General features: G+C 48.1%; 2 protein-coding genes and 2 pseudogenes across 8 annotated transcripts; 1 reads left to right on the top strand and 3 right to left on the bottom strand.

The window, feature by feature from the left end:
* Positions 1-1,051: 1,051 nt before the first annotated feature.
* On the bottom strand, positions 1,052-6,291 carry LOC134564982 (protein Wnt-11b-2-like; annotated as a pseudogene).
* Positions 6,292-21,056: 14,765 nt separating this feature from the next.
* LOC134564981 (transforming growth factor beta activator LRRC32-like) lies at positions 21,057-23,626 on the bottom strand (annotated as a pseudogene).
* Positions 23,627-27,308: 3,682 nt separating this feature from the next.
* Positions 27,309-141,250, bottom strand: LOC134565009 (ectodysplasin-A-like). Of its 7 annotated transcripts, none has more exons than XM_063424359.1 (8): positions 140,874-141,248; positions 75,811-75,916; positions 44,975-45,004; positions 41,039-41,218; positions 32,448-32,482; positions 32,295-32,346; positions 29,925-30,055; positions 27,309-28,540 (listed from the first exon to the last, which is right to left on the bottom strand). In XM_063424359.1, the coding sequence occupies exons 1-8, from the start codon at positions 141,138-141,140 to the stop codon at positions 28,289-28,291; spliced, it is 1,053 nt and encodes a 350-aa protein (XP_063280429.1). In that variant the 5' UTR covers positions 141,141-141,248; the 3' UTR covers positions 27,309-28,288. The 7 variants fall into 7 exon arrangements, with proteins under 7 accessions (XP_063280429.1, XP_063280431.1, XP_063280432.1 ...); XM_063424361.1 differs by having other exon boundaries at positions 29,931-30,055; XM_063424362.1 differs by having other exon boundaries at positions 29,925-30,046.
* On the top strand, positions 97,258-106,342 carry LOC134565017 (uncharacterized). The gene is made up of 2 exons (XM_063424373.1): positions 97,258-97,786; positions 103,766-106,342. Exon 2 carries the CDS (start codon positions 104,691-104,693, stop codon positions 105,834-105,836), a length of 1,146 nt encoding a protein of 381 aa, XP_063280443.1. The 5' UTR covers positions 97,258-97,786; positions 103,766-104,690; the 3' UTR covers positions 105,837-106,342.
* Positions 141,251-143,737: the final 2,487 nt, after the last annotated feature.

Below are 143,737 nucleotides of genomic sequence, written 5' to 3'. Positions count from 1 at the left end.
TATTTGCAGAACTAACAGTCAGTGTGCATGTTGGTGGAGCACAGACTCCCCACGCACCCAGCTCTGCTTGCTCACTTTCTGCCGAAGGTAATTTAATAAATAACTAAATTTTTGATTAGAGATTGGAGTACGGATTTTCATTTTTAACAAAAGGAAAACTCAAGATAGCTTTTGGCCTTGGGTAGCTGCGGTTTTCCAGATGCTCTCAGAAGGGAGATGGCAGCAGGCAGAGCCAGTCAATGGCACATTAACAACTGATAACCAGGGTTAACTCACTCCTGGCACTTCCCGAGCTTGGGTTCACCTTCCAGTCCCTGCATCCTCTCGAGCCACCTCTGATTCCTTCCCTGCTCACACAGAAACCTGGAGCACATTAAGGGAAGAGAATGTTTTACAAGAAAAGCTCATAAATTTATTCCATGACCCAGAAGAGACCATTAAAAATGATGGAATGGATATGGAAATGAGTAATCATCCAGCTGGGCTTGGGCTGAGTGCAGCCAACTCCAGTCAATGGGAACCAAAAATAAAGCAGAGCTGCTGCAGCCTCCAGGAAATGCTGAGAGCTGCAAAAATCCACCAGAGGATTCCCACCCCATTTACCTGTCACCCTGGTGCTCTGGAGTCTCTCCAGCACCTGTTTGGACTCATCCTTTCTCTCTAAAGGCTGTACCAGCAGGAATCTCTTCCTATCCAAGCACTTGGCCAGATTCCATGCTAAGGGAAATGTGGGAGACCCCATCCCTGGTCCCAACCCCTTGTTCACACACACCCTTGGCTCATCCAGCCCTCATTCCCAAGGATCAGAAAATAACCCTGGACTGCACAGTTTCCAGCACCCACCCTGAATCCCAGGCAGCCAATTCCCAAGCAGCCAGAGACCTGAGGAAGCAGGGGATAAAACAGGAGCAGAGGAAGGCAGGGATCTGTAATTAAAGGCAAATCTGGGTCAGTGAGAAGCAGAAAGAGTTGAAAGTGAGCTGGTCCTCAGATGTGTGAAAGGAAAAGTAAGGGCATGGGGCTTTATGGACACAAAGCTCTTCTTACAGCCTCATTCTCCAGGACCAGCTCGGAAGGACATGGAGGAAAGATTGTCCTAGAAAACAAGGCACAGAGAGTTATAACGTTTATTTAAAAGCACACATCAGAATCCTACTTACAGGAAGTACAGAAACTAAAGGTTATTTCTTGCTTCCCTAAGGCCCTGGAGTTGTGTCCCCTCTCCAGGCCAGAATTCCAACACACCTGGTCCCAAAAGGAGGAAGGAGTGGGCTGAAGAACTCTGTGGGCCAGAAGGAGGGGCAGGAAGGACAAGCCATGAGAATTTCATGTACTGAGTGGGCTCCCACCTCCGACATGGGGGCAGAAGCTACAGTGATGCTGTGGCTGGGTTGTTAACACACAGTCAGGGGTGGGTTTGCCAGGCTGCCTAGTTTTGGCAGCCCCCAGGACCTCTCATGTCCCTGGTATCTCTGCCATCTCCATGCAAATGGTCTCCACTGGGATGCTGCAAAGGGCTCTGGAGCAGTGTTTTCCCCTGAGGAGGAGCATCCTGGATGAGCCCACAGCAGAATCCTCTTCCCAAAGGAGCTGCCCATGACCCCCTCACCCGAAGCAGCAGCCTTCCATCCCTGCATCCTTCTCCCAGTGGATAACTTTTCCCTTTTCCATCTATCACTCCTGGCTTTCAGGCTGCTGTCAGAATCCTCCTGCAAAGGGACAATGGCAGCCCAGGGTCCCTGTTCCCCCCAGAGAAAGGAGCTTGTGGAATGATCAATGGCTTTTCCCAGCTGGAGAGAAAGGGCTGGCTACTGACCAGATGCAGGAGGGCAGCTTTTGTCCTGCCCTGAGCTCTGGGTTGGAAGGGACTGAAGGCTTCCCAAAATCTCTCAGTCTGAGGCTTTCCATGAGAAACCAAGTTTCCTGCACAGCCTCCTCCTTGCTGAGGGCATCCCTTGGGATGGGCTCCTGGTGTCCAGCCATGCCTGGTGGGTGCCAACGTGGGTTCTCCTCCCTATTTGCAGACGTCTCTCCAGGCTGCACCGGCATACCACGAAGCAGCACCAGCGGTACCGGCAGTGGCAGCACTCCTGCACTACCTCCGTGTAGGCGTTGTAGTCACTGCCACAGCACAACAGGTCACAGCTGTCACTGCCCACCGAGCTCCTGTTGCATGGCCTGCAGAGAGATGTGGGATCTGGGGACCTGCCTTGCCAGGCCCTGGCCTCTCCCAGAGTTGGTGTGCTCAGAGCAGGAAGCAGCAGGATCATGGAATCATGGAACAGTTGGCTTGGGTTGGAGGGGACCTTAAAGATCATCCTGTGCCACCCCCTGCCATGGGCAGGGACACCATCTGCTATCCCAGGTTGCTCCAAGCCCCATCCAACCTGGCCTTGGACACTTCCAGGGATCCAGGGGCAGTCACAGCTTCTCTGGGCACCCTGTGCCAGGGCCTCCCCACCCTCACAGGGAAGAATTCCTTCCCAATATCCCATCTAACCCTAGCAGTGGGAAGCCATTTCCTCTTGTCCTGTCCCTCCATCCCTTGTCCCCAGTCCCTCTCCAGCTCTCCTCGAGCCCCTTTAGGCACTGGAAGGGGCTCTGAGATCTCCCTGGAGCCTTCTCTTCTTCAGGTGAGCATCCCCAGTTCTCCCAGCCTGGCTCCAGAACAGAGAGGCTCCAGCCCTCAGACCATCTCCATGGCCAGACATGGACTTGTGGAACAAGCCCATGCCTGCCTTGTGTTGGAGGCCCCAGACCTGGATGCAGCAGTGCAGGTGGGGTCTCACAAGATGGGGATTCAGGGATCTGCTGCAAGCTCATTCCAGCCCATCCACATCAGCTTCCCCGGACACTCAATTCCAACAGTACATACACTCCTGGAATCAGAGGCTGAGTTCTTCCTACCTGTCCTGTGTCCCCAGAGAACCCAGCTGGGAGTTTGGGGTGCAGTAGTCAGGAGAGTTGATGAGATAAACCAAATACATCTCTGTCACTAGCCTGGCATCCCCTTCCTTGGGGATCAGCTGCTTCTTGGGCCCCATGAGCCAGTGGGTCACCTTGAGGGCTGCCAGGTACCTGGAATTAAGGTCAGAGGCAATTTCACCCAAGTCTGGCAGCCCTTTCCAGCAGGTCTTCACTGAGCAGGAGCCTGAAACCCTGTGGCATTTACACCTGGTATCTAGGGAGTCACTGAGCACTTGCAGAGCACAGGGAAACAGGTGTTTGCTCTCTACTGGTACCACCCCAGGGACTGACTCCCAAGGGCACCCATGGGAAGTTTCAAGGGATGAAAGAGCTCAGAGCTGAATATAATGGTGCAACTGGGGGCTCAGCCCTGCTTCAGTCCCTTCTGATAAGAACCTGATCCTAGGGGAACTTCCCAGGGGAGCTGGCAGTGGGGCTGGAGGCTTCCCAAGCCTCACCTGGGGAACAGGAGTAGATGGAAGCACAAAGACCGGATGGGCTGGGGAGCTGTCACCATCCGATTAACGGTTGTGATGGTTCGTTTTGATTTCAAAGTGCAAAAAGAGGCAAAGCGAACCCAGTTTAATGAAAATCAATGTATCTTTTATTGATACCCACAATGTGCAATAGAGGAAAAAGGAAAGAAAGAAAGAGAGAGAAGAGGAAAAAAAGAGGGGGTTTATAGCTACCAACGGGAGATGCAAGTCCTCGTGGTTGCTGCCAATAGACCACCTTTGAAGTCCTTGTGGCATGTGCCAATAGGTCCATCTTGTCTGTTGGGGAGATCTCAGAGGTGGTAAAGTTGTGGGGACTTATAGTCCATTTCGAGGTAAAAGGCAGCAAGCCAGGAGGGGTGGTAGATCTAGTGAGCAATGCTGTCTTCTCGCACAAAGAGGGAACAGGGCAGGCTGGGCTTTGCAGTAGGTACAGCACAGTTAGTTCAGAGCAAACACAGCCCAGGGGCCCATGATGGGTCTATTGTTCTTCCCATGGACCAGTGGGCACACCTGAAGGGCTCTGTGCTCTCAGCCCCCTTTCTCCCCCTGTCCTTCTGCGGTGATCAGGAGGCAAATGAAGGGTCTTCGGACCAACTCTCACAGGAGCCCAGCTGGAGTGGGGCAGGACTAGCTCTGTTTCCAGTGAGAAGGGTGGAAAGAAGCACTAGGAGTACTGGTGTGAAATATCAGATAACTTGGAATACTGGTGTGAAGCGTCAGATGTGCTGGTTGTGGAAAGGGATGTCTAGGGGTGGGCAGCAGAGTATGTGAGGAGGTGTCTGCTAACACACTTTTAAACCATTTTGTTGTCTCCTGATGTTCAGAACATCCCAAAAACCTGGCTAGCGTCTGCTGCCTTAAATTAGGGACCTCTGCCCCTGCTGCGAGGGGTGCGAGGTTCCATCTATCCCAGGGGGCTTGGACCCACTGTGTCACCCCTGGGCAGTCCGGGGGGGGCTCAACCCCACTGTGTGACCCATTACAGAGTCCCAGGAGGCTCACGCACCCCATCCCAGACTGCAGCAGCCCTGGTGGGCTCCGTATCCCCCATCTCAACCTGCAGAGCCCAGGGGTCCCCTATTGGTGATTGATGAGAGACAGGAAGACTGATTCAGTGATCAGAATTTGATTTTACTCAGGTTTCCCAAAAGCTTATATACTATTTCAGGCAGGTTAATAATTTCTACTACAATAATCAGGTTAAAAATCACACAGAAAACTCATGCATTTTACAACAATTCTTTGCTTGCAGAAGTTGATTGAATCTTCTCTCTTCCTGTAAGCAGGTGTAATCCCATCTCCTGTAATCTTCAAAGTTCTGTTTGTTCCTGCCATGGCATCTTGGTTATCAAACTAGCTATGCTAATCAAGTCTGTTTGACTCTCTGTCTTGTGTATTCCCATGGTCCCCCACCCACCTCTGGTCTCACAGCTCTGTTGTGCCGGTTCACGGCCCTGAGCCTGAATGTGTCCCCAGTGCTGGTTCTGGTGGAGTCATCGGTGAAGGCAGCTCCGAACTGGAGGCCGTGGCTCAGGTGGTCCCTCTAGCCGCCCCAGCGGGAGCCGGGCGCAGGGGGCTCAGAGGGGCCAGGGCTACAGGAGCACAGCGGGAGCTCTCTGGAGGCACAGGAGCGGGTGATGCCCTGGACTGCGGGCAATGCCCTGAGCCACAGCCACCACTGCTAGGGCATGCACAAAGGCGGCTTCCCGGGTTCCTGTGGAAAAAAAAAAAAAGGGATATTTCTGTTGCCATGAGTTTTCCCCGGTTTTGCTGAGTGTTCATATTAAAGAAGTTTGTACCTTCTCACGCTCTTTTAATGTAAACATCAGCTATGTTCTATAAACATAGCCATTGTTTTTACATTCTCTGCTGGGACAAACAAGACTGTGTGACAGTCCCCTTCCCCAATGTGATGTGGAGGTGGGAATTCCTTCCTCCAATCCACAGGCCTCATAGTAAAAGTATAAAAGTAGGTTTTTGTAAATAAACTGGGTCTTCTGCCCTGCTGCTGTTGTTGCACCCAGATCTGTGTCTCCAGCCTGTTTTTCTGGTTAGGCCTCCACGGTGATAATTTCCTTCCTCCCTGCCCAGCCAGACTCTCCTCTCACACATCTCACAGTGCAAGGAGTTTCTGTATTTCGTCTTGCAGGAGGATAAACTCGAGGCGTCTCAATTTTTGTGTTTTAACCTGTGGCCCCTGTAGTACACTGCCCGTATCCAGCCTGTATCCCCACCTCTTTTTTGAGGCTCTGGCAGCTGTTTTAAATGGAAGTTACTGTCTGTCACCTCCCTCAGATGGAACTTGCACAGGATGAACACTATGTAAAGGAAGGATATTTACTCCAAAACAGAAATCCAAGGCAGAAGCGACCCTAGAATGCGCTGCCAGCCTGGGATGTTCCTGGGGCAAAGCCGGAGCAGCGCCTCAGCTGGAGGAGCATCCCTTACCTGTCAGCAGGTCGGGGCAGAAGCTGGGGGCATGCTGGATGGAGGATCAGTTCCACCTCATGTCTGCAAAGCTCTGCTGGCACAGCGCCTGCATCCGGTGGGCAGCACGGACAATGTTGGGCATCACCTCCAGGTGCTGGCAGCACAGCTGCAGCTGCTCCGGCACCAGCAGCAGGCAGTGCTGGCTCTTGTTCCAGGCCACCCCGCTTCCTGCCCACCCACTGTGGGGAGAAGTGGGGGTCACTGGGGGGCCACAGCACAGCGAGGGACTGCCAAGAGGGGCTCCGGAAGGAGAGATTCCTACTCACAGCCACTGGATGGCTGCAGAGAGGCCCAGCTGGCATCGCAGCACAATGGCAGCAGCAGGGCGGCAGCCCATGGCCGGGAATTGAGGCTGGGATAGGAGCTGGGATGGGGCTGGGGCCGCTCGGCCCCACCACCCCTTTTATAGCAGCGGTGGTGGCCCGTCGTGCCCCCCAGGGAGGGGAACAAAAGGGGTTTTGCTGCCATTCACAGGGTTAGGGACAAGGAGGGGCTGGAGGGAGGTCCAGCTGTCATTAGCAGTGGCCATCCCCAAAAAGCACCTGGGAGGGAATTGAGGGATGAGCCGCTGCAGCATGTTCCCCCCAGCACTTCCAAGGCCACTACTGACCATGTCCCCAAAGTGCCACATTCACATGGATTTTAAATCACTTCAGGGGTGTGACTCCACCACTGCCCTGGGCAGCCCTTTCCATGAGAAATTTTCCCTACTATCCAACTAAAACCTCCCCTTGCACAGCTGGAGGCCTTGTCCTGTCCTGTCCCTTGTCCCCTGGAAACAGAGCCTGCACCTCCCGCCCCCCCGGCTGCACTCTCCTTTGAGGTCAGCACAGGTTCATAATTTCTATTTTTTTTTTTTCTTTACAGAAAGCTTGAAAAAGCACATTTTCTTTGTCCCAAAGGAGTGCACATCCCTGAGCTGGCACAGGCACCAGCCCTGAAGTGTCAGCAGGGGCTGCCCATGGTGCCATGGCAGGGCACCAGGGCTGGCACGTGCCTGTCACAAGGTGCATTTCTTGGGATCTCTCCCTCCTACAAGTACAAAACCAGAAGTGCTGCTTGGACCCCGTGAGGAACCAGGTAGGCTGGGATTTTCCCACAGTGGGAGGTGACGCTTGACATAAGCCCAGCTGAACACAGGTTTTGGAAAGGGTCACAGGTTGAAACCCACTTTTTAGGCTTTCACTTTCTCCCTGGCTGTGCTACTTCCCCTCTTTCTGGAAGGTGCTGTTATAAATGAGTAGCCAATTAAATTAATAAAGAATTTTATTAATAATTTACAATATAGAATTTCGAAAAAGCCACAAGCAAAAATCAGTGTCTAGCCCGGGATCGGCACTGGGTGAACTTTAGCTTCGGCCTCTATCACACTGGAGCTCCCCTGTTCACGAATTCAGTCTCTGCGGAGCCAGTTTATACACAGTTTTTCGGCTGGACAGGGTATTGCCTCATATTTCTTTTGTCCCTTCAGTTTCTTTTTCATATTCATGTAGTCTTTTTCCTCGTTGCTGTCGGTTGAATAGGTTTCCGAGGAGAGATGAATACATGATTTGATTTCTGCGAACCATGTATTGGGATGCACACTCCGGATGATGGAGGCTGGATCCATATCGAGTGTTAATCGCTGGGCTGGGTTGTTGTCAGATCTATCTCCAGAGAGGGCCCATCTCTTCTCGGAGCCACCCTTCTTTCTATTGTAAATTTTAGCCCTTGCCTGAGTTCCTGGCAAGGGCATTTACAATTCCTGGACACTTTTTTATTTCCAAGCCTGAGTGACTTTTACCATACATGTTATAAAATGCAAATTGTTTTATACCACAGATTACAAATATGAATTATTTCACATCATATATCACAGTGCTTTTCCTTGACAGAACCAAACTGGGGGTTGGTTTTCATCCCCCTGTGACCTCTCACCTTACAGGACATGCCTGGATGGTTGATCATTTTCCCCTCATGACCTTCCTTTGACTTGGGATCACATACACTAAAACCAGGACACATGGCTTGAGTCATTGTCCTTCCCAAACTATTCCCTTGGGATGCAAAGGCCACGGCTCATTGAGCTGGAGCAGTGGCCCCTGAGGAAGGGTCCCAGGCTACTGGCAAATGATAGAGAGACAGGAAGACTGATTCGGTGATCAGAATTTGATTTTACTCAGGTTTCCCAAAAGCTTATATACTATTTCAGGCAGGTTAATAATTTCTACTACAATAATCAGGTTAAAAATCACACAGACAGCTCATGCATTTTACAACAACTCTTTGCTTGCAGAAGCTGATTGAATCTTCTCTCTTCCCGTAAGTAGATTTAATCCCATCTTCTGTAATCTTCAAAGTTCTGTTTGTTCCTGCCATAGACTCTTGGTTATCAAACCAGCTATGCTAATCAAGTCTGACTCTCTGTCTTGTGTATTCCCACACCAGGCCACTCTTGAATCCCAAGCAGTTACAAGGGGATTGATTAAAAGGCAGAGAGAAAAGGAGGAACACAGGGATAACCCAAGTCTATATTCCCTCAAGACCAAACCTGGTGTTTTGGATTCTGTCCCTTGTGGCTTCTAGCTAAACTCCTCCTCAGGGTGTGGATGGTGTTTTGTTTTGGGACCTGGAGGATCTCCAGAAGGTTGCCTGGACAACACTGGGGTTGGATGACAGCTGGGAAGGCACCTGAGTTCCCAGAGGCTTCTGAAGCTGTGAGAATGGTTGGGAGAAGCTGCTGGGGAGCAGGAATGCAGAGAGGAACCACTCCAGGATGGGCTGGCAGGAGGGAATTCCCTTCACAGGTGATGAGAGCTGTGATCAGCACCAGAACAGTGGGGCTTCGTCCCACCCCATCCCTTCCTTTGGGATGGGAGTTCACCCTGGGAACTGGGCAAGGGAAGCAGGGCCAGCACAGGGAACTGTGCACCGATGTCACAGCCTGCCACCTACCACCACTTTCACAGGAAAGTTTTGCAAAGACTGAGTAGTAGGATGTGGTAGTTTGTCATTGGGGAAGTGATTTTTTTTCAGGAAGTTATAGTTAAACTGATTAGAGACTGGCTTTGAAGTGGACAGCCTAATTAGCCAATAGAGGAACTATACATCTCTGTGAACACACAGTGTTAAATATCAGAGGATCCCGGGAAACTGTCCTTTTTCCTTCCTGCCTTGGAACAGGTAACAGGGCTGGCCCCACTCCGCTGTGTGGCCCCCCCTGGGCCTGGCAGCCCAGCCAGGCCTGCCGCTCCTCCCTGTGGGGGGGAGGCCGGCCCTGGCCTGGCCGTGCAGACAGGCCCCCTCAACTGCAAGTAGGAAGGAAGGGGAGGCTACAGCTTAAAATCCAGCTAACTTTAAAGCCTACCCCCCTCCTCCCCTCCCAGGCTGAGAGAGATGTCCTCTGGGCCCCAGAGAGCAGCTCTGAGCTGGGCCCACCCCATGAGACTGAGGGGTGGAAGGGGAGGGAGAGAGCATCCACCAGCCTGGCTACTGAGATCTTGGCCACAGTTCCTGAGCCTCTCCCATCAGCATGGCTTTGAGCTTCCACAGCCATGCAGCCAGAGTGGCCACTCAGCAGAGATCATGTGACCACTGCAGGCCCTGGGCAAGATTTAATTCTTTCCTGGCACAGATGAAACTTCCAAAGCCTTAACCCTTCCTCTGAGAGAGAGAGAGAGGAAAGGGACAGAGTGAACATAGAGAAGACACGGCATGAGATGGAGTCAGTGAAGAGAGAGTTAAGTCCTAAGTGGGACAAAGGAGTGAGGACTTGCCTCGTTTGGCTGGACTTCTCTTGTTAAACCATGGAGAATGGACTAACTTTCCATGTAACATATGAATGCTGTTTAGGGGGATGCAGAGATCTAGTTATAGTTGTGGACTGATGTAACTGAGATTTAATGGAGAACTTTGAATGGAGAAAGACAGAGAGAAAGTGATGTGAAGCCCTTTGCTCCCAGGGAAAAGGGAGACCTCTGTTCCTGGAGATGGAGATGATTTTTGGAAATAGAAGAGAACCTTTGTTTTATACTAGAAGAGGCATCCTTAAACGGTACCCTAAATAAGCAGACATGACCCATATGCAGTGTTGGGAAAGCTGCTAATGGGAGGGACTTCACAAAGGCAGGTTCCCGGGAAGCTGTCTTTGTGAGAGTTGAGACCCACAAGAGAACTGTTCTATGTTGTCAGCGGGGAAATTCCATGGAAGTTCTAAGAGAGACTCCTCTCCCAAAGAACTGATGAAAGATTATTTTTAAATGGTGAAACTGAAAATCACAGGTTTTGTCTCTTTATGTTGTTTGTGGGAAAGTGAACACTTGTGGGGGGAGGAGGAGAGTTTTGAAAGTTTCATTTTGATTCTCATTTTTTCCTTTTAGTGTATGTTAATAAATCTATCTTGGTACCCTTTAAGATTAGAGCCTGCTTTTGTTCCTCTCCTGATCTTATCTCACAGCAGAGTTCTGGTAGACACTCAAACCACTGCACTAAATTTGGCAAACAGAATTTAGCCAACGTGAAACCACTACATAGGAAAACCACAAATCCTTCCTTTTAAAGCAAAGTTAGCCCTTCTTTGAACATCAATTCCTCTTTTTAGCTCAATCCTTGGAACAACCAAGGAGGGTTAGTGCTTAAAATACCCCTTACTTCCCCTTCCAAGCAGGGCTGACTCTGTGGGAAGGAGGGAGGCAGAAAGGTAATCCTAGCCCAGGAGAGGCTTCCCTTCCCCAGCTGGGGCTTCACTGGCATGGGGGAGACCAAAGGAGCCAGAAGAACATTGGGAAAGGTCCCCTCCCCACCTGGTGTTGGCCACCCTGAGTACACAGGGAGGGGACAGCTCCAGGAGGGGCTAAAGGGGCAGAGCTGGTGCTGGGTCAGAGCTTCTGGGATGAGGCTTTAGTGGAGGAACAGCAAAGAGTTGTCCTGGAGGGCCAAAGGTTGGTGTTCCTTGCTCCTGGGACTTGTACAGGGGCCAAAGCAAACACCTGTGAGTGGTTTGTGACCCGTGTGAGCACACAGGGTCCCCATGCACCGTCCCAGCTCCCAATGGCCTGTGACTCCCAGGCTCAGGAGGTACAGATCCAGGGACCTTCCAGGGGTTCCCCTGCCACCAAAGTGTCCCCTCAGGCCCCGGTGACCTCAGTTCCCCACCCCACCCTCACCTACCAACTGACCCTGTGAGGAGCCACATCCCTTTGCATGGAGGCTGTGCCAGTGCAGTGACAGTGACACGGGGTGGTGGCACATGGTCATGTGGCACTGACGTTCCAGCTCCTGCCACAGACAAGGGGCTGGGGATGAGATTCCTGCTGCTGGACACTGGGAGCATCCCGTACCCTCTAGAGGCTGGGGACAGTGGGACGGTCACCCTGGGTGGCAGGAGCCCTTCCTGCCATGGAGCTCAGCTTTCCTTCAGGGAAACCATCCCTTTCCTCTTTCCAGAGATAACGGGACAAGTACCGAGAACAGGCTAGGAGTGGCAGGGACCTGATCCTGCAGAGCCACCTCCCAGTGTCAGCTGTCCCCACAGCATCCCAAATCTGGGAGCAGGGACGGTGGATCTGCATCTGCTGTGAGGACACAACACAAGGTGACACTTCCCTGTGACAGAGCTGCCTGTGCCTAAAGGCGGAGCCCTGGTAGATCGGGGGCTAGAATAACGTGCGTCCACACCAATATGGTTCTAAGCACGCAATCCCCTTTATTCTGTGAGATGGCGGGTTAAATACAGACAGAATAGTTTACAAGAACAGGTGCATTCTGATAGGCAGTGAGAATATAGAAGTATGTAAGCTATTGCAGTTTAAGGTAGCCACTGTGTCTTCCCAGTAACTGTTCTATGCTAGTAACACTACTACCTTAACGCATTCGTAGTAGCAGATAAGTTTATCTGCTACTACGTATGCTGAACGTACTGAGGCCTGTTAGACCAGGCCTGAGGCCTGGTTTGAGGCCCAGTTTTGCGGATAGCTCTACCTTATGGTATAAGCTATCCTCCTACACATCCCCCCTTTTTTTTTCTTTAGAGCTATCCAAACTGGGTCTGTGACACGATTGGCTGCTTCTACATATACTGTTATAAGCAAAGCACTACTTGAGTTACCCAAGAAAAACCCAAAGATCTTAGCTGCTAAAAGCAAAAAGATGAGAGCACACTATATTCAGTCCTTGCTCTTCATTCATACGCAGGTTCTAGATTAAAGTTTCAAATCATCTGCTGTCTCTTCTTCTTCTGCGCTGCCTGATGATGTATCACAGCTGAAGACTTCTCTGTTGTCACTGGGCAGCCAGGGTTACTTCCATCAACGCAGCTGCAATGCTGCATCTCTGTTGCTGTCTTCTTATCTGGTTCAGCTTTCGTTAGTATCTCATTGAGTCTACAGCTTGCAGAAAAGAAACTAAAACAGACCTGGTATGCGAATTAGCATTCTCAGAGACAAGGGAATAGAATAGGAATTTTGCTTACTAATGAAAGTGATAAGCGATTATCAAACTATTTCTGCTATCACCCCAGAGACTGCACACTGCTGAAACGCTTTTCTTTAGTGAACCTTGACATCTTTCCCCGGGTAAAGATGACAATCTTCACTCCAAGCTGATTCAGCTGTCATTCTGATCGAATCAAATTGTCAAGTTAAGATAACTTGCATATTATTTTTTGGAGCAGAAACCTCTGGGCTTCGTTAACAAACACTATCCGTCCAAGTTAGAGTTAGAGTTTGGCCAGAACTCAAACCTTAAATTGGAGTGATGTTTTTAGCATATCTTTTAAAGACAATCTCTAACAACAATAAACATAAAATGCCTAAAATACAACCGTCATAATATCTTTGCACAAAAAGACATTTAAAAGTTAAGATAAAAAATTGTTCCGATCACTCGGGAACTCGTCTTTTCTGGAACTCTTCTTGAAGACAGTTGAGTACCAATTGGAGCAATCACAGGATCAACACCTGATGGAAAAATTATCAATGCTGCTTCAGGTATCTCTCTCCAAGACCACCTGAAAAACACTTAAAGATTTAACAAACTGAAATGCAATGTCTCGACTCACACAAGAGGTACCAAAACAAGCCCAAAATCTCATTTCAAGCGAAATGCGTAACAGTTAAAAGAATCAAATGAAGCTTCAAAAGGACATGCTAAAACATTGCATAAAACATACAAGATTGATTACAAAATAGACATACTATATACTTAACATGACACTTAAGAAAAAATTCTGACTTGCACTTAACAATACAACCATATCTGTTAACAACATTTATGAAATACTTAAATGGCTAAAAAGATAAATAGAATCATTTAAAATGACAAATACTTGTTAGAAAACCCTATAGACAAATAACACAACATAAAAACTTGAACATCAACTTACAAATGCTACTAATTTATATACTTAACATGTCATTGAATTATATTTTAAAACTCTTATCTTTTAAAACTCTCATACACTAGGACAACTCACAACTAACAATACAATCAAGGATCTAACAATTTGCATCGTTTTAAATCTTCTTTATCAATGTTCTGTTATTATCATTTCAGTTAAAACTGTTTCCTTCTTTTCCCTCTCTCTTTTTTTTTTTTTTTTTTTTTTTTTTTTTTTTTTTTTTTTTTCCAAGCACAGTTATAATGTCAAACTTGTTTTCACTGGGCAAAACTGTTTATTTACTCATTGCCCTAAGACCTTTCTCAAAAATTTCTTGACTCCACTGCTACTGCTGGCAGGATTATCAGTGAATTTCTGCTGCCCTGGCATCCCCCTGCCCAGGAAGTTTGCCGGCTCTGCTAACTGCCTCTTGAATGTCAGGTAGTTCATAATGCTGTGAATCATGTTTCCAAAAGCTCTTATGTGGCTGACAAATGACAAACATGGACTTTACAAGTACAATTTCAGCCTGTAGATTACTTAGCTGTTTCAGGAAACATTATTCTCAACTCACTGGCTGTGGTCGAAGCTGGGAAGATTTGCTATTTGGAGAACCTGGGAGAAGGTCACTCAGCTTGAGAGAACTTGGCGCACATGACTTTGCTCAGCAGAAGGCTGGGCCGTCATGGCTCTGAATTCAAATTACCTCTATTATAACTTATCTTGATCCTCTCAAAATTCACACTGACTGAAAAGTCTCACTGGCTAAAGTCCCTTACCCTTGTCCCATTCTGTCAGGCATGGGGACATCACAGCTCTCAACTCTCTCCCTAGTGCCATCACTGAACAAACATACCACCACAGTCCTCAGGCTCTGAAACTCATCCCCTGAGGCACACTACTGTGCGTCGCCGTAGCTGCAGCACACGACATGCTCTCCTGGGACTAAGCCAGCACAAACTCCCCGAAAAATGACCCAGTGGTCACCGCCCCAACCCGCCAAGGAGGGGTCATACAAACAGATTCTCTCAGGCCATTCACTCCCCAACCTCAGGAGTGACAAAACAGTAAAAGCTAATGTGCAAGACAGCCTTCCCTCATCTCTCTCCCCCAGCACAGAAGACCAAACCCAAGAGCAGTAGCAAAGCCTCTCTGCACAAACAAATGTGCCAGGGGCTGGCTTCAGCCAGCTGCACCCACCTCTCTAGGCAGGACAACAATGCTGAGAGTTCTGAGATGAGGCTTTGTTCAGCTCTGAGCCATTCTCAAAAACAACTACTGGAAGACCTAGTAGTAAAGCAAGGGACCACTCCAGCTGGAGATGTCAGCTAGAGCCCTCTCAGCACCACTTACTCAAATGTAGCTAGCAGGGCACTAATGACTATTTTCCATGTAATTTTAAATCTAGTTTCCTTTTTCTCTCTCTTTTTCCTCTTTTTTTTTCTTTTTTCTTTTTTTTTCTTTTCTTTTTCTTTCTTTTTTTTTCTTTTTTCTTTTTTTTTTCTTTTTTTTTCTTTTTTTTTCTTAACTAAACTTTACAAGTTAAACAACTATACCTTTTACAAATTATAAAGCACTCTTTAAATCAACTAACTCTTAAATCTAACATAAGTAAGTCTTAACAGAAATCTACAACTCTCATTAACCTTATAAACTCTATATGTGTGGTAACTCACTAAAAATTCATTACTAATTAAACTCCTTAACATTTAAATATAGACTTAAACTTAACTTAAACTTATCAGGGCCCAAATCCTAAAAACAAGCTTTAAAACTATATGTTTAACCATAATTACCTTAAACTCAAATTAAATCACACATAAATCAATTTTAACAACATCAAAATGTAGAAACAACTCATCCTTACACAGAGTTAATAACTCTAGCTAAGAACTCATTTCTATTCCATTTTTTGCTTTATCTTTTTCATGATAGGGTGTATCTTTTTCACATTGTATTTCTCACACAGTGATGGATTCTTTCACAATAGAGGGACAGATGACTATTTTCCCTTCTTTTTCTGGTGTTTTCTTGCAATGTCTACTTGTTGCATGTTTTCACTGTGTCTGTTTAACAATCCTGAAAGCTTCCTGGGTAACAGCACGACATAGGGTCGAGTTACGATGCTTGCTTATCTTCAAAGACGATACTGACAGCCTCTGCACTCAGCGAAGGGGGGAGCTGTAAGGGCTTGTGTCAGCTCCTTTTCCTGTTAGGAGGAATCTAACACCGCTTCCAGCACCGCCCTGAGATCCGCCTCCTTGCTGCATCACTTGTGCCTTCTTTGTTCTGCCTTCGGCCCCACCTGCCTTCTCATCTTTCGCACCGCCTCCCGGGTCTGGCAGCTGAGCCACTTCCTGGTTGTTTTCATTCAGCCCGAGAGTTCCAAGGAGAACTTTCTGCCCTCTCCCTGCACAGCCGGCCAGAGACGAACAAAGGGAGGGGCAAAGCGGAGCTGCATTCTCACTTTCGGAATGCGTGGAATGCATGGAATCTCCACTGAAGCGTCTGGCTACCTTAGATTTTTCCTGTTGTTCCTTTATCTTGGGGAGGGAAACAGAGGGACAGGGAATCTGATTTTCTCCGGCTAAAATTACGGTTTTGCTCTTTACTGCGAATGTTTGCAAGGCATTTATTGCTTTTTCCCAAATTATGCTTAACTCTGAACGTATCTTTGCTCTTTTTCCCGGTAAAACTACAACGTCCCATAGCAATCTGCCTTTCTCTTTCCGTCCTGCTTCTCTGCAAAGAAATGATGGCCGCTTTCGCTTTCGTTCTTCCCGAACCCATAGGGTTACCCGATTTATATCAGTCTTTGATATTTTCGCCTCTTTTCGAGACAATGGACGCTAAAAGCTGCATGGCAGCCAAAAGGTACCGGTCCATAATTGAATCCCTCCGCATCTGCCGCTCTTACCTTCTCTCTGCTGACAGTAGGTGGCACTGTCGCCTTTCTGATCAATCCAATCGACAGATGCCCCCCGATCTGCCCCGAGTATCCAGGGCTGTGGCCCGCAAGCGACACACACACGTCCTAAATCAAGCGAGGTCTTCAACATTTAAGTCTTGCTTACAGCATCTAAGCTCAGCGACGGCTAATATGTCTCACTTACAGCATTGAAGCCCGGTGGACGGTAAATAAGTTCTGCTTACAGCATCTAAGCCCGGCGGACAATATCTGAGGCTTGAACAGACAGCGTCTAAGCTGTATTGACCAGGCTCCGTCCCTGTTCGGGCGCCAGATAAAGGCGGAGCCCTGGTAGATCAGGGGCTAGAATAACGTGCGTCCACACCAATATGGTTCTAAGCACGCAATCCCCTTTATTCTGTGAGATGGCGGGTTAAATACAGACAGAATAGTTTACAAGAACAGGTGCATTCTGATAGGCAGTGAGAATATAGAAGTATGTAAGCTATTGCAGTTTAAGGTAGCCACTGTGTCTTCCCAGTAACTGTTCTATGCTAGTAACACTACTACCTTAACACATTCGTAGTAGCAGATAAGTTTATCTGCTACTACGTATGCTGAACGTACTGAGGCCTGTTAGACCAGGCCTGAGGCCTGGTCTGAGGCCTGGTTTGAGGCCCAGTTTTGCGGATAGCTCTACCTTATGATATAAGCTATCCTCCTACATGTGCCCACGGCAGTGTCCCCATGCAGGCAGCCCAGGCATAGCTGGGAGGGAGGGAGGATCACGCTGCAGAACATGTGGCAGCGTCTGTCCCCCACAGCTGAGGGAGGTGATGCTGCAGAAGCAGCATAAGGCTCTGCAAGGCAGGGGGGACCCGAGGCACTTGGGGATGGAGGTTCCAGCCTGGCCAGAGCCCCTGGAGAGGAGGAAAAGTGGCATGAGCAACACGCCTGGCCTCCCCCTCCCCCCCCCCCCCCCCGGGCTGGGAAGAGCTGCCAGGGGAACTGTGCCAGTCAGGGAGTCGCTGTCGCAGGGAAGGATAATGGGAAGCAGCCCTAAGGATGGGAGGGACACAGGGCAGTGTCCTGGAGGTGCCACCTGGGTGAAAGGACTTATTATCTTCCTTATGTTATCAGGATTTGGGAGATTTAGGTTAATTTAAGCTCTGTCTGAACACAGAGGAGGAGAAACACTCTCCTCTCCTTGCCTCGCTCTGCCCAGCTGGGGTGGCCTGAGGAGAGAGATCTGCCAGGCACTTCCCAGGATATCCTTCATCTCCTGCAGTAGATGAAGCTCTGTATTGAAGGCTGGGATCAGATAAGATCGGGGACTAGAGAAACGAGGGTCCAAACCAATATGGTTATATCACAGGTTCTCCTACTTTATTCCGCGAGATGTCGGGTTTTATACAGACAGAATAGTTTACACGAACAGGTGCATTCTGATAGGCAGTGAACATACAGAAGTATGTAAGCTATTGCAGTTTAAGGTAGCCACCGTGTCTTTCCAGTAACTATTCCATGCTAGCAGCACCACTACCTTAACACATTTCCAGTAACAGATAAGGTTATTTGTGCTGCGTATGTGGAACGTACTGAGGCCTGCTAGACCAGGCCTGAGGCCTGGTCTGAGGCCTGGTTTGAGGCCCAGTTTTGCGGATAGCTCTACCTTATGATATAAGCTATCCTCCTACACATCCCCCCTTTTTTTTTCTTTAGAGCTATCCAAACTGGGTCTGTGACACGATTGGCTGCTTCTACATACACTATTATAAGCAAAGCACTACTTGAGTTACCCGAGAAAAAACCCTAAGATCTTACCTGCTAAAAGCAAAAGATGAAAGCACATTATATTCAGTCCTTGCTCTTCATTCATGCACAGGTTCTAAATTAAAGTCTCAAATCATCTGCTGTCTCTTCTTCTTCTGCGCTGCCTGATGATGTATCACAGCTGAAGACTTCTCTGTTGTCACTGGGCAGCCAGGGTTACTTCCATCAACGCAGCTGCAATGCTGCATCTCTGTTGCTGTCTTCTTATCTGGTTCAGCTTTTGTTAGTATCTCATTGAGTCTACAGCTTGCAGAAAAGAAACTAAAACAGACCTGGTATGCGAATTAGCATTCTCAGAGACAAGGGAATAGAATAGGAATTTTGCTTACTAATGAAAGTGATAAGCGATTATCAAACTATTTCTGCTATCACCCCAGAGACTGCACACTGCTGAAACGCTTTTCTTTAGTGAACCTTGACATCTTTCCCCGGGTAAAGATGACAATCTTCACTCCAAGCTGATTCAGCTGTCATTCTGATCGGATCAAATTGTCAAGTTAAGATAGCTTGCATATTGTTTTTGGAGCAGAAACCTCTGGGCTTCGTTAACAAACACTATCCGTCCAAGTTAGAGTTAGAGTTTGGCCAGAACTCAAACCTTAAATTGGAGTGATGTTTTTAGCATATCTTTTAAAGACAATCTCTAACAACAATAAACATAAAATGCCTAAAATACAACCAACTGTCATAATATCTTTGCACAAAAAGACATTTAAAAGTTAAGATAAAAAATTGTTCCGATCACTCGGGAACTCGTCTTTTCTGGAACTCTTCTTGAAGACAGTTGAGTACCAATTGGAGCAATCACAGGATCAGCAGCCGCTGTCCCTAAGTGCCACTGCCCTGAAGGGGTCAACCCCTCTGCCAGCTGCTGCTCCGCAGGGACACGACACTGGATAAACACAGCTAGGGACACTCGGGATGCCTGAGGCAGTGCCTGGCACTGAGTGCCGGCAGCACATGGTGTCCCTGAGCATACGGTGGTATGTGGTGTCCCCACCCATCCTCAGCTCCGAGCTTAACATGAGGAAAATGCTGGTGGAAGCGGCAGCATGAAGCCAGGACATCTCCTGGTGACACGAGTGGGAAACACAGCCTAGGAAGGGGTTAAACGAGGAGCAGAGGCCACAAAAATGCACCAGAAACACCCAGTGAAGGCACTTAGGGCCCTGAAGTGTCCTTGCACTGTCACCGAGCGCTTGGTCAGGAGGCTGGCATGGCACTGGGGATGTGCTGAGCTCACCCACCTGCTGTCCCAGCACTTGGTGGGCACTGGAAAAGCAAATCCCTGCCCCAGGGACAGTCTGAACTCACCTGTGGACATTGGGAAGGCAGGTCCCTGCCCCAGGAAGCTCAGGTGTCACCGAAGGACAGGGGACAGTGCTGGGGAGAAGCCCCAGGTGGTCACAGCAGCTCCTGGGACACTCCATGCCCAGAGCCCAGCTGGCCATGGCCCCCCAGGGACATCAACTGGGGACAGCACTGGGGATGGATCTGGGAAGCACCAGGATGGGAGAGGACATGGGTAGTGGTGGCTGTGGCATGGGGACTTTTGGGACCCGAGAGAGACATGGGAACAGGAGCTCCAAGGGGAGGGGGATGTGTGGGAGCAGGAGATCCAGCAAACAGCAGCCCTGGAGCTGGGGGCTGGGTTTCCTCCTGTCCCCAAGGTCCTGCAGGATGGTGACACACAGTGACAGGCTCCCTTGCCATAGCCACTCGCTGTGACAGGGCACAGAGCTCTGCATCAGAGGGAAACTGAGGCAGGGGTGGAAACGTGGGGGCCACCAAAGTCACCAGGGGTCCTGGAGCTGTATGCCCAGCAAAGGAGAGGAAGCTGAAGCCCTGACATATTTTACTCCAAAAATGCCCTTTTTGCTTCCCAGTAAAACCATGATAAGCTTGAAAGGGAAGAAAATAAAGCATTTGGGATTTTAAGTAACTTCCAAGCCCTTTTGTTCCCACAGCTCCAAACCACCAGGTGAGTGGAGATGACTGGGCCCAGCTGGGGGCTTCCAAGGTGGAACTAAATGGATGTGAAATATTAAAGGTTTCACTGCAGCCTCGGTTTTATACTTACTGGAGCTGGCCCAGCCCTTCAGGTGTTCCCACTGTGCCCTGGAAAGCTGGACAGGTCACTCAAGGGAGAGATGGACACCACCACACAGTGACAATCCCACTCAACATCTCCTCCTGCTGCCTTCCTGAGCTGGGGTCTGAGCCCCTGGACCATCCCTGGCTTTAGGGGGTGCTCAGAGGGTGCCAAATCCATCCAGGACCATGACTTGGGCAGCACTTACCTCGTGCTGGGACCAGCTGTCTCTGCCACTGTCACCTCGGGGGTCCTGGCACTGAGTGTAGGACATCTTGTGCCAGCCAGGGACAGCACAGATCCCCACTTCTCCCATTCCCACTATCCCAGTGGGTAAGGACAGGGCGGAATTCCTCGCAGCATCCGCAGCAAGGAAAGGCAGCGGAGAGGTGGTCAGGGTTCCACAGAAACCCCCTCCCCATCCCGGCACTGCAAGCCACCACCAAGAACCACTCCCTCCTGCTTCTTCCTAGATTAGGGAACACTTCAGGAGCAACAGCAGGGCATTAGCAGAGCTATTAAACCTTCTTAAAGGGGCTGCTGGGCAAGCTGGGAAAAACCCAGGTGGCCCCAGTGGAGACAATTCCTATCCAGCTGAGTGTGATGTGGAGCAGGGGGGTGCTCAATGCAGCCAGCCCAGGGCTTGGTTTCCTGTGCTGAGTGATGGGAATGTGTGATGGCACCCCAAATTCCATGTTTAATTTCTGGCAGGGATCAGAGAGGATAGGGGAATGTCCCTTCTGGAGAACAGGAGGTGGCTCAGAGCCCAGCACCCACCACACTCCTGTCACTGGGTTCACAAATCACGCAGGCACCAGTGAGACCAAAACCACAATAATATTATTAATATTAATATTATTAATATTAATATTATTAATAATAATTAGAGTTCTGACCGATGGCTGCAGGTCTGGGCTACACTTTGGTGATGCTGTCAGGCAGCCTCTACTCAGCTGGACCCTCTCCTTTGGGATGGGACTGAGAGACTCCCACCCTGTTGCTCCTGAGTCCTGCACATCCCGGAGCCTTCCACCCTTTCCTCAAGAGGCAGAAAGCCCAGGCACAGAGGAGGGAAAGGCCCATCAGGGCCACGAGCAGAGCCAGGGAGGCAGTGCCCTCAGGCTTGGGGCAGATCAACTAGGGAGTGCTGGTGATCCTGGCTGAGATATTCCAGCCATGCTCCTGGAAGACACAGTGAGTTTGGTGCAGGTCCAGCACAGCCACTCTGGCCACACACAGCGTGTCCAGCCAGCCCAGCGAGCAGCAGCTCCATGGGTTCCCAGCCATGGACACGGCCCTCAGGCTGTGGGACCAGCTCCCGACTGTTCCCAAGGTCTGCAGGTTATTCCGAATATCCAGGCTCTGCACTGGGGAACAAGAAAGTCCTGTGGGCAGCAGGCTCAGGTGGTTGCCCGACACGTCCAGCACTTGAAGTGTGCTCAGGCAGGGCAGCGCTGCCTGGCCCTCATCTATCTGGTTGTCCCTCAGAGACAGCTCCTGCAGGGACAGCTCCAACCCTCCCAGTGCTCCTGTGGGCATGGACAAGTCCTTGTTTCCCGACAGGTCCAGGGAGAGCAGTGAGGTCTGAATGAAAGCGTGGGGCTGCAGCCTTGCGATGTTCTTGGACAGGCTCAGGTGCTTCAAGCGAGGCACATTGTACAAGGGGGTGCAGGTGTCTCTGGGGGCTGATGTGTGAGAATCCCCTCCCAAATTCCTTCCCTGGTCACTCCCCTGGCTCTCACAAGGCTGGAGGCTGTTAGAGCCCAGATCCATGGATTCCAGGTGAGGCAGGGAATCAAAGAACCAGCGTGGCAGCACACGGAGGGTGTAGGAATACACAAGACAGAGAGTCAAACAGACTTGATTAGTATAGCTGGTTTGATAACTAAGATGCCATGGCAGGAACAAACAGAACTGTGAAAATTACAGGAGATGGGATTACACCTGCTTACGGGAAGAGAGAAGATTCAACCAACTTCTGCAAGCAAAGAGTTGTAAAATGCATGAGCTGTCTGTGTGATTTTTAACCTGATTATTGTAGTAGAAATTATTAACCTGTCTGAAATAGTATATAAGCTTTTGGGAAACCTGAGTAAAATCAAATTCTGATCACCGAATCAGTCCTTCCATCTCTCAATCAATCGCCAGTAGGAGGGCGTTGCTGTGGAGGTCCAGCAAGCACATGGACAGCTCCGTGCCATTGGAGACAGACTCCCTGGCCATGTCCTAGAGACAGTTCCTAGCCAGGCTGAGGCTGTGCAAGGAGCCCAGGCTGCGGAAGAAGGATAATGGGAACAGTTCCAGGTGGTTGTTGCTGAGATCCATGTCAGCCACGTGTGTCAGAGCAGCCACGGGATGCACAGTCCTGTTGAACCTCTGCATCTCCTTGTAGAGCTGGCCAAACTCCCTGGGATGAGATGAGCCTGGGATCAGGGAAGCAATGAGGTTGTTGGAGAGGTTTAAGTGTGTGAGATCATGGGCTCTGGGGAGCTTGGGAAGAGAGGAGTCTGTTATGGCTCGAGTGCTCGGAGCAGGTAGAGCTCTGCTCCCTCCTCCTTGGAGAACAGCTCCAGGGCATTGTGGCTGAGGTTTAAAATTTGCAGCTGCATGAGGCTGAAGCCAGAGATACAGTGGAGGGAATTCAAAGCCAAGTTCAGCACCTCCAGCTCTTCCAGAGGCTCAAAAGCTCCCTCCTGGATCTCCATGATGTAGTTGTTACTGAGGTCGAGCTGGCTCAGCCGCAGCAAGTTCTGGAAGGTCCCTGCCAGCAGCTTGGTCATCGTGTTCCTGGAGAGATCCAGCACCCTCAGGCTGGTGAGGTTGCTGATGTACCAGCTGGCCATGTGGCTCTCCAGGTTATTCACAGATAGGTCCAGGACCTCTGCATTCCTGAGCAAATGGAAAGTTTCCCCATTAGCTGAGTAATTCCGGTCTAAGGGGCTCGATCCCAGGAGGAGCGAGCACAGCCGAGGCAGCTGAGCCAGGGCAGTGTCTGACACGGCTTCCAGCTGGTTGAAGCACACATCCAGGTACTCCAGCTGCCCAAATCCTGGCATGCTGCCGCCTGAAAGGTTTTGGATGAAGTTGTTGGAGAATTCAAGGTACTTAATTCCTAGGCCAAGCTCCTTGGGAAATTTCCGCAGGCCAGCTCCTTTGCAAGACACCTTTGTGGGGCTCTGTGGAGAGACAGGAGAGGTGTGAATGGGGGGGGTACAAACCACAGCTCCAGGCAAGCCAGCTGCTGTCCAAGATGGGCATGAGAAGTGGGAATAAGCACTGCTCCCCCTTCCCAAGCCCAGCTGGTGCAGAGAATCCCTGTTCAGGCAGAGGAAGGCCACTGTGTAGGCTCCACCTTTCCTCTTGCTCAAATTTCCTCTGGAGTTGGGAACCTGGATGGGGAGCAGCTGATTTCTTTCTGGGGCAACAGAAACCTGCTGTTCCCCATCCAGGCTCCCAACTGCTTCATTGGAATCCCTGCACTCCATCGTCTGAGCACCTCAGGCAAGGCAGGAACGTGGGAGTAGCTGGATGCCAGGGACCACCTCACAGGAAACCAGCTCCAAGACAAGAAAACAGAAAAAACTGGGAAAGATAGAGATGGAGGCTGGAGGGAGGTGAGAGCCATAGGGAGGAGATCCAGAGGCATGCTGGCAGCCTCAGCCACACTGCTGGAGCCATCCCAGCCCAGGTGCTCCTTGAAAACAGCCTTACCTGCTGGCACAGTGGGGAGCTGGGCCTCGTCCCCGGGCTAGCCCGGGCTCTGAAGATGGACAGAAGCAGCCAGAGCAGAAAACATCCCTGTGCAGCCCAAAACATGTTGGGCTGTGGGTGCTGTCAGCCCTGTCCTGCTCCTACGGCATCGCTGGCAGGCTGGGCAGGAGCCAGGCTCTGTATAAATAGGCTTCAGGATGGGATGGGAGAAGGAGTTAAGGCATGTGGGTGTTCGTAGCTACGGAAGTGGGAAAGACATCAGCTAGCAGAGGGGGAAAAACAGCACAAAGCCACAGGGAAGGGAAATGGCAGGATGGGGAGGAGGGAGCTCAGTTGACCAGCTGGACCCGCTGTGACATCAAATGCCACGAGGCAGAGGTGGCACGTAGGAAAGCTGAGAGGGTTTGGGGAGTTCTCCTGTGCCAGGGACAGGATACGCCAGCTCCTGGGACAGCAGGGGCAGCTGGCGAGGGCTCTGCAGACATCCTGAGCCAGGGACAGCTCCTGGCTGTGGGGTCACCTGACTGTCACACCTAGGCAGTGACATTCCCTCCCCATCCCAGCACACCCTAGCCGAGGGGACTCTGCCCCTCTAGGGAAAAAACAGCTTCTCAGCGCTCATCGCTCCTTCCCAGCAGGATGTGCAGAGCTGGAATCCCCCTCCTCCCCCTCCTCCTCCTCCTCCTCCTCCTCCTTCTCCTCCTCCTCCTCTCCCTCCCTAGGGGTCTGCAGCGTGCAAGCTCTGGGCTCCTCGCTGTCACACCTGGTGTCCCCACCTGGGCTGCCAGGTCACCTCCTCACCCAGGGCAGGAACCAGAAGGGAACTGTCCCTGCGGCAGCTCCAGGTGTGATCTGTGCACCCGGAGCTGTGCCCCACCCACAGGGACTTTTCTTTTGTGGTGGCATCTCCATGTCCTTGTGCCGCCTAGTGCTGACACACTCCTTGGGAACATGCCCCACGCTTCACGGGGCACTCTCCAAAATGCACAATTTGGGGATTTTTTTGGCTCAGTGTGGCCAATTCCATGTGAAGGAGCCACTCAGGCTGCTGAGGGGTTGTCCAAGGGTGTGAAGTTTCAGCCATGGAGCTCATGCTCTAATCCCGGAGGTGTCCGGCAGGAAAAAAAACCAATATATAGACATAAAATACATAAAAAAATAAATATAGATTATTTATATATCTATATACACACAGTTACACATCTGAGTTACCCCTCATCCTCTGATAGCTGGCATGGTAGGGGACACTTGTCACCTCAGGATGTGACAGCCTTGAGCTGGCCCAGTGTCCCCAGCATCCAGGGCAGGCAGGACAGCGGTGACAGGCCAGGGACAGCATTTTGGGCTGATGCCCCGCAGTGCTGGGGCTGGGCAGGGCTGGAGGCAGCTGTGAGCACACAGCACATCTGCAGATGTGAGCTCCTGCCAGGGAAACACCAACCTCTGGATGACCCCCTGGCCCTCCCAAAAGTGGAACCAGCCTCAGGCGTGCTCCAGCCTCAGCACATCTGGCCCTGCCATGCCGGGGGAAGCCCGGCCTGTCCCCCTGCACCCCAACTGCTGGGCATGGGTCTGCACAGTGACACAGCCCCTGTCAGCAGCTGAAAAGTCCCTGATTTGGATCAGGGACTTCCGCAGAGAATCCCTGGGCATTTGCATCCCAAGGCTGTGAACGAACTCCCTTCGCGGGAGCACCGGGTGTGGATCAGACCCAGCAAACACCAAGAGGCTTTTCTTGGATCATGATAGAGGCAGAGTGAACCACAAGGCCTGAACAGGGAGAGATCTGCTCTGAAACCAGCTATCCTGTGCTTCTTGGCCTTCCTGCCCTCCACACTGGCTCCAGGACTCCAGCAGGATCTGTTGGAGACATTCTCTGTTCCCCCCAGGCTTTTGTGGGAGAAGTTTCCAAAGCATGTGAGGAATGAGCAGCAGGACTGAGATGAGGAGGAAGCAGGGACAGAACCACCTGCCCAGGTCACATCCGTACTGTGGATAATGGACTCCAGCCTGGGTGTTTGGGAGCAGAAGGATACCTGCTTATCCATTGGATCTGCCCTTTCTTCTATGTATTCCCAGGGCATTGGGAAGGTGACTCCTGAGCAGCTCTGATCCCAACGAGGGGATGGTGCCTCTCCCATCCCTGAAGGATGGAGCTGTCCCCTTGCAAAGCACAGCCAACACTCTGCTGTGGCCGTACAGGCCTTCCATGGGAGCTCCTGGTGTGGCTGGGGGGGGACATGCCACCGGGAACACTGAGAGCAGGAAAAAGCTGTATTTGCCAAGGCCACCTGCAGTCAGCTACAATTCCACGTCTCCAACTCACACTTTGGCAAGTTGTGAGCACCAGAAAAAGCCTGTTAATACATTCCATGCAGGAATTGCTCCCTCCCGTCTTACTCCAACATCCCGAGCATACACCAGAAGGGATAGCAACACTCCGGCCTTTTACAGAGGAAAGGAATTCTCCCTCTGCCTCCCCCTGCCTGCAGCCATGGAGCACATCCCAGATCCTGCCAGCGGGGGACAAGGAATGTAAACTCCATTCCCGGTTCTCCTAATCCCCTGTTATTTATGGCTGCCCCCAGCCTTGCTGCTAAGGCCTGTTCTAAAGCAATCCTATTAACGATTTGCTTCATGTTCTCACTGTACACAGCTGTCCCGCTTCATTCTTGTCACAGGAACATGTCCCTCTTAATTCATTTGAAAGGAAAGAAAACCACAAAGCCCAGTGAAGAGCCCCCAAGGCTCCTGCTCATCCCACATGTTGAGGCTGAAGGGAGGAGAAGCCACTAAAAAGCCAGAGCAGCCCACTCGTCATGCAGTTGTCTCCCGAAGTGCACGGCTCTTGTGAATAGTGAGGCCACGGCCAATGCCGCTGCCCCGAGGAATTTTTGTCTCCCAATAACTGCAACACTTGGCAAGGGACATCACTCGCTAGGGATGGAGCCAGGAATGAAGATGTCACTTGGGGATTTGTCCTGTTTCTACACAGGCTGCAACTTCACTCCCCTCTTGAAAGCACAAACAGGGTCTGGAAAAAAACACAGGGAAACAAAACCCCAACCAAGCCAAGCAAGTGTGAGCCAAGGGCTGAGACAACAGAGCAATTTGTGCCTGTGCCTCAGCTCCAGAGCATCTTATGGCTTTAGGTCTCCCCAGCTGAGGGGAGGTAACAGGACAGAGTTGCTCAAGAAGCCAAAAGAAACAATAGTGTCCCAGCTCCTCTATTAGTCACCAGAAACTGAGTTATGACTAGACTCAGCAGGGCTCAGAGAAAAGAAAAAGTGGTGACTTCATGCTGGACCTAATTTTAAAATCCCATTTTTTCCTTTGCTAAAGTCTCCATCACCACTTATTTTAGGTAGGTGGGTGCCAAAAGGAAAGGAGTTAGGGGAGGAAGGCGAAAAACCACATCTAAAAGCAGGACAGTTGCTATTAAGACAGAAAAAAAAATTCTGTTTGAATATTTTATTCTTAAACATAACAAACTTCCTCCGAGTGTTGTCATAAGTACTTGTGGCTGCTCTACGTGGCTCGGTGAAGCCTGTAGAAATGTGTTCTGATTTGCAAAATATAATTAAAAAGAACAAAACACCCCCCCCCCCAAAAAAAAAAACCAAACCCCAAAACAAAACCAAAATACCCCCAACCCAACTCAACTTGCTGTAACAGCAGCAGTACTTGAAGGCAGCCCCCACTGGGGCAAGGTTACCTCTGGGGTAAGGGCAGGAGCTGAAAGAAGCAGAGGCCTGGACATGGGAATCAGCGTTTTCTTTGGGTTTTGGTGGTTTCTGGAATGTGGAGGCAGTTTCCTATCTGCTAAGCCTGCTCTAGTTATTCCTCTTCCTCTCGCACTTCCTGCTTTTGCTTCCAAGCTCTAGGTCGAGGCACTTCTCCTCCTGAGGATGAATGTAAACACCACTGACCCTGTCTCACCCACCTCCCCTCTTCCCCCGGCCCTTCCAACTCCCCCTGGGAAGGCAGGAAGCCAGAATCCCCTTCCTGGCTGTCGTTAGCATGCACAAGCAGGAGCCTGGCTGGGATTTTGGGACAGGAGTCTGTGTCTTCCCGCTCCTTCCTGGGATGCTCTTGCCAGTGCAACATCCAAGCAGAGCCCCCAGCTCTCCCACCAAGCCTCATGTGAAGGTCACAGAGCAGAGTATCAGTACAGTAATACTTGAAATACTGAGACAAGGCACACCCAACAGCCGTTCTTCCTCACAATGCTCTCCTCACCAGCTTTTTGGCTTGATTTGAGTCTCCCCGCAAATCACAGAGAACAATTGTGCTTCCTGCATTCACATATAGGAATAAATAGCTCTGGATCAGTTTCCTTTATGGCTGGATTACAGAACCCCTGAAATACTGATACACTTTATGAACAGCAGCACTGTGCAGTTCTGTGGGTGTCCTTGGCCACGCCAAGCTCCTCTCTAGGACACAGGTGCATCTCCCAGGCGGATGGCCCCAAAGAAAGTTGTGTGCTTGCTCATGTTGATGGAGATGTCAGCGTGGACCATCTTCACAGCGATCTTCTGCCTGGCCTTGAGCAGGCACACCCCGGCCGTGTAGCAGGTATTGAAGTTGGTCTTGCCAGTCTCGATGCTCCTAGTGCATTGCAGAAAGGGCGTCTCGTCCACCACCACCTCGTAGCTGGCAAAATCGGTGAAGTTTATGTAGTAGACCTGATGTGAAGCAGGAAAAAAGGTGTCAGGGAGGGGATCGGGGTGTGGGGAGCAAGTGCAGCATCCTGGGAGTGTGTGCAGCCCCTCCTGGCCCCAACATCTGCACTCACAGGTGACTTGCGAGGCAGGGAGAGCCCCAAACCAACTAGGAACCTCTTTTATTCTGCTTCAGACTGACCCAAGCATGCAAAAACCCCTGAATCCATGTGCCTAAGGCTGAGCTACCATCCTGCTTATTCCAGGGAAGTGACACACCTGCACAGAGCCATGCAGGACCCCCTGTGTGCTACAACAGCTTCTCAACCCACACACAGACACACATATTCGACTGATGGCCTCTTGCACTTACCTGTCCAGTCCTGTTTCCTGGTGCCTGGAGCCTCCTTTAGTGGTGACAGCAGAACTGCCCTAAGGTGGACTGGGAGCTGCCTCCTGGGTAACTGGACTTGGTGCTTGCACAGGCACGAGCTATTACAGTGAAAAGGCTCTCCCAACCGCCACAACTTGGAAGGACATCACCTCACAGTGTTTCTACTGATTGAATTCCCTGATTTCCAAGGCCCTATGACTGTACTTGTACTCAACCCTCTCCCATACTCTGATTCCAAAGAACTGCAGGAGGAAGACCTGTCCAAGGAGCAGTCAGTCTCAGGGAGCTGCTTCTTCCTGAGAAAGGAAATCCAGCCGTTTTGGAGGCAGGAGCTGCCCGAACACTGAATCCTTTTTTTTTTTTTTTTTTGATGGACCACAAATGATGAGTTTTCAGTGGTCTAACATTGTGGCCAGAAATCAGCATCAAGCACTTAGGAAACTGTTATACTTTGGCCCATGTGGAGTTATATTTTCTGTCCCCATCCAAACTGGACATGTGTCACCAATTCCATGGAAGAGCACCTGACATCCATGGGACACTTCATCCCAGAGCCAGTGCTGGGGTGGAGCTACATGGAGCAGGGGGAGGCAAATGGAGTCATCTGGGCTGGAATCTGGCCAAACCACCTGGGCTGGGAGTCCTACACTTCCAGAGTGACACAGCTCCAAAATAACCACAAATGACCAGTGTTCATGTCTTTTAAAGCACTGAGCTCAGCGTCTTGCCTGCAGGGAGGTTTGGAAGGGTTGGGGAATGACTGCATGGATAACTGGAGGGATAACCCTAGCATTGGTGGGTGTGGGGTGTGCTTTCAGTGACTAATCCCTGGCAGGCAGTGTCCTGGCGGTGACAGGGGTGTGACAGTCCTCCCCGCACCCATACTGAGCCAAAGCTGTTACAACTCCACACAAGCTTCTGGCATTTGGCTGCTGTCTGGAGCCCTCTCGTGGTTCATGCAAGGCTTCCACCGGAACACAAGAATAGGAGGAGTTAGCCTAGGACCGTACTCACTTCTACCTGACTATAGATGAAGTATGTGCCGTCCACCAGTACCTCCAGCTCCCCACTGCGGGCATGCAACTTAAACACCTTGGGGTTCAGAGTGATGCGAGACCAGTCATTGAGGACTCCACCTGAAAGATCTCAGTATGAGAAAATGGCAGTCACTCAGTACCCATCAGGAGGAAAAGTGCAGGAGCAACACAAATAGAGTCACAGCATGACAGAGAACAGGGTATTCGGAGGGGGAATCCCAGGATTACATGCTAGGGAGTGGGAGCAGGGACTCCTCACTAGCTCTGAGCACACCACGGCTTGTGGGGTCACCTGTCCCTCCAATCCTCTGTGTTCTCAGCCTCAAAACCCAGCGCAGGGCCTGTTATGCTCTGCTCATCCCAGGGCTGGACATGGACCTGCCTCCTCCAGACCCTGCAGATGAGCTTGTTTGATCCCTATTCCCTATTGTGTCCATGGGAATGGTCATCACAGAACCATCATGGAATGGTTTGGGTGGGAAGGGACCTTAAAACTCATCCCATTCCACCCCCTGCCATGGGCAGGGACACCATCTGCTATCCCAGGTTGCTCCAAGCCCCATCCAACCTGGCCTTGGACACTTCCAGGGATCCAGGGGCAGCCACAGCTTCTCTGGGCACCCTGTGCCAGGGCCTCTCCACCCTCACAGGGAAGAATTTCTTCCCAATCTCCCATCTAGATCTACCCTCTTTCAGCCTAAAGCCATTCCTTCTTGTCCTGTCACTCCAGGCCGTTGTCCAAAATCCCTTTCCAGCTCTCTTGGAGTCCCTTTAGGCACTGGAAGGGGCTCCCTGGAGCTTTCTCTTCTCCAGGCAAATGAAGGCCAGCTTTGGGTCACACGACTGATTTTAATTCTGGTGTTCCTTGACTTCACCATTCCTGACTTTGTAATTGGAATAATTTTAACAAAACCTTTGCCTTTACAACTCCTAAGGTTTTTAAAAGCCAGAATAACAACAAAGTAGGAAATTGCATCATGTCACAACACAGTAACCCCTAACTGGGGTCCCTCAACACAGTCAGGGATTTATGGATCCACCACCCAGTCCTCTGGCACTGGGATTACTGGGATAACCTATGGACAGACTTTGCTGTAAGCCCCAAAGTGAGCCAATCTCTGTAGGTGCCTCAGTTTATCAAATCCCACTCTTTTCCTCCCAGCCTCCATTTGCCTCTCCTCTCTCTGCTCCCAGTTGGAGCTCGCCAGGCTGGCAGCTGGACAGCATTCCTGGCTCCCAGCTCTGGATTGTTCCTGAGCAGCAGGAAAGGACACTCACAGGGCATTCTCGCTCTTAGAGAGCAGCGTTCCCTCTGGAAACCCTCCGCATTCCCAGTAATGAAGGGATAATTGCTTTCTGAACATAAGCAAACAGCATCTTTTCCCTCACATTGTTCCTGTGAATGGGCGGTTTCTTTTTAATTCTGGGGAGCAGTGAGCACAAGTCCCTATCCATGAGAAATTCCAGCTGCCACTGCTCACAGGGAAACCTGCCTTCCCACAGAAGCAGTGGCCAGCCCTTCCCATCCCACCTGTGAGACAGGAATTTGTGGACAGGGATCCTGCAGCCCCTTCCTGCTGCCCCCACCCTTGGGAGCCACATCCCTCCCAGTCTGGGACTGGGGTAAGGATGAATGGATGTGGTCCCTGGGGAGCTGCACGTGGGGACTCAGGGAGGGGACAAGGCAGCTCCTTTCCAGCACAGCCAGAGCAGTGAGGCAGGAGGTGATGAATGAGCCCCAGCTGTTGGCAAGGAGAGCAAGAACTTGAGGAGAATTTGGATGGGGATCCGGGAAGGAGGAGAGCAAGGAGCTGCCTGTGGATGGAAAGTGGCTCGGCAGGATCTGGGATTAAAGGCTGTTGATGGGGGCAGAGATGCTCAGGGGATCACAGGAAGAGCTGGTGGCTGGACATGTCTGTCCTCTCACCACTGGGTCTTCCCTGCTTTAAATTCCTGGGAAACTGGAGGAAAATGGGCAAATGGGAATGAGACAGGACAAGGATCCACTGAGGGCTTAAAATAGAATGAGGGGAAAAAAAGCCTGGTCATGGAGGGGCTGGGGAGGCACAAGATGTACCTGGAGGTCAGGGAGAAGGGAGATTTAGTGGGACAGAATTACTGGGATGTACAGAACAGGGATAATCTGGGAGATAAACAGGAGCTCAGGGGAAATGGGGGTGGAGACTCCACACAGGACTCTTCTTGGGGGGTCTGGGCGGGGGTACTGGAGGGCAGGGATGGGCAAGGATCATCTTGGAGCTGTGTCATGGGATGGACTGGGATCCAGGAACTATATGGGTGCAGGAGGAGCTCTTTCCAGTACCCAAAATTATCAAGAGATCCTTACCATTCTTCACTTGGATTGCTGAGCCTTGGCCTTGGAGATGGACCACAGCTGGCTGCAAGGGAGAGCACAGGGATTGAAGATTAATGGGAAGCACTGTGCCAGTCCTTAAAAAACCCTCCAAAGCTGGGTTTTTCCATGGAAAGATCAACCCACCTGGATGTCTTTGGAGCTGGCCTTGTCTGTGGCACCTGCAAAAGGCAATTCCACATCACTGAAGAGGAAGGCTGAGTGAAAAATCCCATTAAAAAAACATATTTTATCCCAAAATAACCCTTAACCTCCTGTAATGGTTTCACGTTCGCCAAATTCTGTTTGCCAAATTTAGTGCAGTGGTTAGAGTGTTTACTCTCTTTTGCCCTCTGTGAGACAGGATCAAGAGAAAAAGCAAAGTAGCCCCAAAGCTTAAAGGTATAAAGACAGATTTATTGACACACACCAAAGAAAAAAATGAGAATCAAAATGAAACTTTCAAAATCCTTCTCCTCCCCCACAAACTGTTCAGTTTCCCACAAACAACACAGAGAGACAAACCCTGTGATTTTTCAGTTTCACCATTTAAAAATAATGTTTCATCAGTTCTTTGGAAGAAGAGTCTCTCAGAGTCCCATGGAGACATCATTACAAGAAAAACAGTCCTCTGGTGACTCCCATGTCACGAATCTGCAGCCACCCAGAAATTCTGCAAACTGTGAATTCCCCTTCCATTATCAGTTTCCCAAGCTGCTTGTGGGTCATAGACTCATGCATACTGGGGTGTCATTTTAAAGATAAACAAGTCTAAAGGCAAAGGATTCTTCATCTCAGGGAACAGAGATGTCTTCTCACTTCTTCACTGGTGCAGAGGGCTTCTTATCTCATCTCTCTCTGTTCAAACATCTCATGGGATCACAGGATCACATCTACTTGTTTAATATTCACTCAGTCCATCACAGATACCTTTGCTCAAATCCACAAATCTGAATAATCATCTCCCCAAATGCATGTTTTTTCCATGATTTAAAGGGATACACTAATATATATTACAGTTCATTACCATGGCTCATGAGAGAAGTCCAGCCTAAAATGGCAACTCCTCAATCCCTTCCCCTAATTAGTCTTTCATTCTCTCTTCACTGACTTCCATCACATGCTGTGCCTTCTCTATGTTCACTCTGTCCCTTTCCTCTCACTCAGAGAAGGGTTAGAGCTTTGGAAGTTTCATCTGTGACAGGAAAGAATTGATATCTTGCCCAGGTCTTCTCTACCTTGGGCTACGGCTCACGGTGTCAAATTTCAAAGCCACGCCAGTGGTGGGGGGGAGAGCTCACACCGAGAGATCATTGAAGAGGACTGGGCAGTCAGGAATCTCAACAGGCAGGATCATAAATGCCTCCTGCCCATCCCTTGGTCTCATGGGATGGGCACAGCCCAGGCTAGGGGTTGCTCCCCGTGGCCCAGGGGAAACAGCTTCCCCAGCCCCAGGCCAGCAGCAGGGCAGGCCTCAGAGTCAGCCAGATGTTAGTAGCTCTCCTCCCTTGACCCGGGAGTTATTGGTTTCCCAGGAGGGCTTCCCCTGAAAGGCCTGTCCCAAACAGGCTGGGCTGTTCTGGCCCCCCCCCTGCAAGGAGGGAGCTGGGCTGCCTTCTTACCTCCTCTGAGGCTGGAAGGAAAAGGAATTTTCCTGGGATTCTCCTGATTTCAAGCCTCTGTGACCCAGAGGTGTATCCCTATATTTAATTGGTTAATCCGGTTGTCAATTTCAAAACCAGCCACTAATTGGTTTTTACCATCTGTGCTAAACCAACACAGCTCCTTACAAATAACTTTTTTTACCCCAAAAAAACCCTGAAGCCCCATATAAATCCCTTTTCTTACTCCATAATAACCATTAAACCACTGTTTTAGCAGGAGGAGGCATATGGGGTGCAGGTGATATTAAAATATATAAACCATAAATATTAAATATTAAAATATTAAAACAAATAAGGAAGAAAAAGATTGATCCTACATTTCCCTAGTTTATTCCTGGCATTTCTGTCCAACCATCAAAACTCTTTGTTATTCAACTGTAACAAAATTTCTTAGAGAACATGGGCATGAGGTATTTTGGAACAAGATCTGAGCTATCCCAAACTGGGCCCCAGATTTGGACCTGTGTAGAAGTAGATAACCCAGTGGCACAGTTAAAATTTACATTAAGGTGTGTGTATGTATTAGATAGGATATTTATAATGAAATTATGGTAACTACCTTAAACTGAGATTGTTTGCATTCTTTTGCATGCTGAATACCAATTAGAAAACACCTGTAACTGTAAATTATCTGAAACTGTATTTAACCAGCCCTTTTGGGGAAAAAAGAGGAGAACCTATGATTTCACCATATTGGTTGTGCTCTGCGTTGCTCAGTCTAGCTTCCATGTAACTAATAGAGGCCCTGGTTTCTTTGTTTTTGCTTAAAAGCGGTTTTATTTTGCTTAAATGCCATTTGAGATGGGGTTTTTTTCGCTTAAATGCGGTTTTGAATTTTTGCTTAAATACGGTGAAAAGCCTCTGCGCTTGTTTCTGAACCGTGAACAAATTTCTGGACTGAGTCTCCAAACCGGGCATGGAGCTGTGGCGAGCTCACAGAGCTGGAAGCCGGAGCGTGATCCGTCTGGTTTCATTTGGACAGAAACAGCGGCATGCACTGGAAAGGAGAGGTAAGCGGCCGTGGTGTGAAACAAAGGAATTGAAAGTAAAAAATGGAGAAGTTTTATGCTGCAACGCAACTTCTTGCAAGTATTGTCTCTAAAAGAGGCAAAAAAATAAAAGAAACTGACTTAGAACAATTAACTCTATGGGCAAGAAAAAAAGGAAAATTAAGCCAACCATCCTTTGTTTTTAGTGAAGCAGAATGGATAGAAATAGGTGAAATGCTATGAGATCTAGCCATTTTGCAGGGAAAAGAAAGTAAGCTAGCTACAGAGCTGGGCGTAGTTTGGGAAAAAGTCATAAATACCTTGCAAGTTTTTTTTGCTGAGCGAAAAGCAGCCCAGGAGGCAATCCAAGCTCTCGAGGGGGTGGCCGTTGAACCAAGTGAACTGCAGAGATCATCTAAGGTTGCAAGGTTTTTTGGTATTAGTTCCACACATCCAGTTAAGGGAAATGCAGCCCCTGTTTGTTCCACGCTGCGGGATGTAGCAGATTCTGTAGCGAATCAAGCGGGTTCAACACCAGAAGTTCCCCTGACGGTGATCAGAGAGACTGAGAGCAAACAGGAAATGCGGCAGTCGCCAGACTCTGGGGCATGGTGAAAGATGAGGAGACAGGCAGGCCTGAAGGCGGAGCGGGGCCAGCACAAGAGACAAAACAGAGGGGCGGAGTTCAGGGTGGTGACATGAGCGGGGCGGCGCCAACTCCCCCCTCATCAGAAGGCAGAGTGATGACACAGGTGCACCTGACCCAAACCACCAAAACAAACATGGCGGCCTCCACCGCCGCTTCCGGGACCCAGGCAGCAACAGTGCAGCCAGCCGCCTACCCACAGCAAATCACGACAGCTCGGTGCCCCCTCCCTGACTCGGAGTCAGATGGCTACAGTTCCGAATCCGATTTTCAGGGCGCACCGCAGCCGCAGAAAAAATTAAGGGTTCAGATGAATTGCAACAAATAATAGCCAAACTTGCTGAGCTGTCTACACGCCAAAGGCAACTTGAAAAGCAAACAGCTGCGGCATCCCAAATTTCTCCACAAAAGCTGCAGAATCTTTCAGCTTTGTCCGCTTTTCACTCTGACCCATCATTTCCGCCTTCTGCATAGCAGATGGTGCTGCCAGCCGCCCAACAAAATCCAATTCAGAGGCGCTGGGCAGGCATTCTAAAAGATGCAATTTTAGAGAGAGATTTCATAGTATCCAACTCTGTCGCTTGTCTAGTCATTATAGAACAGAATCAGGCTCGATGGGAGCCCCACCAATGGAAAGTGTTAAGTTCAGCTAAGCAAACAGTTTCTACTTATGGGGTCAGATCAGAAGCTGCCAGAAACATAATCCAGTACATCTTCACAGCCGATGTACTTTGCCCAGCAGACTGTTCCAGCATTGCATCTCTACTGTTAACACCCTCACAGTTTCTCATTTTTGAAAGAGAGTGGAAACTTTTGGCAACTGAAAAAGCAAAAAAACATCAAGTGCTGGGAGATCCATTTTATGGACTCCAGCCTGGTATGCTGACAGGACAAGGACTGTACACTACGACCAACGTTCAACTCACTTTTCCAATTGAAATCCATCAGATGTCTCAAGCAATGCCCCACAAAGCTTTCCTTTTAGTTCCAGGCAAGAAAAAACCTGCATAATATGCTAAAGTTAAAGAAGGGGCCACGGAACCATAGGGACAATTTATTGACAGACTGTTGGCTGCTTTAAAGGATGCACAAGACCTACCCACAGAAGTACAAGAACATCTGTTTCGTTCCCTCACCTTTGAAAATGCCAACTCATGTACCAGAACTGTTTTAGCTTCTCTCCCTCAAGGCTGTGCAGTCGATGAAATGCTAGTAAGAGCTGCCAGAGCTGAACAAAACAACCAAACAGCAGCATTCACAGCAGCCATGCAAAACGCGATGCAGCAACAGGGATACATCATTGCAGCTGCGTTGACAGGAGGCAACGTCAACCATCCCAGCAACAACAGACGAGCCTGCAGTTGTGATACACCACCATGCAGTGAAAGAGGGAAGACCACAAGCGATTCCAGGACTTTGTTTATCACAAGAACATGTGAACAGGTGAATGGCAGGGACTGAGTCCTGTGCTGTTTAATGGTCATGGTTATATGTGTCTTTCTACAGGAGAAGCAGGACCTGTTTGGGTGCCGAGCCGATTGACCCGTGCATGTCCCCAGTCAGAGATAACAGCTAACAGTGATAACCACGGTGACAGCAGCAACTTACCTGGAGCACCTTGTGACGACCCTGAAGCTGCTGAAAATTGACTTTTTAAATCAGAAAAATAGTTATCTAGTTATAGTTATAAGATTAAGTTTAGTGATAAGTTGTTTTTAGTATTTAGAGTTAAGTAATAACCAGTTATTGTTTGTTTTTTGTAGTAGAACTGAAAGAGACAACCAAAAAGATGAGCAGAATGTTGGGAATTGGAATGTTTGTTTTAACTAGTGTTTTAGTAGAAAGAGGATCAGGAGTGCTTGAGATCAACCCAAGACAAAATATATGGGTCACATGGGCCAATCGAACTAGACAAGATTCATTTTGTTTGTCTTTAACTACACCGTCTAATCCTTTTCGGACTTGTTTGATTGGAGTCCCAGTAGACTCCATGACAGAGTTCAGGACTTGGTCTCAAGTAAAAATTGATCCAAAGAATGTTTTGGGAGCACAAGCTGTTGCCATTGCACACAATCTTAGAGTTGCTAATACTGAGCCCCAAGAACTCGACCTTTTGGGTTCTGTGCCAGGAAATTACTGTTTAATTTTTGGACACTTTGTTATGAATTCAAGCTTGTTGATTGTGGACAAAAGACAACTGAAGAATGGCAACACTTGGCTGTCTCCCAGGTCCCCATTGTATTTTAATTACATTGAGTATTGTAACAATTGGACTGAGTCTGTGACACTGTTGAAAGGTGTTGCAAAAAAATTACCACCAGGGATCTTTCTCATTTGTGGAGATAGAGCCTGGTCTGCAATTCCCCAAGAAGCTGTAGGAGGTCCATGTTATTTTGGTAAATTGACATTGTTTGCTCCCAGCATTCATCAAGTTTTGGGGTTGTCTCAGAAGGCCTGACGAGCCAAACGCAGTGTGTCTCAACTAAGCCCCGATTGTAAAGATCAGGTAGAGTTATGGAAACCTGCAGCTGTAATATCAGCATCATTCCTTGCCCCAGGAGTTGCTTCAGCACAAGCTCTCACACAACTGAAAAAATTAGCCTTCTGGACAGGAAAACAAATTAATATAACCTCTAATATGCTAAGTGAGCTTGCCAAGGATGTTAACAACATCGGTCATGCAGTTCTTCAAAACAGAGCCACAGCTGACTTTCTCCTTTTGGCTCAAGGGCATGGATGTGAAGAGTTTGATGGCATGCGCTGCATGAATTTGTCAGATCATTCTCAATCGATTTACAAACAGCTGTCACAGCTGAGAAGCAACATGAAAAAACTTAGAGTGGTTGACACTCCATTTGACAAATGGCTCGGGTCATGGGGTCTCACTGGGTGGATCAAAGATTTGATCTGTTTTGGTGTTGTGATTTCTATTGTTATTATAGTTATTTTAATTATTGTGCCTTGTTTGTTACAGTGTATGCAAAAATTAACCAGTCGTGCCTTAGAATCAGTTTGGATAGCTCAGAAAGAAAAAGGGGGAATTGTAACAGAATTTCTTAGAGAACATGGGCATGAGGTATTTTGGAATGAAATCTGAGCTATCCCAAACTGGGCCCCAGGTTTGGGCCTGTGTAGAAGTAGATAACCCAGTGGCACAGTTAAAATTTACATTAAGGTGTGTGTATGTATTAGATAGGATATTTATAATGAAATTATGGTAACTACCTTAAACTGAGATTGTTTGCATTCTTTTGCATGCTGAATACCAATTAGAAAACACCTGCAACTGTAAATTATCTGAAACTGTATTTAACCAGCCATTTTGGGGAAAAAAGAGGAGAACACATGATTTCACCATATTGGTTGTGCTCTGCGTTGCTCAGTCCAGCTTCCATGTAACTAATAGAGGCCCTGGTTTCATTCAACAGGCTTCCACTAGAAGGAAAAATTGCACAACCCATTCCCTGATCCACAGTGGGAATAAAACCTCCTGGCTGCCAAGATGCCAAGCTTCTCTCTGCAGGTCATTCATTGCATCTCCCTTCCCTGGGAGTCAAATCCTAATTAAGGAGGTGTGCTGGTTTAGCACAGAAAGGATTTTTTCAAGAAAGTTATAGCAAAAACCAATTAGTGACTGGCTTTGAAGTTGACAGCTTGATTGACCAGTTAGAAAGATGATACACCTCTGGGAACTCACAGGTTAAAAATCAGACAATCTTGGGAATTTATCTCTTTGCCATCCAGCCTGCCGGCAGGTAACAGCCCGCTCCATGCAGTGGGTGGGGCTGGGCCAGGCCCCCTCTGCTCCACCGTGCTGACGGGGCTACGAGGTCAGGCCTAGCCTGGCCCCCCAGGCCCTATCAGCTGCCGGCGGGAGAAGGGGAGGCCCCAGCTACTAACGTCTAGCCAACTTAAGGGCCTACCTCAGCACCGGCCGGGCCGAGGGAGATGTCCCCCGGGCCTCTAGGAGCAGCTCTGAGCCTGGGCTGGGCCAGGCCCACCCCATGAGACGGAAGAGTGGGGGGAGGCATCCACCAGCCACTCAAGAGATCCTGGCTCCAGCCCTGGCATGGCGTGAGTCTACCACCTTCGGCCATCTCCCAGGGAAGAACCAGCATGCCCTCTGCAGACCTGGGAAAATGTTAACTCTTTCCTTACCCAGATGAAACTTACAAAGCACTAACCCTTCTCTGAGTGAGAGAAAAGTCAGAATGGGAGACATGTAAAGAGACACTATGAAGATACCAGGGTCAGTGAAAGAGAAGTTATATACTAAGTGATGAAGTGATGGAGAAGATGCCTTGGTTTTAGGCTGAAAGTCTTTTGTGAGCTGTGGTAACAGATCGTAATATGCTAGAATATCCCTTTAAACCATGGAAAAAATATGCATTTTGGGGAGATGGTGAGAGTATTTAAATTGTAGATAAGTAAGGCATTTGTGATGGACTAGGTAAATACTGAAATAGCTGTGATCTAATGGAGAATTTAGAACAGAGGAAGACAGAAAGACAGAAAGACAGAAGCCCTCTGCTCCCAGGGAAAAAAGAAGACCTCTGTTTCTTGAGATGAAGATGATTTCAGATAGTGAAGAAAACCCTTTCCTTTTGGAGCCATTCATCTTTAAAATTAATATCCGATGAGTATGCATGAGTCCATGGCCCATATGTAGCTGTGGGAAAGGCTAGGTGATATGGGAGGTTCACAACTGCAGATTTCCCCCCAGGCAGCTGTTTTTGTGAAAGTAAGAGCCACAAGAGGACTGTTCTTTCTTGTGGAAAGTTACCATAACAGACCAAAAGAGACTTGTCTCTCTAAATGGACTGATGAAAGACTATTTTATAAGTGGTACTGACCTAGACTTAGGAGTTTTGTTTTTATATGTTATCTGTGAGAAAGAAAAGAAGCTGTTGGGGGAGAGGGAAGTGTTTTGAAGGTTTTATTCTGATTCTTATTAATTTTTTCCCCTCTCTTGTTGTTGTCTAAATAAACCTGTCTTTATACCTTTCAAGTCTGAGCCTGCTTTGCTTTTCTCCTAATCCTATCTCACAGCAGAGAGAGTAAATGATTCTGGTAGACATGCAAACCACTACACTAATTTTAGGAAATAGAAATTGGCGAACGTGAAAGAACTACAGGAGGAGATGCCTGTGGCAGCACAGCACAGAGCTGAGGGGCTCCTGCTGCTCCTGGCCATTTAGAGCCATGGAGTCCCAGAAATTAAGCATGGTTTGGGTTAGAAGGGACCTTAAAACCCATCGAGTTCCACTCCTGTCATGGGCAGAGACACCTTCCATAGGTTGCTCCAAGTCCTGTCCCATATGGCCCAGGATACCCGAGTCCTGCTCCAGGCAGTTGTGCCATCACATTCGGACACTCCGGTGACATCTCTGGCATTCCCACCTCTCCAAGTCCAAGCAGAGGGTCTGAATGCATCCTCACCTGAGGGGCCTTGCACTCCGGGTGGTCCCTGAGGGCCCGGTGGGCCAGGGGGTCCGGGGGGTCCCATGACGGTTGTGCCTGGAATCCCGGGGATGCCGGGAATACCGGGGGGACCCTGTTGCCCGGGAGGCCCTGGTGGCCCTTGGGGACCATTGGGCCCTGGAGGACCAGCCTTTTTACCTGGAAAACACAAGGACAGGCATTACCTGGGTCTGTGAGGTGGGCTTGGAGCTGCAGTAAATGGGAGGTGGAGGATGGATCACTCCTGGCTGCAGGCAGGAATGAGGAGGAGCCTCAGGACAGCTGAGGTGGATGTCCTATGGCTCCACACCACGAGGACAATGCTGCCAACAGGGCAGGACCAGGTCACCACCCTGCAGGCTCCTTCCTGTTGGGAATTATACTTAAGCGAGGCATGGGGACTGTCTGGGGCCTCTCAAGGGATCGAGGCTCAGGGGGTCTCTTCTGACAGCTCCTGGCATGGGGTCAGTCCTCAAGTCCCATGCCCTGGGGCTGGTCACACCCCTACAGACAAGGAATGATCTCTGGATACAGTCAGGATGCTCCCACAGCACATTCGAATGCAACCAGTTAAGGCTGGGGTTTTCTGGTCCAGATGAACCACTGCACAGTTAGTTTGCTGGGTTTTGATGGAAAACAGGGATAATCTTCCCTACCTGTTGTACATTTGGATTGGGAGATGATCCCCATGGCTTGGTCTCCTCCTGAGGGCAGTTCAGAGCTCAGGTCCAGCTCTTCCCCAGCATTGCTGGAGGAGTCCCTGTGCTGCTTGTGCCTCAAAATAATTTAGTATGTTGGGTTTTGGATGGAGGGATTGGCTTGGGAAAGACTAACCCAGTCCAGGGGATGGAAATACTGGCAAATTGTTACAATCACAGAATCCCAGACTGGTTTGGGTTGGAAAAGACCGTAAAGCCCATTCAGTCCCATGGGCAGGGACACCTTCCACTAGCCCAGGTTGGTCCAAGCCCTGTCCAACCTGGCCTTGGACACTTCCAGGGACGGGGCAGCCAGTTTCCAATTTCCCTGGACAACTCGTCCCAGTATTTTATCAGCTTCATGGTAAAAACCTCCTTCCCTACTATGATCCTCAAACACCTCACATGTCCCAAGGAAGAGAAATTACATAACCACATCAGCATCTGTTTTAGCACAGGAGTGGGAATCTCTGGATGGCGACTAGCCAGGAGAAACGGCACAAGGACATCAGGCTGAGAAAACTGTGGGCATAATTTAAATGTGCAGAAAATGAAGTTAAAGTAAGCAGGGGTGAGTAAAACCACGCTAGTGTTCTACAAAAAGTGGGAAAAGGCTTCAGGGGACAAATCTCCACAGCAATATTTCTCTCCAAATCAACAGCCATGACTTCCAACCTGAGCTGGCCTGAATCCAGCCTTCCTCTAATCCAGTACTTCTCCTCCTCCTCAGGATGATGCCATGCTTTGGAAATGATCACCTTGAACCACACCTGCTTTCCCTAAACCACACCCACTGACATCCCCCCAGTCCAGGCCATCCCAAGGGAGGACTGCAGACAGGGAGTTTGGAATGCTGATGCTGTCACTCCAGGCTTCTCTTCCCAAGACAGATCCACATCACAGGTGGTTTAACTCATCTGCCTCTGAAATCTGCTCTGCTACACAGACAGCTGCTGCTTGAGCAGTGACACAATGGCTCATCCCAGCAAGAGATTTCTGTGCCTTTCCCTCCTTCAAGGCATTTCAACCACATCTCTGGATTAACAAACCTCACAAGACAAAAGATATTCAGCTGAGCTTGTTTGATCCCTATTCCCTATTGTGTCCATGGGAATGGTCATCACAGAACCATCATGGAATGGTTTGGGTGGGAAGGGACCTTAAAACTCATCCCATTCCACCCCCTGCCATGGGCAGGGACACCATCTGCTATCCCAGGTTGCTCCAAGCCCCATCCAACCTGGCCTTGGACACTTCCAGGGATCCAGGGGCAGCCACAGCTTCTCTGGGCACCCTGTGCCAGGGCCTCTCCACCCTCACAGGGAAGAATTTCTTCCCAATCTCCCATCTAGATCTACCCTCTTTCAGCCTAAAGCCATTCCTTCTTGTCCTGTCACTCCAGGCCGTTGTCCAAAATCCCTTTCCAGCTCTCTTGGAGTCCCTTTAGGCACTGGAAGGGGCTCCCTGGAGCTTTCTCTTCTCCAGGCAAATGAAGGCCAGCTTTGGGTCACACGACTGATTTTAATTCTGGTGTTCCTTGACTTCACCATTCCTGACTTTGTAATTGGAATAATTTTAACAAAACCTTTGCCTTTACAACTCCTAAGGTTTTTAAAAGCCAGAATAACAACAAAGTAGGAAATTGCATCATGTCACAACACAGTAACCCCTAACTGGGGTCCCTCAACACAGTCAGGGATTTATGGATCCACCACCCAGTCCTCTGGCACTGGGATTACTGGGATAACCTATGGACAGACTTTGCTGTAAGCCCCAAAGTGAGCCAATCTCTGTAGGTGCCTCAGTTTATCAAATCCCACTCTTTTCCTCCCAGCCTCCATTTGCCTCTCCTCTCTCTGCTCCCAGTTGGAGCTCGCCAGGCTGGCAGCTGGACAGCATTCCTGGCTCCCAGCTCTGGATTGTTCCTGAGCAGCAGGAAAGGACACTCACAGGGCATTCTCGCTCTTAGAGAGCAGCGTTCCCTCTGGAAACCCTCCGCATTCCCAGTAATGAAGGGATAATTGCTTTCTGAACATAAGCAAACAGCATCTTTTCCCTCACATTGTTCCTGTGAATGTTCCTTGTGAACCTCACAAGACAAAAGATATTCCATTTATTATCTGATAGCTCCCTTATCAGGTCTCCAAGGAGGGTCCCAGCACCCAAATCCCAGCCTACCAAGTCTCCTATGTCTGTACCCATAGGCTCCGAAACTCAGAGCAGGCAGAAGCAGGGAGTTCTCCATAATCCTCACTCACCAATGAACTGGAACTCTAAAAAGAATTAAATGTGACAATACCATAAAATTAAGCTACTTTATACATCTGTATGCAATCCAGATCCAAGAGATCCTCCTGTCCCTCTGGAATTGCTCCAGAGGCTGCAGCTATCGGTTGTTTTTTGTTCGGCTGATTGAACATGGTTTGAGATTTGTCAGGACAAACTTCTCCAACATAAAATTTTAAGCTGCTTCTCAGAGTAAATACAAATGAAGTTGCTAAGTGTGGCCTGTTCCCACCTTTCAGCTTTGGCTCTGGAGTTTGCATCCAAGGATTAAAGCCATTTGATGTTCTACTACAGTAGTACAGACATGGAAATCTCGACTGCTTGGATCCTTGGACTCACTCAAACTCCTGGAAGTAAATGTGGGACCCTAAGTGTGGGACCCTAAGTGTGGGACCCTAAATGTTCCCAGCAGTCCTACAGAAACAAGGATGGCATCAGGAACCCCCCAAACAGGGCTGCCTGAATAACCCAAATCCCAGCAATCCACTGCAAACTGCCTGAGGAACATCACCAAATCCACAAAACCCTGAGGGCTGAGCAACACTCAGAAGGGGCTCATAAAATGGTAATTTGGAGGTTAACTCAAGGAAAAAGTGGGATGCAAAGTGTGTTCATGCTGAGTTTGGTGGGTCTGAAGGAGAATCCAAGATGCAGGTTGGCATGATTGGGATGAAAGCCAAGGCTGGCAAACAGCAACAGCTCCTGGTATTTGGTACTAACCCAACTCAGCTTTTCAACTGGAGAATCCTCAGGATTACTTCTGTACAACATAATTGACTTCTTTCAGCGTTTCAGGAAGTTTTAAGGGGTGCTTGTGGGTGTTATTCAAGCCGTTCCTGGAGAGGGAAGCTGCCATTGGTTACTCCTTCATGTCGGCTAAAGAGAATTCACAAAGCACAGAAAGGAAAATTCAGTTAAAACTCAAACTTACCCTTTTTCTTGTTTTTCACTAAACTTGGACCTAAAAAGGGGAAAAAAGGAAAATTAGTGAAATTCAGGGATCATTTCATCAGAGAAAATCTCCATTGCCATTTTATTTTCCAAGTGGACAATGGATGTATTTGTGGCCCATGTAGCAGCACAGGAATTGTCTCAACTGAGAGCAGTAACCCAAATTTCAGAGCATCACAGAGTGGTTGGGGTTGGAAAGGACCTTTAAAGATCATCTGGCCCAACTCCCTGCTGAGTCCTTGCAAGCCAAGTTGTTTAAAAACAAGAAAAAAAACACAGAAAACCCACAAAAGCAAAGAATTATTCTGAATTGGCTGTTTGAAACAATGGGAACCCAAACCTCCTGAGCACAGACAGAAAAAATTTACAGTGGAGCTGAGAAATGACAGGACTTTGTGAGCAGAGGCTGCAGTGTGAAACATGTTCCACTGCTTCCCCAAGAATTCATCACAGATGGGAATGAAATGCAAAAATCCCCAAATATTCCCTCACTATTCATCAGGGAAATCCCTCTAAAACCTGGGGTTTTGTTGGAGTCCATGTTTCCATGGATTCTCCCCAGAGAGTGAAAAATGAAGAGATAGAATCAAAACCTTTAGAAAAATTAGAATATATAAAGTCATATATGCATAAAGTAGAAATCTAACCCTCAGTTTTAAGCTTCACATGCCCTAAGTCCTAGTAGTTAGTGTAGAAGTACAGAGCTTCAGGCCTAGTGATAGAGTTTAGACACAACAAAAATAGACTACTGTTTATAATTTTTGGTATGAATTTTACGCACAATAAAATAGAACTTCTACGCTAGTAAGATAGGGTTTTGCACTGATAGATATGCTATATGTGTAGGTTTTTGATGCTGCTTTTCGTAGTTTTTCGTAGTTTTACGAACTTAGAAAATTGCACCTAGATTGGGTAGTGTGTAGATAAAGATATGAATATGCATTTGTAACTTATGGATAAAAAGCCTCTGGGTTGGAAGTGAAGGTATTGATTGATCAACCCGATCTATCGATCCAACCTCCACCTTCTGCAGCCTGAGGAAGGAGCCTTGCCAAGGAGCCGAATGGGATTCTAAAGGTACCATCTATTGTCGCTCGGATCAGGACCCTGGGGTCCCGTCCCTTCCCTTTCCCCCTTGCAGTGCTTGCCCCTGAACTCTGATAGGGGCTGCCGGGGACTCTGCGAGGGTTCGGGACCCCGGGACTCCTTCTTGCCTCTGCGTCCCCGGGACCCCCTTCCTGTAACTGGGATCCCGCGGTTGGGAATTCTGCCGGGTTTGGGATCCCCCATTGCCACCGCGGCCCCACAACTGGGAACTCTGCAGTGTTCGGGACCCCCCCTATTTCCACCGTGACCGGGAACTCTGTCTGGTTGAGGATCCCTCACTGCCTTCGCGACCCTCTGTCCGGAGATTCTGTGTGGGTTCAGAATCTCAGGGACCTTTTCTGTCGCTGTGATCCCCGTGGCTGGGACCCCTGTCTGGGATCTGTGATCTCGTGATCCCTTTCTGTTATAGCGACCCCACGGCTGGAAACCCTGCTTGGGGTCAGAAGATTGGAGGTTGTTTTACCTAGAGGCTGTTTGTTAAGACTTCTATGCTTTGCTTATTGCTTTACTAGAGTTTTGCTTGTTAAGAATTCTGTGCTTTAGTTATTGTTTTACTTAGAATTTGCTTGCTAAGACTTTATGCTTATTGTGACATTGTAAGACCGCTCTTTAGGACTCTCGCACCTTCAGATACATGCTTTCATATAATAAATAACTCTGTTTAAACCCTAAAATGTTCTAAGACCTTTAAAGACCTATAACCCGTAAAACGGCCTCGGCAGGGTTTAGCACAGCAATGACTGAAATCACCTTTAACTGAGATAAAATTATAACCAATTGAAGGTAATGAGGTTGCTTTGAGTCTGAGGGGGTGGGGAAAGGTAAATTCCCAACAGAAGATCCTTTCCCCCATGGGTAGTTAGAGGAAAGACAGGAAAAGGACCAGAGAAATTACCCGTCAACCTTACTGATGCCTTTCCAACAGGAATATTGGTTTTCCTACATTGTGCTGTTGGGTCATGGGAAAATGATGGTATTATCTATAAAAGGCATTATCTATAAGAGACATTATCTATAAATGGTGGTATCTATAATTTTAGGGAGAAATTCCTCCCTGTGAGGGCCTGGCACAGGTTGCCAAGGGAAGCTGTGGCTGCCCCAATCCTTGAAGTGTCTGAGGCCTGGCTAGACAGGGCTTGGAGCAACCTAGGATAGTGGAAGATAACCCTGCCAATGGGGATGAATGAGCTTTAAGGTCCTTCCAACCAGACCCATTCTATGATTCTATCATCTAAATGATAATTTCTGCTAATTTACTATTTTTAATAATATTTTCATACTATTTTTATATTATTCACAGGTTGGATGGTGGTGGGGGAGTTTGTTAAGCTGTTTTGGAGTTGTTTACCTCAATGGCCCATTCCTGCTTTCCTCCCCTGATAACTCAGGTACCGTCCAAAGGTATCTCCTCCTCTGTCCTTTTGTCCACCTCTCCTAAACCTGTTCTGTGTTAATATGGGGCCAATCACCTACCTGCCCCACCCCCTCTTCCCCCCAGTTAAAATGTTAAGCGCAGTACCCTGCTCTCTCTCTCAGAACATCTTGAGGAATAAACACCTTTGAGGGAGCCTTCTCTGACTCTTGCTTTGTACCTAGACGTTGAGGAGACCAGAACCAGGAGAGCAGAAAACAGCTCTGCTCTCTACCACTACTTGGACGGCTTGCAGTCTATGAACGGCCACTCCTGACCAGCGTGGCCAGGGTGAAAGCTAGATGGAGCCCCCCGGCTCTCTGATATCAGCTGGTACCCACCCGTGGGGCGATAAGAGCCCAAACGGAAGGACTGTGCCTTGGAAAGCTGAGAAACTGCAGCACTGGGATAAGAGCCACTGCCCACTCCCCAGCCACATAGGAGAAGAGCTGCCAGGCAGCAGAGACAGCCACACTGCCAGACAATGTGGGAGAGAGGCGCTGCCTTGCTGTGAGAGAGACTGTGCAGAGCTGCCAGAGCCACGCCACCACCACCACTCTTCCTGTGTAGCACAGCAGCCTCCAGAGCATGCACGGCTGCATGCGCCGGCCCGTCGCAGCCACGCATGGCCCCGGGGGGGCCGGTGCCGAGTGTCCGCAGAGCCTGAGTGGGGCGCCGCAAACGGACCATGCTCTGCCTGCCTGCGCCACCGTGCCGGGGCCAGCCGTGCCTGTCTGCGCTGTCCACAATGGCCACCAGCCACCTGCTCGCCCGCGCTGCCTCGGGGGGTCGCCTGCCACTTGCCCACTGCGTCGGAAGAACATCACTGGCTTCTTGGCGCTCGCCACAGCCCATGGCACCAAGGGTCATACAGTTTGTGGAACACCAGCACCTCTGCCCAGCCAGCTCACTTTTTGGAAGCAGCAGGACAGCAGGGGAAGGAGAGGCAGCCCCTTAACACCAAAGGGGTCTTTCTGGGTATTGAAGACTTTCCTTGCAGTCTTTTTATTTCCAGAATCGTCAGTTTGGTGAGTGCCTGACTGCCCGGTAGGCGGCGTGATAGGCGAGGGGGTGCTGTGCTAGCCCAAAGGGATGGGGACCATGTGGTGTCATGTGGCGGACGGGCCACACAGTGCTAGGGGAGCTGTTAAGACAGCTGTGTACCCCCAGACGGGTTTCCTGGTTTCTTTTGGGTTTTTTTTTTTTTTTTTTTTTCTTTTTTACTGCAAGGAAGGCTGGATTAGTTGTTGTGCAGGCAAATATGGGTGCCTGCCTGAGTTCACAACACAGAGAAGCATATCTCCACCTGGGAGAAATCCTGATGGGAGGAAAAATGGGGTTTTCAAAGGGTATGTTAAAGAGATTTATCCAATGGTTGTTTCTCCATTTTCCACAGATGAATTTGAAAGATGTTAGAAATGGGGAATTTTGGGATGCAGTAGAGATTGTATTGACAGAGCTGACCACAAAGGGAGATTCTTCTGGGAATAAGGTCTATTCTTTTTTCGTGAACATTCAATCGGTAGTCAGAAACCAGGAAAGAGAGAAAGGGAAACTGGAGAAACAGCCATTGCAGCTGACCACAGCTATGCCCAAAGCCCCTGTTCCCCAAACCCCTTCCCTTCCCTTCCCTTCCCTTCCCTTCCCTTCCCTTCCCTTCCCTTCCCTTCCCTTCCCTTCCCTTCCCTTCCCCTGGGCAGATTGCAGGGGGCAACCCACGGAGGTATAAAAACACAGGATAGCTACCATCTTCCTGGCCCCCTACAATCCTCTTGGGACTTGAGCTCTGCCAGCATGGCACCAGCTGTCAGAGACCTTTTCCTAAACCCTGGTTCCAATCCCTTTTCCCCAGTGAGAAATCTTCAGTTTGTCCCTCATGGTCCTTTGTTCTTGACCCTACAAAATGGCCCCCAAGGAGGACATGATGTCCGAGGCCATATGGCTTGGTCTCGACCATGTGATACTTCTTCCCACAATCCCTTCCTCCCTGTCCCCACCCCTCCTCCCAATCCCTTTCTGTCACCTAACCCCTCCTATCCGCTGGGTACCACCCCTTCCTCTGCGTCAGCCCCTTTGGTTCCTCTCCCTGTGCCAATCAACCTGACTCCACCCCTGGCTCCACCCAGGGCTTCTCCCATTGCTCCACCCCCCCATGACATCACCAGGAATCTCTGCCCTCTTTGGTAACCCCACACAGGTTTCCTCCCCTTGGTCATGTAGCTCCGCCCCTCCTCTTCCGACTTCCGGTTCCCATGGTCCCACATCCAGTTCCCACTGTTCGCAACCCAGAAGTGGCTGGCCTGGGGACCTGGACCCAGAAGTGGATGCCATTCCTTTTGCTGCTCCTGTTACATACAATCACAGGTCACACCATCCTAAATGGGAATCCTTCTTCTATCAAAATAAGAAGGAGCTTTGTAGGGCTCAGAAAGAATTTGGTAGAAAAGGTGAATTCTTTAAAGGCTTATTAAAAGCCACTTTAAAATCAAATGTACTGGTCCCTAGTGACGTAAAGGATTTGTTTTCATGTCTACTTACTCCTGCAGAATATATTCTGTGGGAAAGAACATGGAAATGATTAAATGATTGCTTAATGATTTACTTCCTGAACTCTTGCAAAGCTCTGACTGCGCAGTTGATGTACAAAATAATCCGATTACAATCAAACATATAAGTGGCAAAGGTGAATGGTCTGAGGCACACAAGCAGGCAGGGGGAATACCTTGGCCTGTGTTAAATTGTGTAAATGATGCTGCCAAAAAGGCATTTCAGACCATGCCAATCAAGGATCCTAGGCAGAGTTGTATCTTGATTAAACAATCCCCTTCTGAGCCTTTTCTAGATTTTATAGACAGCCTTCGTGCAGTGGTGGAAAACCAGGTAGAGGACTAGGAGCTGCAACAGAAGATGCTCCTGGAAGTGGCACAAAGCAATGCCAATGAGGTCTGCAAAAGGATCATCTTGGGGCTTCTGGTTGCTCTGCCTCCAACCCTGGACCTCCTCATTGAGACCTGCAGTAAGCGAGCCATCATGGACCCAGATGAACAGCAGAGAGGGGCTGGGCCCAGAGGCCAGATTGCAGCACCAGCCACCATTCCACCTCGACCACCAGGGGCTGGGAGAGTCAGATGTTTCCAGTGTGGGCGGGAAGGACATGTGATGTGCTTTTGTCCCTTTAAGGATAAAACATCCCCCACACCAGTGGGAGCAGTGGGGGAGGGGGAGAATGGGAACGCTCCAGTTCAAAAAAACTAGGGGAAAAGTGCGAACCTGTCCCAAGTGATGAGAAAAATGGGACAAGTTGTCGGGTTTTTGGGGTTGTGGGGCAACCCAGTTCTGAGAAGGTATGGGACCCTAAGGAACTCAGGGTTGGTAACAACCAAGAGTATATGTGAGCCATTTAAGCTTGAGTTAACTACAGGTATGCTTTTCAACACACCAGACTGGCAAGTGGTCACTGTTAACCCTGGACAGGTGACCAACCTACAGCAGACTGACAGTAAGTACCTTGTTATTGGGTATCCTAAGCACACTCCCTCGAAGATCAAGATTGCTTCAGGACTTTTGCCATCAAATCCAGAGCAACTAGCTCTCCTGGCACATTGTATCCTCTTCCTACCAAAGGGCCAAGTCATCGCCCAGGCCATACCACTGCTCAAACTTCCCTATGATGATCTGGACCTTTCGGTCTATTGGGCAGAAATGGTGGGAGAGAACAAATCCATAATTTGGTGTGGGCTCAAAGATGGAAGGGGATTTCATCCAACTCCAGGGAATGACGGACACGAGGTCAGATGTGATGGTCATACCACCACACAAATGGCCGTCACATTGGGAGCTGCAACCCGTGTCTGGTAAAGTTACAGGTGTAGGGGGTACACAATTGGCAAAACAGTCCAAGAGCATTGTGCAAATTGAGGGACCAGATGGGAAATTGGCTTCCTTACACCCATTTGTTTTAGATTCCAAATTTACCTTGCAGGGGACAGATGCCATGTCCCAATGGGAGGTTAAACTAGAAATCCCTAAAAACCCAAAGGATTTTTAATTGCGGCCACTGAGGAGCGCCCCTTCCAAAAACTAAATTGGCTGACAGACACCCCAATTTGGGAGGATCAGTGGCTGCTGAACAAACAGAAATTGAAGGTGCTCCAGGAACTCATGGAGGAGCAATTGGCTGAAGGTCACATTGCAGAAACTAATAGTCCCTGGAATTCTCCGGTGTTTGTGATAAAAAAAACGGGGACGGACAGATGGCGCCTCCTCCATGATTTGCAAAAAATTAACGAGGCCAACAAGGGCATGGGGCCTCTTCAGCTGGGTATGCCATCTCCTTCAATATCCCCCAAAATTGGAATTTGGCTGTCATTGATATAAAGATTGTTTTTTCCAAGTTCCCCTAGACCCAGCTGATGCCTCGTGGTTTGCATTCTCTGTGCCTTCCATCAACAGGGACGCACCCATGAAGTGTTACCACTGGAGAGTATTCCTGCAAGGGTTAAAATGCAGTCCCAATATTTGCCAGTGGTACATGGCCAAAATACTGTCCCCGGTGCATGCCAAGGCAGGGGAGGCCATCATCCTTCATTATATGGATGACGTGCTTGTGTGTGCCCCCTATGACAATGTACTTACACAAATTCTGGATGAGGCTATGACTGCTTTGGCTGCTGCAGGATTTGAGTTGCAGCAGGACAAAGTGTAGAGACCGCCACCTTGGAAATACCTGGGTCTTGAGATTGCCAACTGGACCATAATACCTCAGAAGTTGGTAATCAATGATAGACCTGAGACTTTAAAGGATCTCCAGCAGCTGTGTAAATCTTTGAATTGGGCCAGGCCCTGGCTCGGGCTTACTATGGAGAACCTAGCCTCTCTTCAATTTGCTGAAGGGGGGAGAGGAGCTGGATTCTCTGAGGGCTCTGACTCAGGAGGCTCAGCAGGCTTTAGAGAGGGTTCAATTGGCAATGTCCAGCCGGCAGGCCCATCGTTGCTGGCCAGAACTTCCATTTAATTTCATTATTTTGGGGGAATTGCCATACTTGCATGGTCTGATTTCTCAGTGGGACAAGGACCAGAAGGACCCCCTCTTGATCATAGAGTGGGGTGTTCCTAGGTCATCAGCTGTCCAAAAGTATCACTAAGCCACAGGAGTTGATGGCCCAGCTGATCAGCAAAGCAAGGGTCAGGATGCGACTGCTGGCAGGGTGTGAGTTTGCGTGCATTCACGTGCCAATCAAATTGTCAACTGGTAGATTTACCAAAGAGGCTTTGGAGCAGTTGCTCTGTGAGAACGAGATGTTGCAGTTTGCTCTAGATAGCTACCCAGGGAAAATCTCAATCCATTGCCCTGGTCACAAATTTTTTAATTCTGAATTCAGTTTGATTCCAAAAGAGAAACAGAGCCATAAACCTCTCAAAGCTTTGACAGTTTTTACTGATACATCCAGAGGGTCACACAAGTCAGTGGTGATTTGGAAGGACCCTCAAACTCAGCAGTGGGAGGTTGACATTGAGGTAGTCGAAGGCTCACCTCAAGTGGCTGAATTGGTCCCAGTTGTCAGGGCTTTTGAGAAGTTTTCAGAACGCATAAATTTGATTACAGATTCAGCCTATGTAGCAGGGGTAACGTCCCGAGCAGAGAATGCAGTTCTCAAAGAAGTCTCAAATCAGGCCATTTTCAACTTGTTCTCAAAGTTGATACATCTCGTCTCCCACAAAGAGCATCTTTACTGTACTATGCATGTGAGGTCACACACTGACCTTCCTGGTTTCATCGCGGAGGATAACCGCAGAGCAGATGCCCTAGCCGCTCCTGTGCAGCTGGGTGGCCTACCTAACATCTTCCAGCAAGCCAAACTCAGCCCTCAGCAATTCCATAAGAATGTCCCAGGCATAATCTGTCAATTCCACCTAAGGTGGGACCAGGCCAAGGCAATCATAGACATATGTCCAAACTATCAAAAGTTTTCTTTGCCCTCGTTGGGATTGGGGGTCAACCCCAGAGGGCTTAGCAGTTGTGAAGTGTGGCAGACAGATGTCACACACATTCCTGAGTTTGAAAGATTTAAATATGTTCATGTGTCTGTTGGTACCTTCTCTGGCACTGTTTATGCCTCGGCGCACACAGGGGAGAAGACCATTGATGCACATAAACACCTTGTGCAGGCCTTCTCCACACTGAGGATCCCCAAAGAGATAAAAACTGATAATGGTCTAGCTTATGTTTCCAAAGAATTTGATAATTTCCTGCAAGGGTGGGGGGTGGAACATAATAAGGGGATCCCATACTCCCACACTGGCAAGGCAGTGATAGAAAGAACTCACCAGACATTGAAGAAGACCTTGGGACAACAGAGAGGGGATGTCAGGGTCAACAGTCCACAACAATGACTTTGTAAGGCTCTGTTTACCATGAACTTCCTTAACTGTTCATTTGATTATCTTAATCCACCTCGTGTTAGGCACTTCAAACAGAACCATCAGTGGAAGTTTGAGGAGAAACCACCAGTCCTGGTGAAGGACCCTGAGACTTGGAAGGTCCAGGGGCCTTTTGATTTGGTTACTTGGGGGCGAGGATACGCTTGAGTATCTACCCCCACAGGTTTGAAATGGGTTCCACAAAAATGGGTCAAACTCTATATTCCACCCAGGGAAAAGAAGGCCCAGAATGCGGCCCAAATTTCACCTTCCTGACCCGATGATGTGGCAATTGCTTCTTCTAGGCGACAACGCAAAGGAAGTGGAAAACCCAAACCCTGTGTTATCCCTAACTCAGTGCCTTAAACAGATTGTTTTAAAATGTACTGTTTACTTACCTGTGTATGCTATTTTTAAATTTCTTTTAAGGGCATCCTCCAGACCCTCAGATGAAGCCAGAACTCCTGTGTTTTCTGTTGCTTCTAACTCAGTCAGTAGTATAGGGACATGAATGTGAGGACTCTCAAGGGATGCACTGCCTCAATCTATCCGGCAAAATCCAGAGCATACACGACTCCATCCAGGGAATGAAAGGCATGATGGAGGAGATCAAGCAAGGGGCAGGAGACTGGCTGGAGAACATCTTTAAAGACCGGGGGTTTCCAGAGGGAATGTCATCATTTGTAAAGGATGTCTTACTGGCTGTTCTGGTTGTCATTTTAATTTACATAGCCCTTAGGGCTCTAAAAGGAGTCATAACTAAGTGTGCTAAAAAGAAACCAGCCCCTTCTGACATTACTGTGACTGCTGTTGAGAGATGGTGGAAGAGGCCAGAGACAGCAGTTTAAGGAATTAGTGTCCTCCCTCCTTTCATTCAAAATTAAAAAGGGGGAGATGTGGTGGTGGGGGTTGTTAAGTTGTTTTGGAGTTGTTTACCCCAGTGGTTCATTCCTGCTTTCCCCCCCTGATAACTCAGGTACCATCCAAAGGTATCTCCTCCTCTGTCCTTTTGTCCACCTTTCCTGATCCTGCCCTGTGTTAACTGGGGGCCAATCACCTACCTGCCCCACCCCCTCTTCCCCCCAGTTAAAATGTTAAGCGCAGTACCCTGCTCTCTCTCTCAGAACATCTTGAGGAATAAACACCTTTGAGGGAGCCTTCTCTGACTCTTGCTTTGTACCTAGACGTTGAGGAGACCAGAACCAGGAGAGCAGGAAACAGCTCTGCTCTCTACCACTACTTGGACAGCTTGCAGTCTATGAACAGCCTCTCCTGAACAGTGTGGCCAGGGTGAAAGCTAGCCAGAGCCTGACGGCTCCCTGACATCATCAGACAACACATGGATTCCTAAAAATTCCATTCTAGTATCCTGCTAGGAAGCCAGACCAGACCAGACTGCAAAACATTTTAGGCTGGACAACCAGGCTCTTGATTCTGCACTTTTTAGCCCCATCAGTGCTCACTGTAGCCACCAGCCACTGAACAACATTAGAAGAAGAAAAAAATCCCATTTAAAGATCCCAGCCCATTCCAACCTATGGGATCTGACAGTGGTCAAATAAGAGATTTTCAGGCTTCGGGCACTAGCTTGAGCCTGTGGGAAAGTCAAGTATACGGCTTTCTCACTTTGGTCTGGGAAATCATAAGGAAGAATCCAAAGAATCCTTGTAGATATCCCACTTCTGACACCTGGTGTTTTTCTAACTTGTTATGTACTTGGAAATAGCAGTCAAGGGGTGTTGTTCTAAATGACCAATCATATTCATTGTACCAAAGTGCTGTATATAAAGAGTGTGTTTCTAATAAACCTTTGCTATATGCCCTCCAAAGAAGATCGGAGTTTTGTGTCATCGTCTACCGCCATCCCATATGAGGTGGCAACACCAATCCAGCGAGACGCGAGCGGCTGTGCCTCATCAGCCCTCAGAGTCACGAGAGTTTATTTCATGTTCCATAGATCCCACCATTAGCACCAGAACCAGAGTGAAAGTACAAATAGCTGTGGCCAGACAGACACATTTGGGCTGGCTGGATCCAATTAACTTCAAAGATGACTGGGAGGAATGAGAACCACATGGGATGTCAATGTTCGCAGTCTGTATTACAACACACGCATCTGTTCCAGGCATGGCAGAGAGAGATGTTATGGATCTGCAAGTGGAACTTTCTACAGACACAAAAGTATTCCTGACATGAGGGGGGAAAAACCCCAGGATTATTAAGCTTGGGAGCTTCTGAGTCTCTCTGGGGTTTGCATCTGTTCGCCTCCCGAGAGCAAGGGGGGATCGTTTAATTGGAGCATGGAGCTGAAGCTTCTGATACAGCAGAATTTCCCTTGGTTCTGCTCAAAATGGGAAGTTCATGAGCTACTGCTCAATTTAGGCTAAAATGGCAATAAATCACTGAGTCTAAGCTGAGGGCCACCAAAATTTCAGATCAATATTCCTCTCAGGTGCTGAGGTGTTGAGGCATAAAGCTTGAAAACTTGGCTTGATGTCCCAACATTGATGTGCAGAGGAGAAAAATGGCAATCAGAAATCCTTTCTGCCAGGTTTTTCAGAGGCCACAACCCAATATTTAAACATTAAACTTGTTAAAATATTTTAAAATACTTTTCAAAATATTTAAACTTGTTAAATGCAGTGGTTGAACACACAGATAATATCATTATAATATAATGGATCCTGAATCCCTGGAAGTGTCCAAGGCCAGGTTGGATGGGGCTTGGAGTGACCTGGGATAGGAGAAGGTGCCCTGTCAATGGCAGGGGAATGAGATGAGCTTTAAGATCCTTCCCACCCAAACCAGTCTGAGATTCCATGATTTCTCTGACCCACTGGTTACCTCTTAATTGATGGTTAAATACCTACAAGTTATGCAAACCTAAGTCTTTCCCACACTCTCTCCAACACTGCCAATCCCATCTCCCCATCCCATTCCTCCCATGGAGAAGCTCCAGGACTCAAAGCCTGTTACCCAACCCACATTTATTTACTGTAGTTTCATGCAGGCCTTGATTCCAAGGATGGCCTAAGAGAAAACTCTGCTTTTTTTCCACTCCAAGATGTGGACCACAGGTGTATCCACTGTGTTCCTCCACTGTACAGAAGTATAAAAAAACAAATTACAGAATATCTTCTGCTGCTCCAGAGTCTACAGACCTGCCACCTGTTAGGAATGAATTAAAAGAAAAAAAAAACTGCTCGTGGTCCTGGAGGGGGGGGCTGGGCTATCCCTGTCCTAGCCCCATGGCGAGACAGCTGAGACAGTCGCACCATCCCCTCCAGAGGAAAACACAGAGCACGCATTAGCATATTTAAAAGAGCTCTGAGAATGCAACCTCCCTCCTCCCAATTTGTGCCGTCACCCAGCCTTTGAGAAAAATGGGGGTTTTTCCATTTTGCAGAGAACCCCATAGCTGGGGTGAGTCTGCTGTCCCTCGAAAAGAGGCTGACCCCCTCCCGGCTAGAGGTAACCCCCACACCCCAGCAAGTTTGAGTAGGGAGGGAAGCTGCCCTGAAGAAAAGTTGCCTGGCAACACTTTCCTACCTCATTAAAATGTGAAAAGAAGCTGCCCATGCCTAGATAGCCCTATCATTGTTCTCTGTAACTACCCCCATCCCACAGGAATACCTCTGCTGCGACCAGGGCAAATGCATATGCATTTTTATATGCAAATAAAACCACCCCGGTGGATCCTGGGAGGGTTTTTTAGGGAAACTGCACCCCAAGACAAGAAGCTAGATGCGTCAGAGGAGAATTAGATAGTGCCCTGGCCGAGCAAGAAGTGGACGCACCCCCTGGCCTGGTTTGAAGATTCACCATGACCTATGAGGAGTTTGGATGGAATGGGAACCAGCCAGCTGAAGTGACTTAGTTAGACAACGGGAAACTCTCAAAGTTTTTCCCTGAGGGAAAAGAGCTGACGTCTGCTATGCTGGACTCCAGTGACAGACTCTTCACCGCTCCGCCCTCTGATGGTTGACCAGAGAGAGCTTCTGGCTGTTCCTGTGGAGACAAGGACTTGACACCTACTGCGGGCAGCTGAGTGAAGAACTGCAACAGCACCTGCTCCTTTGGATCACCACAGCAGCGTGAAGAACTCCGGTCGGACTCTGCAATCCTGCTGATGACTAATAAAGAGCTGATAACTTTAATAAAGAGCTGAATATTAATAAAGGCATATGACCTGTTCTTTTCACCACCTTCATGGAGAAGGAAACTTGTTTGACTTGAAGAACTTCTGACTGATCAAAGTCTCCCATACCTGATTTCAGGGCTTTGCCATTGTAAGAGTCGGTCCGAAAATCCCTCATCTGCCTCACGACTGTCAGAGGCTGAGACCCCCATGGACCCTGGGCCACAGCACAGGAGAGATCCAAGTTTTTCCTGCAGCTGCTGCCACTGGACCAAGACGCCCTCCTCAGGGACCCATGCATGAAACAATGGGGGACGGTTACGGTTTCTGGCCATGTTTGCAAAGAGATGTTCCTGTACTGACCGTACTTGGTAAGACCTGAGCTGCACTGCTCCCTCTGTTGTGAGAGAACACCTGCGATGCCCACGAAACATACCCCCCTTCCTGGCATCTTGCCTCTCGCTTCGAAAAGAACTATAACAACCCCACCAAGAGAGCAGGCTTCTGAGGCCCTCCCCGACGGATGACGGCTCCATTGACCTGCACGCCACGAGGACTGCAAAGGTGGTCTATTGGTATCAGCGTCACGAGGACTCACGTTTGTCAGTCGGTAGCTATACCCTTTCTTTCCTCCTCTCTCTCTCTCCCTTTCTCTTTCTTTCCCTTCTTTTCTATCGCATAACTGTGTGTATCAACAAAGATACAATTGATTTCACTTGAATTAAGTTATCACTGCCTCTTTTTGCACTCTGAAATCAAAACGAACCATCACGACCATCCTTTGGCTCGTGACAGCCATGCTGCAGTTGAGTATTTATTCCTGCCCCGATGTAATCTAAGAGTAACTCAACCTCTCAGCTGTTCCCTGGCACCTCTTTTCCCTTCTTTATAAGTGTGCACCTTTATGAGAACACCTTTCTGCTCCTCATGAATCCCTTTCCATATCCATCAGGAATTTCCTAGAGATCCAGGTGGTCCCAGCTGCCAGGACTGAATGTGACAGCCACCCAAGCACAGTTATTCTTCCTGACTTCTGTCCTTCTTCCCACTAATCTCACCTCTCCCTTTCCACATGCTGTCTGTTCTCTTTTGAGGTCAAACCAGACCCAGACCTCGGAAAGTCTACTTTCCCCATCTTTCAACTGGAATTAAATATATGTTTAAACTCTGAACCCTCCTTGAAGGAGTTGTCAGCTCTGTTCACTCCCTTGTTTAGGGGAAGGGAAGTTGGTCAGAACTGTTAATACAGAAAAGGATTGGGAGAGCAGGACAGGCTGGATGGCTTTGAAGAATAATAAGCATGGAATAAGATTCAGTCCTACAAAATATACAGTCCTATAAAATATATATACATGGGAAATAATAAAGTGTTCTAGTGGATGCTGGAAGACACCTGCATGTGGTCAGCTGCTGCTGCTCAACCAGGCAAGGCAGAAACACATTCCTAAAATGGGAATAACTCTGGAAAACATGGGGAAATCCTGCTGCCACTTAGTGAAGGGTGGAGGAAATCCTGAGAACAGTGAAGTCAATCCTGATCATCTGATACACAGATTAATTGAAATGAGAAGAATTCCACAGAAAGGCTTCTGGGAAGGGCAAGAAGTGGGCAAGTGAGCTCATCTTGGTGGCCACCAGCACTGGGAAAGGGGTGAGAGCACCACTGGGAAAGGTTAAAGAAAAAGAAGACCTGGAGGGCTTCAAGAACAGTGCTGGCACATCCAAATTGCTCCCCAAGACTATTGAGTTGGGAATGAGAAAGCTTCCAAGGAGAAGCACAGGTCTGGAGGGGATCTTCTGGCTCAGAGTGAGCCCTCCTGTGTCACAGGTCGTGGCTGGAAAGTCTCTTTAAAGTCTGCCAGTCCCTTTGGAATGTTACTTTTCGGATTATTTTTGCCTAACCACCTAAGCCATCACTACTGAAGCTGCTGCTGAAAACATTGCAGCTACCTGATCTACTCCTACCACTGATATTCCCTTTCCCTGGATTTCCTGTAGGAAAAGCCCATGACTCTTCTGCACTAACTTGGACCAGCTGAATTTCTCATCACAGGACAGGATTTCCCCAGGAAAGATGGGAGCAGGAATGCTGCACTCTGGGCTCTGGACACCCTGGCTGTGAGCAGCACTTTAGAGCTAGATCCCTCCAAAAGCTGATTTTCCACAACAGCTGGGAAAATATAAGGGGAGGACGTCAGAAAAGGAGGGAATGTCAAGCCTGCAGGAGGGGTAAACTTAGAGGGAAAGGCACAAGCAGGAAAGACATCTCTATATGATGACAAAAGATCTCAACCCAAACAGAGCCACCACAAGTAGAAGGCTCCAAACCATTCCAAGCCACTACAAACAATTCCAAGTCTCTTCTAGCAGAAGCACTTTGTGTTCAGATGCAAACATCTCACTTGAAGCTGAGGAAAACACTTGCAAGAGATGAGTTTTTGGTGTACAAACCCCCAGCTGTGGCCCAGCCAGCAGCAGAAGACATCTCCCCATGCTTCAGGGAGCAGGTTCCAGCCCCAGCTCCTGCAGCCCTACCATCTGCTGGATCAATTCCAAGGCCTTCAGAAAAATCTCAGATGGTGATGCAATTCAAGAATATTACATGTGACATATTTGCTCTTGGCAAGATTAATAGAGTTGACTTTGCTCCCTCCCCAATCTCTCTTTCTGCATGCTACACACTGCTATGATTTACTATAAATACAGAAATATCCCAAACTTCTTTAGGACATCTGCTGATATAAATAGGATATTAAAAAACCCCTGCCTTCCCTTATTAGCTGTGTGTGTGGATTAACAAGAAATAGTTTAAATTCCTGCTGAACAGTTCCAACTGGTTTTATGGACGGGAACAGCTCTTTGTAATTACATTGATTTTTTACCAAACCTATAAAAGGTTGACCATTATAGGAATCAGCCAAACAAAGGATACACCTAGGGAGGTGCTGAACGTGCTGGAATTCCCAGTTGCCAAGAGCAGGAAAAAGCCATGGAATGGCACAATCATGTTTTAGCAGCATCATTTGATTCAGGACATGACACCAAGTGATGTCTTTAAGGTGTTCATCCAGTCTGGGAAAGGTACATGGCAGCAGCCACCAGTTTTGGATATCCATCCATCCATCCATCCATCCATCCATCCATCCATCCATCCATCCGAGACTATGCCAACCTGTTTTCAGCATTCATTGGGAATTATTGATCCTTCTCCTATTTCCTAGCACTGAGTTACTATGAAACATCCTCAATCTTCTTCCCTAAGTGTGACATCGGTTTAGGGACATGTAAGACCAGATAATTCAACTGAGGGACCTCCATGTTTCCATCTCCCCTCCACCCTGGGAGATGGGAGGATGGAGGTACTGAGGAATTATCCTCATCCCAGGTTACAGATTAGAGATGAAATCCTGGTGATTAAAGAGAGGTCAGCATCATCCAGAAACACCACATCACTTCTCACTCTTTCATAAAATAAACATTAAATCATTAAGTCACAGAATCATGGAATAGTTTGGGTTGGAAGGGACCTTAATGCTCATGCAGTCCTACCCCCTGGCATGGGCAGGGACATCTGCCACTAGCCCAAGTTGCTCCAAGCCCTGTCCAACCTGGCCTTGGACACTTCCAGGGATCCAGGGGCAGCCACATCTTCACTGAGAAATCCATTCTGGCCCCTCACTAAAAAGAATTCCTTCCATATGTCCAACCTAAATTGCCCCTCTTTCAGTTTGCACCCATTTCTCCTTCTCCTGTCACTACCATTCCTCATGAGGAGTCCCCTCTGGCTTTCTTGTAGGTCCTTTCAAACACTGGAAGTGGTGGAGTCCCCACCCCTGGAGATGTCCAAGGGAGGACTGGATGTGGCACTCAGTGCTTTCGGTTGGTGACAAGGTGGGGATCAGTCACAGCTTGGACTGGATGATCTTGGAGGGCTTTTCTGACCTCAAGGGCTCTGGGGTAAGTTCTACCCACAACAAACCCCTCTATCCCTATTTGACCAATACCAAAGGTGGAAAGAGCAGCTTGGGTGTTCCCTGAGATTCCAGGTGATGATGAACCTCCTGCCATTCGGGATGTCAGTTTTCCTAATGAACAAGAAACCTCCAGAACTTGGCAGTTGCCTTTCCAGCACAAGTGCAGTGACATTCACTTCATTCCCATAGGCAGAAGAAATGTAAAGCTGTTCAAATATTTTTAAGTGTGGAGTTATTAATGCCAGATTCCAGTGGATTGGGGAAAGAGGGATGTTAGCTCCCAACACATGCCTAATCTAGAACATGTGGTTTTGGAGAAGGTTTGGAACCAATGTTTTAAACATTTTCAGGAAATTTGGTTTACCCAGATGAAAACTTCTTGGACCCTACTGAACTACCAGTCAGTGATACAATCACTGAAACAAGAGGAATATTTTCCCTTTTCCCTGAAAAGGAAAGTGCTTCTTTACCAACTCCAGAGACAAAGCAATGGGTCTGCTGAAGAGCAGCTTTGGGATTATTATTCCAGAATATTCAGATAATATGATAAATGATAAATCTAGGAAAACATCCCAGAAGTAAATCATATCCTGTGCTACTCCAGAATTCTGGCACATCTTCCTAGGGTGGCTTTTTGATGAGGAAGGGGGATCTTCTGCTGAGAGTGGAAGAAAAGTGCTGCCCACACTTACAGGAACCCAAGCCAGGGGTGTGAACTAGAACTAATTTCAACACATCTGAATACAGAGAGAATATGTTTTGTAAAGGAATGGGAAGGGAATTCATGACACAAAGAAGGGGAAGGATGAAACAGCACTGTGGGATGTCTGAGTCCATAGGGCAGAGCCCAGGGCATTCCAGCTTTCCTCAGCCACCACTTTGTCTTCTCTCCCTGCTTTTGTTTCAACCTTGTTTTAAAACTCCTTAAAATTCACGTGTGAACATAGCCACCCTTAATGGTCTTTGCCTGATTACATCTTAAATCAAGATGCTCCACAACAGCACCCCACAAACCAGTGTTCCTTCCCTGTCCTTCATCCAGTGAGATCTTGGTCCTGTGCCATTCCCAGTCACCAGAGGGGCATCCCAGCCTTCTCCATCTGCACAACACAAGCCCTGAATTTCAGTATTTGCTTTGTGTTGCCCTGTCTCATTGTGGAGTGAGAGGCTGCTGAGTCCCCAGAAATGGCTTGGGGACAGTGACACTCGTGACCTCCCCAGCCCTGTGCTGGACTGCCCCAGCCCAAAGCTGGTCTCCTCCAGCCTGGGAGCTCAAGGACAGTTTGTAGCTCATTTTGGACACTTCTGAGGCACTCCCTTGGCTCCATCCAATTTTTGAGGCAATTATTCAACTCTTTGATGGACTTTTCATGTGTCTCCAGGGGAAGTGTCCTGCACTGAGGTTACTCCTGAGGCTGCTTGGCCACAGGATGTGAGAAGAGCTCGTGCCCTGGCACCAAGGGCTGGGAATCATCTCTCATGAGGTGACTTAGGGATGAGAGTGGCCTTTGCTGCCTCCCTGCTCCTCTCCTCGCATTCCACCAAAGGACAAACCTCCATCTATGTGACATCCAGATGGGCAGATGCTGCTCCAGGAGCTCCATGGATCAGTAGCCTGTTCCCTCCCCATTCCTCTGATCCCAAACACCAGCCCCCAGCTCAAGCTCATTGGGCTGAAAACAAATGGAGGGAAGTCACAGCTCATCCCTGGAATCCCTGGAGAGACACGAGATGCCAGAGAGACACAATCTCTCTTCACTAACAGCTTCAGACTATGTAAGATCTCATCAGGAAGAGGTTTTTTTATCTGTTGAGAAACTTTTTTTTCTCCTGCCATTACTCAGACATTTTTGCTTGGCTTGACAAAACCCAGGACTCCTTGGGAAATCATTTGGTGAAGCTCCTAAGGACAGTTAAATTTACTGATAATGCCAATAGTGGCAGTAGGTTGTGATGAAGTTTACCTTGATCTTTAATCGTATTCAAGGGAAAAAAAATCTGATTACTGCAGATGATCAGAACCAAAGTGCAAACAGTAGACATCTAAGGAACAACTACTTATCAACCTGATTTTTGCTCCAGGTAAAGGTGCTGGGGGGAGCAACCCCCCAGCTGGAAAGGACAAAAGGAGCAGGTTGAATTAGTTGTGCTCATGCATTCCACAGGTTTTTCCACCTTCAGAAGGATGATGGGACTCAAAGGGCACCAGGTGCTGTCTGAAGGGAGGTGCTGGGGCAGGTAGAGCCCCACCAGCCCTGTGTATCTCCTTCCTAAGGGGTTTTTGGCATGAGGAAAAATACAGGTGCAGGATTGTAGGAGAAGCAGGATGGAACAGCACCTGTCCTTTAGAGGTCTGTCACCTCTGCTGTTTTCACCTCTGTCACAGTGCTGGTCCCATTTAGGAGGAGAGGCTGGATCTAGTCACCTCCTGGGGTTCTCTCCACCCTACAACCTCAACTCTGCTCTCCAAGAGACAGAGCTCTGCTGATAAGCCTTCCTCACTTCCTTGAACAAGGCAGATATGTCCTTGCTCACTGCAATGGGAATTTCAAAGGCTTTACAGGACACAAGGAACAGCCAAGGTGATTTACCTCCTCCATCCCATCCAGATCCACTGTAGGATCAATGGCAAGGCACAAGGACAGGCTGCTGGTACCAGAAGGCTCTAAAGAACCAGCTTCAGTCTCTGAGTAGGTGCAAGAACACCAGAGCACAAATGTGGTCATGAGCAAAGACAAAATCCTGCTCCAAATTAACTCCAGAGCCACTGTTGCTGGCAAAATCCTCTTGCACTGCTTCCTCAGAAACACAAGAAGCCAATCAAACAGAAATCTCCACCCTCCTCAGCTCTGCTCCCACATCACCAGTCCTAGCCAAGTTCCTGGGGTTCACACCAGAACCTGTGGCCATCGTATTTCATTTTCCATCCTCTGGCTGGCTCTGGAAGGAGGATGTGATGTGCCTTTTGTTTCCCTTCAGGCATTTCGGTTGGATTCCAAGTGACAAACAACATTCCCAGTTCTAATTCAAGGATCCCAAGGCTTTTTTTGGCTGCTGACTGGAGTCACCAGGCTGATTTTCTATCCACCACTGCACCCTCTTGCTTCCTTTATCAATCCCACATATTTAAATCTAACAATTTGAAGTGTAGCATTACAGCTGTGTTTTTATTTTGTTTATTTGGTTGTTGCCTAACACAAAACACTCTGACATTTTCAGTCGCATCCTGTTATGAACAAGTTTCCCGGTCAAAAACAAAAGGCTGGGCTGTCCCTGTACTAGCCCCGTGGTGGGACAGCTCCGTCCCCCCCGGGGGAGAACACGGAGCATGCATTGGCATGTTGGGAGAGCTCTGGGAGTGCGGACCCCCTCCTCCCGGTTTGTGCCGTCGGCCAGCCTTTTGGAGGAATGGGGGTTTTTCCTGTTTAACCCCCACATCTCAGCCAGTTTGAGTGGGGAGGAAAGCTGCCCTGAAGAGGAGTTGCCTGGCAACACTTTCCTACCTCATTAAAAAGTGAAAAGGAGCGGCTCTGGCCTTGATTGCCTGGTTACTGTTCTTTGTAACTACCTCCTTCAGCGGGAGTGCCTCTGCTGTGACCAGGACAAATGCATATGCATTTGTATATGCAAATAAAACTGCCCCGGTGGATCCTGGGAGGGTTTTTTGGGGAAACTGCACCCCGGGACAGGAAGCTGGATTCGTCAGAAGAGAACTGGATAGCGCCCTGGCCGAGTGGAGGGTGGATGCACCCCCTGGCCTGGTTTGAAGATTCGCCATGACCTGTGAAGAGCCTGAATGGAATGGGAACTGGCCAGCTGAGCTGACTGATTCAGACAATGGGAAACTCTCGAAGTTTTTCCCTGAGGGCAAAGAGCTGACTTTGCATGCCAGTGGCAGACTGCTCACTGCCCTGCTTGCTAATGGTTTACCAGAGAGAACTTCTAGCTGTTCCCATGGGGAACAAGGACTTGGCATCTACTGTTTGCAGTGGAATGATGAACTGGGACAGCACCTGCTCCTTCGGATGGCTGCAGCAGCGTGGAAAGCTCCGATCAGACTCTGAAATCCTGCTGATGACTTTAATAATGAGCTGATCACTTTAATAAAGAGCTGAATAATAATAAAGGCATATGCCCTGTTCCTTTCAATCCCACTAAGACAAACAACAAACATATGTCATGAATTCCAGCAGAAATGATTCCCAAGTGGGGCAGCAGCAAGGTTCGAAGTGGGAATACAAGAGGCTCTCCCAAATTGTTTGTTGGATGTTTGAAATGAGCTCTTCCCGTGGTTATCCATAAGGAATCAAAGGCAGGTGGGAGGAAACCTCTCTGACTGTCTCATCCCTGCAGAACTTGACGTGTTTTTCCTCCTCCCATCCATAATCCTGCCTAACTGGATGAAAAACCTCCATGGCATTGAGCAGCTTCCTGAGAACTGATGGATTAATTACATAGAAAAACACTGGGTCTATATCCAAGGATCTACCTGTGTGCATCCACACGTACTTACAGCTGGATGAATCTAAAAAAAGGGGAAAAGGAGTAAAAAAAAAAGGGGAAGAAGGGGGAAAAAGAAGGAAACCCAAGAGAGACCCCATTGCTCTTGTGAGGATTGGATGAATTTGATAAGGGGGAAAAAGAAGGGAAAAAAGTGGGGAAAAAGCAAACCCAGGAGAGACTCCACCACTCATGGGAAGATCAAGTGAAGTCCCTGCAGCAGCTGGGACACAGGGAATGCTGCCTGGCTCAGCCAACCCTTGCATTTATCCATTGAAAGCAATTAAGGCACTTCCCCAAATCCTGCTGGAATTTGTGGGATCAGATATGACTCCAATGTCTCCACACATCATGGCCAACAAAGCCCTCATAAAAACATTCAACCCCAACCTCATTCACAGCTTTTTCTCCAAGGAATTCCTCACTGGAGCTCTGCAGCTCTGGGGTGGTGCAGCAGCTCTGTGACAGCTGAGAGGGTGCCAGTGAGTGGCCAGAGAGGGCACAGTGAGGACAATCACAACTACCACCATCAGAGCAGCAGCTCCAGGTTTGGCTCTTCACAGAATCCCAGAATAGTTGGAAGGAACCTCTGGAGATCATCCAGTCCTAGGCAGGGTCACCCTTTGGAGCAGGTGACACAGGAACGTGTCCATGTGGGTTTGAGATGTCTCCAGAGAGGGAGACTGCATACCCTCCCTGGGAAGCTGTTCCAGGGCTCTGCCCCCTCCATGGAAAGAAGTTCTTCCTCATTGTCCTGGTTTAGGGCAAATCTGGGAGGAAACCTCTGAATAGGGTCCCTCTGGAAAGCAAACCCAAAAGGCCCCTCCCCCCAGCCAGTCTGGGAAAAGAACTTCCTTGGAGAAAAGTGGAAAAAACCTATTTATTTAACAATAAAATGCCCACAAGCATAAAGAATGAATAATATGAAACAATAAAACCTCTCACTGCTCCGAACAGAGATGGTAAACTTGAGAAAATCCTTGCTGTGAGTGGCTCAGCTCACTCAGTTTTTATCAGTCTCAGTCTCTCTGGAGGTCCAGGCCCGGTGGGCCGCAGGTGCGAGCCCTTGGTGCTTCTCTGGGGTTTTCAGTCCGGAGCAGATTCAAAGAGTCCCAAGAAAAAGGAAAAAAAACAGTCTAGGGAACTTCTCTGCCCTAGCTAGCTAAAACTAACTAAAAAGCAAAAAAAAAAGATTTCTGTCACAGGTGCCAGTCTGTGCTTCAGATGAACACAGTCCGGAGAGAGGAATGTGTTTGTTTTCAAAACAAACTTGGCGCTTCTTCTTTCTCTGCTTTGCTCTCAGAGCCAGTCTTAAAGGCACAGAACTCAATATACAGCACAAACAGAACAGATAATTGGGGATACACGCATCATAAAGTCACCCTAGGACACTCATGTTTAGGTGGAACTCCTTGTGTTGTAGTTTATGGGCATTGTCCCTTGTCCTGGAGCCTGGCACCATCCTCTGACACCCTTTGGAGATATTTGTATGGATTATGAGATCCCCTCAGCCCTGCCATGACCCCCCCAGACCAAAAAACAAGCTTATTCATCCCAAAAACTGCAGAAGGAGGATACCTGTGGTGGCAGGGGCAGGACCTGAGGGGGTCTCAGGTGGGGAAGGTGGATCTGATCCAGTTCCACAACAATTCCTCCACTTGGAGCAACCAGATGGGCCTGGAGCACATGCTGAGCCTGCAGAAACTCTCTGGCTGAGGGTTTATTCACCAAAATCAAAGCTCAGCTGCAAATCCACCAGCAGGGAGACAATGGAGCCTCTCATGCTGCGGGAAGGGAGCAGCAGCTTCCAGAGGAGTCCAGCATTTCCAGCGCTCAGTGTAGCTCAGCTGCACTCATGGCTCAGCTGCGGCCACATTCCTGCCCCTCTGGAACATCTGTTCTCCTCTCATTAGTGCTGGCCTTGTTTTGTAACACAAGGAACTCTGTGAGGTTCCTGAAGCTTAGTGTTTGATCCGAGGCATTCTGAAAAGCCCCAGGTCTCAGGAGTGGAATTCAGATGGAATCACCAGTCACTTCCAATAATGTAGCTCGCTGCTCAAAGTGCATCTGGAAAAGGAACTGAGCTCTGGTCAAGTTTGAGCACAGCTCCTGGGAGCTCAGAATCCAACCACAAGTGCAGTCAGGGCAAGTGTCTGAAAGTGCCACCAAGGTGACAATGACCAGAGAATTCCTTCTCATCCTCAGCAGCTCCAAATCTCCCAGTGGCCACCCCACGGCCTCATCCCAACCGGGGAAGAACAAATTACCCCAGAGCAGCTCCAGGGATGGACCAGATCATCAGCACCTCATCACAGCTTTGTAAACTTTCAAATAATGAAGCTGGGTTCCTTCTGGAACAATCCAGATGTCAACTGGAAAGGCTGCTGAAGAAGCCAGGGGGCAAAGGCAGGTTGTAGATGGGTCAGGTCACACCGACCATCATTCCACTGTGATCCCTGTGAGATGGGACAATTCCTCACCCTGGACACCACAGAACTAGGCTTGGGCCTCTCCCAGCTTTTCCTGTTTAACATCCAACTGGGACAGAAACATAGTAGAGCTCAGTGAGGAATTCTGGACTTCAGCTGTTAGAGAATCATGAAATCATAAACTGCTTTGGTTGAAAGGGACCTTGAAGCTCTTCCCATTCCATCCCCTGCCATGCGCAGGGACAACTTCCACTATCCCAGGTTGTTCCAAGGTCTGTCCACCCTGGCCTTGGACACTTCCAGGAACATCCACAGTTTCTCTGCACAACCAGTGGCAGGGCTGGAACAGAGCTGGAACCAGCACCTAAACACCACTCTGGGTTTTTAGGGACAAGACCTTAAACAGATCCCTGTTATCATAAGCCTGGGAATAACATGGAGATAGGGACATGTAAATAAGCAGCAGCATTAATTTTATCACAGTAATAACAAATACTGACAGCAGCATCCCAGGAAAGGGATGAGTTTATCCCCAAAGATTAAAACATTATATTATTCCAAATTTCTTCCATTTAGGGGGAAATCACAGAGAAATTCTGGGGGAAATCAGTAAGAACACGCACTCTGTGGTGAGCCTTTCCTTCTAGGAGCATGTCCCATGCTCCAGGATCCAGAAGATGTCCAGTATTTACTGCGTGCTCATCACCATGGTTTCAGAGCGCAATAAGGCTCTATCGCCCTGCATCCATCTGTGTTTCTGGGAATGCCAGGGCTTTGGGAATTGCATGGGGCCAACACAAAGGCACCCATTGTTTTGGAGGCAGAGGGATGAACCTGCCCTTTCCACAGGAGAGGAAGCCGGCAGGAAAAGTTGCTATTGTGAGCTGGATATTAAAAAAAAAACACGGAAAAAGAGTCCTATTGCATCATCAGTGCTGCCAGGTCGGGAAAGGGGGATGGCTGGTACAGAGCACCTGTGGGACTGAGGGCTGCCCAGGGGGACCCAGGCACCCCCAGCCAGGCTGGCATCAGTTACCTTCCAAACCATCCCAAAAACGTCCCAAATCCATCCTAAATCTGCCCTAAAAGCCAGGCTGCCATCAGCTACCTGGTAAAACATTCCAAAAACATCCAAAATTCATCCTAAACCCACCCTAAGAGCCAGGCTGGCATCAGCTACCTGATAAACTATCCAAACCCCATCCTAAATCCATCTTAAAGCCAGGCTCTGGCACCAGCTACCTGCTAAACCATCCAGAAAACATCCAAATTCTACCCTAAATTCACTGTAAACCATCCTAAAATTACCCTAAAACCACTCTAAAAGCCAGGCTCTGGCATCCACTACCTGCTAAACCATCCAAAACCCACCCTAAAACCACTCTAAGACCATTCTAAACCTATTCTAAATCTATTCAAAACCTACTCTAAAACCATCTTAAAACCACACTGAAATCACCCCAAAACCACCAAGCAATCCTAAGAGGGTGAAACTGGACCCACGTAGCTGGAACATCACTTCCAAAGTTCCAGGTAGGAGCAGAGATGGGGAATAGCTTTAAATCCCCCAGAATTTCATTTTCCTTTCAACCAAAAGCCATTTGCAGCACCGGAGTTCTCCTCCAGGACTTGGCAGGAAGAATTGCCAAAGGAGTAGGAACCAAATGGTTGTCAGCTTAAGGCCAGCCATCTGCTCAGCCTCTTCCCAGCTGGCATGCTCCTAATCAAAGCCTGGAGAACAATCTCTGATGTTTCTTACCAAGCTCAATATGAAAAAAATCTAGGAGGGGAAAAACAAAACAAAACAAAAACAACAACAACAAAAAAACCCACAAACCAACAACCCCAAACCCAAAATGCAAAAAACCCCAGAAACCAGGAAAGCAGCCCGGCAGGGATCTAACTGGGAACAGAGATGAAAGTAGAAGAAAAATAAACTATTTTATATGTTTAAAACAATGTTTTTTAAAGAGTCCTATTGACATCTGCTTTGTAAATGCTCTGTCATTATTTATAACCTCCAGAGCATGGAATTGTCTCTGGAGTTACAACCATGCTACTCCCAGATTTTGGCTTTGTTAGCAAAGAGCCAGCAGCATTTTTACTGGCACTCTGGGAATAGAGATCCAACATTTCATACCCAGTTTATTTAAAAGTGGACTAATTTAATATCCTTGATGATTCCTTTTAGCACAACTGTTGCTAATTAGCAGCTCCAGAATTATTTGTTCATCTGGGAGCAGTGGTGGTTCCACAGCAGCATTAAATACACCAGGGCAAAAGGGAAGGAGGGGGAAAGGAGAAAATAGGGAAGAGGCACTGGAGAGGGGCAGGGTTTAGAAAATTAAAGGAAATGAAGTGACAGGTGGAGATGGGAACACTGAGGAGAAAAGAGGCAGGAAAAATAGAGTGGAAAGGGATAATCCTGGGCCTTGAGAAGCTGGGAAAACTGGTGGCAGTTTTTAAAGCTGTGCAAAAGTTGAGTCTGGTAGCATGGACTGGAAAGTAACTTCAAGATGACCATTCCAGGACTGGGACAGGCACCAGCCCCCAGTGAACCCGTGGGATGCCCCAGGGCTGGAGGGATGCAGGGACAAGGAGAGGGACCTTGGCCAGGACACGACCTCAGTTGCTTTAAGTGGCCCCAGGGCACTATGGGTGCAGGGCCACAACCCAAAATTAAGCAAACCCAATTATAAAACATGTCAGGGGTCAGAAGGCTGAAACCAGTCCTCCAAGGAAGAGTTCCTGAAATTCCAGAGTCCTGTTGTGGATTGACAGGATCCAACTGATGGCTTTGCACACAATTTTCTGTGGATTTTTTAACAAAGAGGGACCAAAGCAGCTTTGGTGCTCCTATGTCCCATCCCTGTGGCTCTGTGCTCTGAGCACAGCCAGGGCCATCACCCTCCCCTGGCTGCACAGAACCAGCTCTGCCCTATCTCAAAATCACCTCTTTCACAGCAAAAGGCTTGAAAGCAAATTCTACAAAAAGAAAAAGCTCTTGGGAAAGGAACCATGTTCTCCCTGATGTTTATAAATCATCAAAGCCAGCCCGTTGTTGGTACCAGGCTGAGAAGGACTGGAAGAGATGGGAAGGGTCGGAGCAGCCTCCCTTCAGCCCCAGCCTCCACACTCATATCACTTTGGTCTTTCCCTGCATGTGTAAAAGCACTTGAAAGTTCATAAAATTAATTCCAGACAAATATTAGCGAGGCCTCAAGTGGAAAGCACATCTCCTTCCTTCTGGGAATTTATCATTCAGCCACTTTTATTTTCAGGAGGCTCTTCGGAGAGTAAAGATTTGATCAACTTTTCCTCTGTGAAACTCATGAAGAAAACGGTGTTTTCAGGACAATGACATGATTTTATTTATTAATTTAATGATTCATTGCCCTGCTCTGACAGCAAGATTCCTTCACGAAGGTCTAAAACAAACAGCCTGAGTTCCCCAAGGCTGTGGCTCTGTTAGTTTCTTGATTTTATGGTTGTTAAAAGGTCAAGCCCTGCCCTGACAGCTTCCACGTGTTAAATGCAGCTCTAAAACCACCACAGGTAAACACAAGGCAACCACTTGCCAAAGCCAGAGGGACACAACCTGTCACTCTGGCAGCTTTTCCCATCTCCACCACCTGTGGGGTCAAAATCCCTAATTTTCAAAAAGACACAGGTAAGAATCACAGGATCAGTGAGGCTGGAAAAAGCCTCAGAGACCATCAAGTCCAACCTGTGACTGATCCCAGCCCAGAGCACTGAGTGCCATGCCTGGGTGTTCCTTAGACACCTCCAGGGATGGTCACTCCAAACCTCCCTGGGCAGCCCCTTCCAATGCCTGACCACCCTTTCCATGAAGAAATTCCTCCTGATGCCCAACATGGCCCTCCCCTGCAACAGCTAGAAACCATTCCCTCTTGTCCCTCTTGTCTGTTCCCTAGGAGCAGAGCCCGACACCCTGCAGCTGCCCTCTCCTGTCAGGAAGTTGTACAGAGCCCGAAGGTCCCTCCTGAGCCTCCTTTTCTCCAGGCTGAGCCCCTCCAGCTCCCTCAGCTGCTCATGGTGCTCCAGAACCTTCCCCAGCTCCATTCCCCTCCCTGGACTGGATAAGTGGTGGAAGTGCTCTGCATTTCTGCAGTGACTCAACTCTGAGCATCCAGGGAACATCAGGGAAAGCCGGGAAAGGAATGCCAATCATGAAAGGAAAACACTGGTGTGTCGGTTTGAAAGACAGGTGTGATAAATGATGTTGGGTTATTCGCGTTTCTAATGCATGTATAATTTAAAGCAAGTTATGCCCTTTGAAATAAACGGTAAAATCATACAAGGCTGGGAGGGGGGGTAGACAGATTCAGGAATGACCTTGCTGGGAACCGGGGAAGGACCAAATTTACAAGAGAAAAGGAGAGGGGGTCTGAGGAAGATGGGTCTTCGCCAGAGATGGGACTGCGAACGACCCAACCATTACCACCCAGATGGGCCGTACTCCACCACCAGGGGCACGCATTTCAATACGCAAGGCCCAAAAGTCATACCTAATATTCATCTCCCCACGGAAGGACTATTCAACGGACCAAACAGCAAAGATGAATCCCCATGAATATGAAGGAAAGCTGATTCAACTGACCAAGTGGCAAGGATGAACTCCCATGAATATGAAGGAGAACTGAAGGGACAAAGAAAGCATGGAGTAATGCTCGGTCCCGCTAAAGAAACTGTATAAAAACTGGGCTCACGGAACCAAAAGCGTGAACAGGGGGAGATGTGGTGCGATAGAGGCCGTAGCTTAAGGCTCACCCACTGCTGATCCCGGGACTCGACACTGATTGTTTGATTGTTGGCTTACCCAAAATTCAGTCCAATTAATTTTTTCTAAAATAATAAAATCATTTATTAATTTGGAATTGGCTCGGCATTTATTACACAGGTTTCTGCTAGGGAGGGGCAGGGCCTCCCTAGAGATGGGGAATTCAAATCCCCTCCTTCCAAATTATTATAATTTAGAAAATTTAAAGGGGCTTTCAGGCAGAGGTATGGGGATAGGAATAACAGTTCTTTACTAGTATGTATGACAAAGCAAATAAACAACAACTGCAGCATTAATAATAAACAGAACCAGGAACCTCGAGGGGCTTTGTTTCACAAAGCCCGGGGCAGTTTGATCTCAGTGCCCCTGCAGGACTCCAAGAGACCAAGCTGGAACGGTGGAAAATCACGGGCTGGTGGATGAGATCAGAAGCTCCGCAATGGTAGCTGGAACGGCAGGGATGTCCCAGAAGAGCAGGGGCAGTGCGGGGCTACAGAGTAGCAGAAAGCCTCAAAGCAGTGCCAAAGAAGCAGCGGTGGTGGGGCAGGGCCAGCCCAGCAGGGCAGGAGGAGGCGAGCTCAGAATTCCTGGGCACACAAGCATATGATTGTAGATTTCCCAGGATGGGACAGAGTGATGACAGTGAACTCCTCCCGCAGCAAGCAGCATCCTGGCCGTTCTCTCTCCAATGCTGAGAACAAGAGATCAAAGCTGCCCCCAGCCCTGTCCTTTACCTGTCCCCAAAACTCACGTTATCTCCCCTCTCTGAGAGAAAACTCCCAGAGACCCAAAGCCAAAAGGTGTAGCCCAGTGCTACCCTCTCCTTTGGCCACTTTATTTTGGTCAAGTACCCACAAGCACCCAGTAATTAATCTCCTAGCAACTTATGGGGAAAAATTCTATAAGTAAAAAAGAAACAAATCTAACCCCCAACAACTGGGCACAAGGGTGATGGGCAAAACCCTAGTAGACATCAACCTTCAGGGTCTCTATCTCTCCTCAGCAGCTCTCTGCACATCTGGCAAGGCAGAGGCAGCCTGAGGGATGAAGTTAATCCCTAACAACATCTGCCAGCAGCACTCCATCAACACCGCTCGCCTCCAGTGGGAACTTGCTACTACACAAGCAACTGGTGAAGACACTGGGATAGATTTCAAGGAGACTGGGAAAAGGAGTGGGATGCTGCCTGAGCCATCTGAGCACCAGAGTGACACCAGCTCCAAAATTGATGGCCCACACTGGGTTGGAATCACTCAGGGAGTCTATACCAAATGCATCAGACTTGTCAGCATTCCAGGGAAGAGGAATCCAGGGAGTTTCACCAAGCTCTTTCTTGGAGCAGAGTCACAGGGAAATGCTTCTCCACTGTGAAACTGCAAAGGTTTCAGGGGAGATGGGAAACTCATGGAGATGGACTGGAAAACTAACAATGATAACAGAGTTAGGACTCAGGCTTAGCCAGGCACATAACCATGATTCCATCAGTCCTGTCCCTGCTTTCCCTGGCATCCAGTCCTTTCTCCTCTCCTATAAAAGGGGTTCTGTGCTTTCCTGCAGTAGGGAAGCACAGGAGCTCTTCCAGGAGTTCATGCTCCTGTCTTTGTGTCATGACAATCATGAAAAGTCAGGACTAGAAATCAAATTCCTCACAAAGAAATCAGGAACCTTTCTGCTCTTTTAATTCAAGCTTTGTAGAACTTTGCCTTCCCTTCATACAGGCTTTGACCCCACCTCAGACTCCACAGCAACGCAAACCCCCCTTAGAGCAGTCACCAGTTTGGGATGCAGATGTTCCCAGCTGTTTGTTGGATTGTGAAAAGCTCCTTGATGATTTTAAGCAAAGCCAGGTGTGCAGGACAACAAATAAGACAAACAAGTACAAATCAAAGCCTTAAACAAGCACAGTTCGAGAAGTCAAGGATGGAATTCCTAAGCAGCATTAATTCACACAAGACCTATAGTTGCAGAAATCAGAACTCCTGGAATTCCTCATCTAGGAGGGAATCAAAATCGGGAAGAAACTGAGCAGGACTCACCATCGGGCCCTTCGCTGCCTTTACTCCTTTTATTCCGACGGATGTGTCTCCCTTCTTCTCCAACGTGCAGCTTCTCCTCAGGGTGAAAGAAGTTCAGCAAGGCCAGCTGTAAGAAGAGGGACAAATTTAGGCATCTTTGCAAGGCTGGTTCAGCCAAGCTGAGAGACCGGAGCCTAAATGCCAAATCCTTTCCATCAGGGATGAGTGGGAGAGACGAGGAGGACGCGAGATGGCTGCTCACGGAACGCAGCTCATCCCAAGGAGATATGTCCCCTTGAAGACAGTTTAGGACTTGGGAAAACTCCACCTCAGGGGTTTTGGCATGGAGAGTCCTTCCTCTAGGGATGGGGGACTGTTGTTATGATTTTCGGACAGCACAGAAATAACAACATGACTCTCCATGATGGTAAAGATGAGAGCAAACTTTATTCTTCTAAATTCTACTTTTATAGAGTAGTTCGGTACAAAGAACATGATTGGTTATTCAGCATCTACACCCTTTTGTAAACATTTCTTTTGCCAGTAAACATGCTGGAAAAAACATCACCTGCGGATGGTTTCTCAGTTCCCAAGGTTTGTTTGAATTCCTCCTTAAGATTTCTCAGGCTAACATGAGAAAGTTGCTCACTTGCCTTTCACACAGACACTGGCAGAGCCTGAAGCCCAAATTCAGACCAATGTCAGCCCCACATCTCCCCCTTTTAGTTTTTGCTGAGGGCAGCATCTGTGTCTGTGTCCTCTCCTGCAGGGCCCTTGCAAGAGAAAAAAGACAAACATGACACCAGAAGTCCCTTTAGTAATCAACCAATCACTAAATAGAACTTCCATTGGGCACGGACTTAAATGGTCAGGGAAGTTCTCTGGCATTTGGTGTTGACCCTTCACAACCATGTCCATGCACCAGCGTCAATCTTAGCTATTTACTAGTTCTAATACAGAAAAAACAAAATATCATTAGCCTGCTCAAAAATGGCAGTCTAATTCGTCAAGATCCATCCCTCTAGGAATCATCCTTTCAGATAACAAGGGCTTTTCCTGCCTTTTAGCAAAAAAATGGTGGTCCTTGCATCAACACCTGCAACAGCAAACTGGTTTATTTTTCCAATTATTTGGACAACCTGAGTTGACCCTTTTTTTTTTCTTTTTTTTGATCCAAAAGCATGTGATCCTGATGGGGCAAAGACCCATTGCAGGATGTGCAGGATTGGACCATCATTCACTCAATTGCCCCATGATATCTGTAGGATGTCACCTAGAAAAAAAATAAGAATAATAAAATTAATAAAAATATCAGTAAAAAGATATCTGACTCCAAAAAAAATCTACATGACCCCAATCACCACAAAGGCAAAAACCACAAAGTGAAATAACAGCCCTTAATAACTACAAAACATACCCTGAAGGCACGTGAAATATTACCTAAAATACAACTATGTCTATGTAGGAAAATTAAATGAAACAACATCTACGATAAAATTAAAACACATGAAAAGGAGAAGTCCATTGAGACAAGATGTTGATCCTTAGCATCACTGGATGTCTTCTTGAAGTCTGGAGCAGGGAGTGACTCAAAGAAGATCGATGAAAACTGGACCATGCTGCGGATGGAGGACTTTTGTTGCCTCCATAACTTCCAAGCACATGGTCATCTCGTTGCAGTCTATGTGATAGCCAGAAAGGCTATGCAATGTCCCTTTTCACTCCTCAAGGGTGATTGTGGTGGTGTGGAATGAAGTTCATAATAAGTTTGTTAGGTTTGTGCAGGTTGATTGTACAATGGTATGTTCCTTGTACCCCATTTTTCCCCTGTTAGTATTATCCTGCAGTTCCCCAAAGTCATATAGCTATTCAGTTATTTGTCAATCTTTTCTCATAGTCTGTGTAAACCCCTCCCTGTTGTCCCTGATTGGTTTCGGTTATGTCACCCCATGTTCGTACCACCTCTTTAGTTGAAACCCATTGGTTGTAACCTCCTTACCACACCCCATTTCACTGCTGTATAAAACGGCAGGTCAGAAGAGCCTCGGGGGCAGTTTGAGCATCCGGCAGGTGGTAAGGAGGTCCCGTGGGACCCCCAAATAAATCTGTCATTTTTATCGGACTGGCTCCTCCCTTCTTCTTCTCCATCGTTGTCAGCATTCTCCACCGCCTCACACAGCCTCTCAGGACAAGAACTCCCAGGGATCAGCAGGCTTGCATGACTTGCCTAGCTGTACCCTTTAGCCTGCTGCGGTGTCTGAGCTAGCCAGGCAGGCAGAGAGACTGAGTTCTCTTAAAGGCACCGCGACAGGTGATGGGTAACACGACTGCTGAACCTGCTAATGATAAAACACAGGCACATCTTCTTAAGTTAACAAACTTGTCAGGCTCCACTGCCCTAAACTGAGAACTTGTCTGACTCTATTGTCTAAATTCAACATCCAGGTTTCATAATTACTTTTTCTTCAGGTTCATAACATAAATGTTACATTGTTGCATGTTATCTTTTTGATAATAATTTTGATCAGCCCAGGAACTGCAAAAGCTGAAGTGCTTCTTTTCTAGTGATGACCTGTAACTCCCTCCCGGGTGAGAGCCTCAGGTTGACTCCAAAGATCAATTCAGCTATTATATTTAAAGGTCAAATTGCTGAGTCAAATAACTCATATGTAATTTTTGCTAAAACATCTGGGCTGACAGGCAATTCCCATTCAGCCAGAGCCCAGGCATGTCCAGTGCCAAGCTCTAACTGTACAGGAATCCCTTACACCAATTTTAAAAACAAGCTTCTAAATAATCTTATAATAAGAAACTAATATGGTAATTGACACCTCCTAAATATGTCAGGGTAGAGATGCTCTGAGCTCGGCAGGCTCTTGAGATGGTCTGTGACCAGGACTGGAACTGCATCCCAAACCGTCAGGACGGAGGAGGCATTCTTACAAACTCAGATAACCTTGTCCAGAAATCTGAAAATATTTAGAAAATCATGAATCCAAAACTAGCATAGACAGCTAGAAAGCAAGGAAAAATTCTTGGGTGACACGTGTCTTACAGGCAATTATAGACAAATAGCAAAGTACATGAGAAGAAGAAGAAGAAGCAGCCGGCTAAAGAACTGTGATAATAACTTTATCATATCAGTGAATTCACATTATATAATCAATATATCATCAACAAATAACTTAAAAACTGAGATAACACTTAAAACTCATAACTGATAGTTATAATATAGAATTATTAATAATACTTGTGTTATCTGCAAAAGGCAACAATGGTTGCTCATTTGTTTTTTGTTTTTTCTTTTCATTTTTCTTCTATTATGAACAGGCATTTAAAGCTCCAATTCTATTCACTGGAGATGCCTTGAGAAGAAAATTTTTGAGGGAGGGTGGGAGGGAAAAACCCAAACAAAAAATCAACTGTCCCTCTAAAAGGAAAAGCTTTCGCTTGGCTAAAAGGCGGTGGAGCTATTTGCCCCTGCCCTGAGTGGGGCTTTGGGGCTTCAGGGGCCCCAGGGCCCCCCCCCCTCCCCCCCCCGCATGGCTGCAGCTCTGCAGGGGAGGGGGAAATCCAAACAAACGTGGCCTCCATTTCTCTGTAAAAAAACCACTATAACTTAAATTTCAAGTGAAGCACCTCCCATAGCATAATAAGCTGTCTAGAAGTGGCAAACGCCGCCTCATGCCCTATTCGCAACGCCGCTTATCACGCAGGGAAGGAGGGGAGGAGCGAACCCTGCTGCTCATGGCAGGGGGGGAAGGGGGAAAAGGAGCAAGATCTCCCTGGCAGTTCCTTTTACGGCTTCCTGCATGAATTCACGCAGGAAGAAAAATGAAAACAGCGGCGGCTGTCACAAAGTGTGTGCCGCGGAGGCAGAGAAAGGGGCACTGCCACTGCACACAGAGGGGGAAGCGAGGAAGGGACAACCGAGCGGGCTCGGCAGGGCTCAGCCTGCCGCTGCCCCGCTGCCACCACCCATCTCAAGTGGAGAGCTGGTGGCCCCCCTTCACTGCCCTGGGGGGAAGGGAGGGAATGAAGCGGCAAAGCCGCTCCAAGCCGCACGTCTCAGTGGCACCGCGCAGGGAAGAGACCTGCGCGCCCCCCTGGCCCGCATGCCCGCGGGGAGGGGGGAAAACCGAGTACAGAAAAAGCAAGAGAGAGAGAGAGATCGCAGCAGCTGGCAGTGCTGGAGAGCTCTCCCCTCTCCCACCATGCCCGCAAAACCACGGGGGTGGGGAGAGAATTGTGCATAGATAAAACAGAAGAAGGAGTGGGGGGGGAGGGTCCGACCCCGTCTCACCGCCATCGCGGGGAGAAAGAGGGGGCTGGGCAGGGCAAGAGACAGAGAGAGAGAGAAGGCAGAGAGATCGAATCGGTGCCGCCACGGCCTCTGTCTCACCGCACCCCCCCCCCCCCGCAAGGGGAAAAAAAAAAAACCCAGTTAAAACACAGAGGAACAAAGAAAAAACAAGCCCTACACTCACACAGGCAATCATAAAAACAAGCACAGGTAAAGTTAAAAGCATAAAACACTCATAAGGTGAACTTTTTGCCCCAAACTCACACAAGGATACAGAGGGGATTAAAAGTTTCGATTCCGGTCCCCACCAACCACAGGCCAGGTGCTGGGCCATGCAGAGGAAGAAGGAATCGTTGTGTCACACTCAGGGTCTGGGAATCTGACCAGCTGTATCTGGGATGGGCTGGGGCTGGCATCTTTTAAAGTCATGGTACAGACCAGTCGCAGTGGCTGATAAAGCAGGAACCACTGCACAGCCATCCGCGATACGAAGAAAGGAGAAGGAAAAGGCCAAGGAAGCACCGTCTCTGCCAGCCAGGAGAGGTAGCTTGCAGACGCTCGCTTTGATCTCGCCCATATAGAAGCGGAAGAGGTCGGGGGAGCAAGAGAAGCTGTCGGCAGTGAAGGATTCCAGCTGCTCTTGTCAGAAAAGGCACAAGCTGTCCTCTCTGAGGAGAGGCTGGTTCCCCAGGTGTTTTGGAACCTCTGCCTGGCTGTCTGTTGTGGAAATCAAAGTCCAGCTTTGCCACGTGCCGTCCAACCTGCTGTCTTTTGGCAGGCTTGATCTTTTTCCATGGTCAGCAGGACCAGCCTTCTTTAGAAAAGCGTGGAGATAGTTCGCTTACCTCTCTCAGGAGGAAGGTAGCAATTTTGCAAGCTGTGCTGCAGGAATCAGTCTCAGCTGTGCTGAACTTCTTTGAAACGTCAGGTCACCAGATGTTGTTATGATTTTTGGACAGCACAGAAATAACAACATGACTCTCCATGATGGTAAAGATGAGAGTAAACTTTATTCTTCTAAATTCTACTTTTATAGAGTAGTTCGGTACAAAGAACATGATTGGTTATTCAGCGTCTACACCCTTTTGTAAACATTTCTTTTGACAGTAAACATGTTGGAAAAAACATCACCTGCGGATGGTTTCTCACTTCCCAAGGTTTGTTTGAATTCCTCCTTAAGATTTCTCAGGCCAACATGAGAAAGTTGCTCGCTTGCCTTTCTCAGGCCAACATGAGAAAGTTGCTCACTTGCCTTTCCACAGACACTGGCAGAGCCTGAAGCCTAAATTCAGACCAGTGTCAGCCCCACAGGGGACTGCAGGAGAGGGCTGCAGGGAGATCTATGGCTGGAAATAATCAAACACTTCAAAGGCTGACACAATAATTCCTAATTTTTCTCTGCAAAACTTGCTCAATCCTGGAGCTCTTTCTCCACCATTACTCACTGCCAGTAAGATTTTTCTCTCTCAAGCTCTTCTCTGCAAGCCTCATTAGCTACTGAGATTCAAAGGTCTTCAGGGACCTTTAAATTCAACCCAATATACCACATAAATCAACACTTTAAACCTGCAGCAACATTTGTAACACGAGATTTGTCAAGAGGCAAAAATTTTATGTAGCGACCTCTTATTCAGGAAAAAATTGCTGCTACCTTAAAAACTGTTTAACAGATTTACATCCCGACCCAGAAATTGGAATTCAGGGTTAGAAACCAGAAAGCCCTGGGTGTGGCAGCTCATCACCAGTGGCATTTTCCTGTTAATTCCACTTCATATAAAAAAGAAGTCAAAGATCAATTAGGAACCAAACACCTTCTGTGTGTTACTGCATCCAACAGCCAGGGCTGCCACGACCTTGATGGGGTTTTCTTGCTGAAAAAACCAGATCGTGGTTATTTAAGCTGTAAATAGACAGCAAAACAAAAACACAGCACAAGACAGTGTCATGGGTTGGCACTGGCCAGATGTTAATGCACTTATGAATATATGTTTTTTCTCTAACAACTACCGTGGGATGTGATTAGGAACAGAGCAGAGCAGGCTTAAATCTTGAAAACAAAAAAACCACTAAAACTTTATTACATTACATAAGAACAGAGACAGAAAAACAAACACACACAGAGACAGAAATAAAAACTTCTCAGAACATTTCTTCTCTTCTCTCAGTTTTTACTCTCTACACATTACTCTTCACAGACCAAACCTTTGGGTTTTAGATCAAACAATTACTACTCAAAAAAAAACCAAACAAACAAACTAATCTTCAATTCAGCAAGGGAGAGAGGAGTCTCTCTTGCACTACAGACTGTTCTTCAGAAAACACGGGTCCACCCCTTATGTGTTTTTATGTCACCCGTGGCACTGCCTGGAGAAGTCTGCCAGGGTGACAGTCTTTTTTTTCTATGTCTAGCGCTCTTACTGCTGTCTATAGTCTGAAGCTGCATACAGGGCTCTTTTAAGGATACTTGCATGCCGAGCTCTCCCCTTTTTTACTCGGGCCGAGGTTTTGAGAGCAGGTCTCCCCTGAGGGCAGAGGGCGCTACTACACCCTCCCCCTCTCTTCTCTGCTCGCTCTACTCTTCAAGTGCCAGTCACTGTAGCAAAAGCAGGGGCAGCTGTATCTACTCAAAATGCAGTTTATGTTCAAAAGAGACTTAAGTTCAGTCTATGGCTGACATTATGCAAGAAAAGTCTAGCTCAGAAAGCTACTCTTTTCATTCTTTGCCCATCGGGTTCTTTCTAATCGTGCTTTATCATTTCGGTCTCAGGCCGCTTCCCTCTCTCTTCTGAAACTACCAGTCATGAGAATCAATGTCTAAGAAAAGTTTCTTTCTGCCAAGCAAGGGTTAACAGCTTCTAGCTCTCGGCAGGGTGCAGGCTCAGGCACTCCTAGGCTCAGCAACTCCCACGTGGCTGGGCACCTTCTCCCGGAGGGGAGGGGGGGGGGTGGTGTGAGCACACACAGAAGGCACTTCTACAGTTTTCTACCCCTCTATCCTGGCTGGGGCAGCTCAGTTCCAGAGTCCTGTCTACTCTCTTCTCCCCCCCGGGGCTCCGGCTTACCTGAGCCCGACTATGTGTTTGCCCTCCCTCACCCAGCCTCGTGGCTGGGCAGGGGAAAGAGGCTTGAGACGTCTCTCTGCTTAAACCAGAATCTAAAAGAGGCCAAACCCCCCTGGAATCCTGCTTTTAACTCTTTGTGTCCTCAGAGGCGTGTCTAAACCTCCGAGTGACCAATCTAGGTGCCAGCAGAAAAGCTGATCACTGATTGGCCTGCTCACATCCCCCTGGAAAAATTGACCTCTCTCCGCAACCACGACAGACAGGAACCAGGAGGCTTCAAAAAGCAGCCCCAAAGGTTATTGAGCTCATCATTGTTTTGAGAATAAACCTGGGGCATCAAAAGCATCTTTGAAAGAGCAGAGAACAAACACCTCCCCTGAATTGCTGGGCTCCTTAAGCTCCAGCCCATAAATGTCTCTATCAAGAGCAATAATCACAAAAGGTCCTTGGCTTTTCACAAGCCCCAAGGCTTGCAGCACCCCTCTCCCTTGCATTCCCAAGGTATTTTCCAAAGAGCACCTCCCCCCCCAACCTCAGCATCCGAGTACTTCACTCAGATTTTACATCTGCATTTTGCTTTACTCCAACAAGCTCAGGTGCAGTCTCACAAATGGAAATGTTTGGAAACCCTTTATGTGATAAATGATGTTGGGTAATTCATGTTTATAATGTATGCCCTTTGAAATAAACGGTAAAATCATACAAGGCTGGGAGGGGGGGGGGGTAGACGGATTCGGGAACGACCTTGCTGGGAACCGGGGAAGGACCAAATTTACAAGAGAAAAGGAGAGGGGGTCTGAGGAAGATGGGTCTTCGCCAGAGATGGGATTGTGAACGACCCAACCATTACCACCCAGATGGGCCGTACTCCGCCATCAGGGGCACGCATTTCAATACTCAAGGCCCAAAAGTCATACCTAATATTCATCTCCCCACGGAAGGACTATTCAACGGACCAAACAGCAAAGATGAATCCCCATGAATACGAAGGAAAGCTGATTCAACTGACCAAGTGGCAAGGATGAACCCCCATGAATATGAAGGAGAACTGAAGGGACAAAGAAAGCATGGAGTAATGCTCAGTCCCGCTAAAGAAACTGTATAAAAACTGGGTTCACCGAACCAAAAGTGAACAGGGGGAGATGCGGTGCGATAGAGGCCGTAGCTAAAGTTCACCCAGTGCCGATCCCGGGACTCTACACTGATCCTTTGATTGTTGGCTTACCCGAAATTCTATCCATTTATTTTTCTAAAATTGATAAAATCATTTATTAATTTGGAATTGGCTCAGCATATATTACAATTTGGTGCCAAACGTGGGGCCAGTTTTGGGGTCTGCGGTCCTCTCTTTTTCCATCCGGGAGGCGCCTCGCTGAAATCAGCGGCTCAGCGGAACGGGGAGATTTTGTAGGACCAACTGGCCAATGAACCAAATTAAATACAAGCCACAGTCAAAGGGATCAGGACAAGCTAGCTTGAGGGGCTCTCGGGAACTCAGGGAAGATCCACCTAAGGGATGTTCAGGAACCATGGTAAATTTTCACTCATAAAACTCGAAGTGCACGAAGAATCCATGCAGGAAAAAGGCACCGTAAGTACTGTGTGGTTGAGTGGTGGTGACCGGGTGTGAATGAGATGTGATATGACGAAGAGAGTGGGGACCCTGAGATTGCAGTTCCACTAGCCTGAGCGGGAGGTGGTTGGTCAAAGGGCAAGCGACTGTTGTATTTTTGTGTGGAATACCGAACCTTGGAAGGTCGGGGAATTGGTCACCGGGAGGCTAAAAGGGAGGGTATGTCCTTAGGAGTTCAGGACTGGTAAACCTTTTAGCCTGCGACCAGGTAAGGTCCAGGAAAAACAAGGAAATTGAGAGCCCATGGCCAGACGAAACCCCACTGGTCGGTCCCCTGCTGGGTTAGTAACTGGCGATACCAAAATAGCAACTTAAGAAATAGACTTTGAACTAAACTCAGAGTTACCTAGAGTAAGGGCAAGTCATTCCTCAGTAGTCTGGGAGAATGGGGTTGTACCAGAGTAAGGTGAAGGGAAAAGCCAGGAAGAAACTGCAGAGGGAGGCATTCCCGAGATTACCTGGAAAAGCCCACTAGGATGGCTGTTGGAATGGTGGGAGGAGTGTCCCACCAGGAGGAGAAAGTCTAAGGAAAGAATGGTTCATTTTTGCCTAGAGGTCTGGGGAGGGAAGGAGATAAGGAAGCATGTGATTTGGCTTATGTTCAGCACATTTGAGCAGTGGACGTGTCAGGCTTTGTGCGCTTATGTGGCAGACAGAGAGACACGGGAGTACAAGGAATTACAGTATGCTCAGATATGGGGGAGGGCGAATATCAGGCTGTACCCAATAAGAACTAACAATCCCGTAGAAACTCGGGGGGACGAATGGGATCCCTTAGACAACCTCCCTCCACCATACTCGATACTTATGCCCCAGCCCGCACCAGCCTCGGCCCCTCCCCAGGTATCTCCGGGAGACCCACCTCGACCCTCGCAGGCAGCCCGAGTTTCCTTGGTGGTAGCCTTGGCGCTGCCGCTTGAGCACTGGCCTCAGCAGATGGGTTTCCAAACCCCGCTCATGCCCCTTTCCCCGCCCAGAGATCCCCTGCCCTCGGAAAAGCCACTTCCCAGGAGGGATTCAACATCCCTCCCCAGTCGTAGCTCCCACACATGCGCCGACTTGCCTAGACCAGCCGCCATCCCCCCCAGTTAGGAGGCTGCGGCGGAAAGGGAGAAAAGTAAGCGAGGGAGACAGTGAAAGTGAGAAAGATAGGCATAATCTACTCCCTCTAAGGGAGGTGCCGACTGCCCCTGGTATTATCGGATATGTGAATGTCCCTATTAATACCATGGATGTAAGAGCATTTAAGAAAGAAATGGAAAGATTGATGGATGACCCTCTGGGAGATTCTGAAAGGTTATACGAATTCCTAGGCACGAGCATCTACTCGTATGATGACATAATGGCAATATTACGATCATTGTTTAATCATGAAGAGAGGGAGATGATCAGGCAAGCAGGGATCCAGGAGTGGGAATGTTGAAAGCCCCAAGCCTCACCAGGGAATTTGAAGTGGCCAAGTCAAAACCCGGGGTGGAATCCCCAGACTGAGAATGGGCAGCAGAGTATGAGGGATCTGAGGAACATGGTGATACAGGGCATATGGGAGGCTGTCCCCAGGGGACAGAATATTAGCAAGGCATTCAGCAAGTGTCAAGGGAGGGATGAAACACCTTCAGAATGGCTGGATCGGTTGAGGAAGAGCCTGCAGATGTATTCAGGGACAGATCCTAATTCCCCTGTGGGAGAAGTGTTGTTGAAAACGCCATTCGTGGCGAAATCACGGGAGGACATACAGAGGAAATTGGAAAAGATAGAGGACTGGCAAGAAAAAGGGTTGCAGGAACTGCTCAGGGAGACACAGAAAGTCTATAAGAGGAGGGAGGAGGCACAGCAGAAAGTATAGGCAAGGGTGTGAGTGGCGGCCGTCCGGGAGGTGCAGAAGTGGGAGCAGCCTCACAAGTCTGGGAGGACAGAGAGGGGCGGCGCCAGAAGAGGGCAGTCACCTCTGCCGAGAAGGGACTCGGGAAAGTTGAGGGAAAACCCTAAGTGTTATTATTGTGGAAACGGGGCACATTAAAAGGGACTGTCAGAGGAGGATTAAAGATGAAAAGATATTCCATGATGAGGCATATAGGTATCTGGGGCTCTTTATTTTGGGGTTGAGAACATCTACAGAGCCCTTGATAAAGTTAAAAATAGGACCCCACAGGGAGGAAATATCTTTCCTAGTGGACACAGGAGCCGAATGCTCCACCGTCCAGAAAATACCAAAGGGATGTATAAAAAGCCAGGATACCATGATGGTAATAGGGGCTAAGGGGGAACCTTTCAGAGTTCCAATTATTAAAAATGTAGAAATAGAATCAGAGACCACGATTTGCTTGGGGAACTTGCTACTGGTGGAAGAGGCAGATTACAATTTTTTGGGAAGGGATTTGATCGTGGTCCTTGATATAAATTTAATCGTTCAGGGACTGAATTTAGTGGTGAGCTTATACCGGCTAACAGAGGAGGATGAGAACAAAGTAGACCCTATAGTCTGGCATACCCAAGGAGAAGGGGGGAGGATAGAAATGGAGCCAATTTCTATTGAAATCCAGAGACTGGAAGATCCCATTAGAATAAAGCAGTAACCCATTTCCATGGAGAGAAGAAAGGACTGAAACCCATATTTGAGGACCTAGTGAAACGGGGAGTTTTGGAACCGTGTTTGTCTAGGCATAACACCCCAGTCCTGGCAGTGGAAAAGGCTGATGGAAGTTTTAGGTTGGTTCAGGATTTGCGGGCGGTGAATCAAAGGACAAAAACCAGCTTCCCTGTAGTTGCTAATCCCTACACCCTCCTGAGTCAGATCTCCCCTGAGGACACTTGGTACAATGGGATAGACCTCAAAGACACCTTCTGGACTTGCCCCTTAGCAGAGGATAGTCGGGACTATTTTGCTTTTCAGTGGGAAGACCCAGAGACAAATAGGAAACAGCAGTTCCGATGGACATCCCTGCCCCAGGGGTTCACCAATTCCCCCAATCTATTAGGGCAAGCCTTAGGGCAGTTGCTGAGTCAGTTTACCCTGGCGAAGGGAACAAAACTTGCAGTATGTGGACAATCTATTGATTGCTGGTCCCAGGGAGAAGGACATGAGGGAAAGCACCATAGCACTGTTGAATTTCCTAGGACGGAAGGGGTTAAAGGTGTTGAAGTTGAAATTTCAGTTCACAGAACAAGAGGTAAAATACTAAGGGCATTGGCTAACAAAGGGGAAAAAGAAATTGGACCCTGACAGAATTGCAGGGATTGTTGCATTTCCTTCTCCGTGGTCAAAGAGGGAAGTGAGGCAGCTGCTGGGACTCCTAGGGTACTGCAGGCAATGGATTGAGGGATATAGTGAGAAGGTGAAATTCCTATATGAGAAGTTGACTACAGATAAAGTGGACCGAGCAGGATGAGGCTCAATATGAACGATTAAAAGGAGCTTTGGTGACAGCCCAGGTATTGAGTCTCCCCGATGTAAGGAAGCAGTTTCAGTTGTTTGTAGATGTTAGCAACCACATGGCATATGGAGTGTTAACACAAGACTGGGCAGGAATCAGGAAGCCAGTGGGGTATGTGTCAAAACTCCTAGACCCTGTGAGCCAAGGCTGGCCCACTTGCTTGTAAGCTATAGTTGCCGTGGCACTAATGGTGGAGGAAGCTAAAACGGTCACTTTCGGGGCACTGTTGGTGGTATATACCTCACACAATGTTAGAACTATCTTGCAGCACAAGGCGGATAAGTGGCTCACTGATGCCAGGTTGCTAAAATATGAAGCAATACTGATCCACTCACCTGAGTTGGAGCTGCAGACAGCTGCTGCCCAAAATCCAGCTCAGTTCTTGTTGGTGAGACATCAGAGGAATGTAATCATGATTGTGCTGAGGTGGTGGAATTACAGACAAAAATAAGACCAGACTTGGAAGAGGAGGAATTAAGGGATGGCGAGAAATGGTTTGTAGACAGGTCTGCAAGGGTCATAGAAGGGAAAAGGAAGTCAGGATATGCAGTAGTGGATGGGAAATCGGGGGTGGTCATAGAGTCTGGACCCTCAAGTGCTAGCTGGCTGGCACAGGCTTGTGAATTGTATGGCATACTGCAGGCGCTCAGGCGGCTGAAAGGGAAGCAAGGGACAATTTACACTGACCCGAGATTCGCCTTTGGGGTGGTTCACACATTCAGGAAAATCCGGGAAGAGCGAGGGCTGGTTAGCACCCAAGGGAATGGGCTGGTTCACCAGGAATTAATAAGAAAGATTTTTGGAAGCGATAAGGGGGCCCGAGGCCACTGCCGCTGTGCATGTAAAAGGGCACCAAGTGGGTATACAATTCAGAACTCGGGGAAACAACTTGGCAGACAAGGAAGCAAAAAGAGCAGCCCTCCTAATGGTGAGCACCCCAGAAATCAGGGAAGAAAATACACAAGAATACCCCTCCTGCTTGTCCCCAAAGGAGATTGAGGAATACAAGAAATTAGGAAGCCAGTGGGAGAAGGGAAAGTGGAAATTGCCAGATGGGAGAGAGTTATTATCAAGGGAATATGTGAGAAAGGTTTTGAACCAGCTTCATCAGCAGACACACTGGGGAGCACAGGTACTGGCAGAACAGTTCTTGGAGTTCTTTGGATGCAAGGGGATTTACGAGTTAGCAAAAGAGGAAGTGCTGGGTTGCATGATATGCCAGAAAATAAATCGAACTAGATCACGGCAGATTCCCTTAGGGGTTCGGCCTCTGGCATATGGACCATTTGGGAGGATTCAGATAGATTTTACTGAGTTGCCCAAGGTAGGGAGATATAGGTTTTTACTAGTAACGGTAGATCAATTAACACATTGGGTAGAAGCCTTCCCTAGTGCCAGGGCAACAGCTCGGACAGTAGCCAAAATTTTATTAGAAGAAATTATCCCTTGCTATGGGATAATAGATCACATTGACTCCGACCAAGGGACCCATTTCACTTTGAAGGTTATTGGGCAATTAGCGGACTCTTTAGGAATTAGACGGGACTACCACACCCCTTGGCATCCTCAGAGCTCAGGCTGAGTAGAAAGAATGAACCAAACACTGGAGACAAAATTAGCAAAGCTGATGTTGGAGACAAAGATGTCCTGGGTTAAATGTCTCCCTTTAGCCTTGCTGAATGTGAGGACATTTCCCCACTCTGAGACCAGTTTGTCCCCTTTTGAGATGCTGTACAGAGTGCCATATGAACACGGAATGCCTGTCGGGCACCCAAGGCTGGAGGATGGGCAAATCCAGCCTTACTTGATAGCAATAAACAGGAACCGACATGTTGTTATGGATTTTGGATGGCACAGGGATAACAACATGACTCTCCATGATGGTAAAAATGAGAGCAAACTTTATTCTTCTAAATTCTACTTTTATAGAGTAGTTCGGTACAAAGAACATGATTGGTTATTCAGCATCTACACCCTTTTGTAAACATTTCTTTTGCCAGTAAACATGTTGGAAAAAACACCACCTGCGGATGGTTTCTCACTTCCCAAGGTTTGTTTGAATTCCTCCTTAAGATTTCTCAGGCCAGCATGAGAAAGTTGCTCGCTTGCCTTTCACACAGACACTGACAGAGCCTGAAGCCTAAATTCAGACCAATGTCAGGCCCACACCTACAGGAGCTGAGAAAGAAAGAAGTAGTTATGCAAAGCATCCCCCTAGGGTTTGCAACCCACAAGATATAACCGGGGGATGAAGTGTTAATAAACGCCTGGAAGGGAATTTCTCTAGTACCACAGTGGGAGGTCCTGTATCTTGTTCTTTGGACCACAGATACAGCCGTGAGGACAGCTGAGAAAGGGGGGACCCACACCTCTTGGGTAAAGAGAATTGAGAGACAAGAGGAGACGCCTGAGTGGAGAATCGCTTCCTCCCCTGGGGATCTGAAGATAAAGCTGCACAAACACACTAGATGACTGAGGAGAACTGGATCAGGTGTTCACAACCAGGGTGTCCATGCTTCCCACGTATTCATTTTCAATGTGGGCACTGTGAGATTTGGGTGGTAGATTGTAACTTGGGGGATAGACCTAGGAGATTGTGTGACAAGTGTTATGAAATAGAGCAAGAACTGACCAGCTTAATCATGAGGCTTGCTACGGACTTGGGGGTATTGGAATTAGATTCGATTGAGTGGTTCCATATATTTCAAAGGGTATAGGGGGAAAACTGGATTCAAGAGCCCAGGTCCTAGCAATTGAGTGTCAAAGGACCAATAAAGTACCTTGCAACGCAAAAACGGTAAAGCTATCCAGGTGGGGCGCCTTTAAGAGTAGGTACGCGGCTTGACAAAATTACGGAACCCCAGAAGAGTTTCCCTGCTGCCGAGAAGATGGATTACCTCGCCGCTGGTGGCAACCCAGTGGGCAGAGACATAGGCAGAGGAGTACACCTATGGGGAATCCTAGTGGTCCTGAGCCTAGTCATGTTCCCAATGGCGGGTCAGCCTCAGGGAGTTCAGCTTAGCACCAAGAAAGAGCAAAGAGGCTGCGGAAACCACAGCATACCGAGCCCTGGATAGCTGCCAGAAGGTCGAGGGGTATAGGTACTATGCCTTTAATGGCACCTGGCACCAAATGCTCATACTAGGCAAGCGAATGGTGAATCATGGCCCAAAGGCAATGCCTAAGGATAAGTGGTCAGACTTGCTACTAAAACAAACGGACAATGCAAACCATTTGGGGGCTAACAGCGTAGGAATGTGTCTGAAAGAAACCTTCAGCTTATCAGTTAACAAGGAATTAAAAAGGGGGGCCAAACAAATGGATAAAAATCAACATTGGGGTAGCAAAGACTGACTAATAGAAAAAAAATTACCAGTAACTTGGGCCCGAGATGGAAACGAGAAACATGATATCCCGAACCATCTGCGAGACAGGCTCCTAAGGTTACAAATTGCAATAAAAATCCTTTTAAATCTTACTCGGGATGCCCTGGAATTATTGGCCCAACAACATCCTAAACTGAAGGTTTCTACACATCAACACTGGGCAGCATTAAACTACTTGTTGGCTGAAGAAAGAGCCTCTAGGAAATTAAAAGGGATTAAATACCAGACAGGGATTGATGGTTACAGGCAAATTGTAAGGGACCAAGCTGTGGGAATTAAAAGGGTGATGAGGCTGCAGACCTCGTGGTGGGAGCAACTTCTCAGAGAAAGAACCTGGTGGGAGAAGATAGGACTTATTATACTATGCCCCCTTACCAGAATGATAGTTTTACCTTGCATAACACCTGGCCTCATCCGTTCAATATGTCTGATAGTACAAGGAATACAGGTACTAAGGATAATGAACTTAAGGGAAAAAAAGGAAAGCAGGGTGGCAACTGCATTGGCTAACTTTGAGGCACGGGTAAGAACAAAAAGAAGTAGCCATAGGAATAACATTCAGCTGGGATTTTAACAATTAAGAATGGTGAAGAGAAAAGAAAACACAAATTATATGTTGAAATTATAAGGGGGGGGGGGGGATTGTGATAAATGATGTTGGGTAATTCATGTTTATAATGTATGCCCTTTGGAATAAACGGTAAAATCATACAAGGCTGGGAGGGGGGGTAGACGGATTCAGGAATGACCTTGCTGGGAACTGGGGAATGACCGGATTTACAAAAAAAGAGAGGGGGTCTGAGGAAGATGGGTCTTCGCCAGAGATGGGACTGCGAACGACCCAACCATTACCACCCAGATGGGCCATGCTCCGCCACTAGGGGCACACATTTCAATACTCAAGGCCCAGAAGTCATACCTAATATTCATCTCCCCACGGAAGGACTATTCAACGGACCAAACAGCAAAGATGAATCCCCATGAATACGAAGGAAAGCTGATTCAACTGACCAAGTGGCAAGGATGAACCCCCACGAATATGAAGGAGAACTGAAGGGACAAAGAAAGCATGGAGTAATGCTCGGTCCTGCTAAAGAAACTGTATAAAAACTGGGTTCATGGAACCAAAAGCGTGAACAGGGGGAGATGCGGTGCGATAGAGGCCGTAGCTAAGGTTCCCCCAGTGCCGATCCCAGGACTCAACACTGATCCTTTGATTGTTGGCTTATCCAAAATTCTATCCATTTATTTTTCTAAAATTAATAAAATCATTTATTAATTTGGAATTGGCTCGGCATTTATTACACTTTAGTTTCCAAAGAATCCCCAAAGCATTTTTCAAATTCCCAAACTGTTGCTATTTCCTTCTGTCCCTGTGCAGGCAGGTCTGCAAAATTCCTGAGTGTTTGTCATTGCAATGATGCTGTGGCTGAAAGGACGCCGAAACACTGTGGAATTACCTGGGATCAGCTTCCCAAAGTCTCACTACTGGGCTTTTAAATGTTCCTAAAAAGCAATGATGAGTAAAACTTACCTGCCTGAGGAAGGTCGGTTACAGGGTTGGATGGACAACTGAAGGCTCTTGTTTACAACAAGGAGTAAAGGGCAAGGACAATTCCCAAAGCACCACATTCCCAAAGCTCCCACATCCCACTGCACTGCCCCAGGTGTGGAACATTGGAGCAGGATGCTCCTGCAGGCACCACCAGCACCTTTCCTGATACACCACAGCAGAGTGAGGGATGAGAACAAGTGAATTTCTCTTTAAATCCCTTATTTAACTCACATTGAGACACTGCAGAACTAATTTGTTATAAGTACATATTATATTATTGGCTTTTCGCAAATATTAAAAATGAATGCTATGTGTATAATGTTAGAAAATGCTGTATGAATATAGTTTCTTTTATTAACAAAACTCAGAAGCAGTAGTGTGATATATATGTATATATATATATATAGTTTCTTGGAATGTAGAATGCTTTTAGCTCATGTAGCTAATTTAGAAGAATGGGAAAGATAATCAGGAAATTCCTCACATTCTTGGACTATCTGGATGAAGATAATGGTGACAGACCACAGAATTCCAAAGGAAGAATTTATTGATCCTCTGTTATCAGGGAGTGGGAAGACAAAGTGGCTGCCACAAGGAGATTTACATACAGGATGAAGCCACAAGGAGTAATAAAATGTTGAATTGATGAAATGGGGGCAGATTGGGGGAGGGTTGGAACCAAGAGAACATCTAAACTCAAAGGAATATTTGAATAATGCATTAGGGTCTTTTGAATATGCAATATACTGGTACATTTAAAGAAGTGTTTCTAAGAGGGTAAGGTGTGCTTTTGGCTGAATGCCAGGCACCCGGACATACTTTTTTTGCTTTATTCTTTCTCCTAATTGTCTTTTTATTAAACTTATAAATTTTACCAAGAAAGTGAACCTCGTTTTTCACATAATTGAAGGAACAAATTGCATTATAATTCGAGTTAAAGTGTCAATGAAATCCTCAGCGTGGCTTTGGAATGCTGTTATTGCCTGGATCATTACTGGAGTTTTACTGAACAGGATGAAATAGAGGCTGTTCCTCCAGACTGAACAATCTCAACTCCGCTGCTCTGCTCCAGGTTTTAATCTGATGTCACTTGTCACTGTCCACTCAGAAAACCACTAAATTTCTATTTCTAACCAGAAAGAGAAATGACAGGGTGAATGACTGAATCACACCTTTTACTTAGGAAACAAACCCATAAAAGTAGCTTGTGACACCAATTGTGAACACAGCAGCTGCTGCTTTGGGACAACTCCCATGAAACTGTGTTTTCCAGAAGGAGTGACACACCAGCACTCAACACTCAACCTGGGAATGGACACAACCCATGTGAGCAGAGAGAGGGGCCTATCCCTAGGGAATACCTTCCATAGTGCTTTGAATTATGCAAATAATGGCACTGACCCTCTAGTGACTGGCACGGAGGGGTCAGGGGTCCAGCTCAGGATGGAGGGAATGCTCAGATCCCTGGGAAGGTCAGTCAGAGGCAGGGAAAGAGTGACCAAGCCTCTTGCAGCCATCCGAGCTCCCAAAGGCCAAGTCCCTCGCCAGGGACTCAAGGGCTCTGTTGTTCCAGAGCTGCAGATGCTGGAGGTCGGGAGACACTCGGCCATGAAGGGCCCGTCTGTGTCTGTCTGGGAATCGTGGCTGGCACCACTTGGATGCTTTTTCCATTCACCACTCCCGAGATATCAGTAATATATTGGGAAGAAGTTCCTCCCTGTGAGGCCCTGGCACAGGGTGCCCAGAGAAGCTGTGGCTCCCCCTGGATCCCTGGAAGTGTCCAAGGCCAGGCTGGATGGGGCTTGGAGCAACCTGGGATTGTGGAAGGTGTCCCTGCCCATGGCAAGGGTGGAAAAAAATCATCTTTTAAGGCTCCTTCCTTCCTTTGCATCAACCCTGGGCTGATGGGGCACCCCGGCTGTGCAACCTTCTGGGGAATTCTAAAAGGAATTCTTACCTAGTCCATGATTTCACTGAAACTCCTCATCCTCAAAATCACGGAGAGCTGATTCTCTTAGCCTGTGCACTATTAGAGCCAAAGAATTTTTCAGGAGTCAAGCACACACAGCTTCTTTTTTGGGAGCATGCATTTTCCCTGCACAGTCTAAACAATCCCCATTTCCCTCCTCCTCCAACCTAAAGCCTTCAAATCACCTTTCATTTTAGAAACACCATGGGTTTAATCAAGAGAATCACTATAGGATGCAAAAAGGTCAAAAAGTCAACACAGGAAAAACCCCGGGGGAAGGCATTCCTCAAAATAACCTGGGAAACAATAGCACAGGCACAGTTCCCCGGAGTGAATTGGATCTGCCTCGGTTTCTCTGGGCAAAATAAAGCAAAAGAAAGGCGCACACACAGCTGGTTTTCCCTGCAAAACCTGCCTGGGAACACTGGACAAAGCTGCTGGGGATGGATGTCAAGGGAGCACAGTGGGAACTCCCAAAATAACTCCTCTCAAACTCATTTGTAGGATGGACATTCCACCCTCCACGCAAGTAAGGATAAAGAAAAGCATAATCATTTTTCATAAAATTAAATATTATTTGGCTTGTCATTCCAGGCCCTTGTCAAAAGTCTTCTGAAGAGCCACTGGACACCAAGGGAATGTATTTCCAATGGTCAAACAGCTTCAAAGGAAGAAAAGTGGAAAAATATAACCCAACACATGTAATTATGCACAAAGGGTGGATTTTTCCTTAGGCTGAATTGGTAGGAAGAATGAGTGTCTTCTTCCTGCAGAAGGGAAAAACACTCAAACCTTCAGGTGTACAAGGGCTTTTGGGTTAAAAGTGAAAAAAATCCCAAAGATTTTCTGCCTCCAATAGCTCCCAATTCCTCCTGACAAAGCAAGTCCAGCCAAAGATCTCATCCAGAAGCCCACAGCTCAATGCCTTAAAGCACCTGAGAAAAAAAAGCATGAACTCGCCCTCCTGCACGAGTGTTTAACAGGATTGTTAAAGTCAAATTCCCTCTTCCTTTGCAGTTTGGGAGATCAGCAGTGTGAGGAGCCTAAGAACCAGCCCAGGCTCTGCAGCAGCATTCTCTGCAAGCAATACTGTTGTTTTTCTGGTGCTCTCAAATTTAGCCTGTGGTTCAGAGGAGCAACTACTTGAATATCAGCCCCACTGTCCTCCAGAAGTTTGCCTCTGGTCACACGTGGTGCAAAAAAAAAAAAAAAATCAAGTAGATAATTTATATTCCACCAGCCCAGAAAGAAGCTCGGGGAGTAGCTTTGCTTTACTGCAAAGAAACACCATTCAACATATTTTAAGAATTGTTTTTGTCATAGTTTCTTTTTCCTCATAAAAATGCAAGGAGCAAACGAGGGAACAATTCCCATTTCAATGTAACAGAACTTTGACACCGCGTCTTGTCTGCAGGACAAGCCACAGCCCTGAAAAACTCATGGAATGTGATCAATACCATGAGGGGGAGGACCAGAGATGGTAAAACCTCTACTACCCACCTTCCTCCCCAAACCAGGTACTCCCAGCTGGCTGTGGGAATCCCTGCCAGGGCTCTGGAGCAGGTTCCACACCATAACAAACCCCTTACCTCAGCTTTTTCTGTGTGAAGCTCCAGTTTGGTCCTCACCTTCAAGATACCCAGAACTCGTCTGGTCTCTGTTGCTTCATCTCTGTCATCCTTCCTGCCCAATACTAGACACATTCCTGCTTTTTCCAGCTGTTCATGTTGAAGCCCAAGATCCCAGAGGCACAGTCCTTCACCCTGGAGTTGATACAAAATCCCAGCTCCCCCTCATTCCAATCTGCATTCCAGGATTCTCACCAAGGTTTTCAGATACAACAGGGAACTTCAAAAGCATTTTCCACCCAAAGCTGTTCTATAATCCCAAAACACCAGCAATACTAAGGAGCTTATCCAGGTGAGAAGTTTGGCTGGGAGGAGGGATTGAGCTCTGGTCCAGGCAGGACCTATAACAGCAGAGCCACCTCCCTCTCAAGACTCATGAGGAGCTTCACAAAAATGACAGCCAAGGAGTCAAGGGAGTATTTGTGATGGTGGAGGGTTAAAAAATATAATTTCTGTATAAGTTAACCACGGGGTTAAGTTGAGGTATGTATGGGGGGAGGAAGGTAGAGAACGTACAACTGGAACTTGACTCAGCTCGGCTTTGGAACAAGCGTCAGCTTCTGCAACCAGCTCCATGCCATTGTAATGACGAATCAAGTGTGACTGCAACTCAGGGGATAATTGAGAAGCATTGTTTTAACCAAATCAAGTGTGGATCAGGGTAGAAGCGTAGGTATGATTTAAGATAGTAACTAAGGAATAGGATAATCAGTATCTAGGAGTGGAGGTTAGTTAACATGTGTATAATTTAAACTATACAAATCACAAAGCAACTCTGTATTTTTGGGGCACAAGATTTGGGCACTGTATGCCCCTGTGTCCTCGCGCGCAAATAAAGAACCGCATATGATCGCCTTCGTGTGGTTATATGTTTTCCTACGCTAACATTTTTGGCGACACAGGACGGGACCTTGTGGGCGCAGCCAGGACTCCGCGACCCGATCACGCTCCAGCCGGCACTGGGTGATTTCTCGGGGAGCCCATCGGTGCCGCGACCCTCGCCGCTCACAACGACCCCTGGTGAGAGGTAAGGTTCTTTATTCTCTGGTCTGGGGGCCTGCCATTAAGACGCAGCAAAAGCTACGCTTGGTTGGGCAAAAGGAATTCCTGGTGGTATTGCCTAGGCAGCCATCCGTCAGACACCGCGAAAGCGTTGCAGGTTCGGCATCTGTGGTTTTTATGTATCTGTAATATGGAAAAACTAAAAGGGTTACAAGAAGTTTTGAGCAACAATAATGCCTCTATACCAAGTTCTTCTCCGTTGGGTTGTTTGTTGGCACATTGGAAAGAGGGGAACTTTGGTCAGGAATTATGAAAAGATAAATTGATTGAATACTGTAATGTTCACTGGCCAAAATATGCTTTGCCTGAAAATCAGAGGTGGCCGAAAAACGGGTCTTTTGATGTGAAGGTTATTATGCAACTTAGATCGCTTTGTACACAAGATGGAATGGTAGAACAAATCCCATACCTTGATTTATTTCTGTGCTTGCTCGAGAAACCGGTTTTGTGGCTTGACAAAATGAAAGCAATGAAGCTTGAGAATAATAAGCGTCTGGCTTGCGTCCAAAATAAGCATTGTATGGAACATGTAGTTTTAAGTGAAATTTTAGGGGAAAAAAGAGATGAACTGGAATCAGAATTATTGGTATCCCCCATGGCTCCCGGACCCACCACAGCCCCCTCAACACCAAGTTCTACCCCGCTCACCCTGACCCCACCTGATTCTCTTACACCCCCCTCGCTCACGCCAGCACAATGTTTCACCCCCACCTTTGTCTGCTGAAGGTAATTATCCTCCTCTGCCTGTGCACGCCCCTCCTCCGCCTGCTCGGGTGCCTGCCCCTGCTCCACCTGCTCAGAGAACACCCCCTTCTCCACATACACCTGCTCAAAGCTATCCTGCTCCCCCGCCCGCTGAAAGATTTATCCCCCCTCCAACACCGGCTCAAGGGTGCCCTCCGCTCCCACCTACACCTCCTTCACCAGCTCCTGTCCCCTCTGCCCCCCTGTACCCCCCCCCCCCCCCCCCCGCCAGATTCACCTGTCCAGGATGTGATTGTAAGGCGGAAGCAAAGGGGAAATGTGAAGAAGACAGATAGAATGGAAAGTAGTGACAGTGAAGTGGATGAACTAAATGCCCCAGTAGCTCACCGAACGCGAGGAAAACTGGCCCCGGAGCGGCCTCAGGCAGGAAAGGGTATATTAAAATCAGGCAAACAAAAGAGAACAATTATTGCACCACTAAGGCAAGGGGTAGGAACTAATGGACCTGTCTTTGTAAAGGTACCCTTTTCACCTGCTGATTTAGTTATATGGAAACAATCAGCAGGAACGTATAGAGAAAACCCAGATAAGGTAGCTCGTGTGGTTAAGATGATAATGAAAACTCAGAACCCTGATTGGGAAGATATTCATGTGATATTAGACACTCTGATGGATGGGACAGAGAGAGATATGGTTCTTCGAACAGCGAGAGAAAGAGCTAGAGAAGATATACGAAATGGTTTAGTGACAGGGACACTGGATTATAATTTTCCCACTGCAGACCCAGAGTGGGATGCTAATGACCCCTCTGGAGTAGATATGTTAATGCTAAAGAGATATCAGGAGTGGATTTCAGTTGGTGTTCAACAGGCAATACCTAAGAGTATGAACTGGTCTAAGTTGTATGAAATTCGACAGGAAAAGAAAGAATCTCCCACTGCCTTTCTAGAAAGACTTAAGGAAGCAGCTAAAAGATATACTGATCTTCAAGTAGACAGTGAGCAAGGAAGAACTCAGCTTGCCTTTATTTTTCTGGGTCAGGCACAGGAAGATATTAGGAAAAAGCTACAGAAAATGGAAGGTGAAGAGTTAAGAAACTTGGATAAACTCCTAGAGGTTGCCTGGAAAGTTTACAATAACAGGGACAGAGAAGTTGCCAAGAAACAGGGGCAAAGCCTTTTGGCAGTTTTACAGAGACAGGGGTGTAGATGTGGTAGAGGAGGTCGTGGCGTTAATAGAGGTGGCTTTGGCAGAGGTTCTGGTCATGGTAGACTAGGTCTGAATCAGTGTGCGTATTGTCGAATGGAGGTACACTGGAAAAGGGAGTGTCCGAGTCAGTTTAGCCAGAATGGTCAGCCTCAGTTAGACAGTATGTTTAATCAAAGTGGTGAGCATCAGCTGCATGGTGTAGCCAGGGTCATGGTTTTACATGGGAGAGAGCCAGGATCAAGAGAGCCCATGGTGACTTTGCATTTAGAAGGAAAAGACGTAGATTTTCTCATTGACACGGGGGCCACACATTCTGTACTAAATTATCTTGAGGGGCAAATCGGGAACAAGTCAGCAGCGGTCATTGGAGCCACAGGGAAGGAGGAGGTACGGCCATTCTTGCAACCCCTAGAATTGAGCTTTGAAGATAAGATCTTGACCCATGAATTCTTACACATGCCAGACTGCCCAACTCCGCTCTTAGGGCGCGATCTACTGGCAGCACTGGAGGCAGTAATTACTTTTGAGAATGGTGAACTCGTAATGAAAATTCCGGAGTCTAAGACAGGAAAGATTTTGATGATAAAAGAAAAACCAATTTCTAATATTCCTAAAGAAGTAGAGGATGCAGTAATTCCCTCTGTCTGGGAAACAGATGTACCTGGAAAATCCAAAGTGGCACAACCGGTACATGTAGAGTTAAAAGAAGGAGCAAAGGCTGTACGAATCAAACAATACCCTATAAAACCAGAAGCACGACAGGGAATAGCAAAGACCATTGACAAATTTTTAAAATATCGAATTTTAGAGGAAGGTAAATCGGAATACAACACCCCAATCTTCCCAGTGAAGAAACCCAATGGTGAGTATAGACTTGTACAGGATTTAAGAGGCATAAACTAAATAATCAAAGACATTCATCCAGTGGTTGCCAATCCCTATACATTGTTAGCATCCGTAAAAGAGATATATAAATGGTTTACTGTAATTGACTTAAAAGATGCTTTCTTCTGTATACCCCTTGACCAAGAAAGTAGGAAACTATTTGCCTTTGAGTGGGAACATCCAGAAAGTGGAAGAAAAACTCAGCTCACCTGGACTCGATTACCGATGGGGTACAAGGGGTCCCCCACTCTCTTTGGAAGTCAACTGGCAAAGGAACTGGAAATCTGGACCAGAGAAGGGCAAGTACCAAGAGACCAATATCTATTACTCCAGTATGTAGATGACATTTTGATTGCAACAGAGGAAGAAATGACCTGCATAAAGGTAACCACTGAGATCTTAAATTCATTAGGAATGGGAGGGTATAAGGTATCCAGAGAAAAAGCACAAATTGCCCAACAGACTGTGATTTACCTGGGATGTGAAATCTCACAAGGGCAGAGAAAACTGGGTACTAATCGTATTCAAGCTATCTGTGCTATTCCAGAGCCCCAGAATCTACACGAGCTGCGGATCTCCCTCGGAATGACAGGGTGGTGTCGCCTGTGGATCATGGACTATGGACTGATTGCAAAACCCTTGTATGAGGCTCAGAAGACGCAGCCATTCACCTGGGGCAAACCACAGAAAGAGGCCTTCCAGAAGTTAAAGGAAGCACTGACAACTGCTCCTGCTTTGGGGTTACCTGATCTGTCTAAAGACTTTCAGCTGTACGTGCATGAAAGGCAGCGACTGGCACTGGGAGTCCTGACCCAACGACTGGGAAGCTGGAAAAGGCCAGTGGGTGTCCTGGGGTGACAGGACATTTTCATGCTTTGTATCCCAAATCGTGGGTTTTTTTTTTTTTTCCTGTTCCCATATGCCCAGTTTGTTTTGTCTATAGCTGAGCCCCTCCCCCGGCTGCTTGCTTTTGGCTTGCTTGCTGCTAGCTTTAGGCTGCTTTGCTGGCTTTGCTCTCTTGCTTTCTGCTTTTTGCTTGCTTTTTTTTTGCCATTTTTCTGCTTTTGTGTTTCCCCTTCTTTCCTTCCTCCCTTCCCTGAAGACATCGGACCTGCTTCGGGCCCTGATTCGGGAACGTCAAGGGAACCCCCCCGGAGTCTGCACCTGAGAGAAGCTTTGGCACCCTCCCCAGCAGAGACTGCTCACCCTCTCTTGGACTGGTGAAAACATTTGTTGTCATCTCGGACTGTTTTCCTTGTGTTGGGGAGTAGTTTTTTTTGGTTTTTTTTCTCATTGTTTCTCAATAAACAAGTTTTTTCCACCTTCTCCTCTGAGGAAATTCCTCCCGAACCCGGTGGTGGGGGAGGGAGTTGTGGAATTTTGTCCTAAACTAGGACAGTGGGTTACTTTTCCAAACAACTCGACAACGTAAGTGCTGGGTGGCCTTCATGTCTGCGGGCAGTGGCAGCTACCGTGCTGCTGATACAGGAAGCCAGGAAGCTCACGATGGGAAGACACATAGATGTCTATGTGCCACACATGGTAACTACAGTCCTGGAACAAAAGGGGAGCCATTGGCTATCTCCAAGCCGGATGATGAAATTTCAGGTAACCCTGACTGAGCAGGATGACGTTGCACTAAAAACAACTAACCTCTTGAATCCAGCTCTATTTCTAGGTGCCACAGCTGAGGAAGGTCCATTAGAGCATGACTGTCTAGAAGTCATCGAGCACACTTATTCAGCAAGAACAGATCTGAAGGATGTCCCCCTAGAGCAACCAGAGTGGGAACTCTTTACCGATGGAAGCAGCTTCATGGAGAACGGAGCCAGACACGCCGGATATGCGGTAACTACAATTGATGTAGTAATAGAGGCAAAAGCACTGCCACCTAACACGTCTGCACAAAGGGCAGAACTAATCGCATTAACCAGAGCTCTCGAGCTGAGTGAAGGGAAGACAGTAAATATTTGGACTGACTCCAAATATGCCTTCGGAGTAGTGCATGTACACAGAGCTTTATGGAAAGAAAGAGGACTGCTGTCCTCCCAAGGGACAAATATTAAACATCAAGATGCAGTCCTACAACTGATAGATGCAGTACAAAAACCTGAACAAGTAGCAATCATGCACTGCAAAGCACATCAATCAGGCAACTCCAAAATTTGTGAAGGAAATCGAAGAGCAGATTGGGCAGCCCGTCAGGTAGCGCGAGAGGTGCAGAAAACAATGGCATTGATACCATCAAGACTTAATATCTCTCAATTTAATTTGCCTCCTAAGCCAAAATATACAATCGAAGATGACAGACTAGCACAACTGCTGAAGGCACAGAAGAATGCAGAAGGGTGGTATGTAACCGCACAAGGGCAAATAGTGGTACCTCCTTTGGTAATGAGAGAAATTTTACAGGTAAAACATAATGAGTGTCACTGGGGTGCAGAGGTGTTGGTAAAGTGGTTAAGACAATACCTAATCTCAGTATGGATGCAAACAATGGCCAAGTCAGTAATGTCTAAATGTGAAATCTGCCTGAAAAACAACCCAGTAGCTAGACGACAGGCACAGTTAGGCAGAATTCGGACAGGAATAGAACCAGGAGACTATTGGCAAGTGGATTTTGCAGAATTGCCAAGAACTCGGGGATACAAATACCTGTTAGTAGGGGTTGACACGTTTTCTGGATGACCAGAAGCCCTTCCCTGTCGCAGAAACCAAGCAAAGGAAACAGCTGAGTGGTTATTACAGGAGATCATTCCCAGGTTTGGGGTGCCCCTAGGGATATCATCAGACAGAGGCCCACACTTCATAGCCACGGTGGTACAAGGGGTAAGCAAGTTACTGGGAATATCTTGGGACCTCCACACACCATGGAGACCCCAGTCAAGTGGGCAAGTAGAGAGAATGAACCAGACACTGAAGAGGCAGATCAGTAAAATATGCCAGGAAGTCAAACTGCAGTGGCCACAGGCTTTACCAGTAACATTGCTGAGGGTTTGGATAAAGCCTAGGAGTGGGATGTCAGTTAGTCCTTATGAAATATTGTATGGGAAACCATATGAATCTCCTAACCCCAATCCAAATGTTCATGTCACAGGGAAACAAGATGTGTATAATTATGTTCTGTCCCTCGGGAAAACTCTAGCTCGGCTTCGAAGTGTTCTCGTGTGGAACAGACCACTGGCCCTGGAGAATCCAGTCCACATCGAACCAGGAGATGAAGTATACGTCAAAACCTGGAACGAAGAACCACTAAAAGAGAAGTGGACTGGTCCCCATCAGGTACTGCTAACCACCTTTACAGCAGTCAAAGTGGTTGGAGTGGAACCCTGGATACACTACACGCGTGTGAAGAAGGTCCCTCGTGGAGTCCAGTCGTGGGCTGTAGAAACTTTTGAACCAACAAAGCTGAGGCTGAAACGTCTGTAACTGTTCAAATGGTATCGGTAATTGTGCTCATGCTCTTCTTGTGGGTAATGTTAATTTCATGGATACTAATGTCACCAGTAGGGATTGCTGTTACTTTGGGATATGGAATACAGAAGGGTCAACTAACCACTCTTCATTCTAGAATGAAGACAGAGGTACAGGCAAAGACACAAGTAATAGAAATTTCTAATGAAATTCGGGCTGAGAATGTAATGATTGGATTGGTCAGAGACTTTGCCAAAATGCATAATACCAGCAGAATAACGGCCTGTCTGCCAATACCAAAGGCAGCAGGGGACCCAGTAAGCTGGGGAATAATAACGTCAAAATTACCTGAAATAGGAGGGAACAAAACAATTAACTGTAAACAAGTACCAGAGTCAAGGGTGGTGGTCAGAGAGTACTGGAAGATAACAGAGGATTCCTATATGCAACCCATGAGAAAGTCAGAGTGCATTCTTAGTAATGGCAAATTGGGACAAATCATAGAGTGGTGGGTTAAGGACCAAGACCTTGCAAAATGGCAATGTTGGTTTCTACGCTATCAAAAGATCAGGGACAACGCTACAGAGAGTGTTGTGGTGTGGAAATGTGAAGAAAAGGATTGGAAAGGACTGTAACCTTGGGACAGTGCATGGTCTATGAGCATCCTCCAGAAATTCCAATATATGGCAAGCACACCCTGGTGCATTAAATGGAAAGGCTCTGAAAATGAGACAGATCCCACAGTGACGAGTACTGGTACTAGCAGTCAGAAAAAGGCAAATAAGGTAATTTGGTGGGTATGTAATAAAATTTATGATTGCACCTCTGATAATCTGGAAATAAAACAGTGGTCACCATTGGCAATAGCCTTACGAATAGGTTGTGCCTGCAGGAAAATTAAACACAAACAAGGCAAAATAGATTCCAAGATTATAGTAGGATGTAGCAGGAGTACAATTCGAAGTCCAGGACCGTTTTTATGGGCAATGAGTGATGGCACATGGACAACACACTTGCCTATGGACGGGGAGGTAAGAGAAATCACCCTGGGCCTTCCCACTTTATGTCCAATTTGGAAGAAATCCCCATTTAACAGGAGCAGTGGACCCTTGCAAATAAAAGCAAAACGAGATGTCTCAGAGGACAAGAACCCAGATGACACTTGGAAGGAACCCTCTAGTGGAGTAAAGATTGGGTGGGCCCTAGAATCCTTGTTTGGTCCCGTTGCAAATTATCGAAATAGAGAAATGCTATATAGACTCACAGGTCAGGTAGACAGATTAGCAAGAATCACACGAGAGGGATTTAGGGAACTCAACATGCAGTTACAGGCCACCACCAAAATGACCCTGCAAAATCGTTTGGCTTTAGATATGTTACTTTTGAAAGAACATGGAGTGTGTGGATATTTAAAGGGACAAATTGACCATTGCTGCATCCACATCCCAAATGTAACTGCAGATGGAGAACATGACATCAGTCAGTTAAAACAAATAGAGCATGAGGCACAAAAGGAACAAAAAGATTTAGCTACCAGCTGGTTGGGTAAAATATTTGAAGGATTACGATGGAATGTGAGTTCATGGATAAAGTCTATCCTTGAAAATCTGATAATTTTACTAATTATATTTTTAGTAATTTGGTTAGTTTACAGAATCCTGAAGAGAGAGATACAGAAAAAGGCATCTTGGAACCGGACCATAATGAAGGCATTGGCACGGAATCCAGCACCTTCGATCCGCAACAACATCCCGGACAAAGCCTATGACAACAGAGGATTTGAAGATGAACAGCCAGTATAAACTCTGAAGCTTAATGGACTGTATTAAGTGAAAGCATTTACACTTAGTATATTAGAGTGAAAATACTTTCAAAGGGGGGAATGATGGTGGAGGGTTAAAAAATATAATTTCTGTATAAGTTAACCACAGGGTTAAGTTGAGGTATGTATGGGGGGAGGAAGGTAGAGAACGTACAACTGGAACTTGACGCAGCTTGGCTTTGGAACAAGCGTCAGCTTCTGCAACCAGCTCCATGCCATTGTAATGACCGAATCAAGTGTGACTGCAACTCAGGGGATAATTGAGAAGCATTGTTTTAACCAAATCAAGTGTGGATCAGGGTAGAAGCGTAGGTATGATTTAAGATAGTAACTAAGGAATAGGATAATCAGTATCTAGGAGTGGAGGTTAGTTAACATGTGTATAATTTAAACTATACAAATCACAAAGCAACTCTGTATTTTTGGGGCACAAGATTTGGGCACTGTATGCCCCTGTGTCCTCGCGCGCAAATAAAGAACCGCATATGATCGCCTTCGTGTGGTTATATGTTTTCCTACGCTAACATTTGAACACTAGAAAATAGAAATTACCTTGGACTTGGAGATGTGTTGGGAAAGATGAAACAAGAAAACCTTATAAATATGATTGCTTGGCAAAATATTTTGAGAATATGAAACCTATAAGCGAAATAGAAATGAAGGCGAGCTTTGAGATGTAAGATGCCAAGCCATTAGTTACTGAACAACCGGAAAACAATGGTTTAGCCAGCTGAAGGAGAATCCCTCTTGACTGAACAATACCCTTAGCAAATAAAAGGATCCCAAGAGTCCAAAGGTTGGGGGGATCCTGTCAATGTGGCAGGGAAGAGAAAAGGGGTCTAGAAAGCAGCTTTTAGGGTTTAAAATGTAACACAATATGGTAATGTAGTGCTTCTAATAGGCTGTATGTAGATTCTATAGGATTTGTGTCTTTTACTGGTTGGATGCTGTAAATTAGCATATTCAGTATGGAAAAAGATATAATGTATTGTAACCAGAACTTAAGGGTCTCTCAGGCATGCCTATAAGCTGTAGCTGGCTGGAAGCTTTTGGGCTGGGCTCTGTATCACCCACAACCCTGGACTGCTGTAACACCATCTCTGCAATAAACAGCATTTTGGAACAGAGATGCCTGGAATCCCGCATCTCTCTCTGACTACTCACACTGGGACATCTCTTACAAGATGGACCATGGAATGCCATGGACTGGGGACACAGCACTTGCCAGCAGGCAGGAACTCCCATCTCAGCACATCTACACCCTGAACATGCCACCAGTGCTTTTGGGAGCAGGATTTGAGATGCTGCCAACATGCTGAGCAGCCCTGTCCTTGGATCAAAAGTCTCTCCAAAGGACTGTGCAATCCCAGTTTGGAGAAGGCTAGGGAATGACACTGGGTCTTCCAAGCACTCCAGTAACAGACACCGATAGGGGACCAATGAAAGAGGAGGGAGCAGGTTTTCCCAAGCTTTTACTGGTATTTTACCTTAATTACCCAGGAAAGCCACTGTTTTGCAGGACAGAATCCTAAATCCAACTGCCAATTCTCAGTCTAAGCCAAAGCAATGGACACAGGGAATTAATTACCATCAGAACAATTAGCACACCTTATAAACGTCCCTTCAGAACCAAACCCTTCCCAAAACCTTCCCTCTCCCTTCCTCCTTTCCATGTGGAACTGGGCTTTAAGCAGACCTATGACAGCAGCGATCACATCCTGGAACTCCAAGTCTGAACAGGAATTTCCTCCTTTCCTCTAATCCAAACCTTACCCAGCTCAAACTCAGCTTAGTTCAATAAGCAACATCCCAAATATTTACATTTCCACCACTGATTCCAACTGAACACACTGCTTGATTGTAACTTTCAGTCAGCTCAGGGAACCTGGAGCAAATGCAGGTAAATCTGGCGGGTAGGGACATGGCAGATGCAGCAGGCAGGTGGATTTGCTCCTCATGGGAGAAGCAAAGAGTAACTGGAAAAGGAAGGTTCCAGCAATCCTTCAGCACAGGAAGAATAACCCATGGAACCCCCAGAAACACTTTCTGTCCTAAACCTCCATAGAAAATCGGTTTTGACACAAAATGGAACCAGGACTGCAGTCCGAATCCCTGGATTCCACACACCCCACAACTTTCCCTGACTGTAGGAGCACCCCAATCACTAAATTTGACCCCAAACCAGCACCACCTTAAGCCTGGAAGACCATTAATTGTTTAATGAGGCTGTTTGTCCATGCACTCATCTAAGACACCTTTCCCCGGAGCTGCCTTGTGCTGGAGGGGAGCTGGTGGCTCCCTCAAAGACTTTGACATGTCACAGTGACTTTGACAGTGTCACAGAGGTGGACACAGCTCCAGCTGAGGCTTCCCATTCCTTACACCTGCTGGCACTGAAGGAAAAGCTCAAACACAACCCAGATGTGAGGAGAACAAGGTCAAAGCTGAGTTTAACACTGCACATGAAATTCACCTGCAGTGAATTTTTTACTGGTAGCAGGAGCAAGAGATTCCTGCTGCAGGCTCCAGGTCCAGCACAGCAGAGCCGCAGGAAGTTTCTCGCTGGGAACAGGCTGGTTAAATGCTGAGAGGGATCAATGTCAGCAAGGTAAGGAACTGTCATGGGTTGACGCTGGCCAGATGCCAGTGCACCCATGAGTATATGTTTTTCCTAACAACTACTGTGGGATGTGATCAAGAACAGAGCAGAGCAGGCCCAAAACTTGAAAATAGAAAGAAAACTTTATTAAACTACATAAGAACAGAAAATAGAAAAGAAAAAAACCTAAACACACAAAAAACAGAAATAAAAACCTCCCAGAACATTTCTTCTCCTCCCCCAATTTCCACCTTTCCACGCTCAGACCTTTAACACTTACACGTTGCCTTCCATCTTACTTGCTTAAACCAAAACCCTGGGTTCCCAATCAAAGCCATCATCACTCAGAAAGAACCAATATTCCATTCATCCAGGGAGAGAGGAGTCTCTCTCGCACCATAGACTGCCCCCCAGGAAACACAGGTCCACCCTCCCGTGTTCCCATGTCACCCATGGCACTGCCCAGAGAAGTCTGCCAGGGTGACACCCTCCTTTCCATGTCCAGTGCTCTCACCACCGTCCATGGACCAAAACAGCATATAGGGCTCTTTTAAGGATGCTCGGCCAAGTACCAAAAATCAGCCATCTTCTCATATTGGGACAGCAGTCCCCCCCATTTACCCCTGGGGCCGAGGGTTCCAAGAACAGATATCTTCATCCCTCAAGACAGAGGGCGCCACCACACCCTCTTCCTCTCTTCTCTGTTCTCTCTACTTTTACAGTGGCAAATCACTGCCACAAAGTCTTTGGTTTTGAGCCAACTGCATCCACCCAAAATACAGTCTTATTTATGTCCAGGAGGATTCAGGTTCGGTCTATAGCTAACATTATGCAAGAAAAGTCCAGCCCAAAAAGCCACTCCTCTTCATCTCTGCCCATCTGGGATTCCTTTCCTCTTCCTCTGACATCTCAGTCCCAGGCTGTCTTTCTCTCTTCTCTCAAACCACCAGCCAAGAGAATCAATGTCTGGAAATAGTTTTCTTCTGCCTCAGAAAGAGTTATCTCTGGCTCCCGGCAGGGCCGCAGGCTCAGGCACTCCCCCACACAGCCGGGCACTTTCTCCCGGGGGGGGGGGGGGGACGACACAGGGACGGAAGGCACCTCCACAATTCTCCACCCTTCCATCCTGGATGGGGGCTGGCTCAGCTCCAGTCCCTTTCACTCTCTTCTCCCCCCGGGGCACCAGCCTACCTCAGCCTGGCTGCACGGTTTCCCTCCCCCACCCAGCCTTGTAAGCTGGACAGGGGAGGAGGAGAGGATGTGTGCTCTTCTGAAACCGGAACCAAAAAGGAAATCCCTCTGGAAGTCCTTGCTTTTAACCCCTTGTGTTCTCAGAGGCGTGTCCAACCTCTCAGTGGCTACTCCAGGTGCCAGCATACAGCCTGACCACTGATTGATTTGCCCACAACTTGCTGGAAAACTCACTTCCCCCTCAAACCAGGACAGGAACTTAAATCAGTTCCTTTTGCCTCCCAAGGAAATCAAATTTAGCTGTGAAGCAGCGCCAGGCAGGGATCTGCTGTCTATTAGCAGGAATTCTCAGTTTTTCACATTTTAATTAGGTTTTGTAGCCTTTTTTAGGCCCATTTTCAGCCAGCTGGGCTACGCCCCCCTCCCGATGGAGGTCATGGGTTCTTTTCCTGCATTCCAACAGCAATTCCTTCCTTATTTGAGCAGTTATATTCCCAAAATATTCATGCATTTTATAAAACAGCACACACTTGATTTGGGGGAACCCAAATCTTGGCAATTCTATATCAGCCATAGTTCCTCTTCCTTTCTCCAGCTGCACCATTGCTCTTGCTCCTCATGAACTGGAGCTTCTCCAGCACATCTAGGACAATATGAGGTCAACAGCACAATCTTCCTCAAGCCAGAATCCCTCTTAAAAATATTCCCCAAATCAGGAGCTGCTCCAGCAAAGAGCTTCAGGGCCCTGCTGCTTCCCTTGGAGCACCTCTGTTCCCTGCAAAATGCAGAACTGGGTTCTCTCCAGCCTGAAACCACCCTTGGGGCTCCTCCTTAGGAGAAAAACTCCTTTTGCCAGGTTTGAAAACACTTTTAGGAATATCTGGAAGGTCCTGCTAGTCATGGCAGGAACAATGACCTCAACTGCTTCCACAACCAACATAACATGGACCATAACGCACACAGGGACCATTCCCAGAGGATGCTTTGGATCACCTCCACTGAAGGTGCTTCTCTGCCATCCAATTCCTTCAACTCCCACCAGTTCCAGACGTTTCTCAAGAGACAGGAGCACTGAAATCCTGACATCTGGGAAGAGCAGTTGATTCAATGAACAGTCCCCTTTTTGAACCCATCTCCAAGGCAGACAAACACTCCAGGTGACCAAGGCACCTCTTCCTGCAGGAGGTGACTAACCAGATCCTGCTCTGGAGCTTTCCATTGGGAATGTGGCTGAAGGATCCAAATTTATGGCATTTTTCAGTTCTCTGGTATTTGGCCTTTTATCTCCATTCTACATACATAACCCCATTGCCTGGAGTGGGACCAGCTGCAGCAAAGAATTGGTTTGGATTTACTCACGGAGATGGATCCATATGAGAGAAAGTTACAGGAGAACATCTGTCAGACACTGGAACTGATGAACTTCATTCTGCCCTTGCTCTCAGACAACCTCTTCGATTGTTTTTGGGGGGGAAATCTTCAAAAATCTTAATAATTTTTTAAATCTTTCTGCTGTTCAGATAATTGAGCTGTTTAAGGAAGTGTCCAAGGCCAGGTTGGACGGGGCTTGGAGCATCTTGGTCTAGTGGAAGGTGTCCCTGCCCATGGAAAAGGAGTGGAATGAGATGAGCTTTGAGGTCCCTTCCAGGTCAAACCATCCTGAGATTTCATAATTCTATGATAAAGTTTTAAAAACATTTTTCCTTGCTCCATAACAAACCCAAGACTTCCTGTCCAAGTGCATTTTCTTCCCTTTTCAGCACAAGGGCTTTAAAATCCTCTTTTCTCAATCTGAATGTTAAATTTGGCCTTCAGTGGGGATTAATTTTTATGATATTTTATTGGAAGAAGAAAAACAGAAGGGAAGGAAACAGGAGGAGGGAATCAATTAATCCAAATTGAATAGAATTAAAATGAAAACAAGTCTGCTGAAAATGTAACACCCACAAAATAATGCATCCATGAAATAGTGTGGATAAACAGTCCACTGCAGCAACTCGGAAATATATCCAGTTATTACCCAGCCATCCACTTCAAGGGTGAAGGTTTTAATGACGATTCCCACACCTGCAGGGATGCATAGAATTGTGGTGGGAGACAGTGACTGCATGGTTAATTCTATACAATAATCTGCTCAAATAAATTATGCTCTGTTGTCTAATTAATCAGATCCCCTGCAATTAATGTCAAGGAGCCAATGACCTCATGCAGACAGGATTAAGAGCTCTGCAAGGCTCCGTTCCGGCCACAGCCATGAGAACAAGTCCCCACAAGGCAGGGCCGGGTGCACTGCCAGAGATGCTCCTTCATGCAGGAATTGCAAAACTCCAGATCCTACAGAGACTCCTCGGAAGCCAACAGGACACAGCATGCAAATGGGGGGAAGAGGCAATGTCCCCTCAAGCCCTGGATCCAGGGAGAACCAAGGGGCTTCTCAGCACATAGCACTGGAGAAGCTGCCTCCAGATAAACATCCTGCTTCCCAAAAATTGGATTATAGAAACATGGATTGGTTTGGGCTGGAAAGGACCTTCAAGACCATTTGGCCCACCCCTCTGCCATTGGCAGGGACACCTTCCACTAGTCCAGGTTGTTCCAAGCCTCATCCAACCAGGTTTTGAATATTTCTAGGGTTGGGGTATCCACCTCCTCTGCAGGCACCCTGTGTCAGTGGTGGTAAAAACCACCCTCATTGTAAAAAAACCTCAAATTCTGCTGCTTAGTCCCCTCCTGGCTTCCCCTGCCTGTGTGAGCTCAACAGCAAGAATTGTCTCCTCTGGAAGTGAGGACACCTGGAGCAGCTCCCACAGCCATGGCACCCACTGAAACCACTGGCATGAGGGGAAAACAACACCCCAGCACTTCTGGGATGGATCCTTCCAGAAGCAAACCTGTGGCAGCCTGACCCACCTGCCAGCTGTGCCGTCTCCTTGCCCTTGGAATGTGCTCTGGGATATGTGGGCAGCTGAGGGAGTCAGAGGAGGCACATGGGATCCCTGATGGCTCCATGGAGTGCCTGGAGCAGTGCCATGGGATCAACCATGAGCACCGGGCTTGCTCTGCCCCACCACTGCCTATGCACTGGAAGAGCACAACCCTGAACAATGAGGGATGAGCTGAATCAGAAACGCCATGATGTGCTGTAAAACTGTGAAAAGGAGCTGGGAGGAGTTCAGGAATGTGAACTTTCCACAAGCTGCTATCTCACAGCCAGTCTCAGCACTGTGCACATCTCTGGCTGCCTCTAGGCCCAGCTTTGGGGCCACCAAACCCAGCTCCACTTGCTGCTGCAAGCGCCAGACAGTTCCTAATCAGAACAACATTCTCCACTCCCTCTCCACATGGCAACAGCTCTGTTTTCCATCCAAACAACCCATCCCCAAGCCCCCATGGCCTGGCCAGCGAGCGCAAGCAGCTGGCACAGCATGATCAAGTGGATCTTGAAGCTGCGCACAGGAATTCTATTATCTTCCCAGCAAACAAACCTCAACTGTGGCATTCCTGGGTCTCTGGGTGCAGGTGGGAGCCACGACAGCCCCAGAGCAGAGGCAGAGGTGTGAGTTTGTGCAAGCCAAGCCTTTCTGAGCCGGGCTTTGAAGTGCAGAGCCCAACGCACATCTTCAAACAGCACCCGAGGCTGCACAGCAGCATCTGCTCAGTGGCTCCTGCCATGCAGCACAGCCCATCTAGATGTTTCCAGCCAGGCAGCCAGGCCAGCTGCTGCACAGCTGCCTCGTGTCAGGCTTGGGCAGCCCTTGGGTGGGAACAGCACTAGCTCAACATCCCCCATGACGTTCTGACATTGTGAGGCTGAAAGAAAAAGGTTTTGTGCTGTCTGAGTCGTTTGTTGAGAGGAGTTTAAGCAAGGAAAGTAGTAAAGGATTTAATATTTCAGCTCCTGGATACTGCTCGTGCCTCTGCAGCAGCTGCTTCTCCATCATATGGTAAAACTGAGGCAGTAGGAGGTTAAAAAAAACCAGAAGGTTGAAAAAACTGGAAGGTTAAAAAAAAAAAAAAAAAAAGGAGCCAGAAAAATAATTTAATGGACCATTTGTCCATACCCAGTGGCTAAAATGAACCTCAAAGGGCTCAGACTATTTGGAGCTGGCCAGCAGCTTTTGACCCTGGAAAAGAGACATTTCCAGCAACAGAGGGTGGGGAATTCAAGACCATAGGATCCCATATTGGTTTGGGTTGGAGGGACCTTAAAGCTCATCATGTTCTACCCCTTGCCATGGGGACATCAGACCAGGTTGCTTCAAGCCCCATCCAACCTGGCCTTGGACACTTCCAGGGATCCAGGGGCAGCCACAGCTTCTTTGGGTAACCTTGCCAGAGCCTCACCATCCTCACAGCCAGAAATTCCTTCCCAATATCCCATCCCACCCTGCTCTCTGGCAGTGGGAAGCCATACCTTGTCCTGGCACTCCAGGTCCCACTCCTAAGTTGCTCTCCAGTGTCCCACAAAACTCCAACACACAACTTAGGGTGACACATGAGCTGGGGGGGGGGGTCTCATCCAGGTACTCCACACACTCACCAGTAACAGGAAATGCTGCTGTGGTGAAGGAAAATTAGGAAAACAACCTCCTCCTGCAGCCAGGGACTATTTTCCTACTTCTCTGTGCAAGACAAGCAGTGACATCACTTGGGGCTCAGCATAAGAAAAAAAAATAAAATACTTTTTACAGAGAGAATTTTGCAACCTCTCCAAATGTCATCCTGGGTCATATTTTGCCCATGATGGAGACACAAAACCTGAGGGAAACTCCAAAGGCTGTGGAGCCCCAGGGTGTTCCCTGCCGCTCCTGCCTGGACATGGAGAGGCATCACCACATGCTGGAGATGGACCCACAAACCTTCTGAAGGCTCGAAACTGAAGAAGGATGGAAAATGTTTAACTTTTGCCAGGAAAAAGTATCAAATATATCCTCCTAGGATTTTTCAGACAGCTTGGTTTGGGTTTGTTTGCTGTATTATTTTGGTTTGTTTTTTTTTTTTTCTAAAGTTGAAACTGGTTTCCTAAATCATCCTGGACAGACAAACAACCAGGGATATCACACAATTCAATACTCAAACAAAGATGAGTCCACTGATCAGCTTTTGATACAAATTGAGTGGATTAAACCCTTTATTTTTCAATAATGACCAGCCACACTGCCTGCAGAGCCCTGGAAGGTCAAGGGCAGGGTCTGGCTAAAATCCCATTCCCGAGGAGCAACAACACCAGGGACCAGCTGGAACCACCACTGTGGGATTCCCCTGGGGTGATCAGATCATGATATTTTATTCCCCTGACCCCTGGGATCAGCCAAGCTGGGAAAGGCTCCCACAAAACAGCTCCAAACGAGAGGGATACTTTACCATAACCTTAAATAAACAAAAGCAGAGGAGAGAGAGGAGATGGTGCTGGGAACTACAAAGGGGAACTGTAAATACAACAGCAGATAAAGCAGATGGATGTTTGAAACAACCATTTGCACTGGAGGAAACACATGGGATCCATCCCCAAGCCTGCAGGGAATGAATTTACTGCAGCCAGAAACCACATGCTGCAGTCAAATTTCCATTTATAACCATTACCTGCTAAGCCTGAAAAACCCACAAATAAAATCCAGGGCAGCAGAAATTTGTAACGTTGCAACAGGAAAAACCAAATAACTGAGGATTCCATGTGGAGAGAAGGATACTGAGAATGCTGCTGCAAGGAGCTCGGGGTGCCCAAGGGCAGAAATGCATCTAGTGGTTTTAATTCCCAGAGAACTCGGACATCCAGCACCCAAAGGAGAAGGAAATACTTGGTCTGGATCACATCAGCCTCAGTTCTGACTCTCCTTTTTTTCTCCAGCAAAGAAAACAATTTGATTTTATTATTAGCCTGGAGAGGTGCAGGGGTAGAGGTAGGAAGTGAGTGAGCAGAGCAGGAACCAGTCTCTGGTGAGAGATCTTCTGGAAGTAGCAAAGCACAGAAACTACCAATGAAGTGGATTATTTGGGAATGACACCACCATTTAATGATGGTATTTTGGAAGCAGCTCCCACTCCCCTGGCAGCACCTTCACCTACAGCCTGTGGCTGAATTTTTAAATTTAATTAATTAAACCATGGCCAGGGAAGCAAGAGGAGAATGTATTGCTTTGGACCATAGTCAAATAACAGATGCACACACTGGACTAATTGAGACACACTTGGCACTACTGTAATATGCCAGACTCCCAAAAAAGCCCATTCCCCACTTCTCTTTGCTCTGCCTACACATGGCAGCTCCTCACACAGGGCTGGGACTAAAGGGGGAACATTTCACCAGTGCTGGGAAGGGATCCTGAGGTACATGTATGATCCTAGAGAAATTCAGGGAATTATTGAGCAGCCTCCCCTCATTCTCAGATGCTCCTATATATCACTGGGCACGGACAGCACAGTCAGACAACTTTATGCAGCAAGGTCACCTTTCAAAAGAAGCCATCCAAGGCCTCTTTCAACTTTTAGAGTCAAAGAAAAAAAGAGAAAAGGAGAAAGAACATCTGAAAGGGATGAAACCTCAGAAGCATGAAGTGTAACCCCCCAAAATTTCACCTCACCGCTAAAAAACAACTCCCCATGGCCTGAGTGTGCAGAGCCGCCTGCACCTCCAGAACCTGCTTCCTTGTAGGATGCCAAAAGAGCTGTCAGTTTTGCATTCCCAGAGGAGAGGAGGGATTTCTGAACCAGCTGTCTGTGTGCAGACACATCTCCAGCAGCAAGTCCCAACATTTTCCCCTCGGGCCCTGCTTTCTGGCCTCACCCACAACCGCCATCAGGGGCTTTTTGTCAGGCCCCGAGTGTTGACAAATCCTGTCCTGCACAGCTCCCCACAACGGGAAGCAACAAAAGGCTGGGCTGTGTTCCTGTGGATTAGCTGCTCTCATCCCTCATCCTGCCAGGAGCTGTGCCTGTTCCGTGTATTCATCAGGATAATTCCTTAGACAGACATTTGGCAGAAAACCCAGAGAAAGGCAGCAACAGCCACAACAAACAGCGGTGGCTCATTGCTACCCCACGCTCCACAAGAGGCACGAGGAGAACAAAAGTGGTCTTCACTTCAAGTACAGCCTCAAGCTGTGCCAGAGGAGGTGCAGGTTGGACAGCAGGAGGAATTTCTGCATAGAAAGGGTGGTCCGGCACTGGAAGGGGCTGTCAAGGGAGGTTTGGAGTGCCCATCCCTGGAGGTGTCCAAGGAACGCCTGGATATGGCATTCAGTGCTCTGGGCTGGGTGACAATGTGGTCCCAGGTTGGATTGGATGATCTTGGAGGGCTTTTCCAAACTCAGTGATTCTGTGTGATGTGAAGTGAAAAAGCAGCACTTACTGCAAGCAGAACACTCTGGGCGGGGAATGTGTGAGCAGGCAGCAGTGGAAGCTGCTCCTCCACCTTTTTCCTTGTTTAGCACCTCCAGCACCCTTCCTGAACCCTCTGCTCTGCTGCAGCTAAAGCTCCATCCATGTTCCAGCATCTTCTCATGACATTAATGCCAGCTCATATCTTTTAGCAGTAGTTATTCACTGAAAAACAGATTTTGAGACATCTCACAGGGCACTGGAGTCTTTCCACCAATAGTCAGGGCAGTCAGCTCTTCCCATCACAACCAAACCTGGAAAACTCTGACCCAAGGAAAAGGAAAATGTATTGGCACAACCTGGGTCACAAACACTCAAAGCCCAGAGCACAAGATCATGTCCCCAGGAGAGCTATGAAGAATCCCAGAATCCCAGACTGGTTTGGGTTGGGAGGGAAATTAAAGTTCATCCAGTTCCACTCCCTGCCATGGGCAGGGACACCTTCCACTAGCCCAGGTTGCTCCAAGCCTCATCCAATGTGGCCTTGGACACTTCCAGGGATGAGGCAGCCACAGCCTCTGTGGCTCTGTGTCCATGGAGATGTCCATGGGCTAAGGATAGACAGTGCCCCTACCCCAAAAACCCAATGCATGTACATAATATATAAATATAAATGTAAATATAAACAGTAGCTTCTTACCAACACTTCCCCAAAACTGGTACGAAACCAGTTCCCCTCCAGAGCAAGGCTCCACTTTCCCATCAGCAACACACACAACACCCCAAACACAAACACAGCCAGATCTGAGGCCATCACTCAAGCCTGGCTGATGAATAATGTTGGGAATAATCCCTTTAATAGCAGCTCTGATCCCCGTTTCCCTCCTGTCCTTGCCCAGACACGCTCCCAGGCTGAGCTGCTCCCCCGGGGTTTGATGTGGAGACATAGAATCCTACAATCACAGGATGGCTTGGAGTGAAAGGAACCCATTTGGGGTCACCTTTGTCACAGGGCACATCATCTGACCAGGGATAGCAAGCCAAAAATTCAGTCTCCATTGCCTGAGCCAAAAAACCTCACTCCAATCCTCCCAAATCCCAACAACATCATTCCCAATGCATCATTTCCAAAGAAAAAGAGAAGCCAGAGGAACTGACAGTAAATACAAGGAGAATCTGTTCTTAAAAAACAGTGCTAGAAAAAACAAATTTCAAATTCAAGTCCTGTGCCTCCAACGTATAATAGCAGCTTATCATGTTACCAAAACCCTCTAATCTGAAATGAAAAAACCCTAAACCACACAATTATCAAACTGTAGGCATTAAATTGTGTCCTCCCTAATTTCACAACTTTCCTTTTGTTAATCACTGATTAACACTGCAAACCCCAGCAGAGGGCCCTACCTGGCCCTTTACACTACAAAGAAACCAAGAAAAGAGGGGGAAAAGCTTTATTCCTGCTTCAGAACCTCCAGTTTGGGCATGACAAATCCCTCCTAAACCAGCAAAGTGTGCTCTTAGCAGGTGCTGGCACAGCAAGATGCTCCTTCTTCCCAGTTTATCCCAAAGTCAAACAACTCATACTAAATTAATTCTTATTTTCTGTAGAGCCAATGCTCAGAACCTGCAGCACCCAGTGGATGAAGGGTTGGATTTCTCCTGGCAAACCAATTCAAATAATCATATAGAGAAAAAAATAGACCTACAAGAGATGCAAACCTCATGGATCCTTGAACTTTTAGAGGTTTAGTTGGGAAAGAGTGAGAAGCAACAAATGGAGCAATAGGAGCCAGAGGTAAAAATAAAAATGCTCAAAAAGAGAGAATAAATCAACATGGAGAACTCCTTGCTGCAGCAACAGTAATTAATTAACTAATCTTAGTTTGTGCATGACCTGGTCAAGAAAATGTAATTTCCAGCACTGCTCCTCGAGGTGTCGATGCATGCCAGCTATATTTCTTTTAAGAAGTTGCTTTTAGTTCACTTACCTCAGGTTTTCCATGGCCTCTACAGACACAGGTCCTCAGTTGAAGCCGAGCTCTGGAAAGACCGGGGGCTAGAGCTACATGAGACCAACCAGTATGGTTTCAAGCACGTACTCCGCTTTATTCCTCCAGATGGCGGGTTATATACAGAGTGAGTCGTTTACATTTAGCAGGTGCACTGTGATAGGCAGTGGACATACAGAAGTATGTAAACAATCTAGGGTTAAGGTAGCTATGGAGATTTAGTGCCATTACTTCCATGCTGTAAGTGTCCATACCTTAACACATTCCTAGTAGCAGATAAGTTTATCTGCTACTACGTATGCTGAACGTCTGCGGCCTAGTAGGCCCAGGCCTGAGGCCTAGTTCGGCCTAGTTTGGAATAGCTCAAATCGTATCCGTGAGCATATCATGCCCACGATACCTGAGAAACTCGGCCACACTCAGTGGTGGTTTTCACCCTGATCCAGGAAGGATTTCAGTAGGAAATTAAGGTGGGAAAGCCACTATAAGTTTATCAAACTGCCCTGGAGCTGGCAAAGACCTGAAACTTTCAATGTGCTCCATCATTACCCCAATCTTCATGCTACAGACCTTTGGGACAGACCTTTTTTGACCTTTTAAAGCTTCAAAACCCAACCTGTTGGGGAATATCCTCTACAGCAATGTCTCACTGCAGAAATTTTTGACAAATCCCTTGGGATGCAGAGCATGAACCTGTGGATAACCCTCCAAATCCCAAATCGGCACCTCAAAGATCCAGGGAGAGGAACAGATGTGCTAAACTCTCCCTGTTTATCTTCTGGGTACCAGAATTCCTGCTGGATCAGCTCCCGAGAACCCACAGGCCATAAATCCCAGCAGCCCTGACCCCAGGGAACACGGTCTCCCCCCCACTAATATCTCCAGCAGCTCAATCCCAATTCCTGCACCACTCCAAGCCTTGGTCCCAGACGCTACAAATTAGTTCTGACTATACAAATCCCAGCCATAACACTAAACCCAAAATTGCAAACAATATGCAAACCATTTGTTCACAATATAATTTTGTATAATGCTTGCTGCATAAATCAGAGCAGAAGTGGCCAAAGTTTGATGACTTCATTTGGAGGTGGACATGGTGACACCACTTTTAGTGCCCTAAAAGACTTTTCCAGAGCCACCTTGCGTGCTCTGCAGCAGGAGGGGATGTACTGCCACTGGAGCCCCTGGAAAATGCCTCCAACCCCTCAGGAATGGCTAGGACACAGCACAGTTCCCAACCCCTTCATCCACAGAATAGTCTCAGGTTGATTTTCCAAATTATCATAGAATAATCCTGGAATGGCTTGGGTTGGAAGGGACCTTGAAGCTCATCTTGTTCCACTCCTTCTCCACCTTCCATTATCCCAGGTTGCTCCAAAACCTTGTCCAACCCAGCCTTGGACAATTCCAGGGAACACTGCCACCAATATGCCTCCATCCCAACCCCTCAGTGCCCCCAAAATAGTTGCCAGAGCATGAAAAAATGGAACAGATAGACAGCAAAGGCACCATCCTGTCTGCACATGTGCAGCCAGCAGCGGCTGACGCAGGATTTTGGGACACCTCTCCCACCCAAAACAGTTGAATTTCCCTTCAGCAGCCTTGTCCAAGTGAAATCCCAGCTTACCCCTGAGCTTCTCTGGCAATTTGGGATGCCTTTTTTTTATTAAATCCCTCCTTCCAAGTTGAGAGCTTTTCCTAAATTTAATTTGAGTGAATCACTTTCTTTCCAAAGGAAAAAACAAATCAAAGGTTTATTCTGATGGTATTGAATTCAATGCCTATAAATTTAATTTCTCTCTGTACTTTTCTTTAAACATTTTATGGTGTTAATTACAACAAACCATGCAAATTAGGCTGCCAGTGGAATAAAAGGCCTGTTCTAACAGATAATAAATAGCTCTCAACCATAAGCTCATTAAGATGCTGTTCAAGTGCGTGCTCTGACTCCCAGGTTGAGACCAAAGTCTGCATCCTAAAAACAGGAGGATCTTTGGGGCAGCACGAGCTGCTGGCACAGAATATTGCATTATTTCCAAAGGAAGATCCTGGAGCAAGAGGATGGTCAGAAATCCAAACACTCCATGTCTGGTTTGGGGCTTCAACAGAGCTATTTTAAACAGGTACCACGAATCCTACACATTATTCCTGCTTATCCATGAGCATTTAAATGCCAAACTTGGTGCAAATAAATTACTTCTTTGGTTGAATTATTGATATCCTTCAAGCCCTGCTGTCCTGACCCCCTTCCTTAAATCCACAGGGAAAACCAGTTGAAGTGTCAGACACATTCCTTGCAGTCCCTGCAGGAGAAGCTCAGCACCTTTCTGGTCTTCCACAAGGTTCCATTTTGACCACCCCAAAAGAGGTTGGAGCTCAACATCAACCAAGGAGAGGCAGGAGGGATGGAGAGATCTGAAATGGTTCTGTCTTTACAAAACCTGGGAGAGATTCCGTGGACAGGGAGTGAAGTTTTCCCTGTCAGCTGCATGTCAGCCTCAGGATACACAGGATTTTGAGGACATCTGGTTGATCCTCCCCTTGTGATCCAAGAGCCTGGGAGAGAGGAAGGTTTCCTGCCAACACACTTGTGGGCCTGATAGACTGCTGACATGGAGACAGAGAGGACTTATCACTTCCAATCAGGAGCAGGTGATCCACTGACAGGAATTCCAGCAGCCGAGGCAGCCAAGGCTTCACGGGATCCTGGTCTATCCCAGGGAAAAAAGTTTGGCAGCTGTGGCACACAGACACCTGCACATCCCACAGGGATGTGGGAATGACCTCCCACCCAAGGGGCAGCTCTGAGCCCTCACCCTGCAGGGGGATGGCTGCAGCCACAACTGGGGAGGGATGGGGAGCTCTGGAAAGGAATGGAAGTGTGGACAGCGAGTGCAAGGGAAAGCTTTTCCTCACAGGGAATGTGAACAACATGGTCTGTGTTCTGGACCTCACCATCCTTAACTGGGATCCATCACCAAACTGGCCAAGCACCAAGATCCTGCCAGTGCTCCTTCCCTCCTGCCTTTTGGAAAGACACCAGTCCCAATGCCAGATGCAATTGTCCCCTTGATCCTCATGGGACACAGCCGCAGCCTGAGGAATGTCCCTTTCCTTTGGGCTCATCCAGAGATGAGGATGTGGAACATCTCCATACTGACAGCTCCCAACATTATAGTCCCCATCCCACTTTCTGCTGGACACTGGGAGTGTCTGGAGCCCAGCTCAGCAAGGACAAACAGCTTTGATGCTCAGTTTGCTCCTACAGGGAATTATCCCCCCCCACTAACTGGGAATTGAAGTAGTTAAAAAATCAATCATGAATCCAACGAGTTTATCCTTAACACCATCCCTGGATGTTCTATGGATTCAAGCCATGTCCTACCTAAGGAAAAAGATGGATTTACCACAGAGAGACCACCACTCGCAGCCCCTTCAGGCACCACCTCCCTGCTTTCCTCAGCAGACAAATCCTGGTCAGAGCACCTCCAACCACAGATGTTCCAACCACACATCTGGCACATCAATGGCTTTCCTCCATCCCTCTACATGGACAGTGACTCCTTGATCTCCTGATTTAATATGGATTTCAAAACAAAGCACAGGCAGGTGTTTCTCTCCACAGTTGGGCTTTTGGCTCTGTTTGAAAGGCCAGAAGAGCTCAGAGAGCTTTAGACAAAGCTCTGGCTGGAGGTGGTGGCTCAGGGCCATGCTCAGGAGATCCAACGGGAAAATGTTGGTTCAGCCAACTCTGCCACTTTGGCCATGGAGGCTCCTCAGCGCAAACACCTTCCCATTTATGAATGGGGTGAAACTCCACAACCCAACCATCTCTTGCTGTTCTTCAGGGGTTTTCCTGTGTCCAGAGTAGGGAACAGAGCTGAGAAAGAGTCTGGAGCAGCAGGAGCAGTGGAGGGAGCTCAGCCTGGAGAAAAGGAGGCTCGGGGGGACCTTCTGGCTCTGCACAACTCCCTGACAGGAGGGGGCAACTGGGAGGGGTCAGGCTCTGCTCCCAGAGAACAGGGACAGGATGAGAGGGAATGGCCTCAAGCTGTGCCAAAGCAGGTTTAGTTGGATATTAGGGAAAAATTCTTATGGAAAAGGTTGTCCAGCCCTGGCACAGGGGTGGAGTCTCCATCCCCAGAGGGGTTTAAAAGCCATGTGGATGTGGCACTTGGGGATGTGGTCTAGTGGTGACCTTGGCAGTGCTGGGGAAGGGTTGGACTCAATGATTTCAGAGGGCTTCTCCAACCTGAATGATCCTGTGATTGTCTGAAACAGAAAATGAGGCCAAATCCAAGGAAATAGGGGGTCTTTGAAGGTGAGGTGGGTGCACAGAGCAGCACTGGGCCCTTCTAGGATCACTCAAAGGTCTGGAGAAGGTTGGGTCAGATCAAGTCAAGGGTGCATGGAGGGGTGAGATACCTCCATCTCCCATTCTGGAAACATAAGCCTCATTTATCCTTCCTGAAAAAGTGTGGGCAGCCCTAGAGAGGTCTGGTAGGTTGGAGCTAAAAAAGAGAATAGCAAAACATAGCTGAGAAGGAATTTTCCATTCAGCGATTATTAGTTTCCACTAGCACCCAATTCCACGGCTCACTTTTCGAAGAAAAGCTCTTTGGTTCCAATTCCAGGGGCTGAAAAAGGGCAATGAAGGGCTAAAAATGCTCTTCCCAGAGAAAGAAGAAATATCAGGGTTTGTATTCCTGATATTCCTGGAGTTTGAAGATGTAGGGAAGTCACTTAAATGCAGAGCTTGGTCTCTTCCTGCCAAGTAATTTTGTCATCAATATAGGAAATTCCAGGGAAAAGCAGTGGCTGTATGAGCATCTTCAGTACTAAACTCCTTCCATATGTGGTAAATATGGTATGTTAATTTGTGTTCTTATGGATTATAGTATGTTAAATTGTTGTAGTTTAAATTTTAGGGGGTCCCCGGGGAGGGTCCCCCGGGAGACCCCCGGGTCCTAGGGTCGCAGGTGTTCCCGTGCTGGCAGGCAAAGAGACTTCAGACGGCTGCGGAGGTGCTGATGGGATGAGGGTTTATTCAAAGTCTCACTCCAGGCAGGGAGCATGATCCTGCGGGAGAGGGGGAAGGGAAGGAGAGAGGGGGAAGGGGGGAGAGGGAAGGGGAGCGTCTCGAGACCTCCAGGGGGAAGAGGGGCAAAGAGGGCGAGCCCCTTGCGTTTGCACTCTTAACACAGAGGTTCAAGGTGGGCACGGTAACATTCTCCAGCCAGAGGTTACAGATACACGATACTGCAGGGAGGGTACAGACTTGGGATAAACCATACATTTTCCAGGGGTGAACGAGAGCAAACCATTTCCATAAAATGCAATTCCACATTAAATCATAAATACAAACTGTAAATATGTTATGTGGAATGTAACCTTAGTTCCAGCCAGCCACAGAATTGATGAATTCTGAGGCAGGCACCACCCAGAAACCACCATTTAGGAGGAGACAATGAAATATCGGGAACCCAGGCACCGTCATTGGCATCAGAAAGGAGGACACATTAAGATAAGCAATCAGTTCTCCTCCCAAAGGCAGCAGAGTCATCAGAGCTTCACCATCTTGCTGATCACTGGAGGAGAACATCTGTCCATTAAAAATTTTATCTTCCATTCACTCACCGGAGGACCGAAATTGACACTTCTCCCTCCCATAGGAGACCCCATTCAGCAGACCAATGCATTCGAATAACTATTCCAAGGGGACAAAGAACTGTGGGGAAATCTTGTGCGAGGGGCAAAATAAAATGTATAAAGCCTGGACCCCAAATGGGGCCAATTCGTGAACACTGGGGGACTGCAGTGCGATAGAGGCTGCTTTCCGGTTCACCCTTTGCCGATCCCTGGGTTATCGTCACCCTAACTCCGCTTGTTGGTTTTACTGAAATTCTGTAATTCTATTTTTTTAATAAACCAAATTATATTTCAATTGGCAAAGTGGATTGGCATTTATAACGCATACTTTAGGATAATTATTTGCAAAGAATCCTGGAATGGTTTGAGTTGGAAGGGGCCTTAAAGCCCATCCAGTTCCACCCCTTGTCATGGGCAGGGACACATTCCACCAGACCAGGTTGGTCCAAGTCCTGTCCAACCTGGCCTGAAACACTTCCAGGGATATAAAAGGAACATTCCATACTTGGAACAAGGAAGGAAATCCAGTAGGATCAGATTAATAAGGAAATAAGCAGAAAGGGGACTCTGCCCATCTTCCCTAAAGACTAATACTCCAAAAAGTGAAATGAAACAAATGCTGAGGGTTTCTTCCCCTCATTTCAAACCCTTTCATGCTGGATTTGAGAGTTTTTCAGGGATTTCCAGCTACATGCAGTGCAGGGGATGGGAATCACCATTTGCAACCGAAGTGGCAGCAGCCAAGCCCAGGAAGGAATAAAGAGGAGCAGGGAATGCTCATCCCATTTCCCAGGCAGCTCACACAGGACATTGCAGCAACACAGAGCTCAGAGCCCCTCGGGTGCCCTCCAAGAGCCTGAAGACAACGTGGGGCTGGAAGAGGCAAATCCTCAAGCCTTGGGTGCCCCCCATCCCTCCTTGGGGCTGGGGATGCCCCACTGGGAAGGCAGCTCAGGAAGGACTGGGACATACAAGGAAAGATCCCACATCTGCTCCCACAGCTCAGGCACATCCACCAGCTCCCACTCCCAAACTCCGGCATGGGGGGCACCTCGATCCCTGGGCACCCCTGGAAAGCCACCAGGCACCACATTTCTTGCTCTGCTCTCTCCAGCTTGGCAGGTCCCACATAACCATGCTCTTCTACACAGCCCAAAATCTGCTTTGTTAGGGGTTTTGCATTTGGTTTGTTTTTTTGTTTGGGTTTTTTTTTTTTAATACTATGTTTAAAGTTGTATATTGTTCCAAAGTTTCCTTGTTTCATGTCATTGTTACTGTGTTTGAAAGTTGGCACATATTTGTTCAATTAAAGATTTATTTGCACTATTTGTTGAATAAAGATTATTCTTGCTAAAAGCTAAATAAAGTTTCATTAAAACTCACACGTCCCATAAACAAAATACAACGTCCTTTCCAAAAAAGCGTTGCACAAAACATTTCAAAATCACTCAATTCATTAGACAATAAATCCACACACAAAATAACCAGGCCTTGCCAGAATACATCATAAAATCTCATTACAACACTTTCAAGCCAAGGCTTCAAAGCAGAAACACAAAGGCTCCACCAACCCCTCAGCCTTAAAAAATCACTGTCGGTGTGGCCAGAGTGAGACCCTGGCACCTCCCAAAAGCTTTAGCACCTCCAGCAGCACCCATAGGTGCCAAATCCCTGCCTCCCGGCCACTCTGGATGGCTCTTGGCCAGAGGGGCCATCGTGGTCAGAGTGGGGATCCCAGGCATCACATGCCAGCTCTCCCAAACCACGGGAGCACATGGGGAGCAGGGCTTCCCAAATCAGCACCACATGAGCCCCTCTCAGCACTAAAGCAACAGGAGGAGTTTCCAAACCCATGGGTCCATCCAGATCCCAGCACAATGACCAAGCTGGGGATGGTGACAGTTGCAAGGTGAAAAATAAGTCCTTGAATCTGAGCTGAGGTTTGGGGCAGAAAGTGATGTTACAATGCACTTAGGGAATCCCAGTCATGGAAAAACATCCCCGGACTCAGAAATGCTTCCAAAGGAAAATGGCAGCCCCAATGATTTGGTTGGACCCAGCCAAACACCAACACTGACCATGGCAAAGGCACCAGCAGCACCAGCCTTTGTCACCCCGAGGGCATCTCAGCCTGCTACAGAAGAGGGCAGTGGCACTGCCACTGCAACCTGCCCATCACTGAAATCAGTATCATGGAATACCCTGAGTTGGAAGGGATTCACAAAGATCATCAGTCCAGTTCCGGGCCCTGCACAGACACCCCAATAATCCCACCCCGTGCCTGAGAGCGTTGTCCAAACGCTCCTGGAGCTCTGGCAGCCTTGAGGCCATGACCATTCCCTGGGGAACCTGTTCAGTGCCAAAACACCCTCTGGGGAAAGAATTTTTTCCTAAAATCCAGCCTAAAGCAGTTTCAGGTAAGCCTTCTTTGCCCCCAAAACAAAGCTGTGCCATCACACACAATCCCTGACCCTGAGCAACTCTGGTCCCAGTGCATGGGAACATCCAGCTGTGAAAAACTGGCATTTTCATTTACAATTCCACAACACCTTGATTCTTCCCTCAACCAGAATCTGGAAGTTGGAGAGGTTTTGCGTTTGTTCCCCCAGGTTTAAGTGCCAAGGGCTCCCAGAGAGCGATGGCCATGCACCGGCTGCGCTCTCTCTGGCACAAATCCCAAACTTTATGGATGCACTTACCCACTCCCCTCTGAGCAACAGCTGTCCATGTGGATTTGGCTAGTTAGGAGCAGCTACTTCACAGCAGCACTGGAAGAAGCCCCCTGTGCCCCGGAGCCCTCAGTAAGTCCCAAAAGAAAGGGATGATGGAGCATGAAAGGTGATGGCAGTGCCCCAGCCTGGCCTGGCTGGGTGTGACAGAGTACCCAGGCTCTGCTGCGCAAGGGAAACTCTGGAATAATGCTAGGAAGAACCTGCTGAGAGAGGGATGAGGCTGTGGAATCGCTTTCCAAGAAAAATGGAAGCAGAGCTGGCTCTGCTGCCTGAATAGTGCAGGGGAAATTAAGGAAAGGAGCAGAAAAGGGGGTGGAATGAGATGATCATTAAGGCCCCTTTTGACACAAATCATTCCGTGGTTCCATGATAACAGAGACAACAGCACAGATGCCTCATCTCCTGAAAACCCAGGACACGTTTTCCACCTAGAAAAGCTCCTTGACTTCATTAAAATTAGTTGCTAAAGCTCATGCCACAGGAGGAAAGATGGGAGAAAGGCAGTCAAAGAACAAAGATCCTTGAAATGGGTCTTGGTGAGAAGATCCCAGGTACACAAAGGTTCAGAGGGTTAAAACTCTGCTTTTTCCTGCCTTTTCAAGCACATAATTACTTGCTTCAGTTGCTAGAGACACCTCCCTCCCAGTTCTTGGGGAATATATTGTCTCAGCAGGCAGAGGGGGATGAACTCATTGTGGTTTCCCAATCCTGACCAGGGGCTCTGCAAGCTACCGGCAATACATATAACAAGTTATGCAAATAAAAACTGGACCTGGCTAACAGAAATATGCTGGCTCTTCAAGTCCCATCTGCATCCCAGCAAGGATCTCAATGAACTTTAAAATCCTTATTGTAACCACAATATTATATTCTAGTTTGGATCTGTTCCTTTGGAACATTAGCTGTCATTTGGAGATATTTTTAGATTCTCCTATCCCACTCCTCATTATGAAACACTGAGCTGCAGATTGATTTATTTCTTAAAAGCAAGTTGCTGTTTTCCCAATAACAGATTTAACAAATTTGTTCCACCTGTTCAGCTATGCTTCCAATGTCTTTTTTGTGGTTTCATTGAAGTTTTTTTTAAATCCAAACCTCAAAGCCTCTAAACTCAGCATTAAAAGACAAGCTCAGCATCATCACTACCACTCACAATTCAAATGCTGCTCCAAATTACTGCAAGCTTTCATTTGTAAGTCGATACAGACACCAAGATTATGGAGTTTAATGGCTGTGGGCACAAACACAACACTCTTCCAAGGGCATTCTCCTACTGGAAATCCTGCCTTGCTGGAGCAGGGACTCGCTGCCTCATCCCCTCCATCCTCATCCTTCACCCCAGCCCCCGATGGCAAACAGCTACTGAAAGAGAAATTAAATCATCCTATATATATAATAATCCTGTATTCACCAGAGCCCCTCCAGCCCAGTGTTTTCCATCATTTTATGGAAGAAGTTGTGGTTGCCCCATCCCTGGAAAGGTCCAAGGCCAGACTGGAGCAACCTATGATAGTGGAAGGTGTTCCTGCCCATGGGAAGGGGGTGGCCCCATCTTGGCCCACCTCACTGCTTCTAAGAACAGTTCATTTCCTTGAAGAACCTCTTTTTGTGCAGCCTTAATTCACAACTGAACATGTGAGAAATCTCAAAAGAATATTTTTTAGCTTTCCCAAACCATTTCTCAGCAAATATTTTAGGAGCAGCATTTCTGAGCAGCAATTTCCTGGTGGGTAATGGGAGTGCACAGGTGTGCACAAGAGCTGGTCAAAAATTCTGCTTCATTTATGTACAAATGGTTCTGCTGTGGAGATTTCAGAGGGAAAGAAGGAAACAAGGATCCTGTATGAAATAATCCAAGTGATTCCAATCTGAGCATGTCAACACTGAGCAGTGATAGTAGAAGCCTGAGAAAAGCCCTCTGAGATCAGAGTCCAACCATTCCCCCAGCACTGCCAAGGCCACCATTGACCATGTCCCCAAGTGCCACATCCAGCTACAGGGATGGGGATTCCACCACTCCTGTGCCAGGGCTGGGCAACCCTTTCCATGCAAGGTGTCCCTTAAAGCCTCTTGGCCAAAGCCCAACCCTGCTGATCTGCAGATGCAGCAATCGGCACCTCCTGAGCAGCCTGACAGGTTCCTCTTTTCCATGGACACCAACCCTGGCAGATCTTGGTGGAAAAACCCACAAGGGGCCCAAACTCAGCCCAGCCCGACAAGCAATTCCTAATCTCCAAAACGAGCAGCACAATTCACTGGATGTAAAGATAAATTGACTCCTCATCCTCCTGCAGCTCCAGCTGCCACACACATCTCCACTGGACCCCAGTCAACAGAGCTCCCTAAATCACTCACCCTGTGGGATGCAGCCCTGGCTACACCAAGCCCAGCTGAACCAACCAACCTAAAAGCCACCACAACAGAAGCTGCCGGGGACATGGGACCAACAGGGCATCACAGAGAACATGGCCAATCTCTTCCATCTCTAAACCACCATAAATTTTCCCCACAGAAGTTCAAGATCTTCAAATCCAGAGAAGTCAGCTTAAAAAACCCCCAAACATCCAAGCAACTGCCCTGGGTTTTGTTCCATCTCAGGCTCCCATCAGGCTGACATGTCCTGACACGAGAGCCTGAGGGCCAAAGAGGACACGGGGACATCCAGCTCAGCAGCCATGGCTCCTCCTGCTCTCAGACCTCTCCCCGGAGCACAATTCCTTCCACAATCAACCTCTTTATCAGCAAGAACATTTCAGTCAGGTCCTTTTCAGGGTAAGACCAAAAGTAAAATCCAGGGAAGGCAGATTTCTGGAGCAGCAATAACTCCAGCTCTGTTCTGGAGACATTGGGCATATTTCATGGGAAGATGTTAGCTCCTCACATTTAATGCTGACACCGTCATTTGCCCTTCAGCAAGAATAAAGGCATGTAAGCAACACAAACCAAACTGAAATTTCCCCATTGCAGAGCATTCCTGCCAGAAATCACAATCCCAGTGTCATGTTTCTTATGCCCTTCCTTCCACAATAGCCCTCCAAGGCTGCACTTCCAAAGTTTTATTGCTCAGAATTCCTCATGCCAGAGTTCACAGAGCATCCTGGACACCCCTCTGGACCAGTTTCAGGCCAGTGCCTTTCTATATCAGAGTGAAATCAAAGGGAGCAGCTGAATCAGGACCAACATTACAACTTTATCCCTGATTTTTCTAGTCAAAGTCCCCCTGTTTCTCACAAATGCAGTTTTGCTTCATTCTCCAAACACACACAACAATCAGGACAGAGGGACTGGTGGATGGACACGTGACACAACACCCTCACAGAAACCTTTATTCCCATTTATTACCATTTAATAATACTTCAGACCAATCCAGCCCCAGCACAAGGGGAAGCCCAGCTGGGGTGAGGGCTGAGATGACTTTTGGGGGTCTCAGGAAAAGCTGCCTCTTCCAAAGTCAATTTTTACTGCCCAATCCAAATGTTTTCCTTTAGTTGTTTCTAACTCATCTCTTTACCAGCCTCTAAGAGCCTCACAGAAGTTAAAAGTTAAAACCCTTCCAATCCCAGTGTTTTTAAAACTCTGATTCAGGCACTATCTCACCACACTTGGCCTCAGTCCAATTAACCCCTAAATGCCAAGGAGTCAAACAAAAAGCAAAAATTATTTGTTATCTCCAAACTGCATCTGCTGACAAATCCTGCAGTAGGGTTTTTGTTGCTATTGTTCTCCAGGTTTGGTCTTTTTGAGCACTTCAGGATAAGAAAATTGTTCAGTAAATATGTCAGGAGCCCTTCCCTGTCAGCCATCATCTCTTTGGGATGTGATTGCTGTTCACAGACATCAAAATTTTTGCTATTTGCCAGATTTCAGAAAGCAAACTTGGATCCCCTGGGAGATACCTGGTACTGCTCGTGTGCACCAGCAGCAGAAATTTTTAACTCCTTCAGTACCCGATCCAGCTTGAAGCCACGTGGGATCTTCACAGGGATCTGACTGAAGGGTAGCTGCCCCAAACACACTATGAACCCTCATTAGCAAAATTATCATTTATAAATTGGGGTTTCAGCATCTTCAGAGATGGGAAAAAAAAGAGCTTTGAGTCAGAAGAACCCAACAGAGAAGCTCATGGTCAGTGAGTGGGGGGGGACACCAGTCCAGGGGTCCCTGGGGGTCTTCTCCTGAACCCATCTGCACAAAACTGGGCTCGGAAAGACTCCTTTAGGAACAAGTTCTTTAATATTCCAGCCAAAATTCCCCTGGTCCAACATTTAGGTACCAGAGGAGAAGAACGTGAGTTATTCTCAGCTTAATGTGGCCCTCAGCCCCCACCTCAGCAATGGTATTCCAGAGGGACCCCACAGCCCTCGTGTGAGGTGCTGCTGTCTGGAATGAGGTGAGGATGGAGGGAAGGGAATGAAAGCATCACTGAGAACCCCAAATTCCATATCACTTCCAAACAGCCCAGTTATTCCGGAAAGCAAGAGAAAAGCTGCCCGGCAGCATAGGGAGGAAAGAGTTGACAGCTCTTTTGCTGCATCCAGCGTCATTTTCCTTGGCAAATCCAGGCTGTTGTTGGAAACACACGCCAGACACCAGGATCAGAGTTGAGCCTGCAGGAGCAGCATTTGGGATTTAACACTTGAAGACCTCAACTTCCCAGAGCTCCTCCTGCAGCTCCATCCCAACCAGGAGACCGACACAGCATATCTAAAATTGTCCAAGCCCTGCAGCCATACAGGGGCATGTGAATGACCCACCGAACACCTGTGTTTGAGGTCAAATCCTGCTTTTATTAGGAATGTGCTAGCTCCCAGCATCCCTGGCAGTGGCATGGAAATTCTCCTGCCCCTCTGCTGCTGGTGCTGAGCCTGAAATAAGAACCAGCTCCTGGGGACACAGGGAAGATGCACTGGACTGAGCCTGGAGTGCTGGATTCCATCCAGGGGATCCAGGGATTACACCAGACAGCATTCCTGCAGGTGCTGAGCATGGATGCTCTCATCTCCTAAGCAAAATCCACCCCACCAGCAAAAGGTTGAGTTTTTCTCTTGGTTTCAGCATCTCACCAGACACAGAGGCCAAGCTCAGCTGAGCCAGGATTAGTGCTGAGCTCCCAAGGTTCAGCTGAAGCCTTCAGTTCAAGGACTTTTCCTGCACACATTCCCTTTCCAGAGAATGAAGAACAGGATGGTTTGGGTGGGGAGGGACCTTAAAGCCCATCCCATTCCACCCCCTGCCATGGGCAGGGACACCTTCCAGTATCCCAGGTTGCTCCAAGCCCCATTCACCCTAGCCTTGGACACTTCCAGGGGTGGAATAGCCATAGAATCTGTGCCAGGGCCTCACCACCCTCACAGGGAAGAAATCTTTCCCAATATCCAATCTAAATCAACCCTCTTAGTTTAAACCCATCATCCCTTGTCCTTTCACCATCAAGTCCTGCACAGTTCAGGAATCTGCAGGACCCATGTTCTGAGACAAAACAACTCTTGTCAACAACAGGAGAAAAACCCAAGTTGGCAATAAAGATATTGCTCAAAATAAGATTTAATATTCCTTTAAAATGGACAATTACCAGCTTTAAACTTTGCCTTCATGCCCCCCCCCCTGAAAAAAAAATCCTCTTTTGACCTTAGAAATCTGCTAGAATTTACGGCACTAGGAGGTAATTCCTGATGGGCTTCCCTCACCTTTGGATGGGATCTCCTCACTTCCCAGCAAGAGTTAACACCCCAGACAGACAGAGCAAGCACCAACAAGCCCATCCACAGCCCCAAGGCAGCCATCTACTCATTGAGTTAATTATCACTCAAAAGATACAAACAGCTGCAATAGAAACCCCAACTCTTTTCTGCATCCTACTCTCGAAATGCACCTCATCAGCTGCACATCCAGCGATTCCTTGTCTGATCTCATTTTTCTGCCATAGGTTATGTTTTATGGGAAAACATGAGAATTCAAGTTTTCCAGGCAGAACCTTCCTGCAGCCCCAGTAACAGCAGCAACTGCAGTAAAAAATTAAAATAAACCCCTCATTTTTGAGTCTGAACTGTTCCATCCTCTTGGGTTGGCAACAGTTCCAGCTGCCAGCTTTAAATGCCTTATCCTATTTTCCTATCCCATGGGAAAATTAGAATAAAGTGCTCATTAAGGGAACCAGTAGCTCAGCAACTTGTTTGCAAAGTTGAAGGAAATGATTGTTCTGAAATTACTTCCTGGATTAATTTCACTGAGCCTGGTACGTGGGGAAGACTGGAAGGATCACAAAGGTCTGTTTAGGGCCATTAGTGCCTGCCCCACATCCCGGGGAAACCCAGGGAAAGCCACTGCCACCTCAAGGAACGGAAAATATAAGGAAGAATTCAAAGATTTAGTTATTTTTAGCAAATATAAATATTATTATCAAATAAGAATGACATTCAAAGATTTGTATTTTTTTTTTCTGGACAGAGCACTCCAATCATCTCAACTCTCTGGGAAGGAATGCCAGTATTATCCAGTTAAAACAAGAAATGGAAAAGGGAGAAGATACTGAGACACTAATTTTGAAGATCTGAGAAAAGCTAAGGTAATAGTTAACAACAGATGTTGCTGATTTAGCTGAAATGAATAGATAAGCTTTGCTGAAACCAGTTAAAAGTTAGAGGATGGTTAAAAGAAACCGGATTTAAGATAAGCTACCCCAGATCTAATAAGTCATTGCTTGTCAATTATGAAAAACAGAGAAACTAACGCAAGACAATTGCAAACCTCCTGTTTCCAGAAACCTATTGAAATAGTCCTGGAAAACAGGACACAAGGATTCATCAATGACATCTGCATTGGAAAGGTTGAAAGTTTAGAATGAGGAAGACTCATTTTACTTCCTCCTTTTGGTGACCACTCCTCACAAAAGGACCACCGACCCATTTCAGGGAACAAACTACGCATGCTTAATAGCTTTTGTGTCAATTAGCATACGAAGTGGAGAAGAGGAAGTGACAGGGGTATGAATATGCATTTGTGTTTTGTGTATTCAACATTTTTGTAAACAAAAGGCTTTGTAATTACCTGTAATCTTTGCAGTGCGCATTAGGGAGCTATCCCACCTGCTGCCCAGGTCGCAATAAACATACACTTTCTGACTTTACCTGTTAGAGAGTTTTTCTGTCTGTCACAGTTGGATATTGATATTAGATCGATATTCATATTTTAATAAATCAATACAACTGGGAAGATGCCCTGAGAAGCTGTGGCTGCCCCATCCCTGGAAGTGTCCAAGACCAGGCCGGAGCAATTTGGGATAGTGGAAGGAGTCCCTGCCCATGGCAGGGAATGGAATGGGATGAGCTTTAAGGTCTCTTCCCACCCAAACCATTCTGGGATTAAGAAGCTCAATGGGGTCTGTCTGACAGCAGCTCCCCAACCCTCCCACCTGCAGATAATTCACAACCACAGAGCCTGTACCTGCTCCCAGGTGGATTTGACTTCCAGGACCAGCTCAGGGAACACCTTCCCTGTCTCCCCCTCTTTGTGTCTCGGGAGAGGCTGAAAGCCCAGAGGTGACAGGAATTGCAAAGAGGGATTAAAGGACAAAGGCAGCACTCAGGGACAGCACCCCACTGGCCTGGCACAGGGATTTAACCCTGTTGTCACACAGAGATGGGATTTAACCCCTGGGGCACCGGCACTGCCCAGGAGGGGAGCCAGGAGGGGTCTGAGCTCCCAAGGGCCATGCAAGAGGCTGCTCTGGCAGGAGGCAAACTCTTCCCCAGTCCTCTCCTCCTCCTTCCTGGAAGCGTCCAGCAGCTTCCAGCCATTGTGGCCACTGTCCTGCCACACCACGCAGTGACCACTGCCCCATGCAGCACAAACAACCCTTGCCCCATCCACCGCGGCAAAGCCACATCACACAACAGTCACTGCCACGAGGCCACCAAGCCAGTGGCTCCAACCTCGGCAAAGCCACAGAACATGGACCCTTCCCGTGGACCCTCACACCACTGAACACAGAGACCCTCCCCATGGACATAAACCCACACACGATGGACATGGACCCTCACACCATGAAACCCAGACCATCCCCACACCACACAAACCCTCCCCATGGACACAAACCCTCACCACATGATGCCATCTCGCGTTACACAATGCCTGCAGCTGCAAAGCCACACAACTCAACCCCACGCCATGCAGTAAATCCCAATCCTGATGGGATCCTTCCAATTCAGCAGATTCTGGGATTCTACTGCAAGAGCCATCCCCAAGGAGTGTATCTCAGCTCCATCCCCAAAGCTGAGGTGCAGCCAATTAGGAGGATGCTGGCAATTCCATTTGGAAGGTGTTGCAGGGCTGGCACCCCATCAATGGGGTCCTGCAACATTAGGATTTTGCACTTATAACAGCATTTCATTTGGGATTAGGGAAAGAGCTCGTTTCCATCCACACCCATCTGGGAGTGATTATTCCTGCTGTAGTAGCATCCAGGCATTGGCACCATTAGCACACAAACCCAGAGTTTAATGAGAGAGCACTTACCACTGCAACCGTCCCATAAAGGCACTTAACCACGGTAAAATCACATCAAATCTTTCTGTAATTCCATGCTTGTGCACAATAGATCCTGACAGATTACACCTCTTCAGGGACACACTTCCCACTTACTGCATTGAGTTTACTCAGTGCTTCACATCCCCCAAACCCCTCACAGACTGGTACCTTCTGCAGCCAGACACCTCTAAAAATAACATCCTCCTCAAGTGTCGAAGGATATTAAAATATAAAGCCATTAACATATAATAAGACTTGGAATGAGAGCACATGCTCTGAAGCTCTCAGGGTTTGGCTTCCAGTCAAGAAAAATATATTGGATTAGTCTGAGAGCAAAATTAGGCTGGTGTGCAGTTTAATTAGCATTACAAGACACTACATGTGTATGGGAGAGCAGGGAAGATTTATGTTATTATGTGGTAAGAAAAATAATCTTAAAAGATTAAAATAATATGGGGTTGATACAGCACTATTTACTCTGGGGTTAAGGGAATGATAACTTTGGAATGCTCTTAAAAAGCCAAGTTCAAGAATTTGCCAAGGAACTCATCAAAAAATTGTGGAAAAACCCTGCAATTTGGTCACGGGTCAGTCAAACACTTACTCTGTCAACAACATTCTCCATCAAGGAACTCAGAAAATGCTGATAAAATGTCTTGGTCCTCAAACAAAGTCACAGTTTTTCTCCTTCATGGAATGAGCAGAAAACAGAAATGAAACCCCAGCTCAGCTGTGGAGGAGGCCAGAGGGGCAGAAGGAAAGGCACCCTTCCAGCACAATAAATCTGGGAATAAGGACTTTGTGAAGGTCCTGACTGAGTTGAAGGTGTCCCTGCCTGTGGCAGAGAGATTGGACTTGATAGCCCTTGAGAGATCCCTTCCTCCCCAAACCCTTCTGTGATTGCACAATTCCCAAGGACCAGCTGGGCTGCTCCCACACAGCCAAAGGTTTCCCCTCACACCAGGAATTCACCCTACAGGAAATGCAGGATGCACTTCCAGCCCTCGAGAAGAACGCACACTGTATTTAATTTCCCAAAGGATGCAACACATCCTGCAGCCACTGCCATGCTCCTGCCACTCAGCAGCATTTCAACAGGAGGAGTTCTGGATTCAGGCCAGACTTTGCATGGAATATTCATAGGCACAGCAGCAGGAATATGATAATTCGAGTTGTGAATGAAGGTAAACCAGAGCCTGACATGTGCCACAGAGCTCTGCAGGCTCTCTTTATTGCCCTCTGAGAGCTTCTTCCAGCTACAACCAGGACCACAAAGTGGAATTTGAGGGAAAACCCACTGTGGGGGCACATCCCTAATCACCATCTTCCCTCTGCACACACCCAGCCTTTCCCCAACCCGGGATCAGAGCTGTGAAATCCCAACACACAGGCCCTGAGGAGGGATTTAAAGGTCTGAGCCCACAGGACCGGTGCTGAGGCTGCTTCCAGAGGAGGCTGGAGAAGCATTTCTAAGAGGAGCTCTGCTCAAAGCTTTCAGCACGTGTGGCAGGTTTCAGCTGGGTTGCAGGAACCAGACACAGGGATGAAGACAAATGGATGAGCTACAGGTATGCTCAGGGTGGGAGAAGCCTCTGGAGCAGCTTTGACACCTTTAGAGCCTTTGTGCCAATCACACCAAGAGCTGCCTCTTACTTTGGAGCCAGAATTGAAAAAAAAAAAAAAAAAAAAAAAAAGGGGAAAATAACTGCAATTTTACACTGGTGAAAGAAAAGAAAGGAAGAAATTTCTCCCTGTGAGGGTGCTGACGTCCTGGCACAGATTGCCCAGAGAAGCTGTGGCTGCCCCTGTATTCCCAGGAAGTGTCCAAGGCCAGGTTGGACAGGGCTTGGAGCAACCTGGGCTAGTGGAAGGTGTCCCTGCCCATGGCAGGGAGTGGGACTGGATGAGCTTTAAGGTCCCTTCCAGCCCAAATTATTCCATGATTCTATGAAAGCATCACCAAGGTCAGGAATGCCAGTGTGGGCACTGCTCCAAAGTGGGAACATCTCTTGTTAAAAAGTCGAGAAATGGAGACTGAGATCAGACACCTTGGCACCGGGAAGGTGAAATGCCAGTAAGCAAATTGCTGCTCAACACATTTTTTGATGACTCAGCACCTCCCCTCCCTCCCCCACCAGCTGCAAGCACCTCCACAATTAGTTTGACAAAACCGACTGTATTTGATCCCATTCCCAGGTTTTGGCAGTTTTTATTCCCATCTTGGGACACTCTCAGGGCACACATTTCACCCAGCATTGGCCAAAAAACAAGTTTTGGCAGAAACGTGGCATGACACAGATTTGGTTGAAGAAAAAGCACAGGAATGATGCTCCGCACAGCTCAAATATTGCAAGGATGATTTTTTGACAGCAAAATATGATTTAATTTAGGCACAAAATCCTCTAAAGGGACACAGTGCCTTGATGTGGATCTCCGTGAGTGGAGCCTGCCTGACAGAATCCCTCTCCCATCCCACAGCACACCCATCCAGATGGATTATTTAGATTTTATACCATCAGCCAAGGCTCCACCACTTCCCAAACCCTCTCTCACACCTCCAAGCCACTGAAGAGTCAATGAATTAAAGCAGCTCTAATAAACTCATCTCACAGCCAATGCGGTGATGCAACACCCAGTAGGTTCTGGGACAAAGATGTGGAACTACAATGCCTCAACCTCTGCCATGAAAATCTGCCCTTCTATCCCAAATGAGTTACATACTTGGATACCCTGTGAGATAGGGAAGCGGGGCGTTATCGAGCTGCCAAATCTCACTCCCGTCATGAGGTCATTTCTGGCACGTGGCCACGTGAGGTTTCAGCAAAAATCTCAGCACTGACCATTGCTCCCCATCCTTCCCCCCGCACTCTTCTTCCCCTGCCTCAGGTCAGGTGGGGGAATAAAATAATTAAAAAGTAAAGAAAAAAGAGTCAGGAAGGAGAGTATCTTTTGGGTTTAAGTCAGTTTGTACAATCACAACACACACAGCACTCAGCCTCTTCACTGAGGACACCTCAGCAGCTGAAGGACATTTGAGGGCTCATAGCACTGTGCTCATTGGTCCCCCCCAAATGAACCCTGACTCTGACTATGGTCTTCAGGAGAGAAATGTCATTGATCACATCTCTTGAACGCATTATTTAGTAATTTCAGCCCAGTTTATGCAAACATCACATGTATGGGATCACACTTTGGGTTTATCAGTAGTGCAGCTTGGAAGAGCTGCCAGGAACCCCACACATACCCCGAAGATGGGCAGTAACTTTCTAAATAAAGCTGTTTGCAAACCCCTCATTTTACTGCTTTAATCACTGAAGGAATGTACTCACAGCACCCCAGGACACCCAAAGTGCTTGCTTTTAGTTGCACATCGACTGAAGGCAGAAAAATCAGCAAGAAACGGATGAGCAGCACCACTACAAATCCCATTAATCACATGTTGTCACGGCAGCCATTCCCAACCCAAGCGACTTGGGACACTCAGCCTTCCTTCCCCATGTCCCTACTACCAGCAAGCTTTCTCTCCAACCCAACTGCTTCAGTGTGCCCCAAAGAATATTTCATCTCAAGCCTGACAGGCCACATGTAGAATAAATAAATAAATAAATAGCATTACCTTATCTGGAGCCCATCAGCTGCAGCGAGCGACCCTCGGAGCTCTGTCCGCATCCAGAGACAAATTATCTAACGCTGTAATTTATGAATGCCTCAAGTATTTGCCCTGGTATTTCATCATACAGTCACTGAAGAGCTCGAAAGACTAAACAGATCCAGCACGATAACACGAAAGGCACTCCAGCCGTGCGCTATTCCAAGGCAACCCAGGAATCCCAGCACGACATCAGAGTGCTCCATCAAACTGCTCCGGCTCACTCTGTGTTGACACTGCTCGAGGGGCAGCGAGGGGAGAGCGCAGAACGATGACCCGGGAGCTCGGCTTCCCTCCGGTTCAACGCTGGACTTGGATTTATTATGGGAAGCTGCGGGATGAAGGCAGCGAAGGAAGCGCAAGCCCGGCTTTCCCGGGGGCAGCCGAGGCCGGCGCGGCAGAACGGCTCCCGCTGCCAAGTGGGAGGAAGAGTTCCAAACTCGCCGCTTTATCAAAGCTATTTTTGTCCTTCCCCCCACACACTGATAACCAGCAAAGCGAGGACCGCCGGGGTGCCAAGGCAGGGCTTGGCATCTCCCCCGAAACCCCGCTGCGACTCCGCGGCAAAGCCACCCGGCACCTAAGGGGAGCGGGCCATCCGCTCGGGAGGCTCGGAGAGGAGGAAACTCCTTCCTTCAGCTTATCCTGCTCGCAGCGAGGTTTCGTGCCTGGAAAAAATGAGCTAAGTTTGCGAGCGGAGGCCCCAGCTCTGCTCCGGCTCTCCCAGAGGCTCTCGAGACAGGCGACACCCCAAGGGGCTGGGGACACCGGAGGGGATAACCGGGAGGCTGCTGCCCACCTGTCCTGCACAGGCCGAGGAGCTGCTGCGGGGGAGACACCGAGGCATCACCCAAAAGATGATGCACCTGGGCTGGGGGAGAAGTGGAATCACGAACCCAGCGCAGGAGTAGGGAGGGAAGCGAGCGGAGGCCGGGCGGGACTCGGACCCAGCGCGCACGGCGGGTGCGGAGCCGAGCCATGCGGGGCTCCCCGGCAGCAGCATCCCGCGCCCGGAGGGACCCTGCAAGAGCCAGGGCAGAGCCGCTGCCCCGGGCCAAGGCCGGGCTGTCGGGACACACGGCGGGTCTGTCGCGACAGGGAGACGGAGAGCAGCAGGTGGAACACAGGCGGCCCTACAACCCGTCACCCCCAACCCAGGCGAGCTCCCCTCGCACTTCATCCCCGCACTGCGAGTTCGGGGCTTTCCTCCCTTTTTCCACCAAACTCCCCCGAGGGGCCGTTCCGAAGCGCCCCGGGGCGCGGCACCCGAGTGCGGGGATGGAGCCGGGGATGGCCCCGAGCAGCGCGGAGTCCCCGCGGTCCCCCCGCCCCCGGCCGGACCCACCTGCTGGCGCCGCTCCGCGCCCTCGGCCGCGCGCTCCGGGCGGCCCCCCGCCGGAGCTCCGGGCGCTGCCGCCATCCCGTCCCGGCGCGGCGGGGCCGCGGGCTGCGAGCCGCGGTCTCGGCGGAGCTCGGAGCGCAGCTCCAGGTAACAGCCCAGCGTCAGGACGTGCAGCGCCAGCGACAGCGCGAAGAAGCCAAGGAAGAGCCGCCAGCTGCCGCCGCAGGCGCAGCCGCGGGGAACCGCCGCCGCCCTGCGCTCCGCGCCCATGGTACGCTCGGGCGGAACGGCCCAAGCGCTGCTGCTCCCGGGGCGCGCCGGGCACCGCGGGCTGCGCGGCCGGGCTACGGGCGCCCCGCCAGGGGGCGGGGTCCAGCCCTGGGGGCGAGACCAAGCTGCCAGCGGGGCGGGGTCTGGCAGGGAGGGGCGGGGCTCGGCCGGGGCAGCACCGCCTCAGCCTCCGGCTGGGGGGCAGGGACTGGGCGGGGTCTGGGCAGCGGCGGGGACACTGGGGGCGGGGCCACTGTGGGGCGGGGCCATGTAAAATAGAAGGGAGGAGTCAGACAGGGCTGGAGCCGCGCCCTGCTGCGGGCCCGATCCCGATCCCTGTCCCGGTACGGGCAGGTGCGGTGATGCGTGGGCCCGTGCTCAGTGAGGTGCAGGAGGGCCCGTTCCTGCCTCCGATCCTCGTCCCAGTCCTGGTCGACATCCCCATCCCGATCCCAATCCCAGTATGGATGGACCTGATCCCGGTCCTGGTGACCGCAGTCCCGCCAGTCGCTGTCTCCGCAGCCGGCAGAGGCTTCCTGGGAGCAGATACCAAACGCCACCGATCCTCGGGCATGGGCAGCGTTGTCACCGCTGTTCCAGGGTACACAGTCGAGCACGGGGTGCCCAGGGGTGTGTATTTTGGGGCAGCTGTCACTGCCTTCTCCAGCTTTCTAAAGGTTGATTGTCACTGCTGCAAACTAATGGAACCTGGAAAATAGCCTGAGAAAGAGTGAACCAGGGAGAAGAGTGGGTTTGGAGAGGGAACCATGGAATGGAATCACACCTGGTTTGGTTTGGAAGGACCTTAAAGCTCATCTAACAGAGTTGGCAAAGCCTGTGCTGGTTCTATTCCCAGTCCGGGGGTTTAACTGATAACAGGAGGGATAATGAGATGAATAAGGTGCTGTGTGATGCTCACAGGCTACCAGGAAATTTGAATTGAGAAATTAGAAATGTTCTGAACAAACTGGAGAGGTGACTTGAAGAGAACAGGATATGATTTGGAGAAGTAAGAGGAAAAAAGGAATTAAATATGAGGTGTTAATAGCAGCAGAGGAGGTGGCACCGCAGAGGAGAATCCCAGCTGGTTTTGGAGGATCACATGATGCAGAGCAGGTCAGCAGAGCTGGGAGATGTCAGTCATCCCCAGATCTCCAGGAAGGGCCAGCACCAAGGAATGTCACCAGCACATCCCTGGGATGGGTCCTGGTGAGCTCTCCTGGGTGGGCTCCGAGAGCTGGGTGGTCCTGTGCCAGGTGTGTGCTCCCAGATCCTGGGGGCAGGGTGAATTTCCCACGAAGCTGTCCCTTCCAGGAGAAACCCTTCCAAGTCCTGGAACACATTGTCTGAGAATTTGTGGGGTCTTCATCCCACAGATCACAGCCATAAAGAATTCCATGGTGGCCTTGTCCTGCCTTTGGGGAGGAGGACAACCTTTTCCAGCCTTTCCTGGCTTTGTTTTCCTGCAGTAGGATTTTTTTCCTATAAATCCTGTGTCATAGACATCAAATTCCATGAGAGTCTGTTTTAATTTAAGAAAATGTTTCCCTAATATTTGGGAAGAGCAAAACTGGAAGCATCAAGTGCTGCCAACCCCAACAACTGAGGAACAAAAAGCAAATAAACACAAATGAACCCTCTGTTCAAAACCCTACAATTATTTTAGGAACATTTATAATTATTTGAGTGCTTAGTGTTGTTACTGGTTTTCATAGGATCACAGAATATCCTGAGTTGGAAGGGACCTGCAAGGATCATCAAGACCAACTCCTGCACCACCAAAATCCTGTTTTTCAAAAATCCCAACCTCAATCCTACATGGACCTACCCACACTTGCAGCAGCCTCATCCCATTTTCCTGAGTCATTTAGGTTACTCTGAAGGTGAATTTTAGAGGTCAGATCAGCCTGGGGCTGGGTCAGGGGGAAGATGTGACCTCTCCATTCCTGCCTAGATCTCATCAGGGATTTAGGCCAAATCCTCAGACTGAGGGATTTCTGCCTCCTAGAGCTGTCCAGCATCCCACTAATGAGAAAGGAATCCCATGCGATGATGGAATTAAAATGTAATTAATATGCGGGATCCTCACACCCAGACCAGTTGAGCCTCACAGGCCATGGTTGCAGTTTCTCCAGGATTTTATTTTAATTCCTCTTGTTCTGAGCATTCCCTCCCCCTCCTCTGCCATCCCTGAAAAACTTTGTTACATGGATGAAGAACCTCACAGGTTTAAGTTGTTTTTTGTATCCCACCTGTGCTCCAAGAGTCCTGGTCCAGGAGAAGCAGGATCCAGATGGTGGGGAAGATGCAGAAAGGAAAGGGATCCCTGATGCTCTGGATGGGAAAATAAAGAGCAGTAGAGAGGGTCCTGGGGAGGGTAGGCAGAAGCTGCAGAAGAGGAGAACACAGAGAGGACCTGTCTGGAATGACTTTTTCTCTTGATTCCCAAACTTGCTGGGTTTTTTTCCAGCATTACCTTCCCATCCCAGCAGGATTTAACCACAGGTGGTAGGAAGCTGCTGTAGCTTAGATCTCCCTTCCCTTTAGAATGGGTATGACTGCACAGCACAGGGCACTCCGTGGCATGTCTGAGTGCC

Source organism: Prinia subflava (assembly GCF_021018805.1).
Source record: "Prinia subflava isolate CZ2003 ecotype Zambia chromosome W unlocalized genomic scaffold, Cam_Psub_1.2 scaffold_31_NEW, whole genome shotgun sequence".
NCBI lineage: Eukaryota > Metazoa > Chordata > Aves > Passeriformes > Cisticolidae > Prinia > Prinia subflava.
Note: the sequence above shows the minus strand (reverse complement) of the source record. Positions and strands in the feature narration are given on the sequence as shown.

Excerpts from the sequence above, each read along its gene's own strand:
- LOC134565017 (XM_063424373.1), top strand. The coding sequence starts at position 104,691 with ATGAGCATCCTCCAGAAATTCCAATATATGGCAAGCACACCCTGGTGC.
- LOC134565009 (XM_063424359.1), bottom strand. The coding sequence starts at position 141,140 with ATGGGCGCGGAGCGCAGGGCGGCGGCGGTTCCCCGCGGCTGCGCCTGC. Across the intron at positions 75,917-140,873 it reads GCGCGGAGCGGCGCCAGCAG|CTGGCCTTGCTGAACTTCTT; the intron begins GTGGGTCCGGCC and ends CTCTTCTTACAG. Across the intron at positions 32,347-32,447 it reads CCAGCTCCAAAGACATCCAG|CCAGCTGTGGTCCATCTCCA; the intron begins GTGGGTTGATCT and ends TCTCCCTTGCAG.